Consider the following 126,633-nt stretch of genomic DNA (forward strand, 5'->3'; position numbering starts at 1 on the left):
GTCCCACACTGCTGCTGGGACTGAGGGCCAAGGGGGAGGGGAAATAAGGAGGAAGTGGGGTGAGCAGAAAGGACCAGAAAGGCTCCAGGAGCAGGGGAGGGGAGGGAGACCCCTTTACCTAAAGCCAAAGTTACTTGGTCAGAACAAGTGTGGTGAGCCGTCCCTGGCAGGGTGGGATGTGAGGGCAGAGGGGGGACAGAAGCCCTGGAGGGGAGAGGCCACTTCTGGAGCCCTCACGGCTCTGTAGCACCAGGACCCTCGGGGCTGGTGGGACGGGGAGAATTCTGTCTGAGGGGACCACCCACGGCCAGGATGGGCCCTGCAGACCCCAAGTCTGGCCCTCAGGCTGTGGCTCCGAAAGAGGGCAGCAGTCAGGGGCGGTGGACTCCCAGACAGTGCCACAGTGGCAGCCTGGACCCTGTGTCTGGCCCCTCCGCCCCAGGCTCACACCGACTCCCCCAGGCTCCTCACTGTGACCCTGAGTCTGGCCCCTCTGGGCGGCTCCCTGCTCAGAAGCCCTGCGGCCTGCCCTGGGGACACCTGTCCCTCTCAAGGAGGGCGGGGCAAGCTTTCCAAGTTCTGCAAAACAATGGCCTGACTCCTCAAACACGTCACTGTCACCTGAGGACACGGGAACAAGAAGGTAGGAGTCGCCAGGTGGAAGGGCCCACGGAGGGAGAGGACTCACGGGCTTGTCGGGGGTGTGAGCACTCTGACGACTGTGGCACTTTTCTGTAGCTTGGAAAGCTTTCAAAATAATTTTGTAGCTCTAAGTGACAAATGGCCGTATCTTAAAAACGCTGTCCTCTCCACAGCCTCCAAGGCCCCCTGGAGGGTAATCTGATGGCCACTGCCACCTGACTGGCTGTACCGCCCCACCCTGCCCCCACCCTGCGGGCGGATCCCGGTGGGAGGCGGTGCGGAAGGAGCGCCTGCAGGGCGGAATCTGGAGCCAGGAAGGTGGTATCCCCACCTCCAGAGCACCCCGGAAACCCTGCTGGGGCTTCATTTTGTTTTTGTGAGATGCAAGTAACATTGCAAGAGCATGGGAGGTAGAAAGCCTGTAGGACTTGAGGGTAAATGGGGTTTACAGCCCTTTAACGAGAAGATTCCACCCCAGTCCACCCCCCAGGGGCCCCACCGTCCCCTGCCCTGCGGACACACCCAGGCTCGGTCCTCTGTCCTCTCGCACAGGTTTCCTGTGCCCCCGTCCCACCCCTCGGTCAGGACACCCGTGACCAAAGAACAAAGGAAGGCCTCCCACTTTCTTTAGAGCTTCAGACGCCAAAACACCGCTTTGCCGTCACACCTTGTTCTGGTTCCACAAGTAACTTCTTTCCACATAAATCTTGGGGAAACTCGAGAAGCTCACTGCAACACCCTCGGGGTCTGAGAACATGAGATGCTGGCCCTGATTGCCTTCTCCCCAAAGCCCTCCCGGGGACCAACGTGGGGCGCCCTCACCGGCAGGCCTGCGCCAGCGCACAGGCGGGGCCCTCCTGCCTGCCCAGACCCCCGAGGGACCTCAGCTCCGAGGAAACACCGGGACAGGCACGCATTCCTGCTCAGCAACGCAGGTCCATCAAACCCCCTTCAGAAATGTCGGAGGCCACATAGCCTCAGTGTGACCTCTCTGGCCGTTCCTGCCCGGCTCACCCAGACCAGTGTCCTGGGGCCCAGGCAGGCCGGCAACCTGGCCTCAGCCCCTCCCGCGGGAGCCAGTGTCACAGGCGGTAGTGAGGGGCAGTGGAAACTGCCAGGGCAACGGGGCCTTGTGCCTGGACCTCACCTACCCACCCCGGGCCTGCTCCCGGGCCTCCCACGGTCCCGACCCCGGCCGCGGTCTGGGCACAGCAGGTTCCATCCCTCTCTGGAGCCTGTTGAGTGTGCCCTGTGCCTCTGGACTTCCCCAGGGGAGTTCCAGGGGATGAGGCGGGGGGTGGAGAGTGGGGGGAACAGGAGCATCCAGCTTTGGGCCTTGGGGCCCCTGACCTCCCCTCAGGCCCAGATACCCCGTTGTCCCCCTGAGGTCCACATGCAGGCTGTTCCCAGCCACTGGTCCCCCTCACAGCCATCACATGGGACTCCCAGGTTGTGGTGTGTGTTACTGATGTCACCTTGGGACCTTTTTGCTGATGGTGCTGGCCAGGTTCCACCCCCAGGCCCCCATTGAGCTCCCCAGGCAGGCTCACAGGACACCCCCTATGGCTCCCACCCCAGGCTGGGCCTGGGTGTGAGGTGACACCATCAAGGAGGCCCCAAGCTTGCAGGAGCACAGTCTATGGTCAGGGGCCATGAAACAGATTGACGTTAAAATGGTGGCCATGGGATTCTCTTGCGGCCTCGAAGGCACCGTTCCGGAAAGAAAAGCTGCCTAACTCTTCTCCCTTACCATCAGGCACTTCTGCTCGTCGATGGGCTCCCTTCAGAGTGAGAGGTGGACCCCCGGGGCGCCAGGACCACGGTCGTCCACGCAGCCAGCCCAGGCCTGTGTCGGAGTCTGTGAGGACAGCCCCACGGATCAGTAAGGAGAGACCGGCACCTCATCAGGGGGCCGCCTGTGCTGCACACGGGGCGTGGGAAGCGTGTGGCCACTTCGGAACCCCCCCCCCCCACACACACACACTGGCCAGGAGCCCCCGGTCCCTCTCCCCACAGAGACACACACTCGGATGCTCAGAGCGGCGCCGTCTTCGCGAGCCAGGCCGGAGATGAGCCACAAGCCCAGCAACACCACGGGCAGACGGACGGGAGGGTCCGAGCTGTGCAAATGCGTGCTGGCGCAGAGCTCAGTGACAGCTCGTGCAGGCAGGGCCAGGCGCCAGGACGGTGGCCCTGGACACACCACTGGGCTCAGCGGTGGGTCCCGTGTGTGACCTTACTGGGGGGAGAAAGCGTAGCTCAGAGCCGCCTCTGACGCAGAGGTGGGCTCAGCCCGATGCCCTGGGACGGAGCTCAGCTCCACGAGAGGGGGCAGCAAGCCCGAGGCCCCAGGTGCACCTCCCCCTGCCCCGAGTCGCTTGTGTCCCTGGCGGTGGGCCACCCGGGGCGGCGTCTCCCACGTCCTTCTGTGGGCGAGCGCCAGCGAGAACTGTCCATCACATCACAAAGAACTCCGTCTGGTGCACCTGTCCCGGCGGGAGGTCCCAGGTGGGTGGTCTGTCAGCCCCGTGGGTCTCATGAGTCCAAGCCTGGGGCAGGAAATGTCCCAAAGCTCCCTTGGCGGGCGCACCTCAAGGCCTTTATCTGTGCTATGCCAACTACTCACAGGGAAAGAAGACAACCATCTATAGGAACGGCAATGATGCCCGTTCTGTGGGCCCCAGAGAGGCCGAGTGGATGCCAGATGTCACACAGCACAGCGGGGGGCTGGGACAGCAGGCAGCTCCGAGAGTCCACAGACCCCGGGCGGGGGGTGGAGACTGGAGCTGCCCTTCCGGGGGCCCGAGCCCACTGCCCACCCACACCGCGCCCAGGCCCTGAAGGCAGAGCCCTGGACACAGGGCCACGGGCCACCCTCAGTAGCTGGCACGGGCTCTCCCAGGAAAGGGCAGCTGTGTGCACACCCGGCCTGGAAAGGGACTCTGGCCCAGTGTCCTGTGGTCGCCGCCCCCCCCCCCGCCGAACACCGGGCGGTGGTGTCCGGACAAGCTGTGCAACGGTAGGGGTCACGTGGCCCCCAAGGAAGGTGAGCTCCTTTGCTGACCAGTTCCTCTAAGAGTTCAACAGTCCGTCACCGAGCATCACCGTGCCAGGCACCGCGGCCGTCCCTGGACACATAAAGTGGGGGCCAGTGGGTCCCCACATCCCAGGCTCCATCTGGTGTAGGAGGCAAGGTCTCCAGGCCTCAAGGAGGAAGGTAGACTGTGCACAGTGCTGGTGTGGGGGGGGGGGGGGGGGGGAGCGGGGAGGCACTTGGGAGAAGGAGATCCCGGCTACGGGCAGGTGCAGGGGTGCAGAGGCAGGGAGGTGGGTGGACAGAACACACCAGGTCCAAGAAGACGTCGGTCTTCCTCCAGGGCCAGCGTCTGCTCAAGGGTCTTGGCTGGTCATCCAGGTTCTCTCCCTGGACCCTTGTCCCTGGGGAGGCGGAGTATGGCCTCGACACCGCGAGGCCGTAGGGGCCTGCCCGGGCCAGCGGCCAAACACTAACCAGACCCCTGCCGCCCCCACCCCAGCCCTTGTTCATTTGCTGTCCCTTCTTTGGAGGAGTGACCCCTCCAAAGTGACAAACTGCCCAGGTCACCCCAGGTGGCCCTGCACAGGGGCCACCGTCTTGGAGACTGCTTTCCCACGGCAGCTGAACCCCCAGGCCCACGGTGGTGGCACCCTGCCTCTGCGAGCTCACCCCTCCTGAGGGTCCTGAGACGTCGTGGGGACGGCCAAGGCTGGCCACCACGGCCTGTGGCTATTGTTCATGGGAGCCTGCGGTGACCCGCGCTGTCCCCAAGTCCCGTGGGGCTGGTCACTGGGTCATCCTAGAGTCCACGTGACCAGACCAGCATCCCCTCTGAGGACGGGACCCCCACTCAGGACCATGCTAGGGCCTGGGTGACTGTCTTCGGGAGGGAGGCAGCTTGAAAAGCCGCCAAACATCGGGGTCTCACACAATGTAGTCAGTGGGGGTGAAGACCCCAGCTTGGGGGCTGTCACAGCGACCCAGTGCCACGCTGTGACCGTGTGTGGGCATGTAGCCCTGTGGACGTGGCTGCCGTGAATCCTGCCACCACATGGGCCTCCCTGCCTCCTTCACCCAACCTCACATCTGGACAAAAACGTCTGCATTTTGACTTTTCTTCCCCTTTCTGAAAAATGGGTTCTGTTTAATTGTGGCAAAATACACAGAATAATAAATTGGCCGTTTTAACCATATTTAACTGTGGTTCAGGGGCTTTAAGTACACTCACGAGTGTTAACACGGTCAAACAAGGAGGCCGCCGGATGGGTGCTCTGATGCGCAAACAGAGAACGGGGCCTGAGAACAGCCAGGCAGGCAGCCAGGCAGGCAGCCTCACAAATAAGCTGGCCACGTGCCCTATGACCCATCAGGTCACCTCCTGGCTTTGTGTCCCGTACAAACCCCTCCCGCACTCCTGATGGGGAAGCTCCAGATAAACTCTGGGGAAAAAAAAAAAAAAAAAAACAAAACCTGTAAGGTGCCTCAGTTTACCTTTTAACATATTGTTGTGCAACCGTCACCATCATCCGCCCCCAGGACTCTTTCCATCTTGCAGGACTGAAGCTCTGTCCCCATGAAACGCTGACCCCGGACCCCAAGCCCCCAGTCCCTGGAGGCCACGTCCCCCTTTCTGACTCTACGTATGATTTACACAGGGGAGTCACGTGCGATACGTCCCGTGTGACCAGCCAACTCCACGGAGCACAAGGTCCTCAAGGTCCATCCATGCCGTGGCAGGTGGCAGGGTATCCTGCTTTCTTAAGGCTCACCACTGTTCCGCTGTACGGATGGGCCACGTCGTGTGTCCAGGCTGACCACTGTTCCACTACACGGATGGACCACATCGTTTGTGTCCATCCGTCTGTCGACGGACACGGGGGCTGGTTCCACCTTTTGGCTACTGTAAACAATGTGTTTCGCTAAGTGACGTCCCCTGTATGGAGGTGGGGCGATTTCCAGGCAACGTGTCCAAGTAAGAAAGAAAAGCATCGGGATTATGTTCCTGTTTTTGTGAGGAATCGGGCGCCCACGCCAGCCTTCTGGGAGGAGGCGGGAGGCGTCTCCCTGGGCCCACAGGAAGGGGACGCTCCCCATACCTTCTAGCTTGCAGCGTGAGCCAGCCCTGCTGAGACAAAAATACTTCACAATCATTTAAATTAAACAAGCTGCTGCTGGCCGAGATAAGCAGGTCACAGTCAGGCGCCCAGGGCGGTGATTTCGATCCTATTATTATCCACAGCACTGATAAGGTGACCAACGGCCTCTCTCAAGGTCACACCTATCGTCCCGGGAAGGTGGGGAGCCGCGCAGGGTTTTGGACTCTCTCTGGGGGCGGGCTGGGGGCCTGCGCAGACGCCAGCCCCGAGGAGGGGAGACGGGCTCTGGCCGGGTCCTGGACGTCTGGGTGGTAACAGCGCCAGCCGCCCTGCCCCTGGAGGCAGACAGACACCCGAGGATCCAGGCAGGAGGACCCTCCGAGAAATGCATAAGGCCTCCCGCCAGCCCTCCCCCTGCACCTCCCGGGGGCGGCCGCACAGCAAGGCCACCAGGCCGGACACACGGGGAGCGCCGGCCCCCCGCCACGGGCTGAGATCTCCTCACCAGCGCGGCCCGTGTGCGTGTCTGGGGGCCGTGGGCCCCGAGGGGCAGCCGGGGGCGAGGGCACACAGAGACCCAGCCGCGCTCTGCCTGCCGGACGGTTTCCAACCGGCTGAGCCGTCGCCTCAAGCTCGAAACTGCCAATTTTGCTTGGCAGCCTGAACCCAAATTCACCTTTTTCTGGACTTTCTTCTATTCCGTTAGGGGGAGAAAAGGGGCAGTGTGCTTGAGCCACAGTTTCTGAGTGAGATAACTATCTCTGGGTCTAAGTGCCTCGTTCAAACATTAAAGTTTTGGCTTGAATCACACGAGAGCTGACAGAGAAAGTGCGAAGCCTCGCCGCCATCTACAGAGAAATACTTTTTGTGTAAATGCCACAAGTCATTAATTTCTATTTTCTCGGGGCAATGAGTCAAAAATACATTTAAGAAAAAAAAAAAAAAGCTTTGATCACGACTGGAGCACAGCAAGGTCGCTCGGGCCTTATAGCTCAAAACCTCGAAGGTGACCGGCAAGGTCCTCTCAGAGACAAGCGTCACAGCCCGAAAACATGTCAAAGTGTGATGAGCGCAGAGAAAATAAATGGAAAGCAGGTTGACTAAGACCGCGTGGCTGCCACTTCCTGCTCCCGGGAGGGAGGACACACACACTACAGAAGCAGAACCAGAGAGCGTCTGCCACGTCGGCTTCCGCGGGCGCCACAGACCACGGGACGGAGGCCACAGCTGGCCACCTCGCCGTCCACGCCAGCAAATACAGTCATGCAAAACGAGGGAAGACAATGACATTCCCAGGAAACAACACCCAAGAAAATTCCTCCCAAGCTGAAGGCAGGCGGTTCCGGACAGCAGCACGGAGATTTGCAGTAACCGGGGAGGAGGTGGGAGGTGGGTCAGGACGCACACGGTGACGGCGACACGGCGTGGCGGCAAATGCACGAGACGTGAAGTCCGTCTACTGAATTCAACTGCTCAGGAGCACGGGCCCCACAGGTGAGAGGTGACCGTGTGAACACCCACCCCAACAAGCCAGGCACAGCCACGAGAGTCGCAGGAAGCCGCTGGAGGAAACGGAATAATGAAAATACACGTTTAATACCAGAGAAGGCAAGAAGAGAGGATCCCGCACTGGCCCACCGGGTGAACGCACCACTGATGAGCCCTTCTTTTTAAAAAATTTTTAGAAGTTTTTGCTCCTTATTTTTGAGAGAGAGAGAGTCACAGAGTGTGAGCGGGGGAGGGGCAGAGAGAGAGGGAGACACAGAATCCGAAGCGGGCTCCGGGCTCTGCAGAGCCTGATGCGAGGCTCAAGCGCATGAACTGAGAGATCATGACCTGAGCCGCAGTCGGACGCTCGACCCACTGAGCCACCCAGACGCCTTGCCACAAGCCCTTCTGAGGACATGTGCCCCGGCACCCTTGTCCCTGAAAGCAAACACGGACGAACGTCCACGCTAATGGGTTTTCGCACATACCTCTCAGTAACCGATGGAATGAGTGGACAAAGGCAAAAACTCAGTGCAGACAAATGAACTTTGCACCCATGTGTAACGAGATTGGCCTCACCGGTGGATGCTAGAACACACACCCAACAGCCACACAGCGTATTCTCCCCAAAGACGCCTGAACGTCCGGCAGAATCACAAGCAAATCTCAATCCACTTCAAAACTGTGAATGTGGCTTCATTTAGACACAGGGTCTTTGCAGAAGTCCTCAAGTTCAAGCAAGGTCACCCTGGGGCCGGTGGGCGCTGATCCAGGATGACTGGTGGTGTTAAGAGGAGACAGGTTTGAAAAGCAGGAGGAGGCAGTCTCGGCCTGACACAGACAGGGTGAGCCGTGCAGCCCAGGGCCACCCGGAGCCTCTGGGGGCAGCGCCTACCCCTTGACACGGGGCCCGTAGCGGCCGGACGGCAGAGGGTAGCGCTTCTGTTGTTTCACATCCCTGGTTTGTGACATTGAGACTGACAGGAGATGTGACGAATACTTGGCGATAATCATTTTTAAAGTGTAGATGTAGACAAATTCCTTGGGAAACACAACCTAGCCAAATTATCGCAAGAAGAAAGAGCAGCTCTGAAGAGCATGGTATCTCGTGAGGAAATTAAAACCTTCACGTGCACACACACACACACACACACACACACACCCACCCCACGGCCCAGATGGCCGCATAGGGGTTGTTTTCTAAACACTTAGGGAAGAAATAACAGCAACTATATTCAACTTTCGCGGATAGTTAAAAAAAGCAACATTGCCTGGCTCGTTTATCGAATCAACGTTGGTCATCGAGGACCTGCACGGGGGAGCCACGAAGAGACGTGCCACGGCTGGCAAACGCGTCAACGTGCCCCTAGCTGCAGGGACACGGCGTCCTGTCTTCACCCCGGAGGAGGTTTCATCACCTCCCGGCCGCTCAGGAAGAAGCACAAGGAGGAATTGTGCATTTCTGACTCCTCGCATCACAAGTCGGTGCAAGTTGACTTAAACACGCGGGTGTCCACCAGAAGGACTAGGGGCGGCGGTGGAGGGCAGAAGGGGCGTGGCTGGGACACCGCCCCGTGCCAACCAGTCCCGCCTGGGCAGGAAGCGGGCGTCAATCCAGAGTCCAGTGAATCAAGGTCACTTAGCCCCAGTCGCCTAGATAAAGTCTTTATTGTCCACAGCACAAGAAACAGGACCCGAACGACAACACAGCTCTCACGCAGAACCGGGCAGGCGCCCGGAGACCCAACACCACCTCTCGCTGAGAAACAAAGTTAACGTAAACAAGCACCAGACCCACCAGCCAGTCAGCTAGTCTGGGAGGCCGGGACCTTGGGCTGGTCCCGGGCCATCAAGTCTCCTGATATCCTGAGGCACATCTTCTGGACGCTGGTTTCTTTCCTCCTCACCCTGTTGATGGAAGGTTCTAGAATTACCCTTCTCAGATGCAGGAAATGTGTCTTGTCCTCCATCACCCAACACAGCACCCAACGGTGCTCAATGAGTATTTGCTAACCAATGAGCTCGGCTACCCAAGATTGGTCCCACCAGTGGTGGGAGGTGGGAGGTGGGAGGTGGGAGGCAGGAGGGGGGAGGCAGGAGGCAGTCTCCCTGGTTCCCATCAGTCCCCGTGAAGTGCATGGATGTGTGTGTGTGTGTGTGTGTGTGTGTGTGTGTGTGTGAGCACGTGTGTGTCCACCCAGGGCTCTGCCCTTCCTGAGGTACAGCCATGTCTTCTAGATGCCAGGGCACCTTCCCAAGGAGCCTCCCACAGCCACCACCAGGCCATGGTGCCGCCCCTGCGTCCATCCCTGGGGCACAGGGCACGGGGCACAGGGTGGGTGTGGTAGCCACATGGGCCCCTCACTGCTTCAGGGAAAGCCGTGCCTCGTGGCTCCGAGAGGCAGAGCCCCTGCGCCCGCTTGGACCCGCCCAGGCGGCACCAGGTGGGGCTGCAGGTGTTTGGAACTCAAACACCTCTGTCCGAGCAAACACAGCACGGCGAGACTCCGTGGCCGTGTGCCACACCAGCCGACGGGCGGGGTGGGTACCATCTGAGGGGCAGGGGAGCCGGACCCCCGCGTCCTGGGAGCAGCCCCAGCCTCTGCGTGCAGGAGGGGAGCCAGAGGGACGGCAAGGCGGGGAGGGGGCCACCGAGATGCAGACGCCAAGTGGGAGCCAGCCAGTGGCTGCCGAACGTGTCCGGGGCGTTTCTGGATGGCCAAGGGCAGGCACAGGAGGGCGTGGGGCAGCGGGCAGCTCGCAGGAAGACAGGAGACAGGCCAGGCCAAGTCTCCAGCGCACTGGTAAAACCACGGTAAATACAAGGAAGGCGTCCAAGAGCACCCATTCGGCTCCCCCCAGGGCCCCTGAGGCCTGGAGGTCAGACACGGCAGGGAGGGCGTGTTTCCTGGGGACAGAGCTCCGGTTTGGGAGGGTGACGTGATGGCCGGTGGGTCGGCTGCACTCAGTGTAGATGCTCGGAAATTTTTGTGTTTTGTACGTTTCGCCACAATTATTTCTTTTAAGTTTATTTTTATTTATTTTGAGAAAGAGAGAGAGAACGAGCAGGGGAGGGGCAGAGAGAGAAGGAGAGAAGGGATCCCAAGCAGGCTCCACATCATCCGCACAGAGCCCGATGCGGGGCTCGATCCCACGCACTGTGAGATCGTGCCCGGGGCTGAAATAAGAGCCCGACGCTTGACAGACAGAGCCACCCGAGTGCCCCTATTTTGCCACAATTAAAAGCTAAATTCTACAAGTCTGTGTAGTTTCAGCTAAGCAAGTCTGAGAGTGGAGAGGGCTGCCGGGCTGAGCAGCGCCTCCAGCACGGTGAAAGCCAGGGCACATTGGTGACACCCTGCCCCAGGCCACCAAGAGAGTCACCAGGGGACCATGCAGGGCCAGCCCGAGACCCCAGAAACTCCCAGGGCTTCCCCCTCTGCCCTCCAGCCCCTCCTGGGGAGCACAAGCCCCCACCAGAGCAGGACACACCGGCCGCAGGGCCCCCCGGGTCCCACTGGCCTCAACCAGGGGCTTGGCCAGGGCCTCCAAGCCCCACAGGAAGAACCCTGAGAGCACCTGGGAGTCCTGGGGGAAGCAGCAGCCTGGGCCCTGGCGGGTGTGACAGGCGTGACCAAAGGAGACAGCAGAAGGTTCTGGCTGGAGTGGTGCCCAGAGGCCCCCTGGAGCTCAGCTTCCAGGAGCTGCCAGACGGCCATGCCCAGACCTGGGGATTCGAAAGGGGAAGACGCACTGTGTCGGAGGTGGGAAGTCCCCTGCCGCCCTGCTGTCCTCCAGTCCCCCAGGTCCTGGGCGCCAAGCCCTCAGGGCTGGGGTCAGGTGTCCAGGGAGGGGACTGCCCTGCACACACCCCCACTCTCCCCTAAAGAGGGGAGTGAGCAAACCCACCAAGTCCTTGATACCACCTCCAAGACTTTATTTCTGGATGTGGTTGAGAAAGTACATGGAAAATCACCTGAAACTGCACGTACCTGGTTAACTCGAGTCTTAGCTGAGGCGGTGACTGTCCCCCTGGACCCCACTGAGGCAGCCACTTTGGGCAGCTCCTGAACCCTTCAGAATCTTCAGAGGCCCCAGCCCTTGCTCTGGCCTGAGGCGGGGTCCCCGGGGCAGGTCCCTCGGGAGTGTCCTGAGCAGGGCACGCCTCTCCGAAGGGCCGCTGCAGCCTCAGGGACAGCTTGGACTGATGGGGAGCCCCGCCTGGGGGCTGCAGGGGCCTAGGACACTGGGGTGGGAGAGACGCCCCTGACTCCCCAGTGGGAGCTGGGGGAGGGCAGGAGGACGGGACCGGGTGGGAGTCAGGGCCCTGAGGCTGGGCTGGAACTTTCCGGAACTCCTCCTCCAGCCCCTGGCCTCCCGGCAGGATCCAACAGCAGCCAGGGAACAAGTAGGGCCTGGCACGTGGACGAGGTCTCAGAGGTAAGCCAAGGACGAGGCGGCCTCACCAAAAAACAGGCCTCCATCAGAGCTCGAGGTGGGAGCGAGTCTGACTTTGACCCCACGGCCTGCGGCTCCCAAGGTCCTTGTCCGCCCCCTACTGGCCGCCCTGTTACTCGCCTGAGGGGCCTGGACGCTGCCCTCCAGTCCAGCAGACCCTGTCTGTCCAGAAGCTGCCAGCTCGTGTGGGAGCCCGCACCGGAGAGCCAGGTGCCAGCACCACACGCAGAAGGTTCTGGAGACTCAACAGATACACACAGCCCTGCACGGCCCCCTTGTGGGCGGTCACCACAGGCCGTGAGGGCAGCAGAGGCGGCCAGGCACAGGATCTCCCCTTCCGCTCTGTGTTGGGCGCCCTACGTGACCCGTCCCTCCCCAGGCCTCGAAAGCCCGCTCCTGGTGAGCGGTGGGAGGTCCGCCCTGGTGTCTCAACCAGCTCCTTGTCGAGGATGTGCCTGGCGGCACAGGGAGGTGGGCAGTGTCACCCCCAGGACCCGACCCCCGAGAGGGACACCGGAAGTCCCCCAACCTCCTGCGTAGATGGTCTTCCCTCTGCGGTGAGCACCCCGCCCCCCGCACCCCCACTCACTGGGCTGAGGCTGTTCCAACATCCCCCCCACACCTCAGCTCGTTCAGGGTGCTTCCGCTAAGTGTGGTCCCGGCCTCCTTCCCTCCAGGACCCCGTGGTCAAAGGACCCCCAGATGGGGGTCGTGAGATACACACAGGGTGCCCAGTCAAACCGGAGTTTCAGATACATGCTGACTTTTATTTTGGTGAGGAGTCTTCCTCGTGTTGCTTGTGTTTACCTGACACTGAAGCGTCACGGGCACACTGCCCTGCCGGCCGCTGGGTCTGGCCATCCCACGCTCGCGGCGTGAGGTGGGGGTGCGGGCCGACAAAGCCGGCCGCGACCCCTCTGCGCTGCGGTGGCTTCAGGGTCCCTGCCAGCCTGCCTCTCCCAGGGCGTGTGAGATTTTTCCAGTGCTCCCTGGGGACTCTGCCCCCAAGGAGGGAATTAGGCAGGAGCAAGGTAGTCACGTGCATGTTTTCATCATTTCTTACAGCCCACACGATCTCCTGCCAGAAAGGCGAGGGAGCCCCAGCCACGTGTTTCCAGGGTAGGCCTGGGCACCGCACAGGACGGAGGGGGTGCGGCGCCCGCCGCACAGCCCGTGACTCAGCGTCCAAGGACCCGTCCTCAGGACGGAACCCCCTCCCAGCACGAGAAGGCCAGCGACCCGAGGCAGAGGGGCCATCGGGGCCCAGACGGCGAAAGAAGCCTGCCCAGCCTTGTCTGCGTGTTTTCCGGCCCAGCCAGCGCCGGGGGTGGGCACGAGGAAGCCCCCAAATGGAGAGCAGAGCGAGAGAGCAAGCCAGTGTGCTGTCCCCGCTGGGAGCCTCCTGCAAGCCGTGCCCCGCACGGGTGACCCCAGGGCCTTTGCTCTTGCGGAAGGTACTTCTCCAGGACCATCACGAACGGGCCCCGTGGTGCGCGGCCAGCAGCTGTTCACTGGTCACCTCGAGGTCGCTCCTTCCCCTGGGGTCTCCACCCCTTCAAGCACATCCTGCCTCCACTTCATGGGCTGTCCTCCCACCTCGTGGAAATCTGAACACAAACAGGCAAACAGAGGTCCGAGTCCAGGGGTGACCCGGAGCCTGCTCCCCATGCAGCCTCAGGGCACAGGACAGGACGACGGGACCCTGCCCACGGCCTTGGCGCCATAGGTCCAGACGGTCAAGACTTGACCGGTGACCGCTGCGCATGCAACCCAGAACTGGCCACGGAAAGCCAGCTCGACCCCCTAACCAACCACACAGGAGGCAGTTTCCTCGTCCCTGCCGTCCCTGCATCCGCAGCACTGCCCCCACCCCTGCCAGCCCCCACCCTTCCGCTGTGACACTCTGCCAGTCCCCTGCCCGCCTGGGCGTGTCTGCCAGATCAGTGATGCGCCCACCCCGTCACCACAGCTCCCTCTGCCAGTGCCCGCCCCATGTCTTCTTCATGTCCAAGGCCCCATCTTGAATTTGCCACTGTCCCAGGGCCTTTGCACTGTCGCCTTTGGGCTGGACATCTGGGCAGCTTAGGGCACCTTTCCGGAAAGTGACCTTTGCACTCAAGGCCCTGCCTGCTTGCTCCTTGCTGCAGCGCGTCATCTGAACTCACAAGGCTGAGGGGACGTGGCACCCCGCGCCGAGATCCGCCCCAGGCCTGCCCCCCAGCACCCGGCTGCTCAGCAGGCGAGACCACGGAACGGATTCTGCCGGGCCGTCTCCCACTGCCGCTAAATCACACGTCCTTCGTGCAGGTTGGGTGACAGTCACCATGTTGGGGACAGAAAACCTGGGGTGGAGCGTCACTCCCGGGGAAAAGCCCCAGCTTCCTTCTCCCCGTGACGACGGCCCGCGCCTGACCCTGTGGCCCGGACCCGCTGACCCCAGGGGGACGCCGGCCCCAGCCCCCGCCCCCTGTCACCGCGCTCTTGTCACGGGCCCTGTCCGGGCTCCTCAGCCCGCCTGCCGCCCGTCCCCGGCCACGCTGTCCTGCCACAGGGGTGCCACGGTCTGCAAAGTGGACCGGGAGCTCCTCGCAGGTGTGCGACGCCTCCCCAGACGCCCGTGTGCCGTGGGCGGCGGGGACCAAGTCCCTGGCGCAGGGGGCGCGCGGGGCTGCCTGGTTCCAGGGCCGCGCCCTGAGCTCTCGGCCCCGAGTCCGGGCTCCCCCGCCCCGTCAGCCCGACAAGAAGGGAAAGGCACGCGGCAGCTCACATGTGCGCCGGCGCACTGACCGCACAGCTGCCCGCGTCCCCAGACGCAGCGAAAGAGGCGCGGAGCGCGTGTGCCCTCCTGCGGGAGCCCGCACACACGCTCTGGACGGTGTCGTGCGCACCAAGGCACGGAAACGGGGTAGTCCGCGGCACGGCCCTCGGGGCTGCGTCCCGTCTTACTGCCGCACGCTCCGAACCCCGCCGTCCCAACCGGGAGCCTCACCCCTGCTGGGTCTTACCGCCACGACTGCACTTCGAGGAAAGCATGTTTCCGAACAGGAGCCAAGCCCCAGGGACCCCGGGATAAGACAGCGGGTGGCCCGGAGTGAGCGCGGGCCGGAGGAGGCCGCTCGCTTCCGCTTCCGCCTCCGCAAAAGCTGATGCGCAAACAGGCTCAGCTCCGCGGGCTCGCGCTCGGAGCACGTCGGCCGGGGCTGCCCTCGTGGCTTCCGCGAGGAAGCCCACGGGGGCCGTCCCGTGGGGTCCGTGTGAGCAGGCGGCGGATGCGGCTCTCCCGGGGAGGGGGGACGGCGGCCGGCCGGCGGCACCACACCGGTGGCTGCAGACACAGCATCTGACCCAGCGCTTCCCGGGTGTCGGGTCGGGTCCCAGCCTCGCCGGCCCCTCCAGCACCCCTCGGCCCTGCTCCGTCCGTCATCCACTCGCTGTGGGACACAGCTGTCCCCTCCCTGCTGGGGTCCAGCCTCTCCCTCCAGGGACGGCGGCTGGACAAGGCCCCGGGAAGCCCTGGAGCAGGTGGTCCGCGGTGCTCGGCCCGGGCGGGGCTGGGGGCTACCCGCCCCTGTAGATGCGGACGGCGGGGCTGAGCCCCGCGCCAGGAGCAGCCGGCAGCTACAGGGCACCAGCCACAACGATGCCTCCTGAGCGGGGCACGCCGAGCTTCTGCACCTCCTCCTGCGCCCCACCCTCTCCAGAAACGGCTCCCAGGCGAACCCAGCCCACCCCTCTGGCACCCCTGACAGGACGAGCACCCCGCGGCTGCTGGAACCCAGCCACATACGGGGTCCAACACAGGGGAGCCTGCTCTCAGGGCTCTGGAGCCACACGTCCCACAGCCACAGAGCTGTGCTCCCTCTGGAGGGCCCGGGGTGGGGGGGTCCCTCCTGCCTCTCCCTCGGGGCCTGGCCCTCCAACCTCTGCCTCCTCCTCACGTGGTCTCTCCTGTGCGTGCCTGTGTCTTCCTCTGTGTCTCTTGTAAGGACAGTGGTTATGGACTCAGGCCACCAGAGAACCCAGGATGACCTCTTCACCTCCACATCCTTAACTCAATCACGTTGCAGAGACGCTTTTCCCAACCAGGCCCATTCACAGGCACCAGGGCCTAGGACGCAGACGTATCCTTTGGGGGCCATCATTCAGCCCCCCTGCTAGCCTCAAAACCAACACAAGATAAGGTCCAAACTTGGAAGTTTCTGGTTCCCAGGGAGCGGGCTCCAGGAGGGGCAGACCCCAAAGCTTCTCTGTGGCCTTCGGCACACAGTGGGACCATCTCGGACAGTGGGACAGGCTGGCAGGCCCCCCGGTGGCTGTCTGCTTGCCACTAACTCACCCAAAACGCATGGCTTTCTGCCACGGTCATAAAACACGTGTCCGCAGGGAGCAGCTTCGGGGCAGGAGACCAACCGTGCCCTGTCCCTATGGACCCCGACCTACCATCTGGCCTTTCAAAGGGGGACAGCTGAGGTCCTGAGCTTGGAAGGGCTGCCGGGGGTGGAGGGGCTCAGGCCAGCAACAGGTGCATCCTGGGACCCCCAACGGCCCCACAAGCCAGGCTTCACCCTCACCCTCGTGGGCCGGGCCCCAGGCAGGAGGAGGGAAGGAGTGCTTTCCCCGGCCTTCGCGGGGGCCTGGCAAGTCCCCCGTGGAGGGGAGCCGGGCTGGTGACAGCACCATCCCCCGGGACCGTGACGCGTGGGCCCACACACAAAGCGGGGGCCAAGGGCAGCACGGGGTGGGGGTGGACAGGGCGGGAAGGCAGCCTCGTTCTCAGGAGGTCCCCTCCCCGAGCTGTGAGCGGGCAGAGGCAGTGAGGCCTGGCCCACCCAGGAGAGTGGCTCATCTCAGAGAAGTGGTCCCGATGGGTGGGCGCAGAGGAAAGGGGGCTCCACAGCATGGCCTGCTTGACCCCTTGGACAGCCGTTTCTACCACCCTGTCACCCCCCCACACACACCCCAGCAGCAAGCCTGCTTTTCCCCAGGGCAGCGTCATTCTACGTGGTTCTGTGAGCTCCTTCTGCCCCGCTGTCCGAGGGCGCACCTCATGCTGGCCCTCCGAACACTCAGGGGGAGGGGGCGGTGAGGTTTCCAGAGTGCTTTCTCCACGTCCCTAAAGCACAGTTCTGCTGCGTGTGACTCAGGCCACCGGTCCCAGAAGTGATCAGCTGAGAAGACCGGCCTCAGGTGCTAAGCGTGCTGGAACGTGCTAGAATCCACCAGCCCGCCCCTCTGCCTCCCAGAACAGCCTTGAGTCTCAGTGCACCAAAGGCATGGGACAGGCCCAGGGGGGTGTCGGCCGAGGGGCTCGCTCCTCCCTGCATGGGTCAGCACCCCCCCAGGAACCACTCTCACGAGACCCCCGAGAAGCACAGTTCTCAGCTGGGAGGACTCCAAGCCCACATCTACACTGGGCTGGGGAGCTCAGGGCGGTCACTCGGCCCAGGTTGGATCCACGGGTGGGAAGGAACCCTGCATATAGCTGTGTGGGTGCGAGCAGGTTCATACTTCCTGCGGGCCACGGTGGGGGCAGCCAGACCCACAGGACCCTACAGCCCCCACCCAGGGGTGGGAGCCACAAGCCTGTGTGAGCTCATACAGGCCGTTCTCCTCAGGAGGCAGCCCCTGATCTTGGCTGCTTTTTCCCTCCCGGTGGCTCAGTGGGGGGTGTCCCTGGAGTCTCTTGGGGGCGACCCTAACCACTGGTCTGCATCCCCAGGACCCTCCGGAACAGCCCCAGGCCTGGTGGCGTCACCTGCTCCCCTCAAGCCCCTCCAGCAGCCCCCAAGGGAAGCCTGACACAGCAACACAGCCGGCCACCCCACTCTGTCTCTAGTCCAGGGGGATGGGGACACTCGGGTCTCCAAGCAACAACAGGCAGCGAGGAGGAGCCCGGGGCCCTGGGGAGGGCTCAGGTGGCCTGCGGGGGAGGGGCAGGAGAGCCACAGGGAGGCGGCTGCAGCGACAGGCGTGTGCCTCGGTCCAGGTGAGGCAGTCCAGGAGCCCCTGGCTGGGGAGGGCGCAGGGTCCCTGTGCTGGCTGTGGCTCGGTGCCCTCGCGATGGACCACAACGGGGAGACTGCTCAGGGGAGCCGCCGGGGCACCAAGGAGGCTGAGCTGACACAGGCTGCACAGGCTGGCGGTGTAGACAGCACACCGGCTGAGAGTCCGAGAGCCGGGCGTGGGCAAGGCGCTTTCCCCTGAGGCCGGTATCCTCGGCGTGCGGAAGGCTCTGTTAACCTCCTCTTCAAGGACCCTCTCCGAGTGCGGTCACGTGCTAGAGGATTTTGTGGAGACACAGTTCAGCCCCAACGCCGCCCCGCCTCCCTGCTCCATCGTCTGAATCCCGGAGCAGACGCTCTGGAGCTGTGGGTCTGGTCCGTGTCCTGCTGGGCCGGGCCCTCCGCGCCCAGTGGCCGCGGCCACTCAGCACGTGTGGTTGGTTAAGTTTAAGTTCAAATTAGTTAAAGATTTAAATAATTTAAATCCAGCTCTTAGGTGGGCCCCAGCCACAGTCCACATGTCCACGGCCACCTGTGGCCGGTGGCTGCCATCGGGGAGCCCGCGGCCTGTCGGGTAGCTCGGACCGAGGACGGGGCACGAGGGTGGGCGGAAGGAGCGAAGGCGGGAAAGAATGACGGACGAGTGAATGGCTCTCAGGCACCACACGGGGAGAGAGAAACGAGCTGTTTTGTCTCGGGCACCGTTACCGTGGACACTTTCAGGAGGCTCCGAGAGCTGGGTCAGAGGCACACAGGAGTCGCCGGCCGCTGTTACCCTGGAGAGACCGCCATTCCCTGCACCATGCGGCCACAGTCACGCCACTCAGCCTCACCCGTCCCGCCCGCCCCTGGGCCCTGCCGGCCACCGAGGACGAGGACGGGCCCCTCACGCGGCCGCCGCAAGCTCCCCGCAAGCTCCCCGGGCAGGCGCGGCCCCAACAGGGGGAGGGAGATCACCGTCTGCCTCCCGCTGTCCCCACCCTCCTCCCTTCCTCTCCTCTGTTCCCCTCCCTGAGCTCGCTGCCCAGAATACAAAACCCCAGCAGTGGACCCCCGGCAGGGAGGGGCCTCCACACGCTCCCCAACCCCCCCCCCAATCCGCTCTTCTGGTGGCTTCTGCTCGTTGGGCCACGCGTGCAGAGCTCGGAACACACAAAAGCAGGTGGGCAGGAGGACAATAGGAGGGACTCCACTCGGCCCGTCCCCGCCTCGGCGTGGCGCTGCGTCCCGTGCGCGTGCTCGGCAAGGCCATGAAGGGGCAGAGGGAGGCCCCGTCCTGTGCCAGACGCGGGGGCGTGCAGTCGGGAGAGAGCCCGTGTGTGACAGCCGTGCCCCGGGGAAAGCACCTCCTGGAAGGCAGAGTCCTCCACAGCCCAGGAAGGGGAGCCTCTGGAGCTCCAGAACATTCCGTGGCATTCTTCTCAAACAAAAACAGGAGAAATGTTGGGTCTCCGTCGATTTTCTCTGGGGTCCTCCCCCACACCCAGTCCCGCTTTTCCGCCTACAGTGCCCTGAACCTGCTCCCTGAGCTCAGGCAGTGCGGCCAGGCTCCGTGCACACTGTCCTCACGGAGCGTGTCTGAAAGGACCCGCCGGTCCCACCGAGGGGAGTCGAGGGGAGTGGAGCGACCTGAGGGAGGCGCCTGGTCATGCTCCGGGGCACCCCCAGCCACCTGGCCCCACCGAGTGAAACCCCCGCATCCCCCATTCCAATCCGGACTCTAAATAGTCTCCAGCCAGGCCGTCCCACCTGCACCGTCCCCTGAATCCAACCACAGAGAGAAGAGGGTGCAGCCCAACCACAGGGCGAGGGGCAGACAGACCGCCCGCGGGCACCCGCAGAACGACGTCCAGGGAGGTCCGTCAAGCACAGCAGCTTGCCGTCCAGTGGTCCAGTGTGTGCGCAGGTCGGGGGAGGGGGGCGGGAAACAGGACGGACGGGACACAGCGGGTGGCTGCCGTGCTCTTCTGAAGCGACCATCTGCGTGAACAGGAAAAACAGGCCCTTGCCTCCAACCGCCCCCCACCCCCAGCCCTTCCCTCCTTTCCGGAGCGGCCACGCAGCCACGCTGTCTCCTCTCCGAGTCCCCGAATCCCAGCAGAGCTTCCGAAGCAGAGCTTCCGAAGCTCGTGAAGCACGTGTCCAACCACTGGAAACTGACCCCGTGACACCAGCGTCGGCCACAAGCATGACAGAGGAGCGAGCCACCAGCTCTGGGCCACGGCTCGGAGCACGGACCCAGAGCGCCTAACAGGACTGGTAAATAAACGTGTAGCCTTTTGCTGAGGACTTGCCGAGGCTGGAAGCCTGGTTGTTCAAGTTTTGTGTCCTGGGGGCTTTATAAGGGCTTCCTTCAACACTCAGGGCCAGAGAACGAAGGCACTTTTGCTCCGAAAAGCATTTCCGTTAAGAGACAAAGTTTGAAAGAGCATGTGCACCACGATTCATCCCCGTGTGCGTGCACGTGCGTGTGCACACAGACACACAGAGGCGGCCTGGAAGAAGCTTTTTCATAGTGACTATTTCTGAGGCCTTTTTCTTTCCATTATTGTGATGGTTCATTCGATGTCTCAACTTGCCTGGGCCACAGTGCCCAGATTATTAGGTCACGCATTATTCTGGGTGTTTCTGTGAAGATGCTTTTTGGATGAGATTAACACTGAAAGGGGGGAGCTTTGAGTAAAGCGGTCCCCCTGCCTCCATACGTGGGTGGGCCTCGTCTAATCAGTCAAAGGCCTACATAGAACCAAAGCTGACCTCCCCAGGCAGGAAGGACTCCTGCCAGCAGACGGCCTGTGGGCACGACAGCCCTTCCTTGGGTCTCCTGCCTGCTGTCCACCCTGAAGATTTCAGACTCACCAAGGCACAGCTGCATGAACAATCCAATTCGTCAAAATAAATCCCTGTCTTTCTCTCTATACACACATCCTGTTGGTTCCACTTCTCTGTGGGCCCCAACTACGGAAGTTTCCACATTTCCCCAGGTGCCTATAGTGAGCATCACGGCTCCACCAAGGTTTTTAGGGAACTTTTCAGAGCACTTGATGCCCTGAAGCGCCCACTCGGCCCACTGGGGGTGGCACCAGGCCTGGGGCTGCTGCAGGAAGGAGGGCTCGGGCTCCCTGTGCCCAGCGAGGACTGGGGGCCACGTCTGCCCGGCTCGTGATGGCATCATGCAGGAGTCTCCACCAGGAGGCAAAGCTCTGCCGCCCGCCCTGCAGGCAGGAGAGACCTCACACGTGCACACACACCCACACACACGTGCACACACCCCCGCACACATGCCCGCATACACTCGGGCACACACACCTGCATGTATGCACACCTGCACACACGCGCACCGCACACAAGTATGCACACACACCCGCACGCCCTGCCTGTGGCTGAGACACAGCACGACAACCCAGGGGGCCATCTGGGGGGGCTGCCTGCCTCCTGTGTGTGTTGGGGGGGGTCTCAGGCTCCTCCAGGGGCAGGAAGCTGGGTCCCTGATCCCCAGCAAGGCCAACTCAGAGGCAAAAACCAGTAAGTGCTGCATCTGGAAGGGGAAAGTGCAGGCAGCAGCCGCTGTCCCCATTTCTAAGGACAGGCCACCCAAGCGGAGCCAAAGGCAGACCACCCGGTGCCCTGCACCCGCCCTTCCTTCAGAGAAGAACTAGAGAACTCAGCCTCCTGCTTCGGGGCATTCAGGATAGCAGGGTGAGGGGCTGTGGGCCTCGTGGCCAAGAGTGCTGTCCCCCATGTGTCCGGGGTGGTGGTGGGGGGGCTTCCCCACTGGGTGGTCAGGGCCCAGGGCTCCTGCTTGGTCCCTGGAGGAGCGGGCTGGGGGCAGGGCAGTATGGGAGTTGGGGGGGGGGGGTCGTCCCGGGCCCACAGCTCCTCCCCACAGGGCAGCAAGCCAAACTCTCCTGGGTGCTGCTTGAAACAGGAAGGTCCCTGCACAAAAATATCTCCTGCCAAAGTCCTGAGGTCACACCTTGCAGAGAGTAATTTAGATGAGAATGGGCTCACCCCTGGGAGAGCTGGCTGGCGAGAATTGATTTAATCAAAGCTGCCTCTCAGGCCTCCTCCCCCTCTCCTCGGAAATCCGGAGCCCCTGTCTCTGCAAGGGGGGGGGGGGGGGGGAGGGGATGAATTTGGTTTCCTCTCACCCTCCTCTCCGGTTTGCTTTTTTCATAGGTGGTTTTTTTTTTGCTGTGGTAAAATATACATAACATGAAGCTTAAAACTTGCAGCCATGGTCTTTACGGTTCAGCTGCTGGGCAGCCATCTCCCCGGCGGCCCCTCTTCCTGAACTCTGTCCCCGTGAAACACTCTCTCTCCAGCCCCTCCTGGGGCCTGGTGCCCCCGCCCGTCCGGCCCTCCTGGGACCTCCCATGTGGACAGTCATGTGTCTCAGCTCCCAGGGCACCGTCCCCCACGTCCATCCCTGTGGTAGCAGGTGCCAGGATGTCCCTCCTTCTCAAGGCTGCAAATAGTCCTGTGCGTGGAGGGACGGTGTCTTCCTCACCCATTGTTCCCTCGACAAGACATCTGGGCTGTTTCCACGTTTTTGTCTGCCGTGAACCTGGGCGTACGAACCTGTCCAAGTCTCTGCTTTCAGACGCTCCGGGTGCGTGGCCAGGAGTGGGGTCCCTGTGCCACACGGTCACTCTGTTTAGTGTTTTGAGGAATCGCCACACTGTACAGCAGGTGCATGGTCTCGGTCCCCACCGGCGGCGCCCAGCGTTCTGATTTCTCACGGCCTCGCCAACACCTGCTTCTTTCTCTTTTATATCATAGCCATTCAAATGGGCGCGAGGCGGCACCTTTTTGTGATTTTGATTTGGATGTCCTTAACGATCGGTGATGTTGAGCGTTCTTTCCATGTGCTTACTGGACATTCTTATAAAGTCCGTTCAAGGCTTCTCCTCATTGTTTAAACTGCTCTTTGCTGTTGTTAGTTCTGAGAGTTCTTCATATATTCTGGATCTTAATCCCTCATCAGATACACCGTCTGCAAACACTTCCTCCCGTTCTATGGGTGCTTTGGATAGTGTCCTTTGACGCATGTTTGCATGTTTTAACCCTGTGCTTGTAGCTGCCTCTTGCCTTTTGCCACCCCCTCCCTACATATTTGTATAGTAACCAACATCCCTGGACACACTTGTGGAACCCCCAGCCCGAGCCCACGTTTGCACGGCGGAGCCCTTGCTCACGGGGACAGGCCTGGGTGGGAGGGGAGGCGAGGGCAGAGCAGCTGGGCGCCCGGGGAAGGCCCTGTGCACAGGGCGGTCCTGGGCAGAATGGGGGCTCCCACCGGGGTCCTGGGCCTGCCTGCACAGCCCCCTAGTGGGTTAACTGAACACAGACTTCAGTGTGCATAGTGGCTAACTGAATACAGACTTCTCATGTAATTTTTTTTCAAAATGTTTATTTATTTATTTTGAGAGACAGACAGAGAGAGCGAGCAGGGGAGGGGCAGAGAGAGACGGAGAGAGAGAGTCCCAAGCAGGCTCCGTGCTGTCTGCACAGAGCCCGACATGGGGCTCGACTTCACAAACCATAAGATCGTGACCAGAGCTGAAACCAAGAGCCAGACGCCTAATCCGACTGAGCCCCCCAGGCGCCCCATCATGTAATTTTTGATGTTTAAAGAGAATCGGTGTCTCCAAATCCACGACACCACCCCACGGAGAAGCCAAACTGGGCATAAGTAGCAAAGGAGGGAAGTGACGACGTGCCCTGAGAAACCACCAAGGTGAGAATTCTCTGGCCAGTGACAAAGCCGAGCGTGCTCTGGGCAGCTCTGCTCCCTGAGAGCTGGAGGCGGCTCCCGGGTCTACGCGACGGCCGCGCGCCATGAAATATTTAAGTAAAGAGAAAACAGAGTGTGCCCAGCGGGTGGCGGGTTCTCTGACACCAGAGCTAGGCAGCCCGCGCCCTGGGCTCCGGCTCAGCCTGCCCTCCCCGGCAGCTGAGGGCATCGCCAGGCCTCCTTCCCGACGAGAAAGTTCAGCCAGGGAAATGGGACTTTCCCCTGAAACGTCCCTGGAGCAGAAACCCACGACCCAGTTGTGAAGTTGCACCAAGTGTAGACGCGCCGTTTGGGGTTGGGGTGTGGGGGTGTGGAGGTGTGCTCTCCTGGGGTCCACGGACCGGGCAGAGGGCCCAGCCCAGAGGGTGGCCTGGGGATCCTGTTCCCTGGGGACAGCGGTGTCTGGGACCAGCACCTGGCAGAGGCTGGGCCAGCAGCGTGCCCGAGCACACTCCCGGCCTCATCCCGCGGCTCCGCCCGGAGCCCTTGTAAGGCTGGGCGGTCAAACCCTCACCTCCTCCTGAGCAAGAAAGAGCCAAAACACACAGACGCAGACACAGACACAGGCACACAACACACATATGCAGATGCACAAACGCACACGACACCCTGCAGCTGTCCTTCCGAGGCTCTGCAGGACTCTAACGCCCAACATCAGCTTCAGAGAAACAGAGAGGTCAGCTTTGCCGCGGGGGGAAACGGGCCTCTGCCGGCTCCGAGGGCAAACGCTAGGGCGAGGGTCCGCCTGACTCGGGGAAGCCCTGGGCTGCCGGCCACCCCCACCCCCCCGCCCCCAGGAGCACTGGCTCAGGGCAGCCCACAGAGGTGAGGGGTGGGGCGGGATGACCTCTCCAGAGACTCTCATGGTCAGGCCTTTGTCTGATGGCCCCAGACCTGCAAACCGGTCCAGACCGGAGACAGGGAGGTGGCTGACGGGAGTCTGGCCTCTGGGGAGCCAGGCTGAGCTCCGAGGAGTGTGGCCCTAGGTTGGAGGGGCAGGCCAGTGGCTGTGCCTCCCCGAGGCCAACTTTGCTGGCCAACACTCTCTCCCTGTCTCCCTGCCCTTCCGGCTGTGGGCAGTGTCCCATGGCCTCGGGGTCTCCATTCTGGATGTGGGGCCGCTGTGCGATCCCAGAAAGGAACTGCGCCAGGAGCTGGCACCACAGCTTTCCCGGGAACAGGGGCACAGCCCTAATTCGGCCACCTCACCTTCTGGTACCGCGGCCCTGTCACTGCCCAGTTACACTCTCCCGCCTGGTGTGCCTGGAACAGCTGTGCGGCCGGGCCGGAAGGGCGGGCCGGCAAGCCTCTCACCCCAGCTCCCGCCCCAACACAAAGCCCTGCCGCCCGCAGAAGGCTAAGGAGACTCGGCGAGCCGGGGTGTACCGGGGAAAGGCTGGCTGAGCCCGGGGCACAGGGACGGGGCGCCAGGACTGGGATTTTGTCCTGTCCCGTGGCGGAGAGAAGGGACACCCCGCCGACATGCCCGTTCTGCACAAGTGCACCAGGGCAAACTCACTGGAGGGGAGCCAGTCTAAGGGCAAAGTCGGAGGCTCAGCCTGGCGGGTTCCTGCTCCGGCTCCAGGGGGCACGACGGTTACTGCCGCAGATGGGGAGCCTCTGAGCCTGGAGGCTGCCACCCTCCAAGGGTCAGAAAGTTCCCCTGGGTCACAAGAAGTGGGAGGGCAACTCGGGACCAGCGCCCGCCTGCAAAGGTGCACCAGAAAACCCGAGTTGCTTTTTATGCTCAGTGCACATTGTCATGGGCAGCGTCAGATAATCGGTCTTTTGTTCCCCCCCCCCCCTCGCCCCGGGGAGGGCACAGCACACCATTCTTTGATCCCAGCGGTGCCGCACACCGCTGGAGCCCGATTGTGGACCCAGCGTCAGCCGGGGACCAGAGCTCAGAACCGTTGCACCTGAGGGCTGAGGTGGTCCTAGGGGGTGGAGGGGGTGGCTCAGCCCCCAGGTGGGGGGAGGGGGGAGGTCTGACCCACAGGAAGAGGGGGAGGTGTGTGAGGGCCAATTCTAAGGTCAGACGGGTGTCCCTGGCCCCAAACAGCCCCCTGCCTGCCATCTACCACGTCAAGGACCCTGGTGAAATGCCCTCTCCCGCGTCAGCGTGAGGGTAACAGTATCAGTCGCCCGAGGAAGGGCAGAGGGACAAGGTGACCTGAGCAAGTCTGGCACCAGACCCTCTCCCCAGGGGCACCGGCCAGCATACTGGCCACCCAGGGCAAGGGGCAGAGGGGGCCAGAAGGGGCAGTGAGGTACTGGGAGGACCCGGACGGTCAGTTTGACCCGGGGCCAGGTCCCTGCCCGGGGTGGCGGGACCTGGGCCCTGCTGGGCAGAATAGCTCCACGCAGGACGGTGCCCACTGGGAGTCTATGTTCCGGCCACACGGCCTCCAAGGCCCCAGTTCCTGTGGGGAAAACCGTGGCGGGGCCTCAGGGTCTCCCCGGGGCGGGGAGTGGACAACAGGCTCTCTCAGAGGCCATACCGCAGGCTGCCTGCCGCTGCTAGGGGGGTGGGGGTGGGGGGCTCTTTCCTCACTCGTGCTGTCCCAGGTCCCCCGGTCTCTACTGACCTCAACTGTCACAGCGATTTCCCTTTTCCCTCAGAACAGAGGGACAGTGCGGCCCCAGAAACAGTTAGCAGCTCTGACCCCTACTAACCGATGAACAGCAACAGCAGAGTCACTGCTCACAGAGAAAACAAGACCGGGCTCCCGAGGGCTCCCTGGTTAGCAGGGAAACCGTGGGGGAGGGCCCTGCCTGGCCCACAGCAGGAGCCCAAACAATGGCTCCCAGGGCTAAGAGGCTGACGGGGAGGGAGCGGGACCTGAGAACCCTCGGCCACCAGAGTGACAAGTGTCATGGCGACCCCTGATGGAGACACACCCCAGCGCCCACCACGTGTCCTACCGCCAGGGGCTCGGGGGTCTCGGTCTCGGTCTCGAGAGAGGGCATCTGCAACCTGTGTGCACATGGAGTGCCCGCCACTCCCGAGGGCCGCCCGCTCAGGTCTCATCCTAACGTTAAAGGTCCCGAGTCAACAAAGGCCTGGCTGGGAAAGAATCTAAAATCTCCGCTCTCTGCTTGGAGCTGGTCCTCACCGTGAGCGCAGGCCAGGCTCTCCTGTAATATCCTCCCCGCTGGGGGCCCGACCGAGGCCCTTCTGCCCCGAAGCCCACGGACCCCCGTTGACCTGCAGGAAACCTCAGACCGGGCACCTGAGAAGCCACAGGTCGTTGGGACATCAGCCCAGAGGTGGAGGCCATGCAGTCCAGCAGGGCTGGGTGCCCCCAGGAGCGGCCTGAGGCTGGAGGGCAAGGCCTGTGCTCCCCCTCTGCCCCCTCCCCCACCCAGGGCTGTGGGCTGCCAGGAGGGGCCCTGTCCGGACACCCCAACACGCCGAAGGCGGAGCCGGGACCGCCCGGGGGCTCGCTAGCACTTCCCGATGCCGGCACAGCACCGCCCTCAAAACCCAAGGAAAGTCGCTGGTACGGGCTAGATGATTAAAGGCGAGGGAGTGCGGGGCCCACGGGGAAGAGGACACAAGCCTAGGGACTGACCAGAGGGCCGCGGGGTTCTAGAAACACAGCTCTGACCCAGGCCTCCCTGACCCTGGGCCGTCTTCACTCCGAGGAGGGGCCCAGCATTTCCTTGGCGCTCTCCAGGCGCCCCAACTCGGCCTCCACACTCCAACGTGACTTCCCTGGACGCTCCGCGCTCCGGAGGCAACGAGGTCAGAGGATGCCAGGAGCTATCACCCGTCAATCCCCGCTCCACCCCCCCCCCCCGCCCCGACAATGGCCCCAGGGACGCACATCGCCCTCCAGGGAGCACGACAGGGCAGAAAGGCGGCATCGGGGCCACAGCCGCGGTCCCCAGAGGAGCGCGCGGGGCACGCGCCACACCAGCTCGACCCCAGCGCTGACGCCGCCGCCACCGCGGCTGTCCCCAAGGCCGGCGCTCCGTCAGCGCTCCCGCAGCCCCGGCCGGCGCACAGACGAGGTGGCCGGGCGCCCTCGGTGGGCGTCCCCGCGGGCCGGCACCTACCGTAGCGGCTCGGCTCGCGGCAGTAGCGCAGGATGGGAAGCGCGTCAACCCTCGGCGACTCGGGGGCGGCTGCGGGGTCGAGGTCCGCGGCCCGGCGGGGGCTGGGGAGATGGTTGCCGCCGCCCTCGGGCCTGGGCCCCGCGTCCCCCGCCCTGCTCGCCGCGGGGGTCACCATGAATCGTTGGGACATGGTGGCCCGAGCGCCAGCACCAGCGTCCTGGTCCCCGGGAGCAGCCAAAGCTGAGGGACTCGAGCCCCGCCAGTGCGCCCGCGGGCGGGGCCCGGGTCCGCGGGGAGAGGGCGGGGGCGGGGCGGTGGGGGGGGCGGGGCCCGGGTCCGCCCAAGGAGGTCGGGGGCGGGGTGGGGGGCGGGCCCGGGTCCGCGCGGGGAGGGCGGGGGCGGGGCAGTGGGGGGGGGCGGGGCCCGGGTCTGCGCGGGGAGGGCGGGGGCGGGGCGGTGCGTGGGGGCGGGGCCCGGGTGCGCGAGGGGAGGGCAGGGCGGGGGCGGGGCAGTGGGTGGGGGCGGGGCCCGGGTGCGCGGGGAGAGGGCGGGGGGCGGGGACGTGGTGGGGGCGGGGCCTGGGTCCGCGCAGGGGGGGTGGGGGCGGGGCCCGGGTCCGCGCGGGGAGGGCGGGGGCGGGGCGGTGGGGGGCGGGGCCCGAGTCCGCGCAAGGAGGGCGGGGGCGGGGCGGTGGGTGGGGGCGGGGCCCGGGTGCGCGAGGGGAGGGCGGGGGCGGGGCGGTGGGTGGGGGCGGGGCCCGGGTGCGCGCGGGGCGGGGGTGGGGGGGGGGCCCGGGGTCGGGGCAGCGGTGGGGGCGGGGCGGGCTCTAGGGGTAGAGCCCCCCCTCGGGGACCCGGGAGGCGGCCGGGGCGCGGGAGTAGGGGACCTGGCGGGCAGCGGAGAGGGGTGGCCGCAGGGACAGCGAGGAGCGGGGGCTTCAGGCGCGGTCACCGGGGAAAGGGGCACATTGGCTTCGTGAGACACGGAAGTCTTGATCTCCAAGCCAATATGTCCCTTCAGAACAGCAGAGCCTTGGGGGTCTGTCTGCAAGGCCCTGGAGACACCCCTCGCCCAAACCAGGCCGCAGGGGTCAGCGCCAGGGCCTGGGAAACACAGGGGGTCTCCTTCTGGTCTGGGACGGTGACCACCCCCAGAAGCAGACGGGCCGTCGGGGACCACTCACAATGAGGCCAGGGCCAGAGTTTCCTGGAGTGGGCGAGGGTGGAGGCATCCTGGATTGAGGGTCTCGGGGAGGGACCCCCTGGCCTGGCATGCCCCCATCCCCGCCCCCATCCCCCCGACTCTGACCCTTGGGGTGTTCAGCGCTTGGCCCCGGAGGTCGGTCTCGGTGGGGCAGCTGGCCTCAGCCGAGGACTCCTACCGTGATTGAGCGGAGCTGAGGAGGAGGAGGCGGAGGTGAGGCCTGGGAACAGTGGACAGGAAACGTGGGGAAAACTAGCCCGCGTGTGTCTGAGCGCCTGCAATGCGCCAACCCGCCACAGGTTAATTTTGTGTTAATACTGTTAATTTTGTATTAATACTGTGTTAATACTTCATCTTTCAGGAAAGCACTTTACAATTTTCAATGTCTCTTTTAAAATGTTTATTTATTTCTGAGAGAGCACGCGCATGAGTTGGGGAGGGGCCAAGAGAGAAGGAGACAGAGGATCCCACGCAGGGTCTGTACTGAAGACAGGCAGCCGGTCACCGGCTCAGACTCAGGGACCAATGAGATGGTGACCTGAGCCGAAGTTGGATGCTTAGCCAGCTGAGCCACTCAGGTGCCCCTATTCAACGTGTTTTGTACATTTATTTGTTCAACAAATATCCCTGCCACTTTGAAGCACACATTCTGAAAGGGAGGCAGAGATCAGAGCTGTGATGGAGAAACAAAGGGTCTAGAAAGGTGATATTGTAAATGGGGCATCCGGATGATCTCTGAGCAGCGGCTTAAAGAAGGCCAGTGATCAGCTGCGTGTGATTTCTACTCATTTGCCTCATGGCCCATGATAGCTGCTCCTGGTCCAGCCATCACATTTGTATTCCAGCAGCAGAGGGAGGAGACAGGAGAAGGGCAGTTAGCCCCCACTCAGAAGAACACAACTCAGAAGTCACACACAGTACCTGTGCTTGACCCAAGAGCCAGAACTTAGTCATATGGCCACATTTGCCCGTGAAGCAGGCTGGGAAATGTCCCTGCTGAGGTCTGGGGGGCTCTGTTAATGAGGAATAATGAAAGGTTAGGTATTAGGGGCACCGTGAGCACAGGAGGAAAGAAAGATCCAAGGTTTTGGATGTTGAGAACTCCTTTCGGCACCCACCCTCTCCTTACTTCCCCCACCACCACTCACGTGGCACAGAGGGGACGGCAGGGGCCTGAGTCCTCACCCTGGAAGGCACACCTGGGCACACCTGGCCACCCCATCCCATTCCTGGACAACCTCCTTGGGCTCATGTGGGTGCTCTGGAGGCCGTCCAGGCGAGGGGAGGGGTCTCCACAGACCCCGGCTCTCCGGCACAGACGGGGACCGCAGCCCTGCCCCTCCCCCACCCGTTCTCAGCCCATATTTTCTAGGCCCTTTCCGCCCATTCTACTTTGGCCCAAGATGAACACTTGAGTTATTTGGGGGAAGTTTCACCCCAATACATTTATGCTTTGGTTGAAAAGGCACCCGACCTATATAAGTAACTTCGCTGCCCCAGGGCCCCCGAGAGCCAGGGCTGGTATGAGGCCCCGCCTGCCCGTTCCCCCAGCCCGACCCTGGGCCCCACGCTAACCATGAGCACAGACGGGGCCACACGTGGGGCCCAGGGGCCCAGCCACGCAGGCTGGTCGGGCCCAGGCCCAGCAGCCGCGTCCCCGACCCAGCTGAGCCGTGCAGTCCTGGGCCGTGGCTGATGGTCCACGCTGGGCAGGCCGGGCCTGTGCAGCGAGGGGTCTGGGCCACGTGCCACAAGCCACCACAGTGAGAAGGAGCCGCTCCAGGCCTTCCTCTGCACCTTTGTCGCAGGGGCCTGAGCGTGAGCCAAGTGGACAGCCTGATCTGATGCCCGTCCCCCCGCAGCTCAGGCGCCAACCCTTCCCGTCCACCCCCAGCCTGCATCATTTTGAACAGAACCTCAGCCATCAGAGAGTCTCCCCTGTAAATGTTCCGCTGATGAAAATGAACGGAAGCGGAGCCTGGAGACCGGGAGGCGAGGCGGGCAGCCAGCCAGGTCCCAGCATCGGCACAGTCGCTGGCCCTGCCGGGGGAAGGCGTCCACGACGTCTCCTCCAGGAAAGCGGCCGACGGGAATCCGAGGACACCTGAGCTCCGCTTTTCTCCAGAAAACGGCTCCTCCCACCCCCCCCCCCCCAAAATAAAGGTGCTCCCCCTTGTCGGTCAGACTCGCGTCCCATCTCGCTCCAGCTGGCAAGTCCTGAGCCGTAGTTTCCTGCTGTTCCTGGATAAACCCTTCCTCAAACATTCGAGTCCCATTAACCTACGGTGTTACCCCTTCTTGGTGCACAGTAGTCATCGGTCACTTCCGTACAGCACCCTGCGCTCGTCTCAAGGACAGTCCCTAATCCCGTCACCTATTTCCACCCCCACCTCCCCCCTGGTGACCAGCCTTCTCTGCAGTTGAAAGTCTGTTTTTGGCTTGTCTCTTTTCCCTTTGTTATTTGTTTGTTTCTTAAGTTCCACATACGAGTGAAATCATATGATATTTGTCTTTCTCTGACTTACCTCGCTCAGCATAATACCCTCCAGCTCCGCCCATGTTGTTGCAAATGGCAAGATTTCATTCCTTTTGATTGCCGAGTAATACCGTTGTATGTATGAAGCACATCTTCTCGATCCATTCATCCGTCGATGGACATTGGGCTCTTTCCATACTTTGGCTACTGTCGATGGTGCTGCTATAAACATTGGGGTCCACGTACCCCTTTGAAGCAGCATTTTTATGTCCTTTGGATAAGTTCCTAGTAGTGCAATTGCTGGGTCATGGGGTAGTTCTATTTTTAACTTTTTGAGGAACCTCCACGCTGTTCTCCAGAGCGGCTGCACCAGTTTGCATTCCCACCAGCAGCGCAGGAGGGCTCCCCTTTCTCCACATCCTCGCCAACATCTGTTGTTTCCTGCGTTAGTAGTGTTAGCCATTCTGACAGGGGTGAGCTGGTATCTCATTGTGGTTTTGATTTGTGTTTCCCTGATGATGAGGGATGTTGAGCATCTTTTCGTGTCTGTCAGCCATCTGGATGTCTTCTTTGGGGAAATGTCTGTTCATGTCTTCTGCCCATTTCGTCCTTTTTTTTTTTTTTTACATTTATTTATTTTTGAGACACAGAGAGACAGAGTGAGCAGAGGAGGGGCAGAGAGAGAGGGAGACACAGAATCCGAAGCAGCTCCGGGCCCTGAGCCTTCAGCACAGAGCCCGACGCGGGGCTCGAACCCACCAACTTCGAGATCATGACCTGAGCCGAAGTCGGATGCTTAACCAACTGAGCCACCCAGGCCATGTTTCTGCCCATATTCTAACTGGATTATTTGGTTTTGGGGGTGTTGAGTTTGAGAAGTTCTTTATAGATTTTGGATACTAACCCTTTATCAGATACGGCATCTGCAAATGTCTTCTCCCATTCCGTAGGCTGCCTTTGGTTTTGTTGATTGTTTCCTTTGCTGTGCAGAAGCTTTTTATCTTGATGAGGTCCCAGTCGTTCACGTTTGCTTTTGTTTCCCGCGTCCTCTGGAGACGTGTCACGTGTAAGAAGTTGTGCTGCCGAGGTCAGAGAGATTACTTCCTGTTTTCTCCTCTAGGATTTTCATGGTTTCCAGGCTCACATTTAGGTGTTTAATCTGTTTGGAGTTTATTTTTTGTGCATGGCGTGTGGAAGTCGTCCAGGCTCATTCTTCTGCGCGTCGCTGTCCAGTTTTCCCAGCACCTTTCTCGCAGAGAATGTCTTTTCCTCATTGTATGCTCTCTCCCGCTTTGTCGAAGATTAACTGACCACGTGAGCACGGGTTTCCAAATAAACCCATTTTTGCTGGAAGAATAACTGACTTTTATTTTTCAGGCTCCAAGATTCGTGGCGCAAACCCTGCCCCCAACCCGTGAACCGTTATTCTCAAACAGCCAGCTGGAGGTCGAGCCTCCCGGGCTCGATGATGGAGGGCGACAAGATCCCACTTGGGATCCAGTCTCCGGGGAAAGCAGGGCACCACCTTTGTGTGAAAGGCACCGTCCTCTTGTGAGAGCAGGGAGCCCCCCTCATTCCTGCAGGGGGGCGGGAGGGAAGGGACTTGGCGGCCACTCTGGGGTGTTCTCGGGCTCCCCCAGGGGGCTCGGAGGCTGTGGGATCCGATGTCCCTCTGCTCCTTCGCTTTTTAAATGCTGCCTGGGTTTTGGTTCCACTCCCCCCGGCCGCCCCCCACCCCCACCTTCGCGGCTCCTCTGAGCCCAGGAGCCAGGAGCTGCTCTCTTCCCACGGACCCTCGGACCCTGGGCCAGGCTCACAAAGGAGTGAACATTACATATGACAGATCCAAGTTAGTAACATACCCGTAGTGGCTCCTCAGTTGTAATAAATGTAGCACATCAACACAGGATGTTCAAAACCAGGGAAGCTGGGCGTCAGGGGAGGCGGGGTATATGGGGGGACTGTTGTATTCTCCAGAATTTTTTTGTAATCCTAAAAGTGCTCCAAAAAAAAGGCTGAGATAAAAAAATGAAATGAATGAGAAAACATACTCTTTAAGACATTGAAGGGGCGCCTGGGTGGCGCAGTCGGTTAAGCGTCCGACTTCAGCCAGGTCACGATCTCGCGGTCCGTGAGTTCGAGCCCCGCGTCAGGCTCTGGGCTGACGGCTCGGAGCCTGGAGCCTGTTTCCGATTCTGTGTCTCCCTCTCTCTCTGCCCCTCCCCCGTTCATGCTCTGTCTCTCTCTGTCCCAAAAATAAATAAAAAACGTTGAAAAAAAAATTAAAAAAAAAAAAAAAGACATTGAAATGCGCCAGCCGGGTTATGACCTCCTGGAATATCCATATGTTTTCCCTCCATCCGTTTCTTGGGTTCTGTAGCAAACGTATGACCCGTTGATACCCGGGGGAGGCAGGGACTAGCGGGGACACAAGCCTCAGGGGCCGATGTCCGTGCTGGCCAGTCTCGGAAAAGGCCTTGCCAGCCGGGCCCTCCCAAGGCCCCGCACGGGCGTCACGGGTGACCCCCACCCGCGTGGGCGGAGAAGGTGTGCCCGGGTCCCCGCGCTCCTGTGGCTCTCACCCTGCCACCCCCGTAGGGCACCTGGCCTTCCTGGGCCCAGTCCTGGCTCCCACAGCGGTGCCCACCCACCCTCCCCGAGAGGCACAGGAAGGCTCCCGTGTGCTCTGGGCGGGCCTCCACAAACGGGCTCCTTTCGGGGTGCCCGGAACCGTGTGCTGAAGGGCTCTGGCCGGTGCACATGCTGGGTCCGAGGCGGCCAGCTCGGGCTAACTCCGCCGACATCGCCCGCCCTCCTTCCCTCTGTGGCCCCAGGGGCTGGTTTCCATTCTCACCCTGTCACAGACTCACCGGGAGAGTTTGGCCGATGGTTCCGCAGACAGCGCCCCCTGCCCGCCTCTCCCAGGGTCAGGGGCTGCACTGCCCCTGTGGTGCTGGGCCGATGGTGCGTCAGGTGGGACTCGACCTCTTCTGTCACCGCAAGGAGAACACTCCTGGCTGGCCTCTGCCCTCGGAGGAGGAAGAACCCAGAACAGCCCCAGAGCCAGCCTGCAGATTGGGGCAGGCTGGGCAGCCACGGACTGGGCCCCGGCTGGCCCGGCCACGCAGGCCTGAGGGGGTAGTCACAGCGCTGGGCGGCAGCGGCTAAGTGACACCCCAGGAAAATCCTCGCGAAGGCTGGGTTTCCTCCCGTTTGGAAAGAGAATCGGGAGGGCGCCTTCCGCACAGGCCTGGTGCGGAGGTGAAGTGTCTCGGGTCACGGGAACTCATTGCACAGCACCGGTGACCACTGCTCCCGTCACCCACTCTATACGCGGCCGGGACCGGATGAGCCCACGGGCCACTGGCCGTGTCCCGACTCCGTGAGGAGTGCGGTGCGATGTCCTGGCTCGGAGCCTGTGTATGGGGTGGCTGTCACGCGTGCCCTGCTGCGGGAAAGTCCCGATTCCTGCTGCAGCCCGCGGTCACTCGCCATCGGGAGCTCGAGGGACAGATGCAGCGAGCGGGCACTGGGGCAAAGCTGGGGGCGAAGGGCGGGGTGGCCGGTGCTGGGCGTGTGCCGGGGAGGGTTCGCACTCAAGACCCAGGTGGCGGCAGGGAGGGTCTCACCAATAACCCGCCCTCTCCCCGCCCCCCCCCCCACTGACTTTGAAGGGTGCTTCCTGGCTGAAGGGTCCTCACTGTACCAACAACGGGTCTCGTCAGCCACTTGGGGGAGACAGAGCCGGGCCCCATACACACGGGGTCCCCAGGACAACCGACGGGGAGTTGTATTTCTTTTGGTGTCACTTCCCCACTTTTTAACGCCCACCAAGAGGTCCCCTGTGTGCTTGTTTGATGGCTCCCGCCAACCCAGCACACCTTCTTGGACAGAAGCAGGGGAGCGTGGCCCTTGGTTCTCCCAGGAGACACTTCTGTGTTAGTTCCCGCTTTGCTTCCGCATCCGGGATGGCATACAGTGCCTCTAACTTTCCTAAATCAACATGGAATGATGGATAGATGGATGGCGGATGGATGTGTGATGAAGGGGTATATGGATGGATGCATGGATGGATGGCGAGCGGGCGGAAGGATGGAGAGATGATGGAGGGAGGGCGGGAGGGCCGACGGATGGATAGGGGAGGGGATAATAGAGGAGGATGGATGGTGGGTGAATGGCTGGCTGGCTGGCTGGCTGGCGGGAGGAATGGAGGGAGGATGAATGGTGGATGGAAGGATAATAGAAGCATGGATAAATGTCTGGAACTTCCTTATAGAAGGGCTGACATTCAGTGAATATTGATTCTCATTAGGATTTTCTTCTGGAAAGTGTTGGAATGGCTATTGTCTGCCCTGGATCCTCAGGGCTATTTGGCTTAACTTTTGTGTCTCCCTTGAATTGTGTGCTAAGGTAGGTTAAACCCTCAAGGAGTTTAGTCTAGACAAAGAGAGGGGGAAAAAGAAAGGCAAGGGACCAGGCACATGGGAGGCACATGTGGCAGGATTCTGCTGGGGAAGACGCCAGGACTGCCTCCAGAGACGGTGAGCTGTCTCTAAGGCTGGCTGGGACCATCTGATGGGAATGGATAGAAGCCAAAGCAAGGGGCTGGGGGAGGCCGCACAGGAGCACATGGGAGGGGCAGTTGAGCAGCAGGCAGTGGCCCCGTTGCCCTTCATCCCTGTGGCCATCCCTTCTGGTCATCCTACCCCGCTGGGGGAGCCTGGGTTTGTCCGGATGCCTACCTCGCTGGATGGACTCCCGCAGGTGCTCGCAGTCTGAGCCTATCTCCCTAGCCCCAACCAGACCCGCCCTCTTGCTTTTGCCGGGTCTTGGTGTGGATGGATGGTAAACGTCTAGACAACGAGCCGTGGGGGTGGATGTGAGGGGCAAGGATGGCAGAAAGAGGACTTTCTTTCTGGGAATGATTTCTGTGGGGCTAGGTGACAATGTTCCAGTTAGAGTGGCAGTCTCCTCTTCCGGCCCAAGGCAGGGGTGTGGAAACCCCTGTGCCTGGGTATGTGGTCCATCTGCTTATACCCTGTGGCTAGCACAGTGGGTGGTAGCCCTGGGCTTTATTTGGGCTCATTCAGCAGCAGTGTCTGGTGCTGTGGGGGTCAAGCTGGGCAGGTCAGCCCAGGTTCTGAAATCAGTGTCGGGGGATCCCAGGATCAAGATGCTCAGACGGCCCCGTGATGGACACCTTGTACCTCTCCTGCCTGGAAGCCCCTGTCCCCACCCTGGCCATGTTGCTCCCAGGTCACTGGGTCGGCACTTGGCCGTGGGCCCCTCTCTATGGTGAGACCTGCCCCACTTGGACGTGTAAACACGGAAACTTGGGCCACCCGACCTGCTGCCTCGCTCAGCATGGTGACCTGATCCCCTTGGGCTCCTTTGGTCCCTCAGTCCCCTGGGAGGTCGGGTTTCCTGGGCTGCACATCTCAGCCTCTCAGACGAGGGGTGCCTGGGGTAACCTTGGCTCTGGGCCTTCCCAAGCTACTTCCCAAGGTTTGGGGCCCCTAGCGTGTCAGAGCCTGCGGCCCTCAAGCTTCAAGGGGCTGCAGACCCCAGTTGGATTTGCCTCCCATCCTAGGTGGCCTGGGTGCTGCCCATGGGTGGGCAGTCTGAATCTCAAAGGCTTCTCACACCACAGATCGTCTGCTCTTTGAGAATGACTAAGACAGGACACATTCAGTACATGCAATCTACTTCTCATCACCCATCCATCCACCCATCCACCCATCCAACCATCCATCCATCCATCTACGCATCCAGGCACCCATCCACCCGTCGTGATCCATCCACCCCTCACCATCCATCTATTATCCATCTACCCCCCCTTCCATCTACCATCCAGCATCCACCCATCCATTATCCATCATCTATCCACCCATCACCCATCCATCCATCATACATCCATCTGTCATGGTCCATCCATTATCCGACCATCCATCATCCAACTATCCATCCATGCGTCCATTCATCTATCATCCTTCCATCCATCATCCATCCCTCCATCCATCCATCCTTCCATTCATCCATGCATGCATCCATCATGGTACAGGGAATGAAGAAAATTAGATGCTACGCAGGGCTGGGGACACAAATGGGGCCCCTGTGGCAGTTCTCCTGAGGCAACTCTATCAGGAGGAAAGCAAGGGGAGTCAAGGGTATGTGTGAAGGGCCCAGAGAAGGACAAAGCCGTGGTGAGCAGTACAATGGGGAAGGGGCGTGGGGTCCACCTGCCCATCAGGACAAGATGAGGGGAGGTTCAGAGCAGTTAGGAAGAGACAGAAGTCGTCTGTGCTGAGGCCCCAGGCTACAGGCAGCTTGAAGCAGGGGAAAGATGGGAGACTGGCCCTGCTCTCAGCGTCCTGACCACGTTCTGCCTGTCACACTCCTGAGCTGAAGTGGCCTCTTCCTTCTGTCGTTGAGACATTTTCAACTTGTTCATCTGTCACTTGGGGTCCAGAGAGTGATAATGAAAACAAAGGGCGTGACCTCCTTGATCCAGTGCTTCCTTTTTCCTCCACTCACGCTGCCCTCCACCTGGGTCGTTCAGTGGCTCCCTATTTCCGAGTCTAACTCCTGTGTGGCTGTCGGGGCTCCCGGGGCTCCTCCTCCCCGCTCTCCATACTCCATCCACCTCACCCTCCCCTCTGTGGATGCCGTGGACGCCAGCCCTGCCCGTGAGGTCCATCGCCGGCCCCCTCGCTCGCCCCCAGAGATTATTCCTCCCCCGGGGTTGGCTCGTTCCCAGCCTCTCCACGCTCCTCCCTGCCCGGCCACCTCCTGTGGCTCCCGCACCCCCGGGGCGTCCATGTGTTCTGCCGTGTGGTCCAGCCTCCCGTCTCGGCCCAGATGTGCCGGGGGCCCGTCCTGCACGGGCCGTCTCGGAGCTCCCCGGCCAGCGCTACGGCCACAGGAAAGGTCGTGCTGTCGACGCTTCCAGGCCTCCATGTGGCAGAAACGGCCAGGATCCAAGGACCCGCGTGCGCGAGACATTTCAGCCCCAGGCGAAGGGTCTTGCCGGTGCACGGGATCCAGAGCTGGGTGTCCCTTCAGCCGCTCTCGGCAGGTCTCAGGAGCCGCGGTGCAGGGTGTGGTCACGGCCCTCACCCTGGAGGCGGCACAAGGCTCAGTGTGTGTCCGGGGCCAGACATAGCCAGCACCAGCCGGCGCCCCGTGGGATCGCAGGCCTGTGAATGGAGTAAATCGGACCTGCCGATTATCTAGCAACGAGAAATCGGTCTCAGCTGTTATTGCCGAAGAGCGTTCTCCCGAATTCATGTGCCGAAGTCCTACCCCCAGCACAGGACAATGTGACTGTTGGGAGACGATGAGGTCTTTGGGCGGGCCTGCTCCGTACAGAAGGGGCCCTCGGGACCAGGAAAACCCAGGGAAGGGCCGGTCGGGGGGCGGGGGCTCGGGGCCCCTGCTGTGCCAGCCTGCTCCACCAGGGTCTGGAGGGGACCAATTCCACATGCAGACTCTCCCCAGGGGCCTTCTCGAGAGTCGCTGCATTTGAGGGGTCCCGGCCTCCTGGGGGCTCTGTGGGGTCCCGGCCGCAGGGGCAGTCGGCCACCGTCATTCCTGGGGCCCCGTCACGCCTGGCCCCTGCCCAGCAGGACTGCTCGCTGGGAGCTCACCCTTCCTCAGACACGCCCCTGCTCCCCGTCTCCACCTCTGCCCTTGTCCGACCCCCCAGCACCAGGCCTTCCCCTGATGGCCCTGCTTGCAGCCTGTGTTCCCCCGCCGCCTGGCTCAGGGTCCCCTCTCCAGGCCTCAGCGCTGCTCCCCCGGTTCCCAGGGCACCAGTTGGCCTGGACTTGGCCCCACCAGCCCTGGGGGCGTGCTGGGCCCTGCTCCGGCTGACCTGGGGCTGCGGTGGTCGCCCGGCCTTACCATGTCCACGTTTGTGACGGATCCACACGCGTCCACGGCACACCGTGGCCGTCCACGGTGCTCTGCCAGCCTGGCGGTCCCCTCCCGTCCTCCCGTCCCGAGGGCCTGGCGCCCTCAATGCTCTCAGACTTCACGGAGGCCTTGGACGCTCTCAGGAGCTCCGTTCACCTTCCACCTTCCATAAGATAGGATGTTCTGGAATGTGAGGGTCGCCCAGAAGGGGCAGTGATACCTGGGAGCAGAAGGCAGAATAGGGGGGTCAGACAGGCGCGGGAAGCCCAGTGCCCTCGTGCACGGCAGGCTGCGGCCGCCAGTGAGGCTTCGGGGAGGCGCTGCTCACCTGCGACGACACCAGCAAGGAGAGGAGCCTGGAGAAGTCAGCTGACACGTCTGCTCAGCTGTGTTCAAACAGCGGCGACTTTAAAAACTGAGCTGCGGCGATGCGCCCGTGGTCCCGCGGATCTGCCTCCTGCTTCAACGGTGTTTGGACAGAACAGACCCAGGGACCCGTCTGCCGGCCTCCGACCACCCTCCAACCTGTTTTCCAGTCTCCACCTTCGAGCCGTCTTCCCGGCCACCCCCTGCAACACCCTGTTTTACCAGATTCGTCAGAACTACTCCCCTGAGGTGGAGACCGCGGTCAGCCGCCTGGTCCACGTGCACCTGTGGGCCCCCTGTCTCCCTCTCTCCGGGCCCTCTTCTGTCTCCACCACGACCACGTGGCTCCGGAGGGCGTGGGCATCTCTCGAAGACACAATATCAGCGCGACGGCCGTGCCCTCTTCCAGGATGTGTGGAAACCGTTCCCGGACGAGGGGGACAAACCCCGGGCGCCGGGGAAGCCGCCTGCTTCTGGAGAAGAGCCTGAACCAGGCCCATTGGGCTCTGCGTGCCCTGGTCCTGCCCACACAGCCCCCCGGCTCTGTGACTTCCTGGTGAGCCCTTCCTGGATGAGGAGGAGAACTGTCAAGGAGATGGGCGACCCCCTCGCCTGCCCCTGCAGCCCGGCTGCCCCCAGGCTGGGCGAGGCCAGCATCCCTTTGAAGGGCTCACCCTCAAGCACGACTGGGAGCCTCCGAGCCCAGCAGCCTTTGAGGGGCCCCTGTGGTGTCCCCCTGGAGCCGCGACTGGTGCCTGAGCCTCTCCCTGTGGTCACTTGGCAGTTTTCCAAGCTCGCGGGAGCCGGCTCCAGACCCGTGGACCAAAGGGAAACAATAAAGCTCTTGCAGCAGGAAAAAAATGGATGATAACCATAAAGAAAAATACAGACTGAGCTGCAAAGCCTTCCGTGTCCAGATCCCTCTGCTGTGATAATCCCCAAGAGCCCTCCCGGTGGCACCCCTCCTCTGGCCCCCGGTCAGCCCGGTTGAGGACATCACTTTACGCGTCGCTCTGGCACTGGGTGACCCAGCTGGGGGCTCAGCGTCAGCCGCTGTGGAGGCGACAGGGTGTGAGGGGGCCTCGGGGAGCTGGCGGGACGCTGTCCACCGACGGCAGGGCGTCCGGAGATGCCCCTCCCTCGGCTCCAAGTTCAGCTTCACTGGGCCTTCCCCGGGGTCTGCGCCGCTGAGGCGCCCCGACCCGGGCTTCACGCGGCATAGGCACTGTGGAGGCCCAGGGCCCACGGGTGGTCTTCCAAGGAGGCAGAGGCCGGTCGTGGGCATCAATCAGGGGGGACCTGGGGCAGAGCTGGCTGGGCTGCGGGGCCCCCTGGCCGGTTGCCATAGACGACGGGCTGCAGGTCATGGGTCAGAGGGTCACTCCTCCTGAGGGTCAGTCTCTCACAGGTATATTACCAGGAAGGGCAACATCAGTGGGAAGTGTCCCCCCCACCGGGATCCCCCCCTCCGCTGTCCCCACAGCAGGTGCCTGAAGCCCCTCTTCCCAGCCCGTTTCAGGGAGCTCTCTGACCCGTCTCGTGCCCACCTCCCTTCCCACGGCCCAGCGGCCCCTTTCTTGCCTCCAGAGGCCACCTGGGCCCCAGTTTGGGGAGGGAATGGCGGAGGCCGCCCTCAGACCCCCACGTGGATAAAGAAAGGCAACCCCTGGTCCAGGAAGCAGGGTCACTCCGAGACGGGGCTCCGCCTGACCTCAGCCTGCAGAACCCGGCGTGAGGGGCTCCCAACCAGCCTCCCCAGGGGCCAGGCCACGTTCTCACAGAATGTGACCCTTTCCCTCATCCTCAGCTACCGTCCTCGAGGCCGAGAAGCTCAAGGGCAGATCACACCTGATGGCCGTGCTCTTCCTGGTGCCCAGTGACGTCACCACCTTACTCTGTGGTCTGCGAAGTTCGCATCTGTGCGCTGACCGGTAGCGTTCATAACGCCGGGACTTCTCAGTGCTGGTAGATGTGTGCAGCTTTCATCACTGGTCTGCAAACTTCAGTCCCGAGGGGAGTCATGGGGGCCGTGTGTGTGCACGTGCGTGTGTGCACCTGCAGGCGTGCGTGTGTGTGTGTTCACCTGCAGACGTGCGTGCACGCGCGTGCGTGTGACCTCGTTTTCTCTGAGTGTGTGCGCCCTCTGCTGGTTTATGCGGACAGCACATCAGCAAAGCTTCCTGGAGGACAGTGACGGTTCGGCCAGGAGAGGAAGTGCACGTAACCCCCTCTCCTGCTCCCCCCCAAGTGCCTTAGACTCGCCCAAGCTTGTCTCTCTCTCATCAGAGAAGCCCATAGGAGGGGCACAGGGCCAGTGCAGGGCTGCAGGTGTCAGGGACACAGGCTCCTCCGTCTCTCTGACTCACTGCTCCGGTGTCAGCAGCGGGGGCTTCATCCTTATGGCCCAAGATGGCTGCTGAGACTCCAGTCATCCCATGTGCCTTCCAGCCAGCAGAAAGGTGGAAGGGGACAGAGAGGGCCTCCCCTCCCTCTAGGAACGCTCCCGAGGGGTTGCACACCTGCCTTCTGTATACTCTTTCTTGCGGACACCCCTAGCCCCAGGGAAGATGGGATGTTGGCTCTCTATTCGAGGAGGAGGTCCCGCTCAAAGGGTCACTCGTTTCTGGAAAACTTCCCCCCTGAGCCGCCTTTCGTGCCCACCCCTGCCTGGGCCGCGGGGCCACGAGGACACCTCCCTGGGCTCCAGAACAAGCCCCTCTGCAGGGAGCTGCTTGCCAGGATCTGCGCAGTTATTCAGTGTCATCTCTGCTCCGGCCCCCCTGGATCCCGCTCAGCTCTGCGCGCCGGGCACGCACCTGCACGCCCCTTTCTCCCCTGTCTCCTGGGCCTCTGTCCAGAGGGGCTCTGGGGGACTGCAGGGCTGAAGTGGGGGCTGGGACCCACCCGGCAGGTCTCCTCCATTTGCTTCCTTGCCCTGCTGGGCGCCCGTCCTGCACTGCTGGCCCAGTCCCTGGCACGGATCCCCGTGCACCCCTGTGTGGACAGATCTGGGGGCGGGGCTGGAGCTGGGCAGCCCGTGAGCCTGTCCCAGACCAAGTCCACAAGAAGCTGTGTCAGTCACGCGTCGGCCGTTCCTGTGCTCATTCGTTCACCCGCCACCCCTCCATCCATCCATGCTCCCACCGCTTCATTCAGGCACCGGATCTGACTCAGGTGCTCTTGGGTCATCTCCGTCCTGGTGAGGAACACGGATGGGACCAGAATGGTTCCCACCCTCCAGGAGTTGGCAGACAGGCGCGGGGCATGAGCAGCCATGATCTGGGACAAGGTCTTCAACGTCGTCGTGCCTCAGTTTCCTCACCTGGTAAGTGAGAACACTGGCAGCTCCCACCTCCAAGGGCATTGGTGCATGTAAAATGCACAGGGCCGGGGGGTGCACGGTGGGGCTCCACGGGGGCGGGGCACCGAATCCATGAGGACCTGTGTGGAGAGCTCAGAGGGACAGGAGGCCTCCGACAGCCGACTCAGCTCTCCTGGAAGGGGAAGCTGCAGTGGTGGCTTCTCTATCACTCATGCTGTGGCTGGCGGGGCAGGAGCAGAAGGAGGCTGGGAAGGAGGGAGGCTGGGAGAGAGGGAGGTTGGGACCAGGGGAGGCTGGGCTCTCACCGATGCCGTGCCTTCCCCTGGTTGCCCTGCTTGTCCCAACACGACACTCAGATCTGGAAGACCGTCACTGGGGTCCCATCCACGTCTGAGGTGGGGCTGGTGGCACTCTTACTCTCCAGCGTGTCCTTCTGAGTCTGTGTATGTCACCAGTCTGGCTCCCACGCTGCCGCCCGTCGAATGGAGACGCCAGCGTTTACTGTCTAAGCAGAGCGTGAAGTCAGGGACTAAGCACACAGCTTAGAGGGGGCTTTCAAAACACATGGTGGCCTTTAATGGTCCCTGTCACAGAGGAGTCACTTAAACTATCACCGGAGGAGGGGAGCAGGCCCAGAGGGGGGCCCTAGCTTCGCAGGTGGCAGCAGAAGCCCCCCGACCCCACGCCCTCTGTGCCCACCTGCACCCCTGTGGAAAGACGGAAGGCAGTCTGGGCAGCTGCATCGAGTTTCCCGATGGGAGAGAAGAAGCGGGCCTCTCCCCATCCCTCCCAGGGGTCTCCCCGGGGCAGAGATGTGCCATTCCTGGGGTCTGGTCACCCAGGTCACACACTCCTTGTTCTGGGTGTAGCTGGGTTGCGGTGGGGGGTTTCTGCTCCCACGGGGTCTCCTCTGCTGCCTCCCCCTCCACGGGACCCCTTCCCCCTCCTTAGGGACCCCTCCCCCTCCCCCCTCCTCAGGGGGCCCTCCCCTTCCTCAGGGGCCCCTTCCCTTCCATGGGATCCTTTCCCCCTCCTTGGGGACCCCTCTTCCTCCTCAAGACCCCCTCCCCCTCCTCGGGACCCTTCCCCCTCCTCAGGGACCCCTCCCCCTCCACAGGACCCCCTCCTCCTCCTCTGGGACCCCTCCCCCCTCCACAGAACCCCCTCCCGCTCCTCGGGGACCTCTCCCCCTCCTCAGGGGCCCATCCCCCTCCTCAGGGACCCCTCTCCCTCCACGGGACCCCTTCCCCCTCCACAGGACCCCTCCCCGTCCTCAGGGGCCCCTCCCCCCTCCTCCTCGTCAATACCCCCTACCCCCTCCTCAGGACCCCCTTCCCTGAAGCCCCCTCGGCTGAGCATATCACCCCCTAGTGCACAGGGTCTGGGGAACCTGAAGGGACAGGGCCCCATCCCCTCCTCCAGCAGGAGGGGCTGCCCACAGAGGTGGTCTGGCTGCCTGCTGGAGTATTTCCTAGGACGGCAGTGGCTCAGAGCAGAGAATGTGCCGGGACCCTCCTTTCCCCGTTACCGCTCAGCCGGTGGCTTTGCTGGAACCAAGGGCAGCCGACCCTCCCCTGGCGCCCTTGCACCACTGACCTTGACCCCTGGCGCCCTTGACCCCTGCACACTTCCCTGGCTCGCTGCAGGCCGGCGGGGATGGGGGGCGGGTGGGTCCCTGGATGGCCCCGCGGTGATGAGAAAAACGACTCCTTCTGAGCTGCTGCCCGGGCCCGTGACGAGTGGCCACCTGCTGGCATCCGGAGTGTGGACATTCGGACACGACCCGAGCTCGGGAACCCCCTCACCCGTTCTGTCTTGCTCTTCCCAGGGCAGCTTTTAAAGTAAGCACCGAGAGCTGAGCTCTCTCGAGTCAGTGACCTCGGCCAGCACCGCGTAAGCTCCAGGGGCTCGTACCCCGCCGTCCGTCTCCTGCGGGCTGTGAGCCCCCAAGTGTCCCCCGAGTCCCCGGGGCCTGGAGGGAGTACACCCGTCACTCTGTGGGGTGAGTGCCACCCGTCACCACCGCCAGGGGCCCCTCGTCCCCAGGGGCCTCGTGCCCCTCACTCTTCTCCAGTCCACACGCGGGCTCCGCACGCCCTCTGCGGGCCATGCAGTCTTGCGGGCAGAGCCCCGGATGGTCTGAGTCAGGCGTGCGGCTGTCCTGCCGAGCTTGCCAGGCAGGCCAGCCTCGGGCTCGGAGCTGTGCTGATGCGAAGGACACAGGCGGCCCCAAGCTGGCGTGGAGCCGACACCTGCATGTGACCTGAGCTTTTAAAGTGAGTTTATTTTGAGACACAGAGGGCACGAGCGAGGGGCGGGGGCGGGGGGAGCAGAAGAGAGGGGCAGAGAGAGAGGATCTGTCAGCACAGAGCCTGACTCGGGGCTTGAACTCACAAGCTGAGATCATGACCTAAACCAAAACCAAGAGTCGGGCCCTTCACCGACGGAGCCCCCAGGCGCCCTGGGACGGGAGCTCGTAGACCCGCCCAGCCGGGACATCCCCTGCGGATCACTGAACCCGCACCCAGCACCCAGCACGGTGACCTGTCTCATGTAGACCCACATTCGTTATTTTTGCCTGCACCAGTCGCCAATTCTTTCTTTTTTTAATTTTTAACGTCTATTTTATTTTTGAGAGTGAGGGGCGGGAGGGGCAGAGAGAGGGAGACACAGAATCCGAAGAAGGCTCCAGGCTCCAAGCTGTCAGCACAGAGCCCGACGTGGGGCTCGAACTCACGGACCATGAGATCATGACCTGAGCCGAAGTTGGCCTCTCAACTGGCTGAGCCCCCCCGGGCACCCCAATGGCGATTCTTTCCAAAGGACTTCCTTAAGCCTGTGGCTCTGGCCCTTATAAACTCTCTGCCGCAGGGCACTTTCCGTCTCCATCTCCCAAGACCCAAAAAAGCTGTTCCAGTGTTTTACAGTTTCTGCCGGGTTTTCGCTGAAGTTGAAGGTCTGTGGCGGGGTTAGGCCCTGCCCCGCGGCCAAGGTGACCCCGGAGGGATGGGCCTCGAGGGCTGATCCTAGACGGAGTCCCCGGATGGTGACAGGGGGAGGGGAGGACCTGGCTTCTCTCACGTGACGCGATGCCAGCAAGGAGCCTGTAGTTGTCCCTGGAGAGACACTTGGGCTCCTGAGCGTGGAGAGAGAACCAAGGGGCGCTTGGCTGAGAACATTAGGAAGGTGTGTCCCCGGATGCCCCTTGGACTTTAGGGTCTGCCCTGCTCCCCGCCATCACCGACTCTGCCTTTCCCAAACCGCCGCCCAAGCTACTCCTCTCCGTCCCTCTGACCTCTGACCTCTGACCTGTCTGAGTCGGGGTCCCTCCTCCTAAGACTCTGGCCAGGCTCTCTGCCCTATGTGACAACTTTCTCGGCTCCTTACCTGTTCGGAGAGCTGACTCAGGCATTGCCCACCCCACCCTCCGGCCTCCCAGCCAGTGACCTTGCCCTCTGAACCTTGGCCACCACCAAAGACCACACCCCTGGCCTACCACTCCCCACGCCCACCCCCTGCTCCAGGGGTCCAGTCTGACCCCCAGCCCCAAGTCTGGCCCAGAGTCCAGGGCTGTGCTGCCAGCTGGCCTGCTCAGTGCCCTTGGCCTCTCCCCAGTCAGACCTTGGCCAGCCTGCCTCAGGGCCTGACATCCTGGGCGGGCTCGCCTCCGTCGTCAACCTTCCCCCATTGCCCTCACCTGTCCTCATGCTCTAGAACCTTCTCCCAAGCACCAACCTTAGACACAGCCCGGTGAAAGTGCGAGGGCCTTGGGTGACCCTCCTGTCCCCATCCTCCAAGCTTCCTGAATACCGCTCCAGGCCGGCCCCGCATCTCCCCCAGGGGTGCTCTCTGACCCTCTGTCTCAAAGGAGGGTCCCCAGGAGCTCTGGGAGCTCCTGCTTGATTTACTGCCCCCCTCCTCCGCCCAGCCCTTTAAGGTGCCCACACCTCCAGACCTGCCAGAAGCCTCCAGAAGGCCCATACCCCCAGACCTGCCAGAAGTCTCCAGAAGGCCCATACCCCCAGACCTGCCGGAAGCCTCCAGAAGCCCGGAGTGGCTCTTGACCCTCAGACCCACGCCCTCCGCCCCTCCGCAGCCGCTCCCCTGCCTCTCTCGGCCTCTCCCCTACAGCCTGAGGGGCAGGTGGGCTGAGGACCCAACACCTGCCTGTCGCCTGGCTTGTTCTGGTCTCCTCTCCCCTCGGTCAGGGCAACTCTCCTGAAGGAATTAACTTCTGTCTTCATGAGCTCCTGGGAAAGGTGCGGTTTAATGTGAGGAGGTGACGCTCCATTCGGGGCGCCCTCTCCATCTTACTCTTCACTCACCTTTTAAAGACCCACTCTGGCTTCTAGCCGCGGGCGTCGTGACCCGGTCACTGACCCCCAGCCACCTCCATTCTGCGTCCTCCAGCAGCTGTGGTGGAGTCGCAGGGCACACCTGCCACGCCTGCACTTGTGCTGGGGGGGGTGAGGCTGGGGGGGAGGGTGGCTGCCTCTTCAGGAGGACGCCTGCACCTGTGCTGGGGGGGGTGAGGCTGGGGGGGAGGGTGGCTGCCTCTTCAGGAGGACGCCTGCTGCACCTGTGCTGGGGGGGTGAGGCTGGGGGGGAGGGTGGCTGCCTCTTCAGGAGGACGCCTGCACCTGTGCTGGAGGGGTGAGGCTGGGGGGGAGGGTGGCTTCCTCTTCAGGAGGACGCCTGCTGCACCTGTGCTGGGGGAGGGGTGAGGCTGGGGGGGAGGGTGGCTGCCTCTTCAGGAGGACGCCTGCACCTGTGCTGGAGGGGTGAGGCTGGGGGGGAGGGTGGCTGCCTCTTCAGGAGGACGCCTGCACCTGTGCTGGAGGGGTGAGGCTGGGGGGGAGGGTGGCTGCCTCTTCAGGAGGATGCCTGCTGCACCTGTGCTGGGGGGGGGGTGAGGCTGGGGGGGAGGGCACTGGGTCTTCAGGAGGACACCTGCTGCACCTGTGCTGGGGGGGGGGTGAGGCTGGGGGGGAGGGCAGCTTTGTCTTCAGGAGGACACCTGCCACGCCTGTACCGGGGCAGCTGCATCTTGGGAGATGGGGTCTTCTTAGCCCACTCCCCTTTGCCAGTCTCGGGTCCCATCGGTGCCCAAGTGACCCCATCCCCAGTGCTCCCTCCCTGGGCCAGGGCCTCCCCCTGCCCTCTCCATTCATACTTCTCCCCCAGGCAGGACCTTTGAGGGGTCTCCTCACCCTGCCTCCCGGCGTGGAATAATTCTCACTCTCTGGGTGATGAACCCCCCCCCCTGCGGGCCTGCCCCCTGCTCATCTCTCTGGCCTGTTCTCCAGACCTGACTCCCGTGGTCATCCTTGACGGTGGGGTCCCTGGGGCTCCTCGCGGGCTCCTCTCCACTCCTGCTCACTTCCGGGGACGCAGGCAGTGATCGTGGCCGGTGTCTGCTGTCCCGTCAGGCACACAGGGCGCCCGCACGGAGCGGTGCCCAGGGAGCGCTTGGTCACCCCCGAGGGAGGGCCGCCCCGGGCTGTGGTGTGGAGGGTGTTATGAGCACGGCCATATAGACGCGCCCCCGTTTGCTCAGCTGTGGCCCCTCGTGGAAGGCAGGCGAGTAAGTGCCGTGGGAGCACAGCAAACCCAGACGGGCACCGTGCGAGCATCACTGCTCCGTCCCGCGGCCCGCTGGGCTCCAGGTGCGGTCTGCCGCTTGGTGCCTTGCGCGCGGCCAGCCCTGGTCCCCGGAGAAACGGTGCTGAACGCGCTCCCCACCCCCACCTACATTCCTGAACGTGCACCTGTTCACAGCAAGGCTGCCCCACAGGCTCACTCTGCCTGTCAAAGGTCCACGCGAGGAGCCTGAAGCCAAATGTCCTTTTAGTGACCGACGTGCTCACGCGCGGCTGCCCTGCTCCCCGGAAACCAGCTGGCTTGCGCCCTGGTGCCCTGCAGAAGCCTCCGCGGTCAGCTCGAGAGCACAAATGCACTGACGTGTGGGCTCGGGGCACCCCTCCCACAGGCAGAGCCCCTGGACCTACTCTGTGCCATCTGTGTGCACCTAAGGGTCCGCAGTGGGGAGGGAGTCGGGGCAGCCCCAGGGCTGGGTCCCTCAGGCCCTGAGGAGGGATCTGGAACATCACTGAGCGGTGGGAGTGCGGGAAGGCACCGGGGGTGCTCTGGACTGAGCCTGGGTGGGGTGGGGGGGGGCGGGAGGTTTGGGGAGAAGGGGTCTGAACTGGGAACAGGGACGGTGCCTTGCGGGGTGCTGCGGGGGACCCCCATAAGGCCGCAGGTGCAAAGGTGGGGTTCCTGGACTCCTGCCACAGCTTGGGAACTCTCCCCAGGGACACTGGGTGGGGACTGGGGCACAGTGCTTCTGGAAAAGTACCAGCCCAGAGTCCACTGAGAAGTCATTTTCCCAGGTTGATGGTTAATCGAGTGCGTCCCCTTGAAAACAATTTGACCGGGTTCTGGGAATGCCCGCAGCGGGGAGGACCTAGTAACAGCGTGTGGGCAGGACTGCCCTCTGCCCCCACAGGCCCTGGGGCCAGGTGGACAGATGTGAGGACCCCCCTACATGTCAGGGCCCCCTGGAGCCCAGGGCCCACTGTCCTCTGACTTTCTCTGGGCTCCTGCTCTGGGGTCTGGGCTTTTTCACCAACCACCCCACCCCCAACCCCAGCCCTCGATGGGCCCTGGATCCCCCAGGGGGGAAGGGTGCCACCCTGGGGAGAGGCTGGTAGAACCTCGTGGGGGGCTGGGGACAGGCAGGAGTTGCCGTCAGAGGGGCCTGGTGGCAGCAGCAGGGAGGAAAGAAGCCAGGGGTCGGTCTCCGTTCGGCCTCCAGTCTAGGAGGACTTCATGTGCCCAGGACTCCGTTTCCCCCACCCTGCCACCTTCCTGCCGAGGTCTGTGTGAGGGGAGCAGGGGAGCAGGGGTGTGGCACTGGGGGCACCCATTCCCGGCCCCTCCCCATCCTCTCACGTCATCCCACACGGAGGCAAAGTGTCCTCTCTGAGCCTCACTTGAAGTTCCAGAAACTGCTCCAAGGCGTGACTGGAACCCCCAGACCTACTGTAACGTCCCTCCTTGAAGTTCGGGCTCGGCCGTCTGTGGCCTCCCCAGTCCTGCTCGCGGATCGCGCCCCGGGCAGACACTGCCTTCCTCGGCGGCGTCCAGTCTTCCGGAAACCAGCTCCCGGGCCCAGTGACCACACAGGGTCGACGTGGGAGCAGGATGGCCGGGCAGCCCCACGTCTGCCCCCTCCACAGCCCCGGTCTCCGCTGCCCGCTGCCTCCTGGCCCCACACACGGGTGCTGCCCCAGACTAACCGACGGTCTGATTTCCCCCTCCCTGGGCCCTGGGTGGGCCCTCACACGGCGCTGTCCTGCAGGCCAGGCTCCCTCCCGGGCCCCTCTGGATTCCTGGGCTGCCCTCATCTGGCTGGACCTTCACCTGCATCTGTGTCTCCTGCGGTCCTCAAGCCAGACTGTCCTCCTCCTGGGCACTGATCCCATCAATAGCTCCAGCTGGGACGCCCTTGGGATTTCTATGTCCACAGGTGGGAACCCCACCCTCCAGCCTCTGGGCGCTTCTCACTGAGGGACAGCGTCTGCCCCAAGAGTCTGGCTCAGGGACGCCAGCCCGTGGAGGTTGCTGATAGCCCAGGGGGCTTGGGGGCCATCTTGATCGGGAGGTGGGGAGAGAGGTCCGGAGAGGCCCATCCCAGAACCCGATCACACGGGGAGGAGGGACGGAGGCCCAAACACATGAGGGGCCAGACAACTACCCAGAGGCCCTCACTCCAGAAAAAGGGGGCCTTGCAATTTATAACGAACATTTTCAAATAGCTAAAGAAACACACGAAGAAAGAAATAGTATAGCCAGGAATCGGACACACAAACCAATACTGTAAGATACCAACTCCTACTCATTGAATCGGCAAAAATTAAAATGATACCCACTGCTTCCAAGGTGTTGCATGAAGCGGACGCTCCTGCTTCGAGATCTTTCCAGAAAGCAGTTTTCATGGTCTTCTATGTACAAAAATGTGTCCCCAAAGTTAAAAGATGGGGAAAAGGGTATGTAAACAAAGATGTTTAGTGCAGCGATATTTGCAATACATAAAACCCAGAACGACATAACTACCCAGCGATAGAGAAACAGGTAACGAAGGATCCCAGCGCAGGCCCCGCGCGCTGTGGGGTTTTATGGGGCGGGACGAGCACTGTACGGTAAGCACAGACCCCCGTCGTGAGTACGTGTGTCAGAACGTATAGGTGACTGGGGTGCACGCGCACATCTATCAGAGGAAAATGCTGCCGTGGGATTTACCCACACCCCGTGCCCGGTGAGGTAATGAACACCCTTTACTCAGCTCCTTTCTGCATTTGCCAACTACGTTACAAAAATGTGTTACTTTTGTGATCACGAAAGTTATAGAAGTAGAAATGTGCCCAATTACTACTCATTGGACTAAACTACCGCAGACCCTCCATCCAACCCCATGTCCGTTTTCCCAGCTGCACAATATGCTGGGGAGGCTGTGCCTGGACCCTGGGCCTCCCGGGGAGGCTCCCCGCCCCCCACCGCCCCCACCAGGGCCGCTCTTATCACAGCAAAGGCAGAATCGGGGCATCCCTCCCAGCCTATCTGGGGGGATGTCCTCAAAGACCCAGGTCAGTAACAACCGTTTCTCTTGATAACTCACAGTAAACAAACAGGCAGGGATGGGACTCCAGGTGACTCTGGCCTCCCTCTGGGCCGGGGTGAGTGACAGCTGCACTGTAGGGGGTGGGCAACTGCTCCAGTGAGCACAGCCTGTGGGCACAGAGCCTCCTGCCAATGCGTGCCATCACCTTGGGCACCTGCTGGTGCCGGGCAGCGGGACAGAGGGACACCAACTCTCCGTCTGTCTCCATCTCTCCCCCCTCTGCCTCCTCAGCCCCCTGCCCCTGCAGAGACAGTGCTCCCCCTTCTCCTGGGAAGGCACAGGCACAGGAAAGACAGATAACAGATCAGAGGCGACTCCGTGGGGGTGAAGATAACCCTTGGAGTCCAGGAATGGGGGGGGCGGGGAGGCGGGGAAGCATCAAACATCCCATCCCGTGACTTGTGATGACTCAGTAACTCGGCTCAGGCTCCTTCATGAAAACAAACCACCCCGTTTAAGACAAAGGTTAATGACTTTGGTGATCACGGGACAGCCCAGGGCCCGCCCTCACCTGCTGTGGCCGGTCCTCAGCTCCAGGGAACAGCAGAAGCTGGGCTTGTGTCATGAGCAACCAATCCCCCCCCCCCCCACATGCCAGGGGCCCCAGGGCTTCAGGGTGACATCCTGTCCTAACGCCCTGGGGGAGGGATGTCCCAGGGCGGTGCCCCTCCCCTTGGCTTCCTGCCCAGCACACAGACGCCTCCACCCATTCTCCATGATTTCAAAGGGGGGTATCCTCCTTCCCCGAAGACTAAGGTGTAAAATATCTAACGCTGAACCTGTGGCCTGTTGAAATAAAACCCGGCACACCAAACCGCAAAGTTGATCAAGGATCAAATCCACTTTGCAACAGCTTCCATAGCTGTCTGGTCCCTGTCAGCCACACGGTTTTTTTGTTTGTTTGTTTGTTTGTTTTTTAATGTTTATTTATTTTTGAGACAGAGAGAGACAGAGCATGAGTGGGGGAGGGGCAGAGAGAGAGGGAGACACAGGATCGGAAGCAGGCTCCAGGCTCCGAGCTGTCAGCACAGAGCCTGACGCGGGGCTGGAACTCACGGACTGTGAGATCATGACCCGAGCCGAAGTCGGATGCTCGACGGACTGAGCCCCCCAGGTGCCCTCACAGGTTCTTAAACTTAAGAAACTAGCAAAGATTTCTGAGTGAAAATTTCTATTGTTAGTGACAATGCAGTGAGCAGGCCGGCCCTGGTCCCCTCGTTCGGCACAGCCGGCTGCCTGAGGCTGGGGGGGGGGGGGGGGGACTCCGATTGTGGATTGACTCACACGGTTCAGGAACAGTTGTAAAAACCACAAACTAACCTGGGCTAAACCGAATCCGGCGACTGAACAATTGTGCGCCAGGGACAGTGGCGTTACTCCAAGAATGCAAGGCTGTTTCGCGGGGCAAGGTCAAGGCGTGGAATTGCCACATCGAGAGGATGAAGGGCGGCAAGTTGGTAACCCTCTTGCAAACGTAGGAAGGCATTTCATCGAGTTGACGCCCGTTCACAACCACTGGTAAAGCTGCTGCCGGGAGAAGGAAGGCCAGTGGGTGTTTGTGCAGAAGTCCCCGCCGTCCTTGACGGGCCCAGGGGTGACAGTGGGAGCGTGGCTCGCACCGCGTGTGCCCGCGTCGTGCCCGACGAGCTGTCATGAGGCAAGAACAATGAAGGGCAAAAGGATGAAAAACCGTCGCTTCCGTCGGTGTGATTTTGTGTTGAAGTTATCTGTAAAAATCAAAGATCGCCAGTGCTAGAACCGGATTTCCAAGGGAGGGGAGGCCGCCGGGAGGCAAACGCTGAGGAGCCACGCGGTTCACAGCAGCGCACACACACCCCGGACCGGATCTCACGACAGGCCTTCAGGACCTCCACCCCCGAGCCGCGGAGCTTCCAGAGGAGGAGGAGGCCTGGATTCCCGGAGGGACCTGCTCCTTTGCGGGAGGAGAACCTGCTGCTCCTTGGGCCCGTGGCCTCCATCCGAGGGCCGGCAGGCGCCCAGCGCCGCTGCAAATCCGGCAGGTTCTCCGTGGGGGTGGCTCGCTGTGGACGTGTGAGCCACGTGTGGACGTGTGAGCCACGTGTGGACGTGTGAGCAGAGCACGTCCACAAAGGAGAGCAGAGGGGGACACACTTTTTCAGGCGCACTCGCTATAAGGCCACACAAGTAAGACGTGTGCCCTCGACAAAACGTGCAGAGAAGCTGAGGGAACAGCAGAGACGGGGGAGACGGGAGAGACGTAAGAGACAAGAGACACAGTCCGTGAGTTCCAGCCCCGCGTCAGGCTCTGTGCCGACAGCTCGGAGCCTGGAGCCTGCTTCCGATCCTGTGTCTCCCTCTCTCTCTCTGCCCCTCCCCCACTCATGCTCTGTCTCTCTCTGTCTCAAAAATAAATAAACATTAAACAAACAACAAACAAACAAACAAACAAAAAAACCGTGTGGCTGACAGGGACCAGACAGCTATGGAAGCTGTTGCAAAGTGGATTTGATCCTTGATCAACTTTGCGGTTTGGTGTGCCGGGTTTTATTTCAACAGGCCACAGGTTCAGCGTTAGATATTTTACACCTTAGTCTTCGGGGAAGGAGGATACCCCCCTTTGAAATCATGGAGAATGGGTGGAGGCGGGGCAGCACCAGGAGTGTGGGCCCAGCGACCCTGCGGAAGGCGAGGAGGCCACGTCTAAACAGCCCCGGGGTAAACCCCTCTGGAGAACCCGCTGCCCTGGAAATAATTCGAGGGGGGGCACTTAGTCTCAGGCAAAACCCCACTGCTTCCAGAATAAAGCGTGAGGGCATCTTCACCATCGATCGTGTGGGCAGGGAGCAGGGAGACACCAGGGACAGTGAGGCCAGGCCAGCGGCTGCGTGGGGAGGAAGCTTGCGGCACATATGTTCTGGAATGTTTCAAGCCGCCCTGCAGGTTGACGGGAAGGGGCAGAGCCTCCAGAGACAAGGACACTTGAGCAGGCATCTCCGAGGGAGGGAAGGAAGGGACAGCCCACCAGAGCTGAGCCCCCTGTGCGGTTCTCTTGGGGGGGGGGGGGTGCGCTGGGGTTCTGGAATGTTCTATGCCTTTGTCTGGGTGACTGTTACCCGGATATGCCTGCTTTATGGAAGGTCATCAACCCATAGGACAGTAACAAACACACGTACGTACAAATACATTTATTTCGGGGAAAATGGACACCGCGGGGATGAGCCACATTCGGGAAATTTGCTATAATCACGGAAGGTACACCCAACACACTGAGTACTTCTCGTGTTCCACATCAAACGTGGCATCGGAAAGAAAAATTTAATAGAAGGTGAAAAAAATGAAATGAGTGAAACTGTACCTTCAGTTTAAAATTTTTTTAATTTAATAAAAGGAAAATAAAAATCGTGCACAGACAGTATAATCTCAAGCAGTGAGGCAGTGAGGGTGCGTGTGTCACTCACGCACGTGCACACCTATCCAGGTGACCCTCGGCCCTTGTGCACAGACCCTGCAGTAGAGATCCCGCGAGCAACTTTTGGCTTCTGAAAACTTCGCTCCTCGCAGTGTCCTGCTGCCGGGAAGCCTGACCGATGACACAAGCAGCGGATGGACACGTGTCCTGTGATTTACGTGTCCCCTGTCCTCTGTTCGTACAACAGAGCAGACCAGCCGAGTGAGGAGAACACGTTCATCGTCCCGTCCCGCGTCTATCAGGACCCGGAGTGTCCCGGGGCAGCTGGTGGGCCGTGGGGGGGTCCTGGGGTCCACGGAACAAGGGGAGGGGACGCTTAGCTCATCCGCAGTGGGGGGCTGAAAACGCTCAGGGGCCTTTACCTTCCTTTGTGAAAGAAGTTGTTGGGCAAACGTGGGGAGGGGCTGCGGTCTGAGGTGGGGGGAGGGGCTCCACTTCGGGGTCCTCGCCGGCCCCACGACAAACCGTTTGCTCACAATGCGCCCTCATTTTTGTTGGGCTGCGAGGGAGGTGTCCACCCCGTGCAGCCGAGGGTGCGGCCGCCACTTTTCAGGCCCCGGGACCCGGCACCCGTACAGGGGTCGGGAGGTGGGGATGCTTTAGCGCCTCAGTCTGTTTCCAACCACGACCGTAGTAAAAGCAAAGGCTCATCTAGTCGGTTCCCCTGTTCACCGGAACTGCCTGGCACTTCCTGCCACGAAGACCACTGAGCGTGGCTGCGGGGCTTCCGTGGCCCCCGGGCAAGCGAAGCTGGGGACGGAGGCCCAGGTGCCTGTCCGGCCACCTCCCCGGATGCACCCATCTGGGGACAGCCGCGGGACCCCTTCATCTGGCCAACCGTGAGAGCCCAGGCAGCCTCGGGCCTTCGGGGGAAGAGAGAAGAAAAGCAGTTAGAGAAATAACAGGACGAACCGCGCCTCAGAAGGAAATGATGCCACCAACCAGGGAAGGAAAGCAGAGAGGGGAGCAGAGGGGCGGGCAATGGGCAGCCCTGTGTGCTCACGTCACCACTTGACCGTGGGGGACCGTGGCCTGGTGGACGCTGCAGGGAGCCGGGCAGGGGGAGCATCCAGAGCGCCAAGGCCCTGGGGCGGATGTGGGCCCGGTGGGCTGGAGTGGGGGGACGGGGCCGGGGTCAAGGCGGGTCGGGTGGGACTCCTGGCACTGAGACCCTTGGCCTTAGAGTGCAGGAGCTGATTCTAGGGGGCAGGAGGGGGAAAGAGGGGGCAGGAGGGAGTGGGGTGGGGACAGGAGGGGACGGGGGGGCAGGAGTGGCAGGAGGGAGCAGGGGGAGTGGGGGGAGGCAGGGGAGCACGAGGGCCCGCAGCCTCATGGGGGCTGTGGCAGAAGCCCCCCACCTCCTGCTGGGTCTATGTCTGTGCCCCACATTCCACACCCCAATTCCGGCCCCCCACCTAGGAGGGCAGAGCCCGGAGAGCCCGTGGGTGGCACCCGGGCACCCGGCTTTGGGGGCACTCCACTGCACCCCAGGGCAGGGCAGAAAGTACTGCTTTGCTGTGGGGCCCAAGCAAGCTCTGGGGCCTGGCTGGAGCCCCTGTCCCTGTTGTGGGGACCCTGGTTGCTCAGGCCTAGCTCTCGGGCACCTGGCCTTCTCTCACCCAGGTACACTTCCCAGATATTTTCCCGGAAGATAGCCGTGGAGTTGGCTACCGCGATCACGTTTTACAGATGGGGAAGCTGGGGCTCAGAGCCCCGAGATCTGATCTGGGGCTGAGGCTCGGTTGCAGGGGTGGGGGCCTTGGCCGCCACAGGGAAGGCAGTCCGGGTCTGGGTTCCTGTGGAAGCTTCCAGAGAGAGCTGCCCGGAGGAAGCCCCAGGTACACCCCTCAGGGGGGCCTGTGGTGGGGCGGGGACCCTCCCCCACACCAGGGCTCCTGTGGGGAGGGGCCCCCACTCCGGACACACCCAGGACAGAGCCCTGGGCTGCTCCCCACCTCAGCCCAGACTCCTCTTCCCCCGCTGGCCCTCAGGGTCCAGGTAGCACCTCCGCCCTGTGTCCAGACCGTCCGCCATCCCCGTCCCCACCCCTTGGACCTGGGCCAGCCTGGGGCACCTCTTTCCTCCCTGTTTCTCTGTTCCTCTGTCTCTGTCTCTCCCTCTGTCTCTGTTCCTGTGTCTCTCCCTCTGTCTCTGTCTCTCCCTCTGTCTCTGTCTCTGTTCCTCTGTCTCTGTCTCTCCCTCTGTCTCTCTGTTCCTCTGTCTCTCCCTCTGTCTCTGTCTCTATTCCTGTGTTTCTCCCTCTGTCTCTCCCTCTGTCTCTCTGTCTCTCCGTCTGTCTCTCTGTCTCTCCCTCTGTCTTTGTCTCTGTTCCTGTGTCTCTCCCTCTGTCTCTGTCTCTCCCTCTGTCTCTCTGTCTCTGTCTCTGTTCCTGTGCCTCTCCCTCTGTCTCTGTCTCTGTTCCTGTGTCTCTCCCTCTGTCTCTGTCACTTCCTCTATCTCTGTTCCTGTGTCTCTCCCTCTGTTTCTGTCCCTCTGTCTCTGTCCCTCTGTCCCTGTCTCCATCTCTCCATCTGTCTCCTCTCCTGTCCCTCTGTCTCTCCCTCTCTGTCTCTGCGGTGGCATCTGTCCGCCTGTCCTGCTCTCGTCTCAGGAACCAGATGCGCCTAAATTCTAACCTGATTCCTCCCTTCCGGCCTCCACCCTTCCCTAGTCCCCCTGTCCTAAGGGCAAAGGTCGGACTCCTGACTCACCCCTCCCGAGTGACCCTCACTCGCCTTCCCTGGATTGTTCCTCGAATGTCAGCATGAACCAGTCAAGTGGGGTGGGGTCGGGGTCAGGCAGCCCCGGGCCGGAAGGGACATTATTGTCCAGTGGAGCGGGTCACTGGGGAGACAGATAAGCAAAGGACTCCCAGCGACAGAGCCCATCCCTCCGGGAAGGACCGGGTGGGAGTGGAGGTCGGTCAACAGGGCCATCAGAGAGGGCTTTGCACCCAGCTGACCCCGCAGGCCAGTGAAGGGAGCTCCCGAGGGAACGGCCCCGAGGGGGCTGGGTGTGGCCTGCTCAGTGACCCAGGAAAAGTGGCAGCGGGCCGGAAGGATTGCCAGGTGCAGATCGCTAGTGGGCACGTCCCCACCCACACTAACTCTGTCCCAAACTCTGCTCTGCCTTCAGGATCGGCTTGGCCGTCATAACCCTCAGGTGGGGTTCTTCCCTTGCTCTCCCAGGCTAGAGGCCAGGCTGGGCTGGAGGGCACCCGGGGCCAGAGGGCACCAGGTGGAGGCTACGACGCTCTCTGCGTGTGCCGCGGGCCCCCCAAGCCTCCCTGCTTGACCGCAGTGGAACCCCGTTTCCCACTGCCGTCCCCCCACCCCTCTCGGGGCCGCCCCATGCCCGGCGCTGGGTAGGAGGACAGAAATCCCGCAGCTGCCCGGAGAGGCTGGGGGACAGCCGGGTGACGACCCGGGGAGCCGAGCGCCCTGGGGGCTGCTGTGGGTCCCAGGGGCCCACCTACAGGCACCCCGCATCTGAAGGGGCTTCGGTACCCAGATGCCAGCGGGGACCCAAAGCTCCCTGGGAAGCTGGTTAGAGCCTGGTGCTCGGGGCCCGGAGGGGTCCAGGCGGCTCCAGACACGGAGTGAGCAGGGCAGTGGGCTGCTCCCAGGGCCCAGGTCCACCTCACGGCCCTGGACGGGGTGGGGCGGGGCAGGGATGGCCCCGCACATAGCCTGCTGGCAGAAGGAGCCGGGGAGAGGGGGGGCCGCCCCACCTCCTTCTGCCGCTGGGGAGTGTGACGGTGAGCCCGAGCCGAGCATCCCAGGGTCTGGAGAGCAGCGGTGTCCTGCAGGGAGGGGGGGAAGGGAGCACCCTGGGGGCGGGAGCCCTGGCGGCTGCGTTTGCTCAGTGGGAGGGGCCGGCCAGCGCCTGTGGGGCAGTCCCGAGGGTCTGCGGCGCCTCCACAGATAAGGCATTAACAGTTGGGGCGGACTCACCTCCAGATCTGCTGACGCCAGGTGCTCGGGGCGAGGTGCCAAAGGTTCCCTATAAAGTGCTGGGGCTCTGGGCCTGCGGCCACTCGCCCTCTGGCTCCCGACCCGCCTGGGCGACCAGGGACCGGCCCTGCGACCACCATGGTGAGGCTCGTGTTGCCCAACCCGGGCCTGGAGGACCGGATCCCGTCCCTGGACCAGCTGGAGAGCATCGAGGCCAAGGAGGCCGGCTCCCGGCCCCAGTGGGACAACAAGGCCCAGTACATGCTCACCTGCGTGGGCTTCTGCGTGGGCCTGGGCAACGTGTGGCGCTTCCCCTACCTGTGCCAGAGCCACGGCGGAGGTGAGCCCCGGGCTGGAAGGGGGTCCGCCTGTGAACGACGGGATGGGGCCCCGGACCGAGGAGCCCATTCGCAGGGAGGGGAAGGAGTCCCCGGGGGCCGTGGTCACACGCCGTCCCCCTGGAGTGCCACCTGCCTCCCCTGCGGATTCAGCCTCCACGTCCGCAGCGGGGGCAGGGCTGGGCAGGGTTGCAGGGCGGTCCGGGCCCCCACAGCGCTCTGCTCTTGGCTCGTGGGGCCGGCGAGGGATGTCTGCCGCCCGGACCCGCGCGTCCAAGCGTCTGTGTGCGTCCTCGAAGAGCACACCTGACCTGGATGTGAGGGGTCTGAGGGGAACCGGCCACTCCTCTGGATGGAGCCCCCTCTCCGAGAGCGGGAGGGGCAGTGGGGGACAGCCCTTCGCAGGGCCACCACGCGGGCACCGCACTCCTGCCTGGATAGAGGAGGGAGCTGGGCCGGGAGCAGGCGACCCACAGAAGGACTCCCTGACCTCAGGCCGCCCTGCCACCCCCAGAGGCCTTGGAGGGCCTTGCCTGGACCGCAGTGGTCTCCTTCCACAGGCCGAGGCTGCCCCTCTCCCTCTCCCCCGGCCCTGTGACGCTGGCTCTGTGTCCTCACCATGGTCGCTTCGCCCGCCTCCGGTCCCTATGGGCGACAGGGACGGAACCTCCATGAGTCCGCGGCCACAGCCCTGGGGAACCCTGCGCTGGGGCTGAGCTGTAAACAAGGAGGGGTCTGGGGCAGGGGCAGGTGCTCACTGGGGAGACGGGCTGTGCAGAGCAGGCTGGCTGTCCCGGGGACGGGCGCCCCAGTGATGTGTTTGCGGGGCTGTTTGCTTCTTACTCTGAAGCACCCGCAGGCTCTCACCTGGGCTTTGTGATCTAAAAGCATCCCCGGGAAAGGCAGAAGTGCTCGTTCCTGGGTCAGCCTCAGGGGCCCTGAATTTCCCAGGGTTGAGCTTCCCAAGGTCTGGGAGGGACCTCAGGCCTCCTCAGGTCTCACAGACCCCTGATCCAGCTCCTGACTCCGGAAGCGGAAGCAGAAGCGGCAGCCACAGCACAGGGGGAGCCAGAGGGAGGAGGGGCCCCAGCAGTGCAGCCTCTGCGGTCCCTGAGCCTGCCTCCCAGCTGCCTCTGGGGCCAATGCCCCTTCCTTCTGGGACTTTCCGCTCACGTGCCCCCCAGGGCCACCCTAAGAGAGGGTCCCAGCCTGCTCCTGCTCACTTGTAACTGGGAGCCCAGCACCCCGCAGATTTCCTGCCCCCTGGACAGGGAAGGGGGCTGGCTGCACCCCTGCACTGCGGTCCTGGTGCTGTATTCACCCGCGGGAACCGTGCCCCCAGACCCTGCAGACTGACGGGCTGTCCCCCAGTCAGCCCGGGGAGCGGAGGCCTGCCCTGCGCCCCCACAGCGAGGTTCCACGCTGGCGGCGGGGCTGGGGGTCCGACCTCTGCGCTCCGGGACCCTCCGTGGCTCACGCTCTGTCCCGTCCAGGCCACCCACGCCCACCGGGAGGCCAGCAGCCGAGCCCAGGAGGCGGAGGGCCGCAGGGAGGTGACCGCAGCCGGTGACCCTCCGCGCGACGCCTCCCACGCCTGCGGCCCCAGCTGTAAGGGGTGGGGGGGTGGCGTGACTTGAGGGAGCTGGTTCCGTGAAGACGTAACATGCCTCCAACTACTTCCAGGACTTTTGGGTAATTTGCAAAGTACGACAAATATTCATTTACTTTATTTTTAACTTTATATTTTGGGGGAAAAAAGTCAGAAAAGTAGACAAAACGACATCCCAGACCCTGATTTCGATTCAGTCGACAACGTTCTGCTGTATCCGCGGCAGTGCGCACGCACGCACCCACCCGACACGCCTGCGCGCACACATCACGCACTGACGCACATACCCACATACCCACGAGCGCACGCACCCACGCTCTCGATGCGTGCACACCGCACGCACCTACACACGCGCGCAGCCCACACCCACGCGTGTGCACACACGCCCCCGCACATCCGCGCAACACCCACACAACACGCGCGCACCCATGCACGCATGCGTGCACAGTACGCACCCACACACACATTCACACGCCCGTGCACCCACACACGCACGTACGCATGCATGCACACACCCACTCACCCACGCGCGCGTGCACCCATGCGCAGTGCCCCCTCTGGCGCATGGCGTTAGGAGACTGGGTGGTCACTCGAAAGGTCCCCAACGCTGGGTCTCTCTGACTGGGGTCCCCGGGGCAGCGCTGTGAAGGGCGCAGGTGCAGGTGGTTCCCGGGTGGGCTGTGTCCTCCGCCTGCACCACCTCGGGGGTCTGTGTTTGGCTAGTGCTCCTCCCACCTCAGTGGGAGTTGGGCACCGGGCTCTGTGCTCCTCTGCAAGTGACAGAGGTCCACGAGCCCCTGAAGGGCAGGTTTATCCCCACATCACATGGTGGGGTGGCACACAGCCACCCCACGCCCTGACCCAGAGCGTGCACGGGGCACGCGCTCTCACAGGGAAGCTTCCTGGGGCAGGAGAGAGCATCGGAGGGGGGTGGGGTGGGAATAGGATGCAAATGGGACTAGGGTGGGACTGGGGTGGGACTGGGGTGGGTATGGGAAGGTGCTGCAGGGTTTGTGGGTCACGCCGACCTAGGAGGAAACCCGTGTGTGGACGTGGGCCTGGGCCGGGGCGCTGGGCAGGGGCACGTGAGCCGAGCCCAGAGCTGGCATCAGGAACTCCTCCAAGGGTCCCTGTCTGTCCCCTCCCCCAGAGTCCCTGCTGCCACTTGTCAGACGCATCTCCGGGTGTACTTCTCTTTAGGAGTTTCCTCCTCTGTGAGCTCAGATAGTATCGCCCTTCTGTGCCTTGGCCATGGTGACCCCGTGCTGTCCTCCCGGGCCTGGAAAGGACCTGGGCACGGGCTCTAAGGTGCAGGCCCCAGGGGCAGGGAGGGCAGAACGGCTCGCCCAAGATGGCTCTCTGGCGTTTGGGTGATTTCTGGAGAGTTCAGTCTGGTCTGGACTGTGGACGGAAGGCGGGAAGGCCCGGGGGTGGGGGTGTGGGGGGCAGCAATCCACATCTGCCTTCAGGATGACAGTGACAGGGATGGAGGAGAGGGACCCTGGGGGTGACAGCGAAAGGGTTGGGGGGGAGGGACCCTGGGGGAGGCAGGTCCCCCACCCACACATCTGTCGCCATCGCCTACGGGAGCCTGGGGAAATGATGCCAGTTTCCCGGGACCAATTCCGTGATGAGTGCCACCCACATCCCACAAAGCCCCTGGCGGCCTGTTGAGAGTGTGGTTACCCCTCAGGACTAACACAACTGGGCCTCCCGTGGGTCTCCAGACTCCCCGCCCTGTTTCCCGGTTCCTTAGAACGCCAGCCGTGCTTCCGCACCAGCGGGTCTGTCCCCCTTGGGTGCCGTCCACCCCTCCTCCGTGCAGCGGGCTGCCTCTGCGTGTGTGTGCGCGCGTGTCCACCGGTGCGGAAGCCTGGGCAGCACAGGGACGCCCGTCTCCAGGGACCTTTGGAACCACATCCAGGCGCCACGGTGCCTGCTGGCCGCTCTCCCTCCTCTGCCCTTCCCTGCTTCCTCCACCTTTACCCACGGGAAGGAAAGAAGTAGCTGGGTTTAAAAAAAAAAAAAAGCCACGTATCCCCCAGGGCCTAATCTGTAAAGAGCTCTCGGCCTCGCTGGAGAACATTCTCATCCCTGGAAAAGAGCATGGGGCCGAGGGGCTGCTCCAGGCTGGACGCTGCCCGGGGCCAGGGTACTGGGTAGGCAGACCCACCTGCCTCGCTGGGATGGGCCCCACAACGTGGGGGCACAGACGGCTCATTTTGGGCATGTGCCTGACCCCTCCTCCCCCCTTCCCCCACTGGCTGTGCCCACCGGGGCGGAGCCTCACACTCAGGGGAGCCGCCCACCTGGAGGAGCTTGTGTGAGGGAGGGCGCCGGGAGAACCGAGGTGGCTTCCTGGAAGAGGGGCTATCCGAATGGGGTTTCCCAGGATGAATAGGAGTTTCCTGATGGGGATGCAGGGACCGGAAGGCTGGTGGGTGAAAGTGGCGTCATGAGAAAAGGGGAGATTGAAGGACATTCTGGAGCCTTGTCCCCAAACGGACTTGTTTTCTTGGTAATTTTGCTCAGAGATTTTTTTTCTTTCTTTTATTTAAAAAAAAATGTTTACTTTTGAGAGAGATAGAGCACGCGAGGTGGCAGGAGGACAGAAACAGAGGGGGGCAGGGTATCCAAAGTGGGCTCTGTGCTGACAGCAGCGAGCCTGACGCAGGGCTCGAACTCACAGTGAGATCGTGGCCTGAGCTGATGTTGGGCCTTTGACCGGCCGAGCTTCCAGGCGCCCCGCTTAGAGATTCAAATCAAGCCCCTAAGAAAACGTTGGAGAGGCAGCTCTTTTCTTTTATCTTAACCCTCACGGACACGGTGACACGGTGACACGGTGAGCAGGTCCTGGTGGGGTGTAGGTGGCCCCTGCCCGTGAGCCTGTGGCCCGGGCTGGGCCCCCAGACCCAAGGGGATCCAGCTGGTGGGTCTTCATTCCCCGTGCCCGTCCTCGCTCTTTGATTTTCTGTCATTGTCACCTTGAGGGCCACATCCCCAGTCGTGGCTCATGCCCCTTGCTGTCCTGGAATTTTGACCTCGGCATCCGAAGGGGCCTGTCCCTGGAGCCCCGCGTTGGGAGGGAGGCCACTCAGGCAGTCCAGCACGCAGACCGAGGATGGCCCGCTGCGGGTGGGAGCGCCACTGGGCTCTGCGCGGGGGTGGGGGTGGGGCTGTCCCTCCCAACACAAGGGACCCCGCAGAGGAGAAAGAGGCAGGGAGCGAACCCAGGGCAGAGAGGGTATAGGCCGATGCTGGCAGATGGCCCAGGAGAGGGACCGAATGCTCGCCCCTCCCCCGCCCCCCCGCCGAACGCACCGGTCAGTCCTGAAGCCATCAGTGTGTCCAGACCCTCGTCGGCAGTCCCTACAGCGCAGCTGCAACCTGGCCCGAAGTTCACGCTCCGGTGACCTCGGCTGTGCTGGTCTCTGCTAGGTCGCGCTGGGCCCGAGGAGGGAGCGGCCCAGGGGCCCCGAGCCCGCCGCCTTCGCTAATTTCCCGTCTCAACCTGCTGTCCTGCGCTGAGCCAGCCTGGTCCTGGTGCCCCCAGTCCCGGGGGTCCCTGCATCCCCTCATGTGGTCGCGGCTCCGGGTCAGGGCCTTCCGAGGCCCTCAGTGTTCCCCGGCTAGCCTCCCGAGGCTCAGATCAAGGACCCCGGCGTGCACTCCCCCGGGTCGGTGTCTGAACCCTCTGCTCCCGTGACCTCTCCCCTCTGACCCTCGCACCCGGCTCACCCGGCACGCGGACGCCTCCGCTGATTCCGGGGGCTGCCGTCACGGCCCACGGACGCCACCGTCGGGAGGTGGCGCATGGTGGCTCCCTGCGCGGCGGTGCTCGTGGCCTTGTGGTCGGGAACCTCCCAAGTTTGTGTCTCTGCAGGTGCTTCCTACAAACGCCTGCGTCGCCAGGGGTGGCCCGTCGCCCTCCCGTGAGCCGTCCTCTGACACGCTGCCGCTTCTCCCCACGCAGGGGCCTTCATGATCCCGTTCCTCATCCTGCTGGTCGTGGAGGGCATCCCCCTGCTGCACCTGGAGTTCGCCATCGGGCAGAGGCTGCGGAAGGGGAGCGTGGGCGTCTGGAGCTCCATCCACCCGGCCCTCAAGGGCGTAGGTGCGCCGCCGGGCTCTGCCGGGGTCCCCTATTGGCAGCAGGCGCCCCTCCTTCCTTGCCCGCCTTCACTGCCTGATTTCAGGGAGAGGAGGGGCCCAGCGCTTGGGCCCCGCCCCCGGGCCTTCGCAGACCCCTCCTCACAAGCTCAGGTCAGGGCCTGGGTCACTGCTGGCCGCCGGGGGCCAGCGGGGCAGCGGACACCATCCTGAGTCCCCAGGCGCCCAGCGGGTTGGAGGGTGTAGACGCACGGGGAGAGTAGAGACCCCCGCCCCTGCCGACTCCCTGCCCTGATCAGGGCTCGGGAGTGGCTGGATGGCCCCGAGGTGGGCTGACTGCTGAGGCCACACTCTTGCTCTCCAAGCTTCCTCCGTCCACTCCTTAAGGTCAGCAAGGAGGTTCCTCCCCAGCAGTGACACCTCGGCCGGCACTGACCCCTCGGCTGGCACTGACCCCTCGCCCCAGCACTGACCCCTCACCCCAGCACTGACTCCTCACCCAGCAGTGACCCCTCACCCGGCACTAACCCCTCACCCAGCAGTGACCCTCGCCCGGAACTGATCCCTTGCCCGGGAGTGACCCCTCGCCCGGCAGTGACCCCTCGCCCGGCACTGACCCCTAGCCCGGCACTGACCCCTCGCCCCAGCCACTGACCCCTCAGCCAGCAGTGACCCCTCGCCCAGCACTGACCCCTCACCCCAGCACTGACTCCTCACCCAGCAGTGACCCCTCGCCCCGGCACTGACCCCTCGCCCCAGCACTGACCCCTCAGCCAGCAGTGACCCCTCGCCCGGCACTGACCCCTCACCCCAGCACTGACTCCTCACCCAGCACTGACCCCTCGCCCCAGCACTGACCCCTTGCCCCAGCACTGACCCCTCACCCCAGCACTGACTCCTCACCCAGCACTGACCCCTCGCCCCAGCACTGACCCCTCGCCCCAGCACTGACCCCTCGCCCCAGCACTGACCCCTCGCCCCAGCACTGACCCCTCACCCCAGCACTGACTCCTCACCCAGCACTGACCCCTCGCCCCAGCACTGACCCCTCGCCCCAGCACTGACCCCTCACCCCAGCACTGACTCCTCACCCAGCACTGACCCCTCGCCCCAGCACTGACCCCTCGCCCCAGCACTGACCCCTCAGCCAGCTGTGACCCCTCGCCCCAGCACTGACCCCTCGCCCCAGCACTGACCCCTCAGCCAGCTGTGACCCCTCGCCCCAGCACTGACCCCTCACCCCAGCACTGACTCCTCACCCAGCAGTGACCCCTCGCCCGGCACTGACCCCTCGCCCCAGCACTGACCCCTCGCCCCAGCACTGACCCCTCAGCCAGCAGTGACCCCTCGCCCAGCACTGACCCCTCACCCCAGCACTGACTCCTCACCCAGCAGTGCCCCTTGTCCGGCACTGACCCCTCGCCCCAGCACTGACCCCTCACCCACCAGTGACCCCTCACCGGCACTGACCTCTCGCCTGGCCTGACCCCTCACCCCAGCAGTGACACCTCACCCGGCACTGACCCCTTGCCCACCAGTGACCACTTGCCCGGTAGTGACCCCTCGCCTGGCACTGACCCCTCACCCCAGCAGTGATACCTCACCCGGCAGTGACCCCTCGCCCAGCACTGACCTCTCGCCCGGCACTGACCCCTCATCCCAGCACTGACCCCTCGCCCGGCAGTGACCCCTCGCCCCAGCACTGACCCCTCACCCCAGCACTGACTCCTCACCCAGCAGTGACCCCTCACCCGGCACTAACCCCTCACCCAGCAGTGACCCTCGCCCAGAACTGATCCCTTGCCCGGGGGTGACCCCTAGCCCGACACTGACCCCTCGCCCCAGCACTGACCCCTCAGTCAGCAGTGACCCCTCGCCCAGCACTGACCCCTCACCCCAGCACTGACTCCTCACCCAGCAGTGACCCCTCACCCCAGCACTGACCCCTCACCCAGCAGTGCCCCTCGTCCGGCACTGACCCCTCGCCCCAGCACTGACCCCTCAGCCAGCAGTGACCCCTCACCCAGCACTGACCCCTCACCCCAGCACTGACTCCTCACCCAGCAGTGACCCCTTGCCCGGCACTGACCCCTCGCCCCAGCACTGACCCCTCGCCCACCAGTGACCACTTGCCCGGTAGTGACCCCTCGCCTGGCACTGACCCCTCACCCCAGCAGTGACACCTCACCTGGCAGTGACCCCTCGCCCGGCACTGACCTCTCGCCCGGCACTGACCCCTCACCCCAGCACTGACCCCTCGCCCGGCAGTGACCCCTCACCCCAGCACTGACCCCTCACCCGGCAATGACACCTCACCCGGCACTGACCCCTCGCCCACCAGTGACCACTTGCCCGGTAGTGACCCCTCGCCTGACACTGACCCCTCACCCCAGCAGTAACACCTCACCCGGCACTGACCCCTCGCCCACCAGTGACTCCTCACCCGGCACTGATACCTCGCCCGGCTCTCACCCCTCGCCCGGCACTGACCCCTCACCCCAGCGGTGACCCCTCACCCGGAGGTGACCCCTCGCCCGGCACTGACCTCTCGCCCGGCACTGACCCCTCACCCCAGCACTGACCCCTCGCCCGGCAGTGACCCCTCACCCCAGCACTGACCCCTCACCCGGCAGTGACCCCTCACCCAGCAGTGACCCCTCACCCAGCACTGACCCCTCACCCGGCAGTGACCCCTCACCCAGCAGTGACCCCTCACCCAGCACTGACCCCTCACCCCAGTACTGACCCCTCGCCTAGCACTGACCCCTTGCCCAGCAGTGACCCCTTGGCCGGCGCTGACCCCTCACCAGGCACTGACCCCTCACCCCAGCACTCACTCCTCACCCAGCAGTGACCCCTCAACCACCAGTGACCCCTCAGCCGGCACTGACCTCTCGCCCGGCACTGACTCCTCACCCCAGCACTGACCCCTCACCCGGCAGTGACCCCTCACCCAGCAGTGACCGCCTCACCTGGAACTGACCCCTCGCCCGGCACTGACCCCTCACCCCAGCACTGACCCCTCACCCGGCAGTGACCCCTCACCCAGCAGTGACCGCCTCACCTGGAACTGACCCCTCGCCCAGCAGTGACCCCTCGCCCACCAGTGACCCCTCACCCGGCACTGACCCCTCGCCCACCAGTGACCCGTCGCCCGGCACTGACCCCTCACCCCAGCAGTGACCCCTCGCCCAGCAGTGACCCTTTGCCTGGCACTGACCCCTCGCCCGGCACTGACCCCTCGCCCGGCACTGACCCCTCTCCCAGCAGTGACCCCCACTCCTGAGCAGTGACGGTCTGGTCCCTCCAGGCATCGCGTCCATGTTCGTGTCCTTCATGGTGGGCCTCTACTACAACACCATCATCGCCTGGGTCATGTGGTACTTCTTCAACTCCTTCCAGGACCCCCTGCCCTGGAGTGAGTGTCCGCTCAACGCCAACAGGACAGGTGAGCCCTGGGCAGGGCCGGGGAGCTGGGGAGCTGCCACTAGCAGGGTGGGGAGGCCACACCTTTGATCACGCGGGCTGACCGTCCACGGACACTTGCCCTCTGATTTTCCAGATTTTGGATGCCTGGAGCTCAGGTCGGGCAAAACCCAGGGCACACTTAAGGCAACAGGGCATTAAAAGAAGGGCACGTTGCAGGAGAAAAGCCCTTAAAATTGGTGGCTTCCCCGTCAGGAGGGGCGGCGTGGCCCAGGAAGGGGGTGCTGCCCATCCGCCTGGGCCTTGCAGCGAGGACAGCCGTGCGTGGGGTTCTGAGTTGCCGGCGGGGGGGGGGGGTGTGCGTGGGGTGTCCCGGAAGCCGCTCCCCGACATTGTTGGGACGGCGTCGTGAGCCCTCCCCGGGCCAAGCCTGTGGGGTTCTTGTCTGCCTGCAGCAGGGACAAGAGGGAGAAGGCAGGCAGTCAAGGCCCGGGTGCACACCCCACACATGCGCGCGTGTGTGGGTGTGCATATGTGCATGCACACATAGGTCTGTGTGCATGTGCACACATGTATGCATGGGAGGTGTGTTTGCGTGCAGGTACACTCGTGTGCACATATTTGTGTGAATGTGCACCGTGTGTGGGTGCATATGCATATGTGGGTGTGCATGTGCGGGTGTGCGGGTGTACGCGTGCATGTGTAGGCGTGCGTTTGTGGGTACGCGTGTGCATGTGTATGCGTGTATGTGCGGGTGTGGGTGTGCATGCGTGGGTGTGCGGGTGTGGGTGTACATGTGTGGGCATGCGGGTGTGTGGGCGTGCGGGTGTGTGTGCATGGGTGTGCGGGTGTGCGTGTGCGCATGTGCGCATGTATGGGTGTGTGTGCGGGTGTGCATGCGTGGGTGTGCGGGTGTGGGTGTACATGTGTGGGCATGCGGGTGTGTGGGCGTGCGGGTGTGTGTGCATGGGTGTGCGGGTGTGCGTGTGCGCATGTGCGCATGTATGGGTGTGTGTGCGGGTGTGCATGCGTGGGTGTGCGGGTGTGGGTGTACATGTGTGGGCATGCGGGTGTGTGGGCGTGCGGGTGTGTGTGCATGGGTGTGCGGGTGTGCGTGTGCGCATGTGCGCATGTATGGGTGTGTGTGCGGGTGTGCATGCGTGGGTGTGCGGGTGTGGGTGTACATGTGTGGGCATGCGGGTGTGTGGGCGTGCGGGTGTGTGTGCATGGGTGTGCGGGTGTGCGTGTGCGCATGTGCGCATGTATGGGTGTGTGTGCGGGTATGGGTGTGCATGCGTGGGTGTGCGGGTGTGGGTGTACATGTGTGGGCATGCGGGTGTGTGGGCGTGCGGGTGTGTGTGCACGGGTGTGCGGGTGTGCGTGTGCGCATGTATGGGTGTGAGTGCGGGTGTGCATGTGTGGGTGTGCACGGGCACATACAACGTCCCCGCTGTCAATGTCTCAAAAACACGACCTGTGTTTCCCATGGCTCGGGCCCCGGTCCCCGTTCCTCACCTTGGCTCGCACCCGTGCCCGCTCTGATGTGTGCGAGTGCCCGCCCCCAGGCTACGTGGAGGAGTGCGCGCGCAGCTCCTCCGTGGACTACTTCTGGTACCGGGAGACCCTCAACATCTCCACCTCCATCAGCGACTCCGGCTCCGTGCAGTGGTGGGTCCTGCTCTGCCTGACCTGTGCCTGGAGCGTGCTCTACGTGTGCACCATCCGCGGCATCGAGACCACCGGCAAGGTGCCCGCGGGGCTGGGGGGCGCCCGTGCACCTTCGGCCGCTGTGAGGGTCGTGACCCCTCCCCCCCACCGCTGTCTGGGCGGGGCCTCTGCTGCCCACGTGCTCAGGAAGCCGTGGGACCCACGGTATCCCCAGTCGGGAGGCACCAGATGGTCCCAGTCCCGCAGAACGCTGGGAAGTGGAGGGTCGGGCACACCTCCCTGCCTGGAGTCTGGGGGCCAGGGGCACCCGGGAGGGGGTCCTAACCGGCAGCCCTCTCTTCCCACCCCCCCCCCCCACCTGCCTCGCCCACAGGCCGTGTACGTCACCTCGACGCTGCCCTACGTGGTCCTGACCATCTTTCTCATCCGGGGTCTGACACTGAAGGGAGCCACCAATGGTATCGTGTTTCTCTTCACGCCCAACGTGAGTCCCCTGAGGTCCGCCCAGAGGCAGGGGGTGGCCGGGCCGGGGGCGTCAGGGGCCCATCGGCTCAAGTACGGCTGTGTGGACAGAGGGTGGCCGCCACCGGGCCGTGTGTCAGCCAGCACCTTGGGAGTGAGGCTGAGGGGTCTCTGTCCTGCCACAGGTCACGGAGCTGGCCAACCCGGTCACCTGGCTGGACGCGGGGGCTCAGGTCTTCTACTCCTTCTCGCTGGCCTTCGGGGGTCTCATCTCCTTCTCCAGCTATAACTCTGTGCAGTGAGTGCGGGCAGGCCTCCCTACCAAGGGCGGGGGCGGTGGGTACAGGGACCTGGGTCCCAGCAGTGGGGGCGGCCACAGGGTGCATAGAGGCGGGCTGGTGACTCCGGAGGGCTTTCACCAGGGGGGTCCCTCCAGCGAGGCCCGTTTACGACCCAGCCTCCCCTTGGCACCTCGGTCTCCGTGACCCTGAGCCCTGGTGTTCCACCCCCCTCGCCCCCGGGCACCCAGGACCCCCAGGGGCGCCCGTCCCTGCAGCCCAGCCCAGGCCGACACCCACACGGCAGGGGCCCAAACCCCCAGGGTCTCCAGGACCGTCCGGTTGGGACCAGTGGTCCAGCAGAGAGCGAGCCTCGGGAGCAGACGCGGAGGGGGAGGGGCCGTGGTGCTGGGCGGGACAGGACATGCTCCCCCCCGCCCCCCCCCGCCCCGGGGCCGTTCGCCCGCTGGGCTCCCACGTTCCCAGGGTCGTGCCAGTGCCGTCTCCAGGCCCCACAGATGCCGCCCGCCCCAGGGAGCCCCGTGCCCCCTCCCCTGAACCAGCCGCCGCCTCTTGGGCTGTTTCGAGGGCACGGACTCCCGGGAGCCGTCCTCTGCGTCTGGTTTCCGTCACCGCACCATGTCCTTGGGGTCCGGCCCTGCTGCAGCCTGTGTCGGGGCGTGCTTCCTCCCACGACCGAGCCACGCCCGGTGTGTGGACGGGCACGCTGTGTTCACCCAGCCGCCCCGTGGCGGGCCCGATTTTTCCACACCCTCGCCAACACCTTATTATCCCACTTTCTGATGCCGGCCGTCAGAAGCATCTGGAAGGAAGGTGTTGGCATCAGCGGGTGGGGGTGGGAGGTCAGGGGCCGTGTTCTGGGCCCTCTGGGCTGCAGGGGGGCTTTGGGCGTCCAGGGGGAGTTGGGGGTCCTGGCCAAGCCCAGCACCTCGAAGCCTCACGACCCAGGGGAGTAGGGATTTGAACCCGGGGTGTCCGGGACTGGCGGCTATGGGGGCGTGGGGAAGTGGCAGAAGGGCAGAGCGGGGTCGGGACGCAGCTGCGCCGTCTTCGCTGAGCGCCCACACGGGCCGGGCGGGCGTCCCCGGCCGTCAGTGACCAGCCAGTGCTCTCACTGCAGCAACAACTGTGAGAGGGACTCGGTGATCGTGTCGGTCATCAACGGCTTCACGTCCGTGTACGCGGCCACCGTGGTCTACTCCATCATCGGCTTCCGTGCCACCGAGCGCTTCGACGACTGCTTCAACACGTAGGTGGCTCGCCCGCCCTGAGGAGCTTGCAAACTGCCTCCAGGGAGCACCCCCCGCCCCCCCCCCCCCCCCCGGGCCTGCAGCCAGCCTGGCTCTCTTCCAGGAACATCCTGACGCTTATCAACGGCTTCGACCTGCCTGAGGGCAACGTGACGCAGGAGAACTTCGCGGAGGTGCAACAGTGGTTCAATGCCACGGAGCCCGAGGCCTACGCGAAACTGCATTTCCAGACCTGCGACATGAACTCCTTCCTCTCGGAGGTCGGTGCCTTGGGTGGCGCCCCTGCGGTTCGGGCTCTGGGGGCAGGGGGCGGGCGCCGAGCTTCCCCTGCGAGCCCGGTGCCCACGGGCCTGGCCTCCTCCAGTGCCTCACGTCAAACACGTGAAAACACCCCGTGGGCTACTTTTACTACAGTTCCTCCTACAAAAACGCCAGTGTCCTTATAACCGTCTCGCAATCTCGCTCGAGTATGTCACTCGGGGAGGCTGATACCTTAGTACAGCTGCAGATCTCCTCTGATGTGCCACTGCCTTTGAACTCCAGTCTTATTTTCCCTTTTATTAAAAACATGTTTTTGCCATCTTCTTTTTGGGAGAGCGCAAGGTAGGAAGGGGCAGGGAGAGGGGGACGGAGGATCCAAAGCAAGCTCTGCACGGATAGGCTGTCTGCACAGAGTGTGACATGGGGTTCGAATTCACAAACTGCGAGATCATGGCCCGAGCCGAGGTCGACGCTCAACTGACCGGGCCACCTGGGCGCCCCTCTAAGTCCAATTTTAATGATGAGTAATGTTCCCGTATCGTTAAGGTTTATGAGCCCGAATTTATCAGTTTTAATTCTGCAATTTTCTTATTTGGAGCCGCACGGTATTTGGGGGCATGCCACGTGCCACCAGGGCCCTGGCCGCGAGTTTTCCATCAGCAGTGGGTCCCCGCCGCCCGTCCCCAGCCCCAGGCCACCAGGCTGGTGCGTCTGCCTCCGGTTTTGCTGCAGTCTGTGCCCCGAGGCTGGCTGGGCTCGCCCGCTCATCCTGAGTTTCCTCGCACGGGCGCACCGCTGCCCTTCGCCACCACGTCCTCCCGAAGTCCTGGCTCGCCCCGCAGGGCGGAGCTGGTGTGTGGAGGGCAGCGGCACGTTTTCCACAGACTCATGTAGATGCCGTGAAGTTACTTTGGGGTCCCTGACTTCTGAGTGGGTCCCCGGGACCGGAGCCCGTGACCTGCAGGGAACACGGGGGCCCCGGGCTCCCGACTTAGCCTCTCAGCCCCACCAGGAACACCCACTGCCTGGAGGGAGGACCCAAGGCAGAGGTCTCACTGACCCACGTGGGGCCAAAGGCAGGGGCACGGGGTCAGCCGGGGTGCCACGCGGAGCCCTGGCACTTCTGCGTCCGCAAGCCCGTCGTCGCGCACGGCCTGGCCCACTGTTCGCAGCCCTAGGGCGTCTGTTCGGGACGCGTGCTCAGGCTAGTAAAGCCATCCTGAGCTCTGAGCCCAGCTGTGTGGGGAGCGGCTCAGGAAGCGTCCTGTGGGGTGACACCTGTCAGCGAGCAGACGGTCTGCCGTGCCTGCCGCATGTCTGTCTGGGCCGCGTGGGGCCCTGACTGCTGCCAAGCAGTGCCACCCACTTCCTGGTGTTTGAACTCAGTCAGCTTTTAAAAATACAGTTGGGCCCAAGAGATGAGTTCTGGTGGTTTTCCCGGGTGGCTGAAATCAGCGCTTTCCTTGTGCGGGGGGCGGAGGAGGGGTGCTCAGCAGGTGCAGGGATGGGGAAGGACAGGGGCTCTCGGGGGGGGGGGGGTGGCGCTCAGCAGGTGCAGGGGCCCTCGGGGGGGCTCAGCAGGTGCAGGGATGGGCAAGGACAGGGGCCCTGGTGGGGGGGGGAGGCTCAGCAGGTGCAGGGTCGGGCAAGGACAGGGGCCCTCGGGAGGGCGCGTGCCTCGCTGATGGAGCTGCCCACCCTGCAGGGCGTGGAGGGCACGGGGCTGGCCTTCATCGTCTTCACGGAGGCCATCACCAAAATGCCTGTGTCCCCGCTGTGGTCCGTCCTCTTCTTCATCATGCTCTTCTGCCTGGGCCTGTCGTCCATGTTTGGCAACATGGAGGGCGTGGTCGTGCCCCTGCAGGACCTCAAGATCATCCCCGAAAAGTGGCCCAAAGAGCTGCTCACAGGTATGTGGGGCCAGGACAGCCTCCAGGCTGCAGCCTCGGCCGGGACGCGGGGCCTGGGTCCGCAGCAGCCGTGTTCTCTGTCCCGAAGGCCTCATCTGCCTGGGGACGTACCTGATCGCGTTCATCTTCACGCTGAACTCGGGCCAGTACTGGCTGTCCCTGCTGGACAGCTACGCCGGTTCCATCCCGCTGCTCATCATCGCCTTCTGCGAGATGTTTGCCGTGGTCTACGTGTACGGTGTGGACAGGTAGGAGGGAGGCAGGAAGTTCCCGCGCTCGGGGCAGGGGAAGACGGGCGTGTGTGACGCAGGGCCGAGCGTGCATGTCCCTGGAGAGCGCGCGGGGCATGAGTCGGCGGGGCCGTGGGCAGAGGAGACGGGCCGCCCGGAGCCGTGTGGACTTCCAGCCGTGGGTGCTTCCAGAGCCAGCACGGATGAGCACTGACAGGCCACGCAGTCTTGGGGGTGGGAGAGAGGAATCGGCAACCACCCGGAAACAGACCCCTCCGGTCTGACCACGCGATTGAAAATTCCTAACTGAGGACAGCTGTGCCACACGGAGGCGAAGCACTGTCGTGTCTCACAGGCCGAGAAGCCTGAACTACATGAGACGCGGGCGCAGGTGGACCAGGGGGGGCTGAGTAGCCACGGGGGGTGGGGCGCGAGCAGCGGAAGTGAGAGCTGGACGCGGCCAGGGCAGGGCGCTCGCCGTGGGGAGCAAGTCTTCCCTGTGGGGCCCCGGGGCTGCCGGCCCGGGGTGGGGGGGTGCCGTGTGCTTCGTCACGACTAGGGGCGCGTGGCCAGGGGAGCTCCGTGGCGCGGGCGCTCTGGGCCTTTCTAGGGGAGACAGTGCCACGCAGCCAGACGGAGCCCCAGGTGAAGAGAGGTGGTGAGTGGGCCTGTCAGTGGTCTGCACGGCCGGACGCTCAGGGCATCACGCCCCGCTCGGAGGTGAGCCGGGGCCCAGAACGTGGCCGAGGTGTCCTCGCCGGGGGCCGGGCTCACCGGGGCCTCAGAGCCCGCCGGCCGGTGTCCAGCACCAGTGCGCACGCACGAGCCCTTGGAGGCGCGCCGATGTCGGGATGCAGCCTCTGTACCCGCGAGAGCTTGCCCGCGCCGGGCCATAACACACTTCGAACCAGCCCGGGGGCCACCGAGGAACGCGTGCGGCCCCGCCCGCGCTCACTGCTCTAGCAGACTCGGGGAAGAGAGTTGTGATGCAGGCCCGTGACCGAGTGAATGAGGGCACGGCCACCCGTGAGCGCCCCGGGACGGCGCGGAGCCAGACGCTCGTGGGGGTCGCTGCACGACACACGGGGGGACGGGCCCGCACAGAGGAGACGCACCACGGCCTCCCCGGCCCTGCTGGGTCCAGCCTGGGGCTGAGGCCTGGGCAGCGGTACCTTCCCGGAAACGTGCTCTGGATTCTCTGCGTCCTGGGCAGCTCGTGGCCACGCTCCGCGGGCGCCACGCTCATTTCTGCGGAACGCAGGCTCTGGTGCAGAAGGCAGTCCGGCCCAGGGCGGGGGGATGGGGGCCGTCCGGCCGTGGAGCCGCTGCCCTGCAGGGAGGCTGGGACGGGACGGCCTCCCAGCCTGCCCTTCATCCCCGGAGCTCTAACCCCGCTCAGCGAGCGCCTGCCCGGACCTCCACGCGGCAAGTCTGCGGGCTGGAGCCCTGGGCGGTGGCGCCTTGGGCCTCCAGAGGCTAGTCCCTGAGGTGGCAGGCCTCTGTGCACAGGGATGGCCGGGACTCCGGTCAGAGGAAAGGCCGGGCTGTGGCCGCGGACGGCGACGTCTGTCTGGGCTGGACAGGCCAGCCGCCCTCGGCCTTGAGGGGATCGTAGGCCTGACCGTGTCCCGGTGACAGCTTTCTTCCCACCTCCGTGTCCAGGTTCAACAGGGACATCGAGTTCATGATTGGCCACAAGCCCAACATCTTCTGGCAAGTCACGTGGAGGGTGGTCAGTCCACTGCTTATGCTGGTCATTTTCCTGTTCTTCTTTGTGGTCAAGGTCAACGAGGAGCTGATCTACAGCGTCTGGGACCCTGCCTATGTGAGCCGAGGGGCTGCAGCGGAGGGGGCAGTGGGGGTCTTGCTCCCTGTGGGGTCGGGAGCCCAGGTGCCCCTCCCCTCTGCCACGAGGGCCGGGAGGTGACCTACGGGGGGAGGGGCGTGTACCCTGTAGGAGACCTTGTTGGCTGTACATGCGGCTGTCACCCCTGCTCTCTCCCCAGGAGGAGTTTCCTAAATCCCAGAAGGTCACGTACCCAGGCTGGGTGTATGCCGTGGTGGTCATCGTGGCTGGGGTGCCCTGCCTGGCCATCCCCGGCTTCGCCATCTACAAGCTCATCAGGAACCACTGCCAGAGACGGGGGGACCGCCAGGGGCTGGTCAGCAGGGTGTCCACGACCTCCATCAATGGGGACCTGAAGTACTAAACGGCCTGGCCCAGGGCGTGTGGCCATCGGAGTGAGGGGGGGAGTCCAGGCCACACACTTGAAAGTGTGTGCGTGTGTGCGTGTGTGTGTACACGTGTGGGTGTGTATGTGTGCACAGATGAGGGTATGCATGTGCATACTGTGTGTATATGTGTGTGCACGCATAGGCACGCGTGTACATGTGTGTGCATGTGTGTGTGCACACGTGAGCATATACACAAGTACACGTATATACATGTGAGCGTGGGGGGTGTATGTGAGCATGTGTGCATGCCTGTGTGTGTATATATGTTGAAATGTGTGTGTGTACACGTGCATGAGTACGTGGTGGGCATGTGTATAATGTATTGTATGCACGAGTATAAATACGTGCATACGTGTTTGTGTGCACACGCTCCGAGGACAGTCGGAGCTGCGGCGTCCTGGGGAGGCCGCGTCTGCACTGCTCGCCTGCGCCCCTCAGGACCGGCCTCGTTGCCACCCACCTTCACCTTGCTGTCGACCCTTGACCTAAGAGGTACCTGTGAGGTCGGGACACTGGTGCCCCACCTGAGGATGGCCCTTCTCAGGCCCCTTGGCTGTGAGCCTGAGAAGACTCGGCTGGGTCCTTCGGAGGCCTGACCATGCCACTGCCCCCCCCCGCCCCCCCGCCAAGCTCCGAGCTCTGGCAAAGTGCCAGCTCAGTGAATTCCAGTGAGTTCCAAGCCAGTTAATCATTGCTTCTGCCGCCGCAGGGAGATGAGCAGTTAGACGGAGCTCACCTCGGCCAGGCTGAGGCGGAAACCACCTTTGTGTTTTCCTTAAAAGGAAGTGAACCGCATGAACGCGTAGCCAGGTGTTGGAAAGGCCAGTTATACGGTAACTCGGCCGTGGGCACCACGGTCGAGGACAGTCCACGGTCCCGAGCACGGCAAGGACCGGGAGGCCTAACCGCTTGGTGCCACTGAGTGAAGTCGGGCTCTGGCTCTTCCCTCCCTGTCTCGTGAAGGTTGTTTTCTGGGATTCGACAGTCTCAGTCATGTGGCACTTGGGGTGGTTTTCTTTTTTTTTTTTTTTGAGACAGAGACAGAGCATGAACAGGGGAGGGGCAGAGAGAGAGGGAGACACAGAATCCGAAGCAGGCTCCAGGCTCTGAGCCGTCAGCCCAGAGCCCGACGCGGGGCTCGAACTCGCGGACCGCGAGATCGTGACCTGAGCCGAAGTCGGACACTTAACCGACTGAGCCACCCAGGCGCCCCCTGGGGTGGTTTTCTTAATGGGCTGGTCGCCTCCACCCTCCAAGAAAAAGCCTGGAGACTTAAGTTAAACTGGACTTTCTGAGGATCCCCTGGGCAGGGGTGGGGACCTGGGTCCTGGCGCCGTGTTCCCCCCCCACCCCCCCACCGGGACGTCCCTGTCCCGTCGCCTCCCATCTGGCAGTGACCACGGAGCGGAGCCCCGCAGCCCCCGCTACGAACCTCCAAGCATCGGGGCGTGTCCAGTCCCGTGCCGTCACCTGGGGAATCCTCGGGGCAGTGTGGGCGGCTGGCTTGCAGCCCCGCGTGCCGGGCCTTCCCGGGACCCCCGCCCTGCCCCGCCCCGCTCCGGCCTCCACCCTCCCCTCGGCCTCTCCCCGAAGCCTTCCCACCCCCGCTGTGAGAACACAGTTGCAGTAACCGGTCCGTGCGCTGCCCCCTGGGGCGTGTGGAGAGGATTCTGGGGGTGTGACCCGGGGGGGATCATCCGGTCGTCCCACCCCCGGCCAGTGCCCTGCTCACAGACTCGGTGTCTCTGCAAGTTGTTGGAAACGCGGGTCTCGTGGGCATCACGTGTACCGGTCTAAATAAATCGCCATTTCATATTCTCGGCCTAAACGTCGTCTGGAGGCAGAGGGATGAGCAGACGGTGGAGCCCCAGTCGCTCCGGGCGGCGTGGACTGCGGGTCCGGCCGGGGGGCGCCACGTGGACGCCACGTCCACGTCGCTGTGTCCGCGGAGCCCGGGGCGTGGTGAGAGGCCCTGTGAAGGGCAGGCCGCGGCGCCCTGTGAGGTCAGAGGTCAGGTGGGCTGGGCGGGGGCTACACCCTCCCCTCGCCTTCTCACTCCCCCTCCCACCCAGAAAGGAGCCCCTGGAAGCGTGTCCACCGGGGTCCCCGCCTGTCCCGCAGGCGTCCACGGGGCGTCCGCGGGTCCGGGGCCTCAGCGGGTGGCCCGGGCTGAGTCAGCTGCGTCTGCCCGTCCCCCTCGAGCCCACCGCGCGGGGCCCCCGGCCTGGCTGAGCCCGCCCCTCCCCCGTGCTGTGGGCGTCACACCATCCCACCCGCTGCCTGCGGTGCCGGTGGGCGCTGGGAAGCAACAGAAGCGCCTCCACCCCCGGCCCTGACCCCTGACACTCGCCCCCCTTGGGGAGTCCCTCTGGGACACGGGCGTGCAGGGGTGAGGCGGACCTTCAGCTCGTGTGCCCGTCCCCGGAAGAGGGACGTGTGCCACCGGCCAGGAGTTTACACTCAATCTCCGGAAAATGAACGTGGCTTAGGAGCGGACAGGACACCAGAGGCCACCTGTTCCCTCCCCGGACGTTTGTCCCCCGTCTGCACGAAGACCACGCCCTTCTGCGTGGTGAACGCACTGTCCATGGCCACCGTGAGGAGGACAGTGGCACTGTCCACGGCCACCGTGAGGAGGACAGCCTGGTGGCCGTGCCCCCGATGGGCCGCCTGAGGTCACGGCCGCGTGGCGCAGGCCCGCCCCCAGGTCCCACACGCGGGTGCCGCTCGCATAACCTTCTTGAGATGACGGTGCAGTGCAGAGGAGAGACGGGGCCGGGAAGGACCCTCAGGTGGCGGGCGTGTGCCGAGGTGACCGGCCAGCGTCCCACTGGGACTGGACACGGTGTCCGCCATCGGGGGAAAGCGGGCGAGGGCGCGGGGCCTGGGCTCGGCCACTGCTCACGGCGACGAGTGAGGCTGCAACCGTGTCTCAATCGGTTGACGAGAAGGGCAGTGATTTTCATAAAACAACCCAACGTGCCCCGGTGCTGGGGGCCTGCAGGTCCCCGACAGGGAGCAGGACGCCCCTGCGGGCATGTTCTCGAGGTGGTGGGGCACCGGCCGGGCAGGAGCCGGGGGGCGGGGGGTGGGGGGTGGTGGGCGGAGGCCGTGGGGTCAGGGAGCAACCGCCCGAGTTAGAGCAGGAGCCTGGCCCGAGTTACCAATTAACGGGCTCCGCTGGTTTTCCTTTAAATAACGCGGACGTACGTGGGGTGTGAGGGGGACCGTGAGGGAGCGAGTGGCAGGCATGGCGTGCGCCCTGGGCCCAGACCCACGCGGGGCCGGCGGCGGGCACGAGAGGCCCAGCTGGGACAACAGGCTGCAGTACCTCCTGAGTTGCATCGGCTTCGCCGTGGGCCTGGGCAACATCTGGAGGTTCCCGTACCTGTGCCAGACGTACGGGGGAGGTGAGCCGTGGGCTGGGCCTCCGGGGGGGCATCCCGGCCCTCGAGGTCCAGTCCGAGGGCGTCTCGGCCTTACGGGACTCAGGGGTGCTTTCTGCACACCGCCCTCCCCCGAGTTCCCCTGAGGTTTGCAGGTGCGCGCTGGCCGGGCCGCCTACCGCCCGGCCTTTGCACGGCCAGACCGCCCTCATCTCTTCCCAAGTCCGAGGTGGTGTCAGGCAACCGCCCTGTCACCCAGGGCCCTCGGGAGCTGACACGGAACGTCGCCCGGGCCAGGCTGGTCCTCTTCTGGGGTCCGACCTTGGGCCCCGTCTGGTTTCGGTGCCAGGTCAACTTGCCCTCAAGCCTCCTTCTGCACCTGTAAGACCCGAGGGCCCCCGACAGTCCCACGGGGCAATCTTCCCGGGTCCCCCAGGCGTCCGGTTGGCAATGTGGGGAGCGTCTCCTTCAGGGGAGATTCGTCGGCCCCCCCAGAAGAAATGGAAATCTGCACGGGTGACCCCACGCCGCCCTTTTCCGATGGGGAGTCGTCCTTCCCGCTTTCAGGGACACACAGTGGCCCCCCTGGCAGCGGTAGGCAGACAGTGGTCAGGCCATGGTGGGGGAATGTGGGTGGGGGTCTCCGGGAGCCGCGTGGCCGGGCCACTGTCTGGCATGGCTTCCCTGTTTATGAGGATACTGCTTCTGGAAAGTTTATTAGTTTTGTTCTGATGACCAGAAGCTGGAAGAGACCTGTGTCCTGGAACCGCTGGCCCACGGGTGTTGGAGCGTCCATGGGGGCGGGGGCGGGCGGGCGCCTGAGAGTACAGGCTCCTTGGCACGGATCACGCAAAGCCCGGGGCGGAAGACCGGCTCGCTCCCTAGGCCCCCGTGCCGCCCCGTGCGCCGTGTCGAGCCCGCACAGGCGGGAGCCCGTTGGCTCAGCGCTGCGACGTGCCGGGACCGTCCAGGGACGTGCCTTCCGGAACCCTCATCGCCGCAGGCCATGCGCCGGGCTGCCTTCCCCGAGGGCTCGGGGTGTCTGAGTCCCCGGCACCCGGGCTCTAGGGGGTCCTGGTGTCTAAATGCTTCCTTTAGGCCCTATTTCCAGGTGAGAAAGCTCTCGGTGAAATGTCAGGAAGTACGTTTCAAAACTCCTACTTTTCCTGAACAAGGAACCCTCACGTGTGAGAATGCCCTGTTTTGTCTCACTTTGGCCACTACTGATTATTTCGATAAGAAGATGTAAGTGATAAGCGGATAACAGATCACATTTTTATTTTGCGCGAACTCACGCTCCTGAGGGTGGATCCTTTCTCTCTCATTAGTGATCGTTCAGGTCTGTAAAGGGCAACAGCGTCACAGAATTGAGCAAAACCCTTGGGGGCACCCCCACGCGATTCTCTCACACCCACCCGGCTTCTTGGTGAGCGGTCAGCACTTCCCAGCGAAAGGGACGTGGAACCCGCTAGTGGCCTCTTCGCGCACCTGCCGGGGTCTCGGGCTTCAGCCCAGGAACCCTTCCAACCGCGTCTGTCGCAACACAAGCGTGTGGGTCATCTCGTAAGCGGTCCAGGATTTCCGCACTGCCGCGTTCAGGACTTCCGTTTCCGGAGGCTCCAGCCAGGCGACAGAACCTTGCCCGGAAAGTCGCACGGAATTAATTACTGCGGTCGGCCGTCCCGTAGGGAGAGTCGCCAGGCTCCTCTCTTGCACTGGCTTCTGTATTGGCTGTTGATCTCCCACGTGACCTTTACGGCCGGGTCGTCAACGCGCACGAGACTCTCAGGGCTTCGCAGGCGTCGGGTGGGGTCTGGACTGCGTGGGGAAGGATTTCCCGCTGGCAACACCGCGTCAACCCTCCACACAGACAGCACATCACTCTCCTGTCTTCTCCTCTGTCCCCTGGCCGTTGTCTCCATCCTGATCTGCTGATTCGCAGCCGCGTGGGGCTCTGAACGCACGCGCCGTCTTTTCCTCCACCTGCTGAGCACGTGGCACGGGTGCACGTCGCCTCCGGCACCCTCGCGTGGTGATGGCACTGGTGATGCACGGGGCTCTCCCAGACGCCCCGCGTGGGCACGTGAAGTGTGGTCTCAGCGGCCCCGGAGACCGGCGGGGACGAGACGAGAAAAGTTCCCGCTTCTCTCGAGCTAGGACGGCGGACGCGTGAGGGTGTTGTTGCCACACCAACCGGTTCTCCGAGACTCAGCAGAATTTAACCCATTTCCGCCGCATCTCCCTGAACTGAGCACAGACCCCTCAGGTCGAGGGCTCGGCCCACGGCACGGCCCCCAGCTCAGGATCGGACCTCAAGTGGCGGGTCCCCTGCTGACCCACGGCTCTTACCTGACTTTGCTACAAACTCAGGGCTGCGCCCAGCCCCACGTCAGCTTCACAGAACTGAGGGGAGCAGTTCGCTACTGTTACCAGATTTTTATAAGGAACACGGCTCAGGAGCCGCCAGACGGAAGGCGTGCACGGGGCCAGGTGTGGGGGTGACAGAGCTCCGGGCACAGCGCCCTCCCAGCACCGCCCGTGTTCACCGGCCTGGAAGCTCTCCAAACCGCGTGGCTCGGGGTCTCGTGGACATTCCACTCAGAGGCACAGCCCACCGAATCGCCAGCCTGGAGGTCTGGTGGGGCTCGAGTCCCACTCCTCTAAGCACATGCGTGGGTCCTCCTGGGACCGGCAGCCATCCCCCGACAGGCGCGGTTTTCACCTAAGCCGAGGTCGGCACGCTCTCTGGGTAGGGCTTACATGCCCCTCACGCACCGAGATGCCCCCTCCTAACCGCACGGTCTCTGTAATCACAGACCTGCTCTGTTTCTTCTCCCCCAAGCACGGCAGACTCAGCTGCACCAGCTTAGCTACGAAGACAAGCTCCCCTCCCCACCCCTCCCCGGCCCTGCTCCTCCTAGGTGCTCCCTGCCTGCCGGACTGACCTCAGCCAGCACCTGAGGCCCCGCCCCTCCCCGCCCCCGGCCCTGTCCCCCCCCCCCCGCCCCCCTGCCCCTAGGTACTCCCTGCCGGACTGACCTCAGCCAGGCCCTGAGGCTCTGTCCCCTCCCCACCCCCAGCCCTGTGCCCCCCCACCGCCCCCACCCAGGTTCTCCCTGCCCGACTGACCTCAGCCAGCCCCTGAGGCCCTGTCCCCTCCCCTCCCCTCCCCGGGTGGCCACTGAGGCCGAGTGTCCTCAGAATTGTACTTTCCTGACCCTCCACCTGTTCGCTGCTACATGGACGACCCCAGCAGGCACTGTTTTGCCCCAAACACTGGAGCCCCGTGCAGAAGCTTATGTGGGCTGAGGGCTGTGTAGCCACGTAGCCCCGTCCGGGGCCCCAAGTCCGTGTCAAAACGTCTGATGGTGACACAAGAGAGGAGGGGGAGGCCGGCAGACGATGAGGGCAAGCCCGCGGCTCATGGGGGGAGAGTCAGCCTCAGCCGAGCCAGGCAGACGCGGGGAGCACGGTCGCTGCCCTGCACCCATTTCGGCCAGTGTGGTTCCCTGGCGTTTCTGAGGCCCGGGCATGCAGGGGGGAGGGGTGGCTGTCAGTCCCGGAGCGTCTAAGGGCCAGGGTGTCCACGGACTGCGGTTACCTGGAAGAAAATGCGGCTCCCACCGTAGCGGGACCGGGACTCCCTCCCCCCGGCAGAATGAGAGCATCTCTGAGTCCAGCGGGACTCAGGGAACCGGCATCTCCCCACAGGAGCCCCCCCAGGCGACCAGGCGGGACCCCTCGGGGCTGCGGGCTCCAGGAGAGGCCGGGCGCCTCACTCCTCAACCCCGTGGCTTTTCCGCTCCTTCTACGGCTGGCTCACCGCGTGGAAAGGCGTAGCTCCCCCAGCCACCCCAGGGGGTGCTCTGCGGGGAGCCCGTGTGGGTCCCCTTGGAGGCCTCTGGAGCCCCCGCCCCACACCTCCCGGCGCCCGGACAGGGAGCGGGGGCCCCGCTCGGCCCAAGGCGTGGAGAGACAGGTCCCAGCCCGTACTCAGGCGGGACGTCACCGTGCTCCAGCGCTCCCCCAAGAGCACGGAGCAGCCCCACGTCACAGGAGGGCCCGTGACGGGGGTTCGGGGCGTCCCCATAAGGACAAGACTGCCCTTTGTGGCGGGAAACCCTCCGCCACAGCGTCACACGGCGGGACGTGTCGAGCAGCTGCAAACGGTGGCAGAACCAGGGCCCGACGTGCGGGCCCGGGTCCCCTCTCAGGAGGCCGCGGGCACCTCTCCCCGAGCCCGAGGCCCCACCGGGCAGACAGTGACCCTCCGGCGACCACTGTGTCTTCGCAGGGGCCTTCCTCATCCCCTACTTCGTCGCCCTGGTCCTCGAGGGAATCCCACTCTTCCACATCGAGCTGGCCATCGGCCAGCACCTGCGGACAGGCAGCGTCGGGGTGTGGAAGGCCGTGTCGCCCTACCTGGGCGGAGTGGGTAGGCTGCCCCCACCCCTGCCCCCGTCCCGTAGCGGTTGGGAGGGCGGGAGACCGCGGGTCCCGCGGGAGCCCCGTGTCAGCTCGTCACGCCAGGCCACGCTTGCTGGCTTCGCACCCGCCCCAAAGATGCCCTGACATGATGGGGACGTGACCGGGCAGGACGCGCACGAGGTGGCGCCCCTGTGAAGCTAGCTCCAGTCACGGGCTGAGGTCGCCCATCCCAGGAGGCCGTTTTGTTCCCCCAAAGCCCAAGCGGGGACCCGAGTGCGGGGCGCCATGTGGGGTGAGCCCAGAGAGCGCGAGGAGGAGGCAGGCGGCAGGCTGTCCCCGGTCACGTGGGTGTGTGTCCCACAGGCGCCGAGCCCACACATCCTGGGAGCTCCCGAGTGTCCGGGGAGGCCCTGGGGTGCCTGTGAGGTGGGCGCTGCGGGGGGGGGGGGGGGCCAAGCGGCACCCCTGGGTCTGTGACACGACACCCCCTGCCGGGTGGCCACGGTGCCTCCTGAAGGTCTCCCCGGGAGGCCAGCGGCGGGGCGGGCAGCGGGAGGCCTTGGGGATGGCAGGGAGCAGGAGCGGGGTGGCCGGGACCCCGGCGAGGCGCTGACTGTCGCCCGTCCGCAGGGCTGGGCTGCCTCACCGTGTCCTTTCTGGTCAGCCTGTACTACAACACCGTCCTGACGTGGGTGCTGTGGTATTTCCTCAACTCCTTCCAGAACCCGCTCCCCTGGGGCTCGTGCCCGCTGGACCTCAACCGCACAGGTAGTGCTGAGGGCTGGGAGGCTCAGTGCCCTGGCTCCCAGGGGCCCCGCACGGGCTCCCCGAAGCGTCACATTTGAAATCCCGTTCTCACCCCACTGACCCCGACCCCTGATGGACCCGGGGCCCCCAGGGACCCCTGTACTCACAGCACAGCTTCGTGCTTGCCCGGCGACGGGAGGGTGAGTGGCTGTCACCTCGGCTCTTGCTGACTTAAGTCCAGACCTGGGCCAAGCGCTCTGTCAGGGGACACTGTCAAAGCTGTCTTCCAGTTTGCTTGCCCAGCTGTGTCAACCCCCCTTCCCTTCCTGCCTCTGCTGATACTAACTTGAGTTCGGCGCGTTCTGAACAAGGCCAGCGTGGGCAGGGGGGGCGGGGGGCAAGTCTGGGCCCTGAAGCTGCCCGGGTCAGCCCTCTAGGCCTCGGCTGGACACCCTGGGCAGCAGAGGGCACGGGTCTCACCTGCCGTGCCTGGTGCTCAGCCAGCAGCCCCAGGACAATTATGTACGAACTGCACTCCCGGGGGGAGGCCTGCAGAGCCCGGATCCAGGCCCGAGCCCCGTGGCCACCCCTTGACGGGCCCTCCCGGGTTCCAGGGTTCGAGGCAGAGTGCCAGGCCAGCAGCCCCGTGAGCTACTTCTGGTACCGGCGGACGCTGAACGTCACGGCCGACGTCAGCGACAGCGGCTCCATCCAGTGGCGGCTGCTGGCCTGCTTGGCCGCGTCCTGGGCCGTCGTGTACGTGTGTGTCATCAGAGGCATCAAATCCACGGGGAAGGTGAGCCCCTGGGGCGGACCCCACTGCCCAGCTCCCTTCCGCTCAGCGTCTGCTGGGCGGCTCTACTGGGAGGGTGCAGATGTGAGGACCCCGTGCCGCCCTGTGAACGTGGCAGCTGTTGCTCCTTCTCCTTTTAACCTGTTCGGGTCTCTGCGCGTCAGTCGTGTTTCTTGTCGACACACCCGGTTCGGGTCTTGCTTTTTTTCCTGGGCTGGCAGTCCCTGCCCTTGTTTGGCTGTTCAGACCATCTGCGTTTGGTGCGACTCTGAATCTGGTCTCGGCCCGCCATCCTGCTTCCCGCGGGTCCCCTCCCTTCTCCGTCCCCGCCTCTCCCAGTCCCCGGGTATTTCTGGTGACGCCCGTCCACGTCCTGTGCCAGCTTCTCAGCGGCGACCGTTCAGTCTCGGGGATGGATTCGGGGCTCGGCCTTCGGTCCCTCTGGGAGCGATGCTGCCCACCGAGTGAGGCGGGGCCCTCGCTCCCGCTGCACTGCCTCCTCCGCCTTCCCCCGACTGGCGCACGTTTCACAAACACTGCTGCGAGCAGCGGGTGCGCGGCTGGCACATTTGTGTTCAACAGCGTACCGTCTTGTGGCGATAGTTACGTGGTTCCTGAGCAGAGAGGACCCGGGGGGCCCCGGGCCCGGGCCCACGAGCCCACCTCGGGCGCGCACCCTCTCTTCTCCGGGGGCGCGGACGGGCCCGGGGCTTCACGCATCCCCCCTCACAACGCCAGCGACGCGGCTCCCGGCACACAGCTGCGCCCTCTCACACAGATCCCGGCGTGTGCACGTGCCTGCACACTTACTGTCGGGTGTGAGCATTATAGTTGCTCTCACGTGAGCATCTTCATGACTTAGAGGACCGGAATGACTGAATTAGACCAAAGCAACCGTGAGGCCCAACGAGCCAGCCAGAAACTCCAAATGACCCTGCGGCAGACGCCCTAGAGAGGCACCCGGGCGACTCCCCAGTCAGTCTGTGCTCGGGAACTTGGGGGCGGTGGGGAGGGAAGACCGTCCGTCGTCTGCGGATTCCTTCTGTGTGGACCCCTGACCACACCTGACGGGGCCCTGGTCCTAGGCTGGGGAAAGGGGTGCGGGTGGGTGTGTGGTCCCTGCGAAGTGGCCGCTTGTGGGCACCGGAGGGGGGGGGGGGAGAGGGAGGCCCACCTGCCCCGTGGGGACCGTGCCCACCCACAGACACAAGGGCGTATGTGAACCCACGTGTGACCATCCCCGTGAGCCCCCAACCCTCAGAGACTGACTGGGGCCCACACCCCCAGGCCCCGGGCTGCCGGCCGCCTCCCCCCAGTCCGAATCCCGGATGAGAGACGGGAGCCTGGCCACTGAGGCGTTCACGTCACGTCTGCCTCTTAAAGGTTTTGTACCGAACAGATACCATTGCAAAGTCTAACGGTTTTTTTCTCTTAAGGCAATTTATTTCACAGCGCTGTTCCCTTACCTGGTCCTGACAATCTTCCTTATCAGAGGACTCAGCCTGCCCGGGGCGGTCGAAGGGTTAACGTACCTGTTCACGCCAGATGTAAGTTGGTCTGGACTGAAGTCTGGGCTCCTGGAAACACCTGAGTCAGAGCCCAGCCCAGCCCAGCTCACTGCATCCCCTGGCCATGTGCGTGGCCATGAGCCACAGGCCAGGGCACCCGGGGCCGTGTGGGGGTGAGGGCGGGGGGGATGCTATGGGGTCTCAGGGAGGAGGGTAGGGTCAGAGTGCAGGGAGCAGACGGAGGGCTTGGTTCGTGACGCGTGGACTTTGGTGCCTGAGGGACGTTGCGGGCGGGGTTCAGAGGAGAAGCCGGCCGGGGCCCCGGACGTCCCACCCCTAGTGCCCAGACCCCCCACCTCCAAGGGCTTCTCCCGCTGCGTGCACCCCGCCAGGTGAAGGGCCGCAGCCCGCACCCTCCTGGACCACCCCACGCTCTGTGGGCCCCCGGCGTCCCCTGGGAGTTTCCGGGGGCTGCACAGGGCGTGGGCTCGGCCTGTCCGTCCTGTCCCCCGCAGCAGCAACACCAGGGAGCGCGTGCCCGTGGAGCTGCCGGGGCCCTTCGGTCGCTCAGAGCCCCCACGTCTTCGAGGAGCAGAGGAAGCAGGCGTCTTGTCACTGGGACCTCAGCCCTGAGAGGCCTGTCGGCCGCGTTCTCAGAGCCCGTGTGTCCCACGCAGATGGGAGCCGTGGCTTTATTTAACATGTCCCGCTTGGGACCATCCGGGGCTGTGGGCTCCCCGCTCAGTGTGGCCTGTCTGCTGCACGACGGGGCCCCCCTGTCTTTCCAGGTGCGGATTCTCCAGAGCCCCCGCGTGTGGCTGGACGCAGCCACGCAGATATTCTTTTCCCTGTCCCTGGCCTTTGGAGGACACATCGCTTTTGCGAGTTACAACCCGCCCAGGTAGGGGCCGGACTCAGGGCGGGTTCCGGGCCTCCTGTCCCCAAGCTCCTGGGAGCAGCACAGAGCGCCCGCGTCGGGACACCCTGAGCAGGGGGAGGGTGAACTGCTGTGAACCTGTGATAAGAAGGGACTCATGGGGATTCTACCAGTCACTCAGCCATCCCCTGAGGGCTGGGGGTTAGGGCCCCTACGGCAGCTTCTGGCATGTTCCGGAGGAAGAGTGCCGGATAATCAATCCCAGGAACAAGGCTGACGCCAACGGGACCATGTATGTGTGCCAGGCACAAGGCCAGAAAAGCAGAAATCCAGTGTGTGTCAGCCTCCCTGGTCACTGCTCACTCTCCCACCTCGTGGGGGAGACCCGAGCTGCTCGGTCACTAACGCACCATCCGCCGCATCGTAAACCAGGCCACCTCCACACGAACATGGTTCTACGCGGTGGTCAGAACCTCTCCCCTCAGAGGCGCAGGGGTGGGGATGCAGGTGGTGGGCCTGGGTGCTTCGCACGACTGCCCCTGACAAGTGACCGCCCAGCCTGCTCCAAGGGGCTCGGGTGCTCTCTCGCACGGAGACCATCTCAGCAAGGCTGCTCCATGGTGCCCTATGTCATCCTCGGCGACCTGTGCCCAGGCCTTGGGGGCAGGGTGGGGGTTGAGGGCTTTAGCCAATCCACAGCCCTGAGCTGGGGTGGGTGCGTGGCGGGGAGGCTTTTGGGGAGGGGGTTAGCAGGGAGGGGGTCAGCGGGGAGGTGTGGTCAGGGAGGGGTCAGTGGGGAAGGGGTCAGCAGGAAGGGGTCAGCAGGGAGGTGTGGTCAGGGAGGGGGTCAGTGGGGAAGGGTCAGTGGGGAGGGGCTCAGCGGGGAGGTGTGGTCAGGGAGGGGTCAGTAGGAGGGATTAGCAGGGAGGTGTGGTCAGGGAGGGGTCAGTGAGGAAGGGTCAGTGGGAAGGGGGTCAGCAGGGAGGTGTGCTCAGGGAGGGGTCAGCAGGGAGGTGTGGTCATGGAGGGGGTCAGTGAGGAAGGGTCAGTGGGAGGGGTCAGCAGGGAGGTGTGGTCAGGGAGGGGGTCAGTGGGGAAGGGTCAGTGGGGAGGGGCTCAGCGGGGAGGTGTGGTCGGGGAGGGGTCAGTAGGAGGGATTAGCAGGGAGGTGTGGTCAGGGAGGGGTCAGTGAGGAAGGGTCAATGGGAAGGGGGTCAGCAGGGAGGTGTGGTCAGGGAGGGGGTCAGTGGGGAAGGGGTCAGCAGGGAGGGGTCAGTGGGGAAGGCTCAGTGGAAGGGATCAGCAGGGAGGTATGGTCAGGGAGGAGTCAGCAGGGAGGTGTGGGCAGGGAAGGGGTCAGCAGGGAGGGGTCAGCAGGGAGGTGTGGTCAGGGAGGGGGTCAGTGGGGAAGGGTCAGTGGGGAGGGGCTCAGCGGGGAGGTGTGGTCGGGGGGGTCAGTGGGAGGGATTAGCAGGGAGGTGTGGTCAGGGAGGGGTCAGTGAGGAAGGGTCAATGGGAGGGGGTCAGCAGGGGGTGTGGTCGGGGAGGGGGTCAGCGGGGAGGGTTCTGAGCCAGTCCGGAGACCGTCGGGACAGCACCGGCACTCAGGGCCGCAGGCATACCAGCTCCGTGTGCGGGGGGGGGGGCTTGGGGGTGTGTGTGCGTAGTGGCCCGGAGCACAGTGGCACAATGTGCCTGTGTCCGCCAGGAACAACTGTGAGAAGGACGCAGTGATCATCTCCCTGGTCAACAGCCTGACCTCCCTCTACGCGTCCATTGCTATGTTTTCCGTTCTGGGATTCAAGGCGGCCAACGACCATGGGCGTTGCCTGGACAGGTGAGCACGGTGCCCGTGGTGGCTCTGAGGGTGAGTTGTCCGCGGAGCACAGGGCCGCACACAACCACCCTTATATCCCTAGGGAGTGAGGTGGAGCGTCCCCAGAAGCCCGCGTCCACCCGCAGCCTGGAACGTGACCTGATGCGGACGTGGGGTCTTTGGCAGATGTGGGTTAAGATGAGGTCATGCTGAGTGAGGACCTGACCCAGTGAGCGGGCTCCTCATGAGGGACAGGCAGGGGCATGCGTGTGTGCACACACGTGTGAACACGCACACCGGGCACACGCGTGAACACGCACGCACACGCAGGAGGCCATGTGATGAGAGAGACAGGGGTTGGAGGGACGCCTGGGGCACCAGGGGCTGGAAGAGGCGGGAAGGACCCTCCCCTGGAGCCTCAGGACGTAGCGCAGCCCTGCCCACACCCCTACCTGGCACTTCCGGCCTCAGAGCTGGGGGAGGGTGAATGTTGCTTCGAGGCTGTCTGTGGCCATTTGCCACAACAGCCCAGGCCGTGGAGGCGGTCAGGATGGCCTCACATTTGGAGCTACTGCATCGATGGCCCAGCTGCGCTAAGACGGCTGATTGTAGCTTGCAGACGGCCGTGGCTCACCCGCCAGAACCCAGAGGGGAGCAGAGGCACACCCTGTACCAGCTGCCAAGCGCCCACAGCGCCCAGAGTGGCCCCATGACCAGGCCCCTGTCCACAGCGCCACCTGTTCTGACCACGCTCGGGCCACGCTGAGGGCGGAGGGGGAGACAGAGCAGCTGCGCCACGGGCAGCCTGAGCTTGGGCACAGCGGGGCGCGTGCACCCTGCGGAATGTTCCAGAGGCTGCAGCGCCCACACGGTGAACAGCGTGACCCCCAGTGGGGGACGGGGGGGAGGGGTCAGTACTTCCAGCTGCTTCCACGGAGCACCGTGAACAAGTGTCGGTCCGTGGACACTGCCCAGGGTGGCGGCAGTGACTCCGGCAGGGCTGACGAGGCTCCCCTGTGCGCCCCGGCTCGGCCGCCTGGCACGTGGGACACCAGACAGCACTCGAGCGCCGCACTCGGGGCACATTTTAAATAGCAAATCACCGGCAAAGAGCACAAAAGCGCGATCACGACGGCACTGAGCGGACTGTGAAGGTGTTCGCGGAAGGCAGGGCGTCGGTGCAACTCTGGGCCCGGCCACTGCCAACCCCAGGAGCAGCACCGGTCCTAACGTCAGGGTCACGGACGCACACAGCAAGTGGGCAGATCGAAACGCCCGGGGACGCCCACCGGCCTGTGCGTGAGCCGCCAGCCTTGAAGACCGGGAGCGTCTGACGGAGGCAGCAGGCGGCCGGAAAGCAGGGGCCCCGGTTCTTCCTGAAACACTTCCAGGGCGCCGCCCCGGGGCCCAGGTCGAGGAGGCCAGGGTGCTGCCACCACCCCACTGTGGCCCTCAGGGAGCGTCCCCGCAGGCCCGGTCCCTCAGCACCCCCCTGCGAGTGCTGCTGTCCTCCCGGGTGCTTCCGGGGTGCAGGGCGCCCAGCCCAGCGTGCGCCGGCCTGTGTCTCTGCAGAAACATCCTCCGGCTCATCAACGCGTTCGAGCTCCCGGACCAGAGCGTCGACAGGGACGACTATGCTGCCGTCCTCACGCACCTGAACGCCACCCAGCCCGAGAGGGTGGCCCGGCTCGGCCTGGTGACCTGCCGCCTGGAAGACTTTCTGGACAAGGTACCTGAGGGGCCGCAAGCCTTCTCCACAGGCCTGGCCCAGACCGGCCTGCGGGCTGTGGACAAAGGACACTGGGCCGACCCCGTGCCTCGGCCAGGCTTGGCTTCCAGAGCGCCTGTGGCCTCAGATGCAGTGTGTCTGGCGGGGGCAGCAGGCTGGGGTGGGCCGGCCCGGGACACCCGCTGCTGCTGGTGCACAGAGCCTGGGTCACGCGGGTGGGGCAGCAGGCTGGGGTGGGCCATCAGAAGGCGGGTTCTCGGGGCAGCTGACGGGCACCTGAGCCCGACGTCCCGGGGCCCGCGGTCACCCGCTGGCTGCGAGGTGTTAAAGGGGAAGAGGTTCTGTCCCCTCAGGGGCACAGCTGTGGCTGGTCCTGCGGCCAGAAAGGGTGGGGCCGCTGCTTTCCCCCTGGGGGGGGGTGTCGGTCACCACGGTGTGTCACCTGGGGCTTGCTGGCGCACGTGCATTGCAGAGCGCCTCCGGCACGGGGCTGGCCTTCATCATCTTCACGGAAGCCATCCTCCACATGCCGGGGGCCCCCGGCTGGGCCGTGCTCTTCTTTGGGATGTTGTTCACCTTGGGCCTGTCGTCCATGTTCGGGAACATGGAGAGCATCATTACGCCACTCCTGGATATGGGGGTCACGCACAGATTCGTCCCCAAGGAGGTCCTGACTGGTGAGTGGACGGGCCCATCCCCCGTCCTCCCACCCGCCGTCCCGATACCCTTCGTCCACGAAGGCTCTGGGGCTGTGGCCCGGTCCCGGGGGAAGGCTGGGTCTGGCTCGTCACCCCTCGGGGCCGGTCTCGGTGGCTCTCTCCCTGACCCAACAGCCCACGAGGGCCAGCACAGGAGAGCAGGGGGTCGGGCAGGCGCAGACCGACCCCCCCCCCCCCCACACCGACCGGCCCCAGCACTGCCCACCGACGCCAAGCCGCCATCCCGTGCCCTCCTGTCTCTGGCCGCGGCGCAGGGCGGCGGCGGGAGGAGCGGGCGAGGAGAGGGGGCGCACGGGCCGGGGCGGGGGCCGCGGAGGCCGGGCGCCGCTCAGACCAGGGGGCCCCGTTCCCCCAGGGCTGGTCTGCCTGGTCTGCTTCCTCTCGGCGATCTGCTTCACGCTGCAGTCGGGAAACTACTGGCTGGAGATTTTCGACAACTATGCTGCGCCTCTGAACCTCATGGTCTTTGCATTCTTTGAAGTGGTCGGGGTGGCTTACGTTTATGGGGTGCAGCGGTGAGTGAGCCGCCCTTCGGGGCCCCGCCCTCTGTGTCCGGGCATCCAGCAGCTGGTCTCCCGGGCAGCACAGGACGGGGCGGGACCGCCTGAGCCTCTCCCCAGAACAAACGGGGCGGCTCCCAGAGCTCCCAAGAAGCGCCCTGGGGGCCCTGCTCCCCCTGGCTGTGCGGCCTTCAACCTTTTGCGGGCGGCAGGGCGGTGGTGGTGGCAAGATGGCTGGTCTGCAACCAGGCAGGGCGGGTTGCTAAGGTCCAAGGACAAGCGGACACTGAGGCAGTAGCAGGGCCGCACGGCCCTGCCCCCAACCCAGAGGCCTCTGAGAACGCCCCTCTCGGTCCTGCCCATCCTGCCCGCGTCGGCCCCCTGCACACCTGCGCTCACACCTGTCACACCTGTCCCCACATCCGTGCCCACCTGTCCCACTTGTGCTCACACTTGTACCCACACCTATACTCACACCTGTCAGTCTCACCTGTCACACACCTGCTGCCCCAACCATAGCCCTGCTCAGATGGTCCCAGCAGTTGCGACCTCCGTCCTTGTTCCTCAAGGGGTCCCGGGAGGCCCCGCATGCCAGGGCCTTCATCGCTGCTCTGTGGGGACAGGGGCCAGAGGTCTCGTCCCAAGGAGGGACGCTGGCCACCTAGAGAGGCAGGAGCGGGGCTGGCCCACAACGTGGGGAGACATAGTGAGCCCTGGGTACAACCAGCCGTGGGGTCTCAGGAGGCACTGGGGGACCGCCACGCGTCCTGGGTCCTTGACCCCGCAGGCCCTGACGGGCACTAGGTCTGGCGTCTCCTGCCCTCCCACGGCCGGGGCCCGTCGGGGCTCCACTGCCCACACCGTCTCTCGGCAGCTGGAGCCTCCCTCAGGGGGAGCTCCACGGGGCCTGCCCGGGGCAACTTACTAGGGCCCGGGCCGGCCTCCTCCTTGGGGTCGGCAGAGGCTGGGAGGCCCCAGGAGGCCCGCCTGTCCAGCCCTCTCCCCCGGCCGGTCGACCTGATTGCTCGGACCTTTTCCACGCAGGCCTGGGGGGGTGGGGTGAGTCCCCGTCAGGACCCGAGAGTGCTGCCCCAGCTGGCGGCGGCTCAGAGAGTTCAGCGCGGAGGTGGGGGACGGCCCCGTGGGCCACATCTCAGTGGCCCTGTGAGTGAGCCCGAGCCCGGTGTCCCTGTGGCAGGTTCAGCGATGACATAGAGAGCATGACGGGGAGGCGGCCCGGCCTCTACTGGCAGGTGACCTGGAAGGTTGTCAGCCCGCTGCTACTGCTCACGATCTTTGTGGCCTACGTTGCCACCCTGGCCCGGACGCCGCTCAGCTACAAGGCCTGGGACACCCAATACGTACGTCCTCCGGGGGGCCTGGCCTGGCCCTTCCCCGGTGCTGCCCTACGTGGCCCTGTGGGCCGCCTTCGCCGAGACCCTAGGCCGCCGGAACTCCGGCGTCCCACGGGGCGTCAGAGCTGACTCTGGCAGGGGCCGTGGGCCCCGGTCAGTGGTGGGGGGACCAGAGCAACCCTCAGACCCTGGAGCGGCTCACGCAGGGACGTGGCCTTGAGCCACCCCTCGCACACACCTTGGGGCCGGCCCACGGATGCCCACTCCTGGTCCGAGTTGAAGGAAGGCGTGCAGGATGCGTGTCACTGAGCTGCCACCAAGCCGCGTGACAACAGGAGCATAGGTCACTCCCTGGGGCCAGCCCTTGTCCCCCGGGCTGCACTCGGAGCTGTGACGCCCTGACCGGCCACCACCTCTGGCCCCTCAAAACTTCGTCTGTGCTGCAGTGTCTTCTCCCCAGTGTGACATTGCCAGGCACTGCAGAAGGAGCAGTGGCACATTTCTCAAGAATTTTCACGAATTTTGCCCTATCAGATTCACACACTAGTGTCTCACGTTGGCCTCAAAAGCGGTGCCTGAAGTCAGGTGGGCGGTGTTGCCCCGCCTTACAGAGAAGGGGGCGGGGGGCACAGGGTCCGCCCATGTCCAGCAGGTCAGGCTGGAGCAGCCCCTCAGGCCGGTGGGAGGCTCTCTGCAGGGCACGGTGTCCCGAACCCCAGACCCCCAATCCCCACAAGGCTTCAGGGCCCCATACCGCCCCCCCTCCCCTGGAGGAGAGGCAGGGTGAGGCCGCCCCACACCGCTCAGTCACCGTGGCCGCGTGTCCCTCTAGGTGTGGTTCCCGTCGCGGCGGGAGAAGTCCTACCGGGGCTGGGTGCAGGCCGCCTGTGTCCTCCTGTGCTTCCTGCCTATACTGTGGGTCCCGGCCGTGGCACTGGCCCAGCTGCTCGCTGCACACAGACGGAAGAAGGACACCGGGCGGGACAGGTGCCCGAAGCTGTAGGGTGGAGGGGCCTGCTGAGGGCTGGGTGGGGGGTGGCCGGGAGGGCCGGCCCGTGTGCCACGTGCTCACATTACACCTGCCCCGATCCTGAGGCCTGTGGTTGCTGCTTCCCAACACCGTCGCGCTCCCCAGACCCTGCTCCGGGTACAGCCTGCCTCCATCCCCGTGGTCCACACTGTCCTCCAGATGGGAGAGAGCCTGGTGTCCAGCTCCTGGGGCCCTGCCACCTGGGTGGCCAGACGCTGAGCCCAGCAGGTGCATCCACGGGCAGAAGGACGGGCGGAGGGGGGGGGGTGCTGTGCAGACATCTCAGGGCCTGTGCAGCCGAGGGCCTGGCACCGTAAGAGTTGAAGGAGCCTGAAGGGTGACCTCCGAAGAAAAGTGGAGGCTGTCCCCATGGTGAGCTTGAAGCGAAGCCTTCGCCCACAGAAGCCCCTTTCCGTGCCTGGAGCACTCGGGTCGTGCGTGGGCAGAGTCTGCTATGACCGACGTGCGGGGAGCCCTTGCAGAGCGATGGCCCAGCCACTCCCATCCCAGGATGGGTCCTCCCTGCGTGAGCACAGGCAAGGGCTGGGGTCCGGCTGGAGCCACAGCCAGCGCCAGCGAGTGCTGGCCGCTCTCCCGACCTTCTTTCTGAGAAACACTACCCTTTGTTCTCTAAACACTTTCTCAGAGACTCGAATATGTGTTAAGAAGGAACAGAAACAGGTTCCTACTGTTTCCAGAGGACAGTGGCACCACTCACTGCACACCACGCCTCCTGCAGCCTCCGTGCAGGGGCGCCTCCTCGTTTCTCGGCTCCAGCATGCTCACCAGCTCCACCGGCCCTCCCATGCACCCCTTCCTCCAACCCCTTCCTTCCATCCATCTATCCATTTCCTCCCTCCCTCCCCCATCTCTGTCCTTCCATTCTTATTTTTTTAATATTCATTTGTTTATTTTTGAGAGAGAGAGAGTGAGAGCAGGGGAGGGGCAGAGAGGGAGGGAGAGAGAGAATCCCAAGCGGGCTCCTCGCTCAGCATGGAACCCAACACAGAGTTGGAGGAAGGGGTGCACAGGAGGGCACAGGACCCTGGGGTTAAGACCTGAGCTGAGATCAAGAATCAGATGTCTAACCAACTGAGCCACCCGGGTCCTTCCTCCCTCCATTCTTCTATCCATCCAATCCCTCCCTCACTCCCTCCATCCATTTCCTTCCTCTCCTCCTCCTCCCTCTCTCTCTCCTCTGACAACACTGTGAACCAGGCATCAGATCTAAGGAGGTGGGCCCCGACACACAGGCTTGCTGTGTGACTTTGCCACAGGAGACCACGGATGGCCTTCCTGTTGCTGGGCAGGACAAACGCTGTCCGGGGTGCTGAAAAGTCCCGGCCGACAAAGTCTCTTGGACGGTCACAGGGGGCCCTGTCCAGGACGCCTGTCGCGGCTGCTCTTGCCCCCTCCCCCACTCCCAAGTGGAGCTGAGTATTACAAAGGATTTAACTCAAGAGTGCCCCCCCGAAATGTGCCCCAAGTCCCACGGGTAGCTCTGTGCCTTGGCCCCCATGCTGCAATCCTGGGCTCGTGGCCCCTTCCTGCCTTGACAAGCCAGTGAGGTCAGCGAATCTTTTCCCCCCGCATTTCTCCATCCTCCTTTCACCCTGTGATCACCCTGGGTGCACCTGGGTAATTCAGGATGATCTCCCCATCTTGAGGTCAACTGATAAGCTACCGAATCCCACCTGCACACATAATTTCCCTTTGCCATTTCACACAACACTTGCAGGTTCTGGGGTTAGGAAGTAGGTGCTCTTGGGGGGTCACTACTCCACCTCCTACAGAGCCTGGGCAATTCTGAGGGCACCCAGGTTTGGGAAGCCCTTTACTCTACAGCGTCCTCCACAGGAGAGTATCCATGTGGCCAGGTGCCAAGCACGCACCCAGGGGTATGGCAGTTGAGGGAGGGGCAGGAACCGGGGCTCAAGGGGTAAACCACTCAGTGCTTCGGGGGTCCCGGGGACACCACCTATGTCTCCTCTTGAGCTACTCACCTTGAACTCACCTACTGCACACACGTTTGCAGGGTGCATGAGTGAAAGCTTCTCTACATGCAGCTTAGATCTAAGGGAGGCCAGAAAACTGAATTCCTTTGCCTTTTACAAATCCTATTTCCACGTTTCACCTGGAGGAGGTCTGGCAGTGCACACGGTGGCTTTCAAAAGAGGAAAACCAGGAAGTTTCAGTGACTGAGCCTGACCAAGCACATGTCTTTTCAAGGGTTTAACACTTCAAAACAGATTCGTGATCCTGAGCAAAATGCCGACAAAATACCTGTACCAGAAGACTCTGGTGTGTGTAGAGGATGAGTGGGTGCCGTCTTGGGTCTGGTCTGTGATGGAAATGTCAGAACCGGGCCCCTGGCACGTGTGTGGGTGGGGGCCAGCGGCGGGTGCCCAGACGTCCGGTGCGGGGTCCTGGGGGTGTCCCCCGTGTTGGGCAGTCTGTCCTCCCTGTGTTTACAAAGCAAGGGCACCGCGGGGCTGGGCGGGGGGGTTGGGTGGGGCTCAGTTCTGCACTGCTCACCTCCGGTGCGCTGACGACCTCCTCCCTGGACTTGGGTCGGCCATAAACGTGTCACCTCAGTCATCTGGATGCTCAGCCTGGCAGCAGCCATAAAGACAATATCCATAAACCCCAACATGAGACACATTCGCGCCTGGATAACTTGGGCTGCATTAGCACCGACCCCGTCCAAGGTCCAGTTGATGGTATCCCACCACATCTGTCATGTGGCCCCATCAGGGACACCCTGGAAGAAAGCCTTGGGAACTGTTCGTTTACGGGTATTCCCACTGCTGCGGGGGACAGGGCAGAGAGCCAGCTCCCTGGTGGGGCCCTTTCTTCACAGGCTATACCCCCTTTGAGCCACCCTCTGCGCAATCCTTCCAGCTTTTTCCATCTGTTCAAGGATGTTTGTCCAGCACCCTGCATAGCCCCACATGCACAGCACAGCCCCCACCTGGTGGTCTGCAAGGGCACGCGAGTGTCTCCAACACGTGGGCTCACCCTTAATGGATGGGAAGCAGGGCACCCTGAGAAAGCCCACAGCCCCAAGGACAGCACATCCTTTCCTGGGGCACCTCCCAGGGGTTGTGAGCCCGGGGTGGCCTATTGGGTGAGGGTCTGACCAGGGAGGCCAAGGGGCCGGGGCGGGGCTCCTGACCCTCTACTTTCTATGAGGCCTCTCCAGGACCTCTGGTCTCTTCCCCGATGGCCTCAGCTGCGTCCCCCATGACCTTGCCCTCTACACACCTCCAAACTCCTAACCCTGACCTTGGAGCCACACTGCCTGCTCTGCCCCCGGGGCCACTCACTGCTTAAAAGATGGCCTCGTCCACCCTGAAGTGGTTCTCAGCATGGGGTCCCCCATGGGACCAGCCTCATTTAGAACTCCATAAAGGTGCAAATCCCGGGCCTTCCCCAGATTTGCTGAATCAGAAAGTTGGGGTGGGGAATGCCTGTGTGCAGTCACACCCCCAGGACATCTGCCACCTCACCTCCAAGGGTCACCTCTAACTGCTCTGCCTCCCCCAAAAGGTTGTCTGGGGCACCCTGCTGCTGTCCAGCCAGGGACGCCCGCAGGTGTGTGAGCAGGATCCCCTGTGAAGTTCTCACCCTCGGGGACCCCGCTCAGGCAGCCCAGCCTGCAGAGCCATACGCAGGACACCTGTTCCCAGGCCCCCGTGCTGCTGGCCGACGGTCCGCTCTACACCAGCACGGACAGTCCAGCTAAACAGATGTGACCGTACGTGAACTAAGGAGCCCCACGGCAGTCAGGATGTGCAAATGGGAGAGTGACAGAGGGGACAGACGAGGGCAGGGGGACAGGCACATCTACTGGCCCAGGTCCAGAACACAGGGCTGGATGCAGGGCAGCGGGCTACCACCCACCCCCCAAGCCCCCGTATCATGCCCCCGCCGTCCACTCCGAGGAACCCTCCGGAAGGCGCCGATCATGTGGACGCCGAAGCTAGCGGCCGGAGGAGAAATGTGCTCGGGAGTCCCGGTGTCCCGGGCACAGGCTCACCCCCCCTTCCAGGGCCCACGGTGCGGCCAGAGCCGGCTGAAGACGGGGTGCGTGCTGGGCTGGGGCCTTCCCTACCCAGCCGCACCTGCCCCAGGGAGGCGCCCCTTCCCCCTCCCCACTTCCACATCCCTGCCCCAGAAGCCCCCTGGGACCCCCGCCAGGCCAAGGACCCCGCACATCATGCAGGGGCACAAGCGTAAGTCTCTGTCATTACAGAGAAAGGCATGGATACCTCACACAGTGTGTGCTTTAATGCAAACGTGGGAACATTTAAACCTATGAGAACAAGGGCTGAGTGTTCTTCCCGTGGCCCCCAGGAGTCACAGGGGAGGTGGCAGGTGCAGAGGTAGGAGGCCACGCAGAGGAGCACCCCCAGGATAACCTGGGGCCACCGTGTGCTGAGCAAGGGCCAGCAGGGAAGAGTCCGGAAGTGGCCGTGGACAGGGCGTGCCAGACACTCAGGCTCCAGGAGGCCGGCGCATGGTGGGAGGGGCAGGGCAAGGTCACAGGTAGGGGCAGGGATGGGTCTCAAACAGCTGACTGGGCCCTTGGCTTCTGAGGAAGAAAGCTCGATGGGACATGCATCTGGACGCAGGTCAGGGAAGGAGCCCACATCCACCGCCGAGCACCCCACACGCCTCTCTGCGCCCGCACTCCAGACTGGGGCTGCCCCACAGCAGGGGTGCGATGGGGGCGTGACAAATGTCGGGACGTGCTCTATTCAGACGGCCTGACGCCCCAGCCAGGTTCTCCCACCTGCCCCCTCCTTTGGTCAGCAGCTGAGGGACAGGACCCCAATCACTAGCTGGTGGTGGGTGGGCTCTCTTCCACAAGGACACGGGCACCGGCCTGGCCAGCGGTGCATGGTCAGCTGGCCCCCCCCACCCGTGACGTGGAGCCACGTGGAGCCCGCCCCGGCCTGCCGGGAGGACGGGCCATCAGTCCAAGATGGTCCTGAAGTCTGCGGGCAGGCCCGGGGAGGCTGCTGCCTCCAGGGCATCCAGGGTGACCCTCGGGAGCTGCCGACGCAGCTGTGCTTTGGCTGTAAGGGACAAGTGAAATCAGACCGGCCTGGAAGAAACGCCTTCCCCAACCCCCGGCCTCGGGACTCCGCTGAAGGCCAGGCAGGCACGGTCTGTGTGCACAGGCCAGGCTCTGGGCACCAGGTGGGGTGGGCAAGAGGGGCGTTTGGGAAAGACTTGTTGCTGGGGGCCCTGTGCCAGTGTCGGGGCGGGGCCTGGGGGACTCCCTTGTGGAGGGAGGGGGGCCTCTCCCCACGGACAGGAGGTGTGGAGAGGTGGGGTGGCCGGTGGGTGTCCAGGTCCTGCGGTGAGAAAGAGCCTGCAACCCGGGACACCTGAACCCCATCACCTGGGCTCCAGACCCAGCCACCACCAGTGAGACGTGGAGGGGCCACGCTGCCCATGCAAGCACATGGGAGGACAGGGCCCTGTGCCTGCCCAGCGGGGCGCCCCAGGGGCTGGCGCTCGCTGTGCCACTCACCCGCCCGGAGTGGTCCCAGAAGACACCTGTAGGTGCTGCTGTGACGAGCCAGCTTGAGCAGGAAGGCGTGTAGGCAGAGCCACCGGGCGGCCTCGGAAGGAAACGGGCCGGAGGCGCCCTTGGCCCCTAGGGACAGCCCTGGGGGGTGGGGAGAGAGACACAGGGACCGCTGAGGCCCTGCCCGCCCTCTTCCCCTCTGATGCTCCCGATGCCAGCTGGGGTCCCTGCCTGCCACCCCGAGCCCAGGAGCAGGGGCAGAGGCCAGGGGTCAAACAGGTGATTTTGTTTCAAGGACGGCCCCAACACAAGCACCAGGGACCCTGATGGCTGAAATGCTTCCTTCCACTTTTCCGAAGAAACTTGCACAGAACTGAAACAGCAAGGACCCTGGGGACACGGCTCGGCGTGGGCTGCAGACGGACCAGAACCTTCTGGAGAGGCCACGGGGAGCGGAGACCATCCTTGGGGGTGCCCGGAGGAAGGCCGAGCTGCAGACGGGGAGCCCCAGGCAGAGGCGGGCCAGCGGCCCACGTGGGCACCCCTCACGTTCCCCTGGGATGGGCAGCCGGTGCGGGGGCCGGCCCCCTGCCGACCCCTGGCCCGCCTTTGCGCAAATGGCCGGGGAGAGGTGTGAACGCGCCCGGGCCTGACGGAGGTGCCGACCAGGAGGAGGCCAGGAATGACCATCACACTCCCAGCACACAGGACACAGGACCGCTGCCCTCGGGCAGAGGGCGGGCGAGAGGCCAGTGCGCCGTCGGCAAAGGCCACCGCATCTGCAGGCGGCACGAGCCGGCCTCCCTAAGTCCCCCCCTCTCCCCGACGACTCTGCTGGCGGCAGGTGCGGCACGGGGGCTCCTGGAGCACACGGCGCCCGGGATCGGAAGCAGGCGGGCGAGCAGCCTGGGCTCTGCCGGCACCCCGAGTGACCCCCCCGAACCCGCCAGCTGCGCCGGCTCACAGCGCACACCTGTGTTCTTGGCTTTCAGGAGGGAGTAGCAGCGCGACGCGGTGTCCGCGATGACACGGAGGAAAAAGGAGGGGTTCTTCCTCACCGGCTGGTTGAACGGAAACTGGAGCACGCACGCGTGGAACCTGAGTGAGGGACACCGGTCAGCGCGGCGTCCCCTGGCTGGAACGTGCGTGTGCATGCGTGCCCCGCCGGCAGGCACGTGTACGGGCATGTGTGTGCGTGGATGCACGTGCACGCGGCCGACCACACGACAAGGCCTCGCCAGGTGCTCACTGACCACCTGGGCCCCTTCTGCGCGCGCGTCGCCCCACCAGTAACCTGTCTTTACAGGTGTGGCAACCATGTTGGTGTGCGAAATACTTCCCACCTGCAGGAACCAGAGCTGGGTTTGGAAGGCACAAATGTCCCAGGGTCAGGGGAGGGGAGCACGGTCCCTGGAGCCCTGGGGGAGGGCCCTGGAGGGAGCACGGTCCCTGGAGCCCTGGGGGAGGGTCCTGGGGGGAGCACGGTCCCTGGAGCCCTGGGGGAGTGCCCTGGGGGGAGCACGGTCCCTGGAGCCCTGGGGGAGGGTCCTGGGGGGAGCACGGTCCCTGGAGCCCTGGGGGAGAGCCCTAGAGGGGAGCACGGTCCCTAGAGCCCTGGGGGAGGGTCCTGGGGGGAGCACGGTCCCTGGAGCCCTAAGGGAGTGCGCTGGGGGGAGCACGGTGCCTGGAGCCCTGGGGGAGGGACCTGGGGGGGAGCGCGGTCCCTGGAGCCCTGGGAGAGGGCCTTGGGGGGGGAGCACGTCCCCTGGAGCCCTGGGGGAGAGCCCTAGAGGGGAGCATGGTCCCTGGAGCCCTGGGGGAGGGACCTGGGGGGGAGGGCAGTCCCTGGAGCCCTGGGAGAGGGCGCTGGTGGGGAGCACATTCCCTGGAGTCCTGGGGGAGAGCCCTAGAGGGGAGCACGGTGCCTGGAGCCCTGGGGGAGGGACCTGGGGGGGAGGGCGGTCCCTGGAGCCCTGGGGGAGGGCGCTGGGGGGGAGCACGTTCTGCAGGTGGAGAACCCCTCCTGAGTGGACGCTGCTCTCCCAGCGCCTCCAGCCCGACGCCCACCCTCAGCTGTGAAAGGAGCTGAGCCCGAGGGTTCCGATCGGACACTGCACGAGAGGGTCCTGCCCCAAGGGCCATGTGGACACACACGGCCTCGCCCACTCATCACCGGCCAGCCTCACATTTCCACATTCCCTCCCCAGAAAGGGTGGTGTTCTTAGGGCCTCCCACCTGCCACAGCCTCTGTATTTGGAAACGGCTGATGCTTCTGCATGTGGCCAGAGAAGCCAGTAGCTCTGGGTACCCGCCGTCTGGGGCCGCATGCGCCCTCACGAGGAGCACAGAGCTGCCGAGGGTGCCTCGCCTGAACCCAGGATTTGAATATGTTCCCTGGTGGGCAGGTGTCCCTGGGCTCACGAGGAACAGGTCCACAAGTGGGGACACGAGAGTGGGGCCCCTCCTTGAGGTACACATGACCTGGCCACCGGGGCGTGGAGCTGGCCGGGGAACTGGCCTGCCCTTGCAGGAAGGCTGCAAAGCAAGGGTGTGTCCACCTCGGTCTTTAGCTGTGTGTGGCGGGGCAGGGGGGATGGGGGGACCTTCATGCTTATAGCGAGCACGTTGTCAGAGACCTCGAGACAGCTCACCCACGAGAGCAGAGGCAGGGGGTTTGGAAGACGCAGGGAAAGGCAGCATTACAACCACAGAGCACAGGACAGGAGCCCTGAGCGAGGCCTTCCCGGGACATGACGGTGGACGAACGCCGGGCAGTCTCCGCCCCCACGGCCGCAAGGGGCACAGGTGCTCTGGGGCCTGGAGGGGGTTTCTGGGAGGAAACCCAGCCACCCAGCCGTGCCCAGTTCCCGTGAGACAGTTGCCTCGTTCCACAACAAATACACAACCAGCTAACGCGGACTCTGGGGGGCTCTACACTGATGCTCGGCCCCTGTCTGGCCCCACGGTGCACACACCCGTCTGTCCTGACTGTGGGTAGAGGCTGCCTGCTCCCCTGAGCTGAAGCAAAGCCCGACTTTGCGACCCTGAGGCCAGGGCCGGTGATGTGACCTGAGGCATCGACATAGCCTGAAGGGGGAAACGTCCCCCCCCCCCGCCCCACGACTCAGAAAAGCACAGGCACGGAAGGGATCCACGACTGCCCAGCCACGTCCCCGTTCTCAGCAGGATGACCTGGAAGCTCCCAGGGATGGAGAATGTTCCAGACGCACATGATCAGTGGGGCGAGAATAACCGCTGGGCTCTTCGGGAGCCACGTCCCACCACCCATTTCCGGGGGACATCAGAGAGCTGTGGACCCTCACCTGTACTGGCCTGATCCTGAGACCCGAGGCCCCTGCGAGGTCCTGGGTCAGGACACAGGAGTGGGGACACCCCAGGCCACGCTGGCCACCCCTCACTGCCTGGTGACACAGGCACTTCCCACACTGAGAAGCATCCGTGCACATGCACGAAGCCAAAGCGTGTGCGACTGAAAACTCTGCAGATACTGGGACCCGGAGGGTAGGGCGTGCTCCAGGCCGAGGGAGGCCCAGGGCACAAAGGGTCCTGTGGCATGTGGTGGTGTGGCTGGTGAACCCACCTGTAGGCCTGCAGCAAGAAAATCTTGTAAATGTTTGTATAAACCGTGTGGATGCTGTTTACCTGGGTCACAAAGAAAGAAAAACATTGCAAATGCCTCCGGAACGTCAATTTCTGTCACCAGGTCAAATGGAGGCAGAAGGAAGTGGCCTGGGCGGCCCCGCCCTGCCACGGTGGCAGGGGCTGCTGGAGGGAAGGACAGTCAGGGAGGGACAGGCCGTGAGCGCCCAGTGGCTCTAGAGCCTGAGCCCCAAGGCCTCGGACGCCCACCCCTCCGTGGGGAGGGACCCAGGTGCCCAGGACGAGGGGCCCAGGCGGGACTCAGGGCATTCACACCCGTATGTTCACACTCGCACACACACACACTCATGTATTTAACACGCGTAGCTCTCAGCGGGCCGGGCTGAGCTCGGGCACCTGCTGGTGCCCCCGGCCGCGGGCTCACCTGCAGATCCAGAAACACAGCACAGCACTTCAGCCGCATGACCGCGAGCAGCTTGCGACGCATGTTCCTCCCGGGCCTGGTGCCCTGGCTGAAGGTCAGGCTCGAGCGAATGGAGGTCTGGGCGTAACTGCGGCAGAGGGGAGCCCCTGAGACTCGAGAGCGGGGCCCGAGACTCCGGAGCGGGGGGCCCCCGAGACCCCAGCCCTCCGCACACGCCAGGCGCGCAGTCGGCCGGCCCGCACCCGGCCCCGCCCGCGTGTGAAGCCAGGGCCAGTGGCAGCGGGAGACGGCACGAGGACTCAGACGGGGTGGGGCACCCACGCACCACAGGCATCTGGGTCACGGTGCGGGGCATTTACGTGTTTGTTATTGACAAACGGCACACGGCACCAGCAAGATCTGTGCGACTCGACCAACGCATTGACCACACACAAGCACGCGCCTTCCTGGGAGAGGGTCCAGGCTGGCTTGGGTCTCGTCAGGCTCAGCCGGGCAGCTGGGGCCTTGAGGCCACAGCCTGGTGCCTTCCGACAGCCCCGAGGGCTTCTCGGAGGAGGAGGTCGCCCCACAGACAGCCTGACCCCTCTGACGTGGTCTCAAGGTGGGAAATGTGGAGGACACGGGCAGTGGGAGGAAAGTCACCCACTCGGCAGCAGTGACACCTGTGGGCATTCCAGCCACACCGCCTCCCTGCATCCGGGCCCCCAAAATGAGCCCTTGACCCGCGTGACATGTGTCCTGGGACGTGTTCCTTAGTACCAGCTTGGGACACACTTGTCTCGAGTCTGAGTTCTCATCTTACTAAATGTTATTTGACAGCAATTTTTTAAAAACGTCTATATATTTTCAGAAAGAGAGAGGGGGACAGAATCCCAAGCTGACTCCGTGCCGTCAGCGCAGAGCCTGACTCAGGGCTCGGACCCAGGACCCTGGAATCGTGACCTGAGTTGAAATCAAGAACCAGATGCTTAGTTGACTGAGCCACCGGGTGCCTCTTGACAGCAATTCTAATGGCAGAATAAGGTTTCTTCTTGGTGAGGCATCAACACCTACACGGCCACGATTTAGGTCGTTTCGCTGTTGGCTGTGCTGAGTCACGCGGCCCAAACGGTCAGGTGAGATCTCTGACAACATCCAGGAATTTTTTTCTGGAGGACGGGTTTCTGGATGTGCAGTTACCGGGAAAATGTATGAACGCTTCAAGGACCATGATGTGAACTTACTGCTTTCCAGAAAAGTCGGTCCAGTTTGCCCCACCCTCAGGAATGTGCCCACGAGGCTAGCCACAGCACTGCCGAGGGGCCCGAGGGACGGACGGGGCCTGAGCGCCCTAGGTGGGTGGGCAGAGCCTTCCGCCAGCACCTCCACGGGCTGGTCCTGGCCGACCGCACTCAGGACCGCCGCCCTCTGCTCCGTGCCGGGTGGCTACCGTGGCCTCTTGCTGCCGTCTGCTACAAGCCCCCGTGTCCACCCGTGCAGAGCTCGGTGCACGGAAGCGAGAGTGCTGGAGCCGGGCCCGCGTTCGAATCCCGCTCCCCGCGACGCTGGGTGACTGGGGCCGGTCCCTAACCCGCCCCCGAAGGACATGCCCAAGACGCAGCTGTGGGCCCCAGACATCGGGTTCAGCGAGGACACGTGGCTGCGAGGTGGCCTTCCCTTCCCTGCTCACAGGTGCTCAGAGCCGCTCCCCGCCTCCCCCTGGCCTGAGGCCCACCCAGGCTGCACGCCCCACCCCCGCCCCCCCGGCACCAGGTAGGATGGCCTCCACCCACGTGCTGCGCTGGGTCTGCTGTTTTGTCTCCTGGGCGCCAGGTGGCAGGGCTGGGGCCGACTCGCCCAGACATAAAGTCACCCTTGGCTCCACCCGCCGCACCAAGGCGAACTCGCCTGTCACCGGGTATGACTGCCCGGAACCCCCCCACCCCCCCACCTCGCCTGATCTGGGTTTCGGGGAAGACTGGGAGGTCTGCGTTGTCACTGTCCCTCCCAAAACGGCGCTCACCCTCCTCCTCGGCCCGTGGAGCCCTTGCTTCGAGTGCCGTCGCGGGTTCCCAGGCGCCTCTGCCTCCGAGGCTGGGCCTTTGGGGCTGCTTTTGTGAACGGGCACCTGCTGACAGGGCCTGTGGGAGCAGAGCTGCCCGGCGACACCCACCTGCTCTGGGGCATCGTCCTTACCCAGGGACAGTCCCCGGATGGGATGCTGTCCCGAAAATGGCCATAGCTTCTTGGGGAGCAGGAAACTGGCGTGCAGTTTATGACCAAGTGGTGTGGTTGGGGCACAGAGAGCCGGGCAGTGTGATGGGACCCAGACGGCAAGGGAGGGCCGGAAGCCGGGAACAACCAAAGACAGGGGTGCGGGGGGAGGGGGAGAGGCCAGGGCCCCCCCCGGACGGAGCACGGATGAGGGCCGGAGCGAGGGGCGGGGGCAGCAGGGCTGAGGCAGCGGGGAGCGTCTGCACCTGCTTCTCCCCAGAGAGCACCCCTAAAACGGGACCGAGTGTGACCGGGAGTGTTCAAGCCGGGACAGCTGGTCACCAACACAGCAAAGCGGAAGGCCCGCCATCCCCCACTGCCTTGGAATCTGCAATCTGTACTTTTTATTCATAAAAAGGCAGATTCGTGCATCCACATCCATCCTGAGTCTGTCTGTGTCCGCGCCAAGCCTGAGCTCAGCCTGGGAGCTCGCGGGCTCAGGGAAGCTGGCTGTTAGGGGTTCAACTGTGTCCCCAAAATCCATGTGTGGCAGCCCTAACCCACGCGACCCCAGCGTCTTTAAGAAGTGATTAAGGCTAGGGCCATAGACCCAGATCCAACAGGACCGATGTCCTTAGAGGAAGAAAAAGACACCAGTGACCCTTGAACACGGGGGGCAGGAGGTCCGAGGGGGACCACGGCCGTCTACACACCAGGGAGAGAGACCTCAGGAGAAACCAGCCCACCCGCACCTGGATCCCAGGCTCACGGCCTCCGGGATGTGAGTGCACGAACACCTGGTTTAGCGGCCCTGCCCGTGGTAATTTTCCCGGCAGCCTGAGGTGCCACAGTATTGTGTCCAGAGCAGCCCCCATGCTCCACGGTCCCGCTCCCGAGGGGTAAAGGCGACGCAGCGAGGCCACGGTGGCCGTTACGGCGTGTGCCCTGGTCCTAAAGAGACCTGTGCCCAGCAGGTCCCCGCGGAACACACTGGTGACCCCCAAGTCTGCCGCACAAATTCCTGTTGCCAAGAACAAGCCCAGGAAACCGCTCACCTGGCGAGCGCCCACCGCGCCCTCTGAAGCTGGGCACCGCTGGCCTGAGCTCTCGGGGTCACACGGAGGCAGGAACGGGGAGCGCCGACCTGCGTCACACGCACCTGGAGTAGTCGCAGAACACCTCCAGGGTCCGCGTGTCCAGCAGCAAACCGCACCAGGGGAACAGGCAGTGGGCGGGCAGCTGGAGGGGGGCCGCACTGCCGGGGGCGCCGGTGTCCACGGGGAAGTTCACTGCCGTCTTCTGCAAGTTGGCTGTGCAGCCATACTCAGGAACACCGCTGACCAGGGTCCTGGGGCAGAGAGGCCGCATCAGCCACCCGGAGGGGGTCTGCAGGCCCCAGCGAGGTGCCCGAGGAAGCCAGGCAGGGCCCTGCTCTGACTCCAGGGGCCCGTCCCCACAGGCTTCTGGGTGAGCGAGGCCAGCGCCCAGAGCAGGGTGGCTGGGCCGGGGAAGGGCTGAGGCTGAAACCTGGGGGACGAGCAGACACCAGACGACCCTGGCCCCAGGTCCCAGGCCCCAGGTCCCAGGTGGGCTGTCAGCGCGGGACCAGCTGACCATGGGGGAGGCGGGGCCCGGGGGGCAGGCAGAGCTCAGGGGCTGAAACCCTCTTGGGGACAGCCAGCCGCGTCCACATGTACAGCTACAGGTCACAGTGTCACAGGGGCGGCTGACAAGGTCCACAACTGTAATATGCCAGTTTTAAAGGAAGTGACTGTCTGCCATGGGGCGGGCTCTGCATCAGGAAGGGCCTGACACACAGGATGGGTGAACCAAGGAGGGAGCGTCTTCCTGAGACCACAGCCCCAGCCCCTGCCCCGTGGACCTCCGGCCTCCAGGCCCACCCACGCCGGTGCCAGGGCTGAATGAATCCTCAAAAATCTCCCCCTGGACACAGGATATCTGCCCCAAGTGGTCTGCATCCTGGGTGGAACCCCGACATACACTGAGCCACCTGCCTGTAGCGTCATCCCTAGAACTTTCTGTGATGGCAGCAGGACCCCGTGCTGAACCCCCAGGCAGCCACTGGCCACGTGTGGCTAAGGAGCTCTTAGAACGAATTTGTCATTGGGCTGAACTCTGAGGAGTGCACATTTGTGGGAATCCTGCCCCGGGCTGCCGGGAACCCCTGTGGGCAGGCTCGGGGTGCAGGGACGCTGCCCAGATGCCTCTGTCCAACGATAGCAGAGTGACCAGAGCAAACGCCCCTGGGTTTAACGATCTTCTCCTTCTCTGGAAAAGCACACTTGAAAATCAGCCCCGGATTCCTGGGGCCCCCGGAGGGGCAGTGCTGGGGATGCCCTTCCCAAGGCAAGGACCCCAAACTTGAGACTTCACTCTGGAGAAATGAGCCGGCCCCCCACATGTTCACTCTGCAGAAATGAGCCAGCCCCCTACGTGGTCCCAGGCCTCGGAGCACCGTTGAACCCGCTGTCCCTCCCACGTGGCCTGCAGAGAGAAAGATGCCCCAGGAGCCGTATGGGCAGGTGCAGCCCTCACCTCTGTTCCCTCCGTGTGTGGCACAGCCCCATCGGGGGTGTCCCTGCCCCCTCTGCTGTCTGCCCAGAACAGCACACACCCTGACTTGCAGGGGGCCTCCGGGGACACAGTCCCCGCCCGCCTGGCCACCCAAGCCCGCTCCCCCCGACCCACAGCAGCACGCACGCCTGCCGCCACGCCCGCGGCTCCAGCCCCCTCGAGGCTCAGCGAGCGTGGCTGCCGCCTGGCTCTCAGGACAGCCGGGACGCACAGTGCGCCGTTCACCCGAGGCTGGGGCACTTGGGAGGCACGGCCGCCAGGCGAGAATTACTACTACTCCGCCCGTCAAGTCGGCGAGGGCTCATGAGCCACAGCCGTGCCGTGGGACACGGGCAGCGCCCCTACCTGAGAAAGGCTCGGGCTTGCGCCAGGTGAGGCGTGACCAGCAGGAAGTCGTCCACCAGACGCAGGAGCACCCTACGAGAGGACCGCCCAGCACTGCAGCGGGGGACCCCGTGTCGGGGTTCACCAGGACGGGAACGAAGTAACTCTCTCCAGAGAACCTGACTCAAGGCTCGCACCTCGGGCGGGGCGGGGCGGCGGGGGGGGGGGGGGGGTAGGCTGGGCGGCGGCCGGGCTCTGGGGCCAGGGTGCGGCTCCGGTGGGAGCCTGAGCCTTGGCCGCATTCGCAGCCGCTTATGAGCCTGTGTTCACGACCTGCTTGCTGCCCACCACGTGACCCGACACAAAGACGAGAGGGTGGCCCCGTCCGCGTCAAGAGGACCCGAGACACGAGGCGGCTGGAGGCAGGACCACACACACACACACACACACACACACACACACAAAGGGGACCCATACCCGTCCTGCTGGATCCCGGAAAACAGCCTGCTCTCCATGTCCCCGTAGCACAGGCTGCAGAGCAGAGTGGACAGGATGGAGCCCTGGGGGATCCCCTGACACTGCACGTAGGACCTAGGGGATGGGACCTGGGTAGCGGCGGGTGGCAGCAGGCCACGGTGGGCCTCCCGTGCATCCCGCGGACATGCAGGCACGCAGACTCGGGGGCGTGTGAACCAAGGTCTGTTCACACGTGCAACGGCCACAAGGGGCTTGACCCTTTTCGTAAAGATCAGAGCAGACAGCAAGTGGGTGTCACGGGTGTGGCCCTGTCCACGGAGAAAGTCCCCTTCTGACCTCGGTGCCACTTACATGCACGAGCAGGTGCACTTCCTTCGTCAAGGCTCACCTTGCTGTGCACTTGTGAGGGTGCTTTTCAGGAAGATGCTGGCTTATCCTCCTCACGTAGTTACGTTTTAATAAGAACTACGGTCATTCATAACATAACAGCCCCTCCCAAAAAGCTTCCCACCCTTAGTGCACAGGGCATGGTCCCACGGAAGGTGCCCACCCTCCAGGCTGACCTCCAACGACCTTGGCTGTGAGCCTGAACCCCCAGGACCTGCTCTCAGCAGACGCACCCTGGGGTCCTCGTACAATTGCTTACCCAGGGAAGCTAAGTCTTGTTTGCACAGACAGAAAAATTATCTACCAGCATTTAAACGCCAAAGGGCTTCTGGAACCCCGGGAGCCTCGCTTCTGCTATGTCGGCAGAGTGGCCACAGCGCCTGTCCGGACCGTGACCCCACCCAGCACAGAGGGTTTCACAGGACGGGAAGGTGCCAAGGACCCGACTTACTTGCCCCCGATCCTGATGACGTGGTTGTGCACCAGGCGCAGGAAGAGGTGGAAAAGGCTGTGGCCAGTCTCGTTCAGAGAGGAGCTCTGGGGGAACAAAGGGAGACACGGGCGGGCGAGGGCGCGTGACGCACACAGGCAGGCGCACCGTGCCGGACGCTGCTCCGGGTGGCCCGTGGCCCCGGCCGGGCTCCAGCCACGCAGGCCCAGACGGCACGCGCCACGGTGTGACCTGCATCACCCGGTGGGGCCCCGGCTGGGGAGAAGGGGTCGGGACGTCAGAGCCTCAGTGCGGGGGGCCAGCTTGTCCCTGATAACTGGTGCTGCGTGGGCTGGTCCGTCACCGAGGGTCCCGCACTCAGGAACAGCCCCTGCTTACACGCAGGAAAAACGGGTTCCCACTAGGTGGTCGATCCCAGGTGGGGCTATAGAGCAAATCCGACTTGTCCCAAGGAAGGGGGCACCTGTTCCTTCAGCCTTGGTCAAAGCTGAGGGGAAGGACGTCTAGCAAACTGGACTGCAGCAGAGAACCTGGCCAGGTGGGAAAGGGAGACAGGCAGCCACAGGCAGCTGCAAGCCTCTGGCAGTGTGGTTCACGAAGAGGCTGCCCTGGGGGCTCCTCCGGCCGGACGGCGGCCTCAGCCACGTCCACGCCCCACGCTGGCAGCGAGCTGCGTGCCTGACCCCCACCTGCTCGATGACCACGGCATCCCTCAGGGAGCTTGTCTCCTGTAGATGCTCCACGAACTGTCTCATGTAAGGCTGGAGGTCCACGAAGGTGGACACCTGCAGGCAAAGAGGAGGGGGCGTGAGACGGGTGCACACCCCCCGGGGCCGGGAGACCTAGTCGCGCTGAGGGGCAGGCAGGCGCCGTCTGACAGTGGAGGTTGGGAACGGCCCCGGGAGCGGGTCACGGCCACAGACCGCAGAACAACCCCTTGGTCACCCACTGACAACTGAGGCCATGCCGAAGGAAGCCGCTGGGGGTCCTGTCTTTGGGGGCAGCCCACCTTCCCGAGACCCCTGTCGTGGCAGGTGGAGCCCGAGCGGATGGCGGTTGGGGTCCGGGGCCACCTAAGCAGCCAGGATGGACGGGGGCAGGTCCAGGGAGGAGGGACTTCAGAGAAATGAGCCAATGCCGTGATTCCCTCCGGAGTCCTACCAACCCTCAGTGCTAGGTGCCCGAGGGGCTTGCTCCGGCTGCACAGGGGCAATGACCACAGCCCGCAGCTGCCACCTGGGGCCTGGAGGGAGGAAGCCAGGTGAGCACAGGGGGCAGTGGTGGGAGGAGGGGGCTCCCCGGTGAGCACAGGGGCCTGGGAAGAAACACCCGCACCACAGACACCCTCGGTGTGGAACACACACCCCTCTGGGTCTTACGTGTCTTTTGAAGGACTTGCGGACGTGCCCCTGGGCGGTTCTCTGGACCACTGCATACTGGCGCACGCAGTACGTGTTTTCTTGAGGCCTGATCACGTTGGCAATCACCTCCACCAGCTTGTCCTGAGGGAGGGCGTCGTAGGCCCCCGTCACGTCCACCTGCGTGGGAATGGAGGCGTCTGTTTACAGCTGCTCGTGTGCTCACCCGGCCCCCGGGGTTCCCAGGTCCTGCCGTCAGCAGACCCAGGTAAGAGACCCCGACGTCCACCGACAGCCCCACTGCCCCCGCACACACCTGTCCCGTGGCCCCCAGACTCGGCACCCCAGGGGAGGCCTGCGTCCTTCCAGGTTCCCCGAGACGTGACGTGGCTCCGCCGAGGGGCGCCTCACTGGGGCGAACGCAGGGGCCTGAAGGCCAGCCGCTCCCACCCCCTGGCCAGAGCCCACGGTGCAGGGCCAGCTGGTGGGGGGGCCGCTCCCACGGGCCTCGTGTCCCCGGCCGGCTCTCCCTCTGGTACGGCGGGACCGGAGCCAGGTGCCCACCTTGACAAAGTACAGCTGGGGCGCTGGGTCCCGAGCCCGCACGCGCAGCACGAAGCTACGCCAGGCCCTGTGGATGTCGTCCATGCCCAGCACAGAGGCCCCCAGGAGGCTGGGCCGCCGGGCCCGCTCGTAGTTCAGCACACTGAACAGGTTCTTCACTTGCGAGGTGAGATGCCGGACCTGTGGGGCCAGCCAGGGACACGGGCAGCATCATCAGAGAACTCCAGGCGAAAGGGGGCCCGGGTCGGACCTCCCCGCCCCCACCTACCGGGCCCCCAGAGAGGAGGCGGCTCCCTGCCTCTGCATGTCCCCTCACCCACCCAGCGCCCAGAAGGGCCAGGTGGCCGATCCCACCATGCCCCACCCCCAGCCCCTGGGGCCTCCCTGGGACCTGTCCCACGACCCTGGAAACTATGTATACAAACTGCGGCTGGTGACAGGGCTCACCCTTCACCTGCTGAGCCCCCGGCCACAGAGGGGGGGTGGGGGGACACCTTGGGCGTCTCCTAAGACAGGCCTGCCACTGAGCTCCTTCTCCACACCTGGATGGACGGCCCACCCGTGGTGCTCTGCCCTCCGTGGATCTGGCGATGCCACAGGCCCCTCTCTGGGTCTCCTGTCGGCCTCAAAACCAAGCTGGGGTTTAAATGCACTTTGCTTAGAAGTGAAACAATAGCGATGACCTTCTTGTCTCTGCGGAACGTTCTGGCTCCCACAACGTAGTCCATGTTCACGATTGGCCGAAGCCCACTGGGCTTGGGGAGGAAGCGGAGTTTGGATGTCAGCAGAGTGGGTCTGGCTTCCCGGTGTCTCCTGACCTCTGCTTCTGACAGTTCTCGGAGATGCACACTATTGAAGTGTTGTCTGAAACAGAGAACCTCGTGGGATACGGCTCAACAGCCCTGCCAGAGCCCAGGGTGGGCAAGCCTGGCAGAGAGCACCAGTGCTCGCACGTTGGCACAGTCAGGCGCCCAGCAACCCAGGACGCTGTGGCTGTGGCCGTGGCCGGCTGCCTGCTGGAGCGCCCTCCCACCGAGGGTGCCAGGACACCTGCTTCCTTCCAGCGCAGAGCCCCCGGTGGCACAGGCTGGGACCAGGCGGGAATTTTGGGCAAGGGTAGGGGGAGGCGGTGACTGGTGTGGCCCCCACAGGGGAAGAGAATCATCTCTCTGTGGACCTGCCGGCTCGTCACCTGTGACCTTCACCCTTTCCCCCAAAACCACCCACAGGCAGGGGCAGGTGCTCCCTGGGCTGGTGGCCTGCCCAGCCCACCGTGGTAGTCACATGCCCCCCGGGGCAGGGGGATGGTTTCCACAGTCCCCGCAAGAAGCCTCAATGGCTGCTTTGGGTCTGGTACCAGGAAATATTTAAGTTATTAAATAGGCCGTGCTGTCTATTAACTCAAACCTACGATAAAGGCCTCCAGACCCTCTTCCAGACACAGGGGGACACGGGCCCCAGCGCCACATGGCTCAGGGGACTCCGGCCCAGCCTCCTGCGCAGAAGACATCTCGACTCAGGTCGTGGGCTCGACCCACATGCCAGACACGGCTCAGCACCCCTGGTCCCGCCATTAGGCTCCTTGCCAAGGCCCGAGAGGACGCTGGGCACGTCGGCCAGGCTGCAGAGACGCAGGGCTCGGGTTTCCACCAGTCACGCCATCCCCTGACCGGATCCCGTCCAGCCTACGTTCACCGCAATCCTTCAGTCCTTTACGTAAAACAGCCTCTGGGCAACGGAGACAGACGTAGCAGCCACTTGGAGGCCACTCAAGCGGGAGCTTACTGCGTCCCCAGACACTTCCCCCAGATATGTTGTCAAATAGGCCAGGTTTTACCAACTTGTGACACAGTCCCATTTATTCTGTGTGAACTAAAACAGAATCTGAGCCGTATGCCAGGGGTGAGCCAACAACCTGTCCGTACGGTTGTTTCCACTCGGCACAAACTTCTGCTTTTGAGACCCCAGAGCCCGGCTGGCCCAAACTCTGATTCCACAGGTAAGCGGCGGCGGGAGGGGGCTGGTGCCAGGAGTCTGTGCCCAGCGTGGCTCCCCCAACAAGGGGCCCACAGGGAGCCCGGAGCCCGCTGGGTGGGCAGGACTCAGGACTCTCATCTGCACGGACCGGACAAGACACGACCGAGTGACGCTGACTAAGACACCTGATTCCTATGGTCTGCAACTGGCTCCAGATGCTCTTCCGGTAGAAGAAGAGCCGGTTCTTCTGAAATGTGGTTTCCGTGACGTAAAAAAAGGACTTGAGTAGCTCAACCACGTAGGTGCCCATCAACCAGCACAGGAGCTTGGCCAGGACCTCCTCTCTGCGGCGGTGTTCGGCAGCTGGGACGCAGCGGGCCCCTGAAACGGGAAAAGGCACAGAACCCGGCCTCAGCCTCGCGCCCGGTGATCTCCCCTCGCTGGCACTGCCCGTGGCGGCCACCACTGGCTGCTTGAAAGGGGGCGGGGGGCCGGGGACGCAGCCAGAGGAGGGGCGCGCGTCAGTAATGATGCTTCTCGCGATCATGTGCCGAGGGGAGAATGTTCTGGGCACGCTGGGCTTTAAGAAAAGATGTCAGTAGGGGCGCCTGGGTGGCTCAGTCAGTTAAGTGTCTGACTTCCGCTCAGGTCATGATCTCGCGGTCCGTGAGTTCGAGCCCCGCGTCGGGCTCTGTGCTGACAGCTCAGAGCCTGGAGCCTCTTTCAGATTCTGTGTCTCCCTCTCTCTGACCCTCTCCCGTTCATGCTCTGTCTCTCTCTGTCTCAAAAATAAATAAACGTTAAAAAAAAAATTTTTTTTAAATAAATAAAAAAAAAAGACATCAGTAGATTAGCTTCACCTCTCCTTGTTTACTTTGTAACGTGGCTACCAGAAAGCCGAAGTTACCCGTGCCCCCGTTACGTTTCTACCGGCCAGAGATGACGAGGCTCCATCATCAGTCCCGGCTTACAAGCAGGGTGACAGAGAAGCAGAGACGTGCTCTCCACACGGTGATGCACGGACACTAAGGTGCATCACCAGCCGCAGCAGGACCCAGAAATGCCTGCGGTTTCCCAGGCTGAACCTGCGAAGGTTCAGACAAGCAGAGGTGGCCACACAGGAGCTAAGGGCTGCCAGACGCTGTGGGGCTGTGAACACTCACACGGGGCTGGGGACGCACACCGGGGCCCCCTTCCCTCCGTGGGACACACGCCAGGGGCCCAGGGACATGAACCAGGGCCCCCCACCCTGTGGGACGCACAGCAGGGGACGTGCACCCAGAAACATCACGAGTAGGTCTCACAGGGTGAGAGGCGGTGGCATGTATACGGCTGTGGGCTTCACCACCAATAACTGACACAGAAGAAACCGTAAAGGAGAAGAAAGGGGGTCCAGAAGCTGGTCTGGGACAGAGGACAGAACGGTGAAAGAGGGCAGGGCAGGGGACAAAGCTCGCCCACACTGACCACAGAGCACACAACGACCCCCAGCTTGGGACAGAACTAAGGCAGTGGGGACACCGAGGTGGGAGTTAGGCCCTTGTGCTGCTCAGGGGGAGGGACACCGAGAAGACGCAGAGCACGGGGGCAGAACGGGAAGGAGGACCCGCGTGGGAAAGGCGGCCAGATCAGGAAGAAAGGGGGGGCATCCAGGCTCAACTGTGGTCACGGGAAAGACACGAGAGCCTGCAGGCCAGTGGCAGAGATGACCAGGCTGGACGGCAGGGAGGATGAACAGTCCGGCTCGTGCTGCTGGTCTGAGCCAAACCACGAGGCCGTGGGAGGGCCAGGCACGAGCTGCAACGGATCAGAAGTGTGCACGAGGCAAGCACCCTCCCAGAGAGAGTCAGCGGGCGCCCTGCAGGCACGAACACACACTTCAAGGGAACAGGCACTCGGAGGCGATCGTCAGGGACATCAGGATTCTGAAATGTGCTCCCACCTGATAAAACCTACAAGCCCACCCCCGAGGACGCCCACACCCCCGTCAGCGCCTCCCCTCGGGGAGGGAGACGCCTGGGGCACAAGCACCGCAACCTGCCGCAGGCGACCAGCTGCCCACGGAACACACGTCTGCACACGGGACACCTGTCTCCACACACAACACACGTCTGCACACGGAACACACGTCTGCACACACAACACATGCCTGCACACGGAACACGTGTCTGCACAGCTTCAGAGAAATGGGTCTAACACACACACTGCTGCACAGCTCCTGTTGTCAATAAAACCAGTAACAAGCAGCTGAATAACTGGCTGATGGAGAAGATTGAAATGGGAACACGATACGTCACGTGGAAACCTGGGGCGCAGCTAAGGCACAGCCAGGAGGGAATCACAGCCGCTCACCCCTGAGAAGCTAGGAAGGGAGTCCGGGTGGCCCCGGGGGAAGGTGGGATGCGGCCCCCAGAGACCCAGCTGAGCCAGTGAGGCCCTGAGACAGCATTTTCTACTCCAAGGGTCAAAGGGGCCCCGGCGGTGGGGGGGGGGGGGGGGGCACACTCCCACCCACAGTTAGGAAAAGCCATCGCGTGGTCACAGAGAAGTCAACGGGATGGGATGACGGGAGCAAAGCACAGCCTACAAGAGCCACGTGAGCCCAGGGTAAGGAGACAAGGGCAGCCGCCAGCCCATGGTAGGTTCCGGGGAACAGGCGGTGAGTGGGAGGTGCTGAGGCACCTCCAGAGTCTCCACCAGGAATCGACCGTGTGACGTCTAGCAACACCCGGAGGCAGACGTGGACAGCCCGGCCGTCTGGCCACCAGGGATGGGGACCAGGTTTCTGACGGGAGTCAATAGGCAGGACAATGGTCAGGGCTGGCTTGACAGAGGCAAGGGAGCCCGGGGGCTGCGAACTGAGCACCTGCACAGAGGAAGGGGTGCTCCAGCAGTGGGGAGGGGGGGTGCGGGGGGTGAGAAGACACGACCGCCAGAGCAGAGCTTAGAGACCAAGGCTGTCCCTGCATCGCTTATCCGGCCCAGTGGGCAACTGGTGCGACGACAGCCTTGGGAAGGAGCAGATGGCCAGAGCCACAGCTCGAGGGTGCAGGGACACAGGGAGGTGCAGGGGCTCGGCCCCCCCCCCCCGCCCAGGGGAGCACCAGCCCCCTTCCGTGTGCCGTGCACAGAGGCACGGCAGACCTCGTGTGACGCTGGGACAGAGCCACAGAACTCAACCCTTTCCACAAAGTGAGCCACGGCCCGAGAGCGCAAGCCCTGTGGAGGCTTGTCCGAGGGTGCCGGACCCTTCGAGGCCCATCCGCGTGGCACGGGGCAGGGAGCCGCTGGTTATGGATACATCAGCACGTCAGGCGAGAACGTTCTAGAGATCTGCCGTGTGACAGCACGCTTACGCTCGGCAGTGTCTCCTGTGTAGTTATTTGTCGGGAGAACAGGCCGCTGCTGTGTGTCGTTCTCCCACAGTTTAAAAAAAAACAACTTACAAACCCAACTTATCAGGAGGTCGCCCTGGCTGCCTGCCATCAGCTAGCCCCAGAGCCTCTGGGGAACTGCCCCCGGCAGAGGCCACTGGAAGGGAGGTCTTTGGAGATGCCCAGCCCTCCCCACCACCGGAGCCTGCGACATACAGCCCAGCTGCCAACCTCCGTGGTCTTCTTCGATCTAGACGTCCGGGAGCTTGGGGGAGGCCAAGTGGCAGACACCCGGTCTGTCCTGGCTGGTCCCTGGCACTCCGGGCACCGGTGCGCCGAGGAGGAGGGTGCTGGCCAGCAGGGGGCTGGATGGTGGCTGGACCGGAGAAAACTCAACATCAAACCCAGACAACGAAAGCGGGAGGGAGGCCGCGGGCCCAGCTTCAGAGTCAAGGCCCCGCAGGCAGCCCACTTCCCTGAGGCAGGAGAGCACCCCGCTGCTCCCCGGGGACCCCCTTGTTCCAAAAGATGGGGCTGGGGCCCCATCCACCTCTGCCAGCCCTGCCGTGGCGTTGGGACCCGCATGCTGGCTGAGCGGATGTGTGTGGAAACCCTGGAGCCTCATCTCCCGCCCCCAGAGGAGCGGGCTCTCATCCCAGCGGCCACTCCTATCCGTGTGGCACCGTTTCAAGGTGCTAAACCTTGAAGTCAAAAAGGACGACGAACAACGTGCAGGTACGCTCGTGAGAGCTTCTGGACACTTCCGTCTGTTGCCATAGCCCTGCCCGCGTGTGTGCCACATCTGATCACTGCTCGTCCCTGGCACCCAGGGCCTGCCTGAGTCCGTGAGAACCTCGAAGGTGCACGCAAACAGGCCGGGAGGGGGTCCGAGGTGGAGTCAGGTGGACCGCCCACCTCAGGCAGGAATCCCCTGTGCGGGAAGGCTGGGAGGGGTCCAGCAGGCACCTGCCCGCCCGGGCTCCTCACCTGGGCTCCCGCGCAGCCAGGCACAGTCCTGCACCCGCATCCTCCAGGTCAGCTCCTGCAGCGAGAGCTTAGCGTGCTTCCCCAGGGAGACGAACTTCTTCACGTTCCTCAAGAAGCGGCGCCGGTTGTGCCCGGAGCCCCAGAGTCCAGCGGGCACGAGCCTGCACAGGCAGGCCCGCAGGAAAGCGTACACCTGCCAGGGGCTGCTGTGCTGCCGGAGAAGCCGGAGCAGGCGTCCGGGGGCTCCCGGGGGCCGCCCCAGGGCGCAGCCGCCCGCCCCCCCGCCGGCCCGGCCGCTAGACCCCTCCGCAGGGGCCGGGGCTCGAAGCGGGCAGTGCGTCCTGAGGAGCGCGTCGTAGGGGCACCGGGCGTGGTTGGCAAGCAGCTCTCGGAACAGGGGCCGCATCCGCCAGTAGCGAGCGGGCAGGCGGCGAGTCCTGCGGGCAGCGCCTGGCCGCGGAGACTTCGAGCCCAGAAAGATGGCCTCCAGGAGTGTCCGGGCCCCTGTCAGGCTAGGCTGCAGGGCACTGAGCAGGAAGGAGGGGCGCAGCCGCTCCTTGCCTCCCGGGCAGTAGAGGAAGTGCTTGGTCTCGGGGTGTGATAGGTGTGATAGGGGCAAGCCCTGGGGCCGAGACAGCTGTGCGCCTGCGGAGGTGAGCCGAGTCCCAGGGGGCCCTCCCTCCCCGGAGTTGGCCTCCGCGGCGGCCCTGGCAGATGTCACTGCGCCAGGTTCGCCGCCACTCAGCCCGTGGGCCCTGCCCGGGGGGGCCCGGGAAGAGGGCCTGTGTGGCCCCCGCTCCGGCTCTGGGGTCACGTCGCGCCTGGGCCTCTTGGCTAGAGGCGGGCTGCTCCCGCCGCCGCCCCGACGCCGCCTCGCGCCCGCGTCTCGGGCCTGGCGCGTGGGTCTGAGGTCCATCCGGGTCCCAGGCCGGTGGCCGGAGGAGGCGAGGGGCCGAGTGGCGGCAGGGGCACAGAGGTCGTAGAGCGGCGGCCCGCACACCTGATAGGCGCAACTCGGGGCCACCAGAAGGTAGAGCGCGCAGCGCGTCAGCAGGTGGGCGAGCACATCGTCGCCCACACGGCGCAGCAGCAGCCCCCAGGCGCCGCTGCCGCGCAGGGTCTCGGTTACCGTGTTGGGCAGGTAGCTGCGCACGCTGGTCGTGAAGGCCACTGGCGGCCCGCCGCGGGCCCCGTCCAGCAGGGCGAAGCCGAACGCCAGCACGTTCCTGGCGCCGCGTTCGCAGAGCCTCTGCACCACCCTGGCCACCAGCTCCTTGAGGCAGGACACCTGCGGGGTGGAGGGGTCCTGAGGTGCTGGGGACGGAGGCGCCCCGGGGCCTGAGCGCGCAGCCCTCCCTCTCCCACCCCGGCAGGCCCGAGCGGGGTCCCCAGGGCAGCCCACCTGGCGGAAGGACGGGCCGACGGGGGCCGGCCGCGCGTCCCAGGGCACGCACACCAGGCACTGGGCCACCAGCGCGCGGAAGGCCGCCGGGTCCCCGCGCCGCACGAGCCGCCGGCCTTGGGGCCCCAGGCGCCGCATGAAGGCAGCCAAGGGCAGCACCTCGCGGTAGCGGCCACGCAGCAGGGCGCGCACCGCTCTGCACCTGGGCGCGCGCGGCATGGTCGGGGAGGGGCGGGGTCCGCGGGAGGAAGGGGCGGGCCCGGAGGGGGGGGTGAGGGTGTCGGTGCGAAGAGGCGGGGCTTCGCGGAGGAAGGGGCGGGGCCTGGCCGGGGAGGCGCCTTTCGGGGTGTTCGCACCAAGGTGTGGCGAGCCCCCTGCGTCCCTTGACCGCAGCCTCCCCGCCCAGGGACCACGAGCCCTTCCAGGACGCTGCGGTCCCAGCGAGGGTCGCACAGTGGGCAGCGATGGAGTCAGGGGGGGTCACCTGGGGAGTACCCCAGGGGGAGCCCTAACGTGGGGCACCTGGTGCGCGCTCAGCGCCTCCTGAGAGGGGCCTGTGGTTTGTCACTGTCACGTAGGCCGTGGCCCAGGCACTGAGCGGGGGCTCCAGCCGGGGGTGGGAGTGGGGTGGAAGGAGCAGGGTTGCAGATGTGCGAAGATGCGCAAGGACCAAGGTCGTCAGCGCTGGTCCACGTGGGCCTGGGGCGTGACTGAGGGCGGTGGGCAGTGAGCTGGTGGCGGCAGCACTTAGCTGCCGGCACGGCCGCCTCCTGACCTGGGCTGTGGGCTCTCTTTTTCAGGTTCTTAGGCTTCTGTTGCCCCACCGTAAACAAAAAACCCAAATCAATTCCCTCCTAAACCATGTCCAGACAGGAAGGGGAGAGATAGGAGGCCCACGACCCCGGCGGCATCATCTGCAGGCTCCTTTCAGACCCAGAGCCTCCGCCGGCAGGTCACGGACCTGCCTGCAGCCTGCAGCGCCCCTGGAAGAGCCAGAAGCCCCCCGTGCGGCCCAGCTAGAAACTCCCCACAACACTGACCGCCCCCCACCCAGACCAGGGGGCCAGTTTTGACAATGCTGGTCATGACACTTGAACAAGGCACTTCGGAGGAGCCCCCCAGACGAGATTTCACCTGAACCCAGGTGCCACAGCGTGTCCAAGTCTGACTCCCTAAGAAGCAGACAAACCTCTGGGTCTCAGGAGGCTGACGGGGACGACGTGCCCGAGCTTGGCAAACACTGGATGGCCAAACAAATGTTAACCTTTAATATGTAGGAAGCTGGGTCGGGAGATCGCTTTTATTCCTGGCTGTAGCATTTATACAGGCCTCCCCTCTGGGCCCCGAGGGGGCAGAGGGTTTGCATAGTTACTGGGCTCGCTGGGCAGTCTGCCCTTCTGCAGAATACTCGGATTACGTGCTGCTGTTCTAGAATTCTGCGGAGGGAGCACTGGAATCTCCAAGGTTGTTTGAGAACCACTCATTTCGGCCGCTGGAGGGTTGGCACTGCTGGGGGAAATTTGTTCTTTTCCAAAAACGAAGTTACTCTGGTTCATCTGGAGAGACTTCAGAAAACATATTTTAAAAGGAAAAAGGAGGCTAGGAGAAAGTGAGGCAGAACACTACCGGTGTGATCAATACCGTGTTGACGGTGAGGAAACGCCCCCCGGCTTGAATGGAAATCACTCCTCTCCAGGATACTCCCCCTGGCCGTACGTGTGTGGTTGACCCGTCTTGAGAAGCGGGTGGTCTTAAGTCACTGCGCCGTAAACATGAACAGTGTTCCAAGGAGAAAGTTGTGCTGTTGGCTTAAGATAAAGTACGACGGTCTCGTGCGGGGCCTTCTGGGAGGCAGCCTGTGGGCTTCACGGCTCCCCCCTCCAGGTTTCTAAACAGAGTGGCGTCTGTGCCAGGAGCCCAGAATGCCGCCGTGCTGTCCGTTCGGTGCACGAGTTGCAGGGCCCCCCAGCCCGTGCACGGGGGGCGCAGTACTGCGAGAGAGGCTGACGTCGGGAGACGGCTGACAACGTGTGCAGGGAGCTGGGGGAGGAGCTGCAGGGTGTCCATAGGCCGTCTGTCCCCGGTCTACGAGGGATTCCAGAAAGTGACGAGGGTGGTCTGAGCAAAGGGAGGAAAACGCCGTTCTGTAAGCGCCAGCCCTGCTGGCCTGACCTGAGCCCTGGGGGGGAGGGGGGAGGGTCAGTCCGTGGTTCCCCAGCAGGCAGCAAGTTGCTCCGCATGCTCGTGGGCTGCCACGGGGCCGCGGGCCTGGGGGGCTGGCGTGGGCAGGCTGCCCCGGGAAGGGGAGCCGGCTCTGGGCGGCAGTGCGGGGAGGGGCTTGCAGGGGGACGGGGGGGGGGGGCTTCTGGGGGGCATGCTGGCCAGGCGCCCTCCCCCACCGGGTGCCCTCCCCCTTACCTCCCAGGCAAGTACGCATCAACTCCCGACAGGTGTCAGCCCGTTAGGCCACGGCCAACACGAACACAGCGCAAGGCGGCGTCTTCGTGGAGGCTGTCCCTGAAGGCACCACAAGAGAGAAATGGGGTCCGAGAGACGGGCCGGTGCGATCCAAGCCCTGCTGGTCCCTGCTCCCGGGAAGGGCCTTACGTGCCGCACCCTCCCAGCTGCTGTGATGCCAGCCTCTGCCTCAGCCTGCGTGGCCCCGACTCTGACCCTCCTGGAGAATGCCAGCTGTGAGTCCCTGGTGCCAGGCAAGGCCACATCCCCAGGGTCCGGGACAGGACGTGGCATCCTTGGCCCACTGTGGCCTCGACGCTCAGCACAACAGAGAACACAGCTGTTAAAAGGCTGTGGCTCCGGGTGCTGGTGCCCCGACGGATGATCTCCCGGACCCGGCTGACCCTCGGCCAGAGCCAGCACGCCGAGCCTGGGGCGGCACGTGCACAGAGCCCGCTCTCCTCTCTCCGCCCTGTGGGCGTGACCAGCGCTGCTGTCACCATGCAGACGGGTGCCACCAGCTCCATGGGCACCACGCTGCTTCCCCCCGCCCTCCGGCACCCGAGCCCCAACCGCCGGCCGGCTCTGCAGCCAAACTGTCGTTTTGAGGATTAGATGTAAATGGAGACTGACTTTCTACTCAGCGCCATTCTTGTGGGGGCAGCGCGGTCCTGTGCCGGGGACGCACGTTAACGTGACCGCGTGCCTCTGGAAGGACATCTGGGACCCTCTGCCTCAGAGCTGTTGCGGATAGAGCTGCTGTCCGTGTTCGCAGACGGGGTTTTGTGCCTGATCACGTAGCTCGTCGTCTTCCTGGATGAAGGTCCGGGAGGGCCGTGTCGGGTCCCACCTTCCACTGTGTTTGCAGGGCTGAGTGTTCCCAGCGGCACCGGCCCCCAGAGGGCTCCGCTGCTGTGGCTTCTCGCCAGCACTCGCTGCCCTCACCGTTTCTTCTGGGGGCCTCTCCGAGGTGGTGTGGACTGTCCACAGGCCGCCAGGGAGGCACGGGGGCGCCTGGGCGTGGGCAGCTGCGACTCCGGGACCCCGCGGGCAGGGAACGCGGCTCAGGGAGCACAAGGGAGGAGTCACGGGAGGAGCACTGTCCAAACCACACAGGCTGAAGGGAGGGGCGCAGAGGGCAGGGTTGGGGACCTGGGGCTCGGGGCTGTTTTCTGGAAGCAAAGTGGGCGGTGTAGCGGGACCTCCGTGTGGCACCCCAGGGACCCAAAGCCACCACATGTCCCCACTGGGAAGAGGGTTCTTTTGTCTGAGGCAAACCGCCCTTGGAGACTGCCACTGTCTTCCCACTAATCTAACACAGGCTCGCTGTGGGGGTTCTCACCCGAGCCGGCCGTGTGTGCGATGACGTCTCTGAATAAACAACGCGGGAACAGCACACTGAAGCCAATGGCAGATGGGTCACACGTCACACTAGTGTCCCAGGCAAGGGGGAGATGGAAGGAATAGTGTCCGACCCACTTGGGGTGCACCTTTCTACGAGTGGGTTCTCAGAGGTGTCGACCGAGCCAGCGGGAGTGGGCGCCGTGTCGGCGGGAAGGGGACCCCTTCTGGGCTGCCGCACGGCTTCACCGCGGTGGCAGCTGCCTGGCCGCGGCCGAGCTGTTTAGACCGGCGGAGCCCGGCCTTGCCAGATCCGGGAGCCCTCCTAAGTGCCCCCCCCATCAGGGCCGCTCTTCTGTGCGCTCCCATCTCTGCGTCCCCACCCACAGCTGCACCCCAGTGCTTCTCAGCAACAGGTGTCTGAGACAACACCCCCCGTCAGCCTCCCCAGAGTAAAGAGATTCACCCTGACATCAAGACAACTTAAGTCACAGACAAGCGGGTTTGAAATCGTAACAAACCAACACGTAACGGGGACGGAGCAGAGGACACGGGTCGCGCGCCCGGCAGCGTGGAGCACCCGCGTGGGCAGCAGCGGCCGCCCGGCCAGCCCTGCCGATTTCCAGTCGCCCAGGTCGCGGGTGGCCCCCGGAACCTCGGTGTCTGTCCGTCTCCCAGCTTCTCTGGATCCAGGGAGCCCCTGGTTCCAGCTGCTACTCTTACCCCAACCTGGGGCTGAGAGCAGCCCCCGTTTTATTTTCCGTGCCCAGTTCTGCGGGACAGGTCCCTGTGAGCAGAGTAAAAAGGTGTCTGCTTGGCGCCCGCGTCGCCCAGGCCACGCCCAGGGGGTTGCTGCCCTTACTGGTGAGCAGGAGCCGCAGAGGGACGACGGGCCTTGTTGGCAGCTTTCCGCACATTCGCTGCTGTCTCTAGCAGCCTGGGAAGTGGGTGCACGAGCATCGTCCTTTCCTACAGGTTCAGGGGCGGCGGCTTCCCCAAATCCCCCATCACTCGGGGCGGAGCCAGACACAGACCCAGCTTCTGCAAGTGCAGGGCCCGTGTCCGCAGCAGCGCGCGGCTGGTGCGGGGCAGCGAGCTGGGGCGGGGGCCTCGGGAAACGCGGCCCCTGGGGCCGGGAGGCCGGGTGGCAGCTCCCCGGGAGAAGGGCCGTGCTTCCCGTCCCCTTAGCGGAAGACGCCGCTCGCCCCCTCCCCTGGCTGCTCTGCCACGTTAATCCACCCTGACCTACTTCCACCGCTTTGTGTACTCTCTCTCCCGCCCTCAACCGCCCGACGAAAACCAATAAAAAGCACTTAGGGCTAAAATCCCTCCGAGTGCAGGTATCTGGTTCTCGTATCTTGGCAAACAGCTCGGTTCCTGTTGTGTGCCCAGCTCTGGATTTCCGCACTCTTAAAACTTATTTGTCGAAATTTAAGAAAATGGTAAGATAAAATTACCCACTTGGAGGCTGGAAGGTGGAATTTACTTACAGAATCATGTCCTTAATCTCTCATTTTGCGAACAGC

General features: G+C 63.9%; 3 protein-coding genes across 6 annotated transcripts; 2 read left to right on the top strand and 1 right to left on the bottom strand.

Moving 5' to 3' along the window:
• Window positions 1-59,012: 59,012 nt before the first annotated feature.
• Window positions 59,013-78,566, top strand: SLC6A19 (solute carrier family 6 member 19). Its single transcript, XM_078444102.2, has 12 exons — window positions 59,013-59,290; window positions 64,871-65,011; window positions 68,318-68,455; window positions 69,999-70,180; window positions 70,475-70,585; window positions 70,749-70,861; window positions 71,983-72,111; window positions 72,216-72,372; window positions 74,079-74,283; window positions 74,372-74,531; window positions 76,176-76,338; window positions 76,520-78,566. Exons 1-12 carry the CDS (start codon window positions 59,089-59,091, stop codon window positions 76,721-76,723), a joined length of 1,905 nt encoding a protein of 634 aa, XP_078300228.1. The 5' UTR covers window positions 59,013-59,088; the 3' UTR covers window positions 76,724-78,566.
• A 1,320-nt stretch (window positions 78,567-79,886) lies between these two features.
• On the top strand, window positions 79,887-95,775 carry SLC6A18 (solute carrier family 6 member 18). The gene is made up of 12 exons (XM_060634305.3): window positions 79,887-80,158; window positions 84,429-84,569; window positions 85,193-85,330; window positions 85,924-86,105; window positions 87,539-87,649; window positions 88,399-88,511; window positions 90,196-90,324; window positions 91,876-92,032; window positions 92,505-92,709; window positions 93,107-93,266; window positions 94,450-94,612; window positions 95,439-95,775. The coding sequence occupies exons 1-12, from the start codon at window positions 79,999-80,001 to the stop codon at window positions 95,607-95,609; spliced, it is 1,830 nt and encodes a 609-aa protein (XP_060490288.3). The 5' UTR covers window positions 79,887-79,998; the 3' UTR covers window positions 95,610-95,775.
• Window positions 95,776-99,884: 4,109 nt separating this feature from the next.
• On the bottom strand, window positions 99,885-121,539 carry TERT (telomerase reverse transcriptase). Of its 4 annotated transcripts, XM_060634302.2 has the most exons (16): window positions 121,310-121,539; window positions 119,908-121,195; window positions 115,732-115,927; window positions 114,253-114,433; window positions 113,570-113,749; window positions 113,027-113,185; window positions 112,337-112,432; window positions 111,648-111,733; window positions 110,810-110,923; window positions 110,354-110,425; window positions 108,573-108,761; window positions 105,221-105,347; window positions 104,777-104,838; window positions 102,149-102,273; window positions 101,179-101,316; window positions 99,885-100,717 (listed from the first exon to the last, which is right to left on the bottom strand). In XM_060634302.2, the coding sequence occupies exons 1-16, from the start codon at window positions 121,526-121,528 to the stop codon at window positions 100,614-100,616; spliced, it is 3,336 nt and encodes a 1,111-aa protein (XP_060490285.1). In that variant the 5' UTR covers window positions 121,529-121,539; the 3' UTR covers window positions 99,885-100,613. The 4 variants fall into 4 exon arrangements, with proteins under 4 accessions (XP_060490285.1, XP_060490286.1, XP_060490283.2 ...); XM_060634303.2 differs by lacking the exon at window positions 110,354-110,425; XM_060634300.2 differs by lacking the exon at window positions 104,777-104,838.
• Between the last annotated feature and the right edge of the window lie 5,094 nt (window positions 121,540-126,633).

Source organism: Panthera onca, chromosome A1 (assembly GCF_046562875.1).
Source record: "Panthera onca isolate mPanOnc1 chromosome A1, mPanOnc1 haplotype 2, whole genome shotgun sequence".
In the NCBI taxonomy this organism is placed as follows: Eukaryota; Metazoa; Chordata; class Mammalia; order Carnivora; family Felidae; genus Panthera; species Panthera onca.

Bases quoted from the DNA above. Each gene is read 5' to 3' on its own strand.
- SLC6A19 (XM_078444102.2), top strand. From the start codon at position 59,089: ATGGTGAGGCTCGTGTTGCCCAACCCGGGCCTGGAGGACCGGATCCCG. The intron at 59,291-64,870 runs GTGAGCCCCGGG...CTCCCCACGCAG, and splicing joins GTGCCAGAGCCACGGCGGAG to GGGCCTTCATGATCCCGTTC. The intron at 70,586-70,748 runs GTGAGTCCCCTG...GTCCTGCCACAG, and splicing joins TGTTTCTCTTCACGCCCAAC to GTCACGGAGCTGGCCAACCC.
- SLC6A18 (XM_060634305.3), top strand. From the start codon at position 79,999: ATGGCGTGCGCCCTGGGCCCAGACCCACGCGGGGCCGGCGGCGGGCAC. The intron at 92,033-92,504 runs GTACCTGAGGGG...CGTGCATTGCAG, and splicing joins TGGAAGACTTTCTGGACAAG to AGCGCCTCCGGCACGGGGCT. The intron at 94,613-95,438 runs GTACGTCCTCCG...GTGTCCCTCTAG, and splicing joins AGGCCTGGGACACCCAATAC to GTGTGGTTCCCGTCGCGGCG.
- TERT (XM_060634300.2), bottom strand. From the start codon at position 121,528: ATGCCGCGCGCGCCCAGGTGCAGAGCGGTGCGCGCCCTGCTGCGTGGC. The intron at 121,196-121,309 runs GTGGGCTGCCCT...TCCACCCCGCAG, and splicing joins TCGGCCCGTCCTTCCGCCAG to GTGTCCTGCCTCAAGGAGCT. The intron at 111,734-112,336 runs GTGGGGGTCAGG...TTGTTCCCCCAG, and splicing joins ATGCCGTGGTCATCGAGCAG to AGCTCCTCTCTGAACGAGAC.